This window comes from Harpia harpyja, chromosome 19 (genome assembly GCF_026419915.1).
Source record: "Harpia harpyja isolate bHarHar1 chromosome 19, bHarHar1 primary haplotype, whole genome shotgun sequence".
In the NCBI taxonomy this organism is placed as follows: domain Eukaryota; kingdom Metazoa; phylum Chordata; class Aves; order Accipitriformes; family Accipitridae; genus Harpia; species Harpia harpyja.
Genome location: NC_068958.1, coordinates 19,493,038 through 19,632,898, shown reverse-complemented (window position 1 = coordinate 19,632,898; position 139,861 = coordinate 19,493,038). Strand labels below are relative to the sequence as shown.

At 45.8% G+C, this 139,861-nt stretch overlaps 8 protein-coding genes and 2 long non-coding RNA genes across 41 annotated transcripts; 6 read left to right on the top strand and 4 right to left on the bottom strand.

Moving 5' to 3' along the window:
• The first annotated feature begins 36,606 nt into the window (after positions 1–36,606).
• Positions 36,607–46,807, top strand: LOC128154561 (polymeric immunoglobulin receptor-like). Of its 6 annotated transcripts, XR_008239373.1 has the most exons (9): positions 36,611–36,806; positions 37,841–38,191; positions 38,559–38,876; positions 39,575–39,904; positions 40,985–41,060; positions 42,474–42,589; positions 43,009–43,058; positions 43,522–43,801; positions 46,750–46,807. XR_008239373.1 is itself a non-coding variant. In XM_052815365.1 (8 exons), the coding sequence occupies exons 1-8, from the start codon at positions 36,614–36,616 to the stop codon at positions 43,726–43,728; spliced, it is 1,515 nt and encodes a 504-aa protein (XP_052671325.1). In that variant the 5' UTR covers positions 36,610–36,613; the 3' UTR covers positions 43,729–44,013. The 6 variants fall into 6 exon arrangements, 5 of the variants coding, with proteins under 5 accessions (XP_052671328.1, XP_052671325.1, XP_052671326.1 ...); XM_052815365.1 differs by lacking the exon at positions 46,750–46,807 and having other exon boundaries at positions 36,610–36,806; positions 38,685–38,876; positions 43,522–44,013; XM_052815363.1 differs by lacking the exon at positions 46,750–46,807 and having other exon boundaries at positions 43,522–44,013.
• Positions 46,807–52,381, top strand: LOC128154564 (triggering receptor expressed on myeloid cells 2-like). The gene is made up of 4 exons (XM_052815391.1): positions 46,807–47,023; positions 49,655–49,999; positions 50,376–50,430; positions 50,835–52,381. Exons 1-4 carry the CDS (start codon positions 46,846–46,848, stop codon positions 51,049–51,051), a joined length of 795 nt encoding a protein of 264 aa, XP_052671351.1. The 5' UTR covers positions 46,807–46,845; the 3' UTR covers positions 51,052–52,381.
• An 857-nt stretch (positions 52,382–53,238) lies between these two features.
• Positions 53,239–63,394, top strand: LOC128154566 (uncharacterized). Its single transcript, XM_052815393.1, is given in 6 exon segments — positions 53,239–53,308; positions 56,585–56,684; positions 57,448–57,551; positions 57,790–57,842; positions 58,480–59,318; positions 59,902–63,394. Coding segments are annotated over 5 exon segments (663 nt in total). The 3' UTR covers positions 58,816–59,318; positions 59,902–63,394.
• Positions 63,395–65,148: 1,754 nt separating this feature from the next.
• NFYA (nuclear transcription factor Y subunit alpha) lies at positions 65,149–81,665 on the bottom strand. 20 transcript variants are annotated; one of them, XM_052815380.1, is made up of 10 exons: positions 81,509–81,665; positions 78,180–78,301; positions 76,365–76,451; positions 73,902–74,048; positions 72,474–72,605; positions 71,704–71,809; positions 71,014–71,162; positions 70,044–70,217; positions 69,575–69,676; positions 65,149–68,778 (listed from the first exon to the last, which is right to left on the bottom strand). In XM_052815380.1, the coding sequence occupies exons 2-10, from the start codon at positions 78,252–78,254 to the stop codon at positions 68,725–68,727; spliced, it is 1,026 nt and encodes a 341-aa protein (XP_052671340.1). In that variant the 5' UTR covers positions 78,255–78,301; positions 81,509–81,665; the 3' UTR covers positions 65,149–68,724. The 20 variants fall into 20 exon arrangements, with proteins under 20 accessions (XP_052671340.1, XP_052671330.1, XP_052671337.1 ...); XM_052815370.1 differs by having other exon boundaries at positions 71,014–71,180; positions 81,509–81,664; XM_052815377.1 differs by having other exon boundaries at positions 71,014–71,180; positions 76,368–76,451; positions 81,509–81,664.
• OARD1 (O-acyl-ADP-ribose deacylase 1) lies at positions 81,135–84,943 on the top strand. 6 transcript variants are annotated; one of them, XM_052815398.1, is made up of 6 exons: positions 81,135–81,262; positions 82,439–82,506; positions 83,062–83,206; positions 83,359–83,417; positions 83,797–83,909; positions 84,239–84,943. In XM_052815398.1, exons 2-6 carry the CDS (start codon positions 82,471–82,473, stop codon positions 84,339–84,341), a joined length of 456 nt encoding a protein of 151 aa, XP_052671358.1. In that variant the 5' UTR covers positions 81,135–81,262; positions 82,439–82,470; the 3' UTR covers positions 84,342–84,943. The 6 variants fall into 6 exon arrangements, with proteins under 6 accessions (XP_052671358.1, XP_052671356.1, XP_052671361.1 ...); XM_052815396.1 differs by lacking the exon at positions 81,135–81,262 and adding an exon at positions 81,795–81,924; XM_052815401.1 differs by lacking the exon at positions 81,135–81,262 and adding an exon at positions 81,893–81,991.
• A 1,676-nt stretch (positions 84,944–86,619) lies between these two features.
• APOBEC2 (apolipoprotein B mRNA editing enzyme catalytic subunit 2) lies at positions 86,620–96,321 on the bottom strand. The gene is made up of 3 exons (XM_052815392.1): positions 95,934–96,321; positions 87,560–88,107; positions 86,620–86,965 (listed from the first exon to the last, which is right to left on the bottom strand). The coding sequence occupies exons 1-2, from the start codon at positions 96,059–96,061 to the stop codon at positions 87,567–87,569; spliced, it is 669 nt and encodes a 222-aa protein (XP_052671352.1). The 5' UTR covers positions 96,062–96,321; the 3' UTR covers positions 86,620–86,965; positions 87,560–87,566.
• Positions 95,528–104,847, top strand: LOC128154572 (uncharacterized). The gene is made up of 4 exons (XR_008239376.1): positions 95,528–95,615; positions 97,014–97,175; positions 98,804–101,824; positions 104,761–104,847. It is a non-coding gene; the product is annotated as an uncharacterized LOC128154572 (long non-coding RNA).
• TSPO2 (translocator protein 2) lies at positions 102,197–108,454 on the bottom strand. Of its 2 annotated transcripts, none has more exons than XM_052815402.1 (4): positions 108,309–108,454; positions 106,465–106,671; positions 105,865–106,003; positions 102,197–104,914 (listed from the first exon to the last, which is right to left on the bottom strand). In XM_052815402.1, exons 2-4 carry the CDS (start codon positions 106,635–106,637, stop codon positions 104,732–104,734), a joined length of 495 nt encoding a protein of 164 aa, XP_052671362.1. In that variant the 5' UTR covers positions 106,638–106,671; positions 108,309–108,454; the 3' UTR covers positions 102,197–104,731. The 2 variants fall into 2 exon arrangements, with proteins under 2 accessions (XP_052671362.1, XP_052671363.1); XM_052815403.1 differs by lacking the exon at positions 108,309–108,454 and adding an exon at positions 106,940–107,056.
• Positions 108,455–109,153: 699 nt separating this feature from the next.
• On the top strand, positions 109,154–126,205 carry LOC128154573 (uncharacterized). The gene is made up of 5 exons (XR_008239377.1): positions 109,154–113,507; positions 113,729–113,909; positions 117,145–117,229; positions 120,877–121,047; positions 124,377–126,205. It is a non-coding gene; the product is annotated as an uncharacterized LOC128154573 (long non-coding RNA).
• Positions 118,035–137,515, bottom strand: BAK1 (BCL2 antagonist/killer 1). 2 transcript variants are annotated; one of them, XM_052815395.1, is made up of 6 exons: positions 137,315–137,515; positions 133,084–133,203; positions 126,531–126,663; positions 126,254–126,397; positions 123,877–124,057; positions 118,035–123,680 (listed from the first exon to the last, which is right to left on the bottom strand). In XM_052815395.1, exons 2-6 carry the CDS (start codon positions 133,169–133,171, stop codon positions 123,576–123,578), a joined length of 651 nt encoding a protein of 216 aa, XP_052671355.1. In that variant the 5' UTR covers positions 133,172–133,203; positions 137,315–137,515; the 3' UTR covers positions 118,035–123,575. The 2 variants fall into 2 exon arrangements, with proteins under 2 accessions (XP_052671355.1, XP_052671354.1); XM_052815394.1 differs by having other exon boundaries at positions 126,531–126,666; positions 137,315–137,514.
• Positions 137,516–139,861: the final 2,346 nt, after the last annotated feature.

Here is a 139,861-nt window from a genome sequence, read left to right as displayed (position 1 = left end):
GAATTTGGTAAAATAAAGTTGGAAGTATATGAGAAGAGGTTTTTGTCAGCTGCCTTTGGCATTTCCTATTTAAAATGAAAATGTAGTGAGAGAACAGGCTCTGAGTGTATTTTGGCAATTTTTGGTGAAGTAAAACAAAGCTGTCAAAAGGATCTATACTTATATATAAGAAGCAGAGCTCACCTGCAGACCTTATTCTGCTTATTCCCCAAGACATTCCTGAGGCCAGGGTTCAGCAGACATGGAAAAAACATAAAGAAAAAAAAACCACCACAGAAATTGAAATAAATGATACCCAGAATCATAGGGATAAAGTTTAAGAAAAGCTTACAGGGGAAAGGGATGCAAAATTCCTTGCTGCAAAGGATAAAGCAATCTCTAGCTGATGGAGATTAGGAAGAAACTCTCCCAAAGGACTGGTTATCCCATAAGTTATCAATAGTGTCACAGACCTCAGTCACAGGGTCCCAAATCATTGTACTAAGTGCTACAAGTGCGTGAGCACCCTCCTCTGAAGCAGCTGGGGCTGGCCACTACTGGAGATTACACCATAGACAGACGGAGCCCAGATTTCAACTGACCATTCACATGTTTCAAAGCAATGCCAAAAAGAGGTCATAGTGGTGAATGCGTAAAAACACATGAATCTTTTCTGGTGGAAAGGGTGCTAGCTCTAACTCAAGCCTGACTTGACTTTGATCTTGTATGTTAGACCTGGCAAGAAATTTCCTAGGATGCACACAAGTCTTCAGACACACTAGAAGCAATCACCAGTGTTCATTCAGGCCAGAAAGAGTTACTGCCTCCACTACCTACACAGAGAAGACTAGGTGGAGTTCACAGCAAATGCTGTTCTCCTGCAGGTTTAAGTTAACACACCTGCTTGCAAAGTGGCTTAATTATTTTTTGTGGAAATAATTGCTATGCAGAAAGGTAGTCTAAGCTACAGGTCCCAGATCTTCAGGTGGGCATATTTCTGGGCCAATGCTCCGACTCAGCCCCACAGTATGGTCTGGTGGGAGAATCGTTTGGATTTTAATCTCTGGCCTTAGGTATATGGGAGGCCAGGTGGTTGCATTAGTCTCTTCCTGACCTACAGTCTAAGAAAAGCTGGCTGCCTTGCAAATATAGTCACAGGGTTATTCAGAGCACTCAATTGCTTAATGACATTTTAGCACACTATTTTGTTAAAGAAATCCAGGTAGCTGTTCTATAACAGTTACACCTTCGCTCAGAGATCTCTGCTCTATCAGGCTAACACCATTGCATAGCTACAGTCCACAGAGATTCTTAATCTACCCTGGAAAGCAGAGTAAACTTCCTCCTCTCTTATCAAACTGCAAAAGGATCCTCCTCTGCCTGACCCTAAAATACATGGGCTGTGCACCGCACTCAGAATAAACAGCCTGATACACTCAGAAAGAGCTGCTTGCTAACACAGAGTCCACAGAGACTCTGCAGAGACACCTCATTAATAAAAAAGAAAAATTCATACTCATCCAAATAAGCTCATGTTCTAAACTTGCCAGAATTAGAGAGAGCCAACTGCCCACACCTCCCTCTGCCCACTATTCCTCAGAAAGAAGAAAAGCTGCAACAGGCTTGCCTTTATACTGCCAGCACGGGATGATGTGTGCCCCAGCCCCTCACAGCTGATTGTTAACAGGGCATAACTCCATGCTTAGGAGAACTGAAAACCCACAGCATCACCTACAGCTCTGGTCTTTTCTGTTCTGAATGATTTTTACATCTCTCCCTTTATGCAAACAGGGCCCTCCCCTCCATACTTTGGAACGTGAACATTTAAAAAAAATACATTCTTAAACTTTTAAGATACCAAGGAAACAATTATCCAATTACTTTGTTGGTTATTTACTATTGTTGCTCTGGCTGGGCTTATTGCTTCACAGCTAGAGTTGAGCTTTGCACTTAAGGTTGATATTAATAAATAATAGCCATGAATTAACAATATGCCTCTTGCCACCTTAATTATATATGTGATCTCCATTCCAGGGCCTTTACATGCCTCTGTGCTCACACCACTGCTGGGCAGGGTTACTGGCTCCCTTGTACAGAGGGGAAATTGCTGCACATGGAGCTTATAGCCAAGCTTCCCAGGGATATTTAAGAGTTTAACTCCCACTGAAACTGCAAATTGCTCCAAGGCTCCCAGCCTAAGAGACTTGCCCAAGCCTGTGGTGGATTTGGGAGTACAGCAGCGTTTCCCTCAGGTTCACACCCTAACTTCGAGATCCTCCCTTCGATATCTCAGGATCTTGAGACCGTTTAAAAGCATTAATAAACAAATGCAGAGAAGGGGCCATCTCTGTTTCTCAAAGGGGCACCAATGCAAAGAGACAGATGAAGTAACTTGGACAAGATCGCATTAAGGTTTGCTGGAAGCTCTGAAATTCGAGCGCCTGTCTCCTTGTTCCCATTCCAGTGCCTTGACCTCCAGGACCATCTTTGCTCTCTCAGCAAATGAAAATAGGCAGGGTATGACAGATTGACCAGCCAAGCTTCCTGGAGGCATTTCCCACAGATTGTTGCTGAGACATACAATGAAAGCGATAAATATCCCAGTGGGAAATATATGGCACCTCATCTCCCACTTGTGTTGCTGTGAAGAGCTGGGGATAAATTTTAAAAAGGCCTTTTCCCTCTTAGGGGATAAATCCTTCAGGACCAATCCTCTGGTGGGAAGCAGAGAACAACTAGAAAACCCCGTGACCCTGCCTGAAATCGTGGAGTCAACAAGTGGTCAAGCAGAGGTCAAGAGGCCAAAGTGGGGCCAAAAAGGATGCTTTCTGCCAGGCCCATCTGCTGGCAAACAGACAGCAATCACCCAAAAGGTGCAGCATGGATCAAGCTCCAGGACTCAACTGTTTCTTCCCCCAGACAGTAGCAATTATCATAATCAAGCAGTTGACTCCAATTACGCCTTCCTCTCATTACAGCCGAGGGGATGGACACAGCCACAGCAGCAAAGGGAAAGTTCGCAGCTGTGTCGCCTTTGCATATCTTAATCTAAAATGACAGGGTGTGACACGGGGGGCCGGTGACCCTGCCAGCCTTCAGCTGTTCGTGTGGCAACAATTTCCAGCACCAAATTACTCCCAGGCAGGGCTTGATTGGAGGTTCAAGGCAGCAGGAGAGAGAAGCCATTTAGGGGACTGAAACATTCTTCACAGCCCTATTTAAATACAATTTACATTCCAAGCTCTGCTGTTTGTGCATTGTTAATTGCACCTTGTACCTTAGTTTATTTTATAGTTGAAGGGTTTTTTTCTTTGCTGTTGTTTTTCAGAGGCATGCTTTCTTTGTTTTTCTTTTTTTTTTTTTTCCTAAGGGGCTGTTGTTCTCAGAATATAGTTATATTTCCTGGAAGGGAAAATAGATTAGTAGATTTAAAGGCCAGAAGGGATAAACAGATCATCTAGATGACCTCCTGTAGAAGACAGGCCAGGACATTTTACTCAGTAATTCCTGTATCTTGATTTGTCCAGACTTAACCCAATACCCTGTGTTGACTAAAATACCCCTTCCAGAACAGCAGTCTCAATCCAGATGCCAAGAGTCACGCGAGTCACTAGTTCCTGGGGTAGCTGGTTCCAGTGTGGAACCATAATCATCCCTCACCTGGAGCAGTCACAGGCAGAGATCTGAACAGCTTCTGGGCTGGAGGGACAGTATGGACACTCGGATCCAGCCTGTTTTCATGGTGTCATCTCGCAGCTTCAGTTGAAATCTGGTACCCACTGTGCTTGGTGCTTGAGAAAGAGAGGAGAGCGCCAACCCAGAAATGCTCACCAGCAAAAATGGACAAGGCAGGCAAGTAAGAAGCCCTGTTTGATAAAGCCACTGCCCCAAGAGACCAGCATTTTGCCTGTGCTGAGGTCAGAGGCTTTCAAATTCCAGCACTTTTGATCTGAGTTTGTATCAAACTTATGATGACTTGGTCACTCTTGGATAGATATATTGGTCTTCGTTTCCCATATGTAATGATGGTGGTTCCTCACTTTTCTCCAGCCCACTCTCAAAAATTTACTGCCCTTTGTTTGCTGGGTCAGATTGGCGAGCCAGTGGAGGATGAGATGCATTGGTTAGAGCTTGATAACTAGACAACGCATAGACCATTTTCATCATCTTTCCACTGACCGAAGAGTTGTCGGTAGGAGGTGTAACAACATGGGAACAGAAAATGATTTAGTTAAGAGTTGGAAAAAAAAATAGTGCGAAAGACAGAGTGGTTCTGGTTTGAGTCAATTTTTTCAGTCAACTGAAATGGGGCATATAAACTAAAATAAGAGCATTCACCCAGTTTTTTGCATTACTAAAATATGGTGCAGAGATCAGATTTACCCCATAGTCCTAAAGCCTGTGGACACTGGCAATAAACCCTCTCTTCTGGCTGGTGCCAAACAGCAGGTCAAATCCAGGCAACACAGCTGACTTTCCTACTTAAAATCCCGTATTTTTTCACTAATTATGCTTTACTGCATGTTACCACACACTGTGGAGGCTGAGAAAAGCCTCATTTTCTAATATTACTTTAACACGCACTGTGTTAGTTGCCTTACATGAGGTTAATTCAATGAGAGTATGGACAGAAAATCCTATGCAGCTGAATTATGGGGGCGCAGAGATTTACCTCTTCTAAGATGAACTGTGTGAATTGACCAAAGGCTGACTTCGAACCTGGTGGTAATCTGAAGTAAAAAGTCTTCCAAGTCCCTTTTCCTCAGCTATGCAGAAAGGGTGATTGCAGAAGTCGAAAATGGATTTTGAATTTCCAAACTTGGGTGGAACTTGAAATCTCAGCTCTGCCTGCAGAAAAAACCAAAACACCCAAACAAAATATCTGTTGGGGGAGCACAGGGGTAAAACATTGAAAAACTTTTCACTCCTCTTTTTCCAACTTGTTCTGCTATTGGATTTGAAACGCCAACGTCTTTTGCAAGAGTACTAAATTATTTGTGACTGTGGGCTTTCCACCAGGTTAAGAGCCAACTTTGGATACCTAGTAGCTGGAGCTGGGACCCATTTCTGAGTCTCAGGACTGCTTGCTTTAGCAAAGCCCTGAGAGCTTCAACTTAGTTGTACAAGTCTGAAAACAATGAACTATCATCCAGGTGACAGCCAGGAGGAAGGCAAAATCGCCCAGTGAAATGTCCTGCCACATGGGAAAGGTTTGATTCTGCCCTGAATGACACCAAGCAGCACTGTCAGTTTGCAGCTATTTTGGCATTCTTTTCTTTGAGCCCCATCTGCTGGAGTCCCGTGATTTCATGACACATTTCATCTTTCACTTGTTTGTTCATATTTAAAAAGCACATTTTTAGCCTTTGCAGCCAAGGACAGAAGCTGTAAGCCCCAAAAAATGAATGAAAGAAAAATGATCAAATCTGAGGAATTTCAGGATAGTCCCATGATTTCACAATTTCTGAATGCTTGCGGCTGGGAATAGCTGGTGCTGCCACTGGTAAAAATAACCTCATGGGCCTGGTTCTCATTTACATGAAGGTCCCTTCACACCAGTCTGGCAATGTTGGAAGCTAGTGTGGATATAAAAAGAGGTGTCGGTGTAAATGACAACTAAGCCCACTTGACCCCAGTGAGCCTACTCCTAATTTACTCCAGCTCTGGGGAGGTCTGAGTCAGACATCAGCTCAGTAAAACTTGACGGAGAGACAGACAAATGTACGCCACAACCTGCTGCTGCTCCAGAGGCCTCCAAGCCAATTATTTTGGTGATCTCACTCCTCCCTTCCCTCTTCTTTCTCTCCCCCTTTTCCCATCACGTGCTCACTTCCAGCACATGCACGTCCTTCTGCAACAAAAAGCAGTGCCGCAGAGGAATGTGGAGGGTTTGAAAGCCCCCTGAGAGCAGGTAGATCCATCTGAGTGAGAGTGCCTGCCTCCTCCAAGTCAGGAGGGGAAGGCGGGAGGAGATCAGTTTACATAAGTACTTTGCCATATGAAGAAATAATTTAGTGGTATTAATAGAGGTTAAAGTTTCCCAGGAATCCAAAACAGGCCCCACAGACACAGGTGGGTTCTTTCACTCACAGGGATAGGGAGGGTAACCTGACTCCCACCAGCGAAGGGGAGACCGGAGGGCAATGAGGGGCAGAGGCTCTGCCATGGTCTGCGGAGGGTGTGGTGGGTCACGCTGCCTGCTGGCTGATTTACTGTGGGGTGTGATGGCCTGTGAGACAGGGGCTTTGCTGAGGGATGTGGTAACCACGCCACTAACCCCTCCACGCTGGCTGCCTGTGGAGGACAGGATTTGCAAGGGCAGGGGGTGCTGGCTATTCAGGAGATAGGAGCCGAGTTCCAGATCAAACTTGTGATCAGGAAGGGATCTGTGTGTATGACACCGGCAACACACACACGCACACAAGCATGGGCCAAGCAGTGCCCAGCACATCTGCCATGGCCTGAGCACGCTCCCTGCGTGGGACAGAAAGAGCACATAGCCCTGCAGACACGTGCAAACAGGGATGTGCTGCTTCTTGGATGGAACATGCACCAAACACACTCAGCAACGTGTGTGGAGTGTGCTGCCCCATTATCTGCACTGGAAATATCTGCCTTTTCGGAGCTCAGATACCACAGACCAACCTGGAATCACCTCCCACTTTGGCAGAAAGCCCCAGCTGATGCCCAGCTATGATTCATCTCCAGTGCCTCCTGGAGAGCAGGACTTCACCCTAACTAAATGGATAAAATGGCATGGAGCACAGAGGGAGCTACGAGTGAGGGACTAGCAAGCCCAAATCCCCCTTTGTTTAGATGAGGATCCCAGATAATGTTGCTGATTCTCAAACACAGAGCTTTTTACAGCCCAGGGATTTTTACACCACCCCAAAAAGAATAATTTCTCAAAACTCTAGTGATTATGGTGCTTTCACCGTATAAAACACATGGGACCAAGCTGCAGTCCACTCTACATGGGGCTGTGCTGCCTTGTGCTGATTTGGGATTTGGCCCACAGCCTCCAGATCACAGACCCTCCCAGAACACGTGGCTGTTGTTCTGCTCCGGAAGGGACTAACAAAGAAATAAGAATATTTGTTAATATTTTTTTTCCACTGAAAAGCAGTTAAACCTCCTAAGACACTTTTTCCAGACATCTAAATCCTTTAAAAATATTCTCTAGACTCCATAAAACTTACATTTTCGCTGGGTTCTCCCGTGAGTTATTAAAAAACTGAAGTCCCTACCTTAAGAGCTTAGAGTTTGGTCATGATCAGAAAACCAACTATGTAGAATGGCACCTTCTTGTGTATTCAGAGACACATCTACTAACTTAGTGGGGAATATCAGAGTGAACTGCAGGACCAGCACAGCCAAAGGAGAACAGCCAAGACACTAAAAAGAGATAAGTGATTTTTTGGGTATCCAGGCTAAGACAGATTGAGGGATGTGTGTTTGAGATGACAGAGGCTCAGCACTCTCTGAAAACGCAGGGTCCTTTGACTGATACCCCAGATTGGCACAGCAACATTTGTAGCTGTTGGAAAACAGCTATCACATTCTCACTGTTTACTCTTTTTCTTGACAAACACCTGGCAAAGTCAGAATTTTAACAGCAGCATCTTTGGTTTCTTCCAAAGAGGCACTTAAAAATCAAGATTTTTTCAAGGACCTCTTGATACATAGGCCAGAAGAAAATCTATGTATCCAGTCATCCATCTATCCATGCATCACCACAGCATCAGAGCACTGCTGTAACTGCTACGGCACAATGTAGAGCCTCTCCCTCCCAACGCGGGTACCTGTATGGAGCCTGTATGGTTCTGTATGGACAGCAGGTCACTCACAGCAAGCTGTGATGGGTGCAAAGCCTCGTCTGTGCATCAGGACAAGCAAATGATGTGGCTTGAAAGACACCCGGCATGGAGGGGCTTCAGAGAGTCAGAAGAGGGTGGGTTTTTTCTGTAGCTGCTTTTCTAGACCAGAACTGTGCTCCAACACTGCTGGAATCAAAGGGATCGTAATACCCTCCCTGGTTCACTTAAACATCAGTTTGTCTGGGGCATGAACTCTGCCGACAGCAGCTCCTGCAAAGTGCTTAGCTCTTTCTTCCCCCCCCCCCCGCCTTTTTTTTCCCTTTTAAAAAAGCCTTCTCTTTTCCTCCCTGCTCTTACCTCGCTCCCTGTCTACCTCCCCATAGCCTCCCAGAAGCACTGGCGTGTTTTTAACCCAGGCATGAAACAATCCCACAGCCACAGATTGTGATGTTTCAGATAACATACGGAGAATGTAAATCCTGTCAGCAAGTGCAACAGCCATAAAAGGCTAAAATGGATTCCTGCGGATTAGAAATAAAACACAGAAAGGGCCCTGTTCTCTCACTTTCCTCATCTCACAACCTCCTCCGCCTCCCCTAGCCCTCCCTCTCCTCACTCCCCCTAAAAAATCGCCTGGAAATGCAAGGGGCGGTTTTTTTTTTCATCAACTTAAAAGAAAAATAAAATACATTCCAGGAAAAGGACTGCTGCTAAGAAAACTAAAACCAGAAAATGCTTAAAGATGTTTTAATGACTTAAACACAGGGCCGGGATTGTGTCTAAAAGTTTCCACATTTAAAAAAAAAAAAAAAGCAAGCAAATTCAATATTAAATGTCCCCCACTACCACTGCTGCTGTATTTCTTTCTTGAACCATCTGATTTAAGCAGTGTATTATTAACACGGCCAGCACGAACAGACACGAGCCTACATTTAAGCAAAGTTTACTCTTCTGTTCCAAACCAGAAAGGCACAACTGAAAACACTCCTAAAAATAATGAAGGCCACGTGAGTGTGGGTCCGAGAGGCTGTTAACAAGCAGCTGACAAGTTTCTGCTCTAGGAATTAGACCCTCATTTAGAGGGAGATTAGCAGAAATCTTCCTTCTAATTACAGAACAAGCCCAGCGATCTCTCCACTCCGAATTTGCTGCGTTCGGCTGGAGGCATGTGTCCGGCTCAGCAGACAAAGAGCCTCCCTCCAGCCAGAGGTGTGGTTCAAGTGCTGCTTCAAAGCCTTGGGGTGAGGTGAGCAGGGTCAGTTCTCAGCTCCCTTCTGAAGCCAACCCATGTAATTTGTCACGACCGGTAGCTTGTGTTGTGGAGGGGCCTGACTGCTGATCTGGCATGAAGGGCTGAATCAAATCCTTTCATGGAGCAGACAGTGCGGTTCTTCTAGGTCACGGCAGAGGTTAGGGCAGGGCAGGGTGCTACAGCTGCCTGCAGTGTATTTGGCCTTCAGATATGTTCAAAGCGAGAAGTGGGGAAAGCCCCATGCTAAAATGTTGGCTTGCATGCAGGAGCAGGAGAGACAAACCTCCTGTTAAAACCAGCAGCTGAGAAGTTAATACACAGATATGCCGTCTGAAACACACAGCGTCAAGAGCATTTTGTTTAAGTAAGTGACCAAAATCTAGAGTATTCTGGGCAGATGTGAACACCCCAAATTTGAGTTGATGCTTTGAGGCTGTATAAAGAATAGACAAATCATCAGACAGCAGACAGGCTGAGCTTTGCCTATTGAATGTCACCCATCTTATTGACACATATGTAGACACACACATACAGACACAAGATGTACCCACAGGTACAGCTGCTCCCCAAAACAACCACATCCCTGTCAACGGTGGGGTAGGGAAGCTATCAGTATTGCAGAGCAAAAACATTGCCTGGATGGGAACTCTAGACAGACCCTGCGACCTGTCTAGAGTCAAGCTTCCCACCCCTGCTCTCACATCCTACCTCTATCCCCTCCCAACTTCGCTATATCAATAACAGCCTGCATCTACAGGGTGAAAGCCTGCTGACAAGCCAGAACTGCCCAGAAGTCTTGGAGAGATGAACAAATAGGGGCCGGAACATGTTGACTGAGGCTGAAGAACCATCTAAAGGTGCACGTGTCCTTCAGGAATTCCCGGAGGGGAAAGGGAGGGAATCAAGGGAGCTTCCCGCAGTTCATCACAGTTCTCCAACCATTGCCACGGGGTCTGACCCTCTGTTTCCTTCCAGCGTACCTAAATCTTTTGGGGACAAACCAACAGATTGAAATAAAAACCTCCTGCCTGCACACAAAAGGGTGGTTATCTAGCCAGATCATCTGATTGTGTAATGGAGCCTTCAATGGGGCCACACCAATTTGCGCCCACTGAACATCTCCCTTCCTATTTGCAGCCTGGCCATGAATCCAGCTGCAACAGGAGCTGTTGTGGAGAGAAAACAAAATGGGCTTAATTTCTTTTTCCTGAAGTCAGACTTGATGGACCCAAGGCTCTTCTCACGGCTTTGAGAGGTGGAAAGCCCTCTCCTGCAGGGACCCTTTGGGAAAATAAACCTGTGTGGGACCAGGGGATCTACCAAGACTCAGCTGAAAGAGACACCCCTGCCCTCCACCTCATCTCCCTACTGCAGGAAGGAGCTGCTGAGACTCAAGCCCAAAACAAATCCTTAGCAGCCACTCTGACAACATCTCTCCATCTTCATCCAAAAGCTCATTTCTCTTTTCAAGTCAGCATTGGGGAGGGGTGGTTGTTTTTTTTTTTATCGAGAACGTGCAAACGTGTTTCAAACCCAGATTTCCATCCAAAAGAGTAGGAGGCCATAGTCAGACTTCCCAGACCACAAAGACGCACAGCTCAATCTCTTTCCAGCCAGAGTTTCCATTGTATTCTTCCCAGATGAACTTTTAAAATTTGTGTGTGTGTGTGTGTGTGTGTTAATATGTGTCGGTGTGTGCGCAAACGTACATGTTTTTACTTCTCTTAAAAAAAAGAAAGAATAGAAAAAAGGCAAATGAGCAAGTGAGGCTTTTAGGAGGTTAATAAACCGACCTGTTGCCAAGTTGGATATGTGCGTGGAAGGGGGGAGTTGAGGGTTTTAATCCCAGTTTTTGATAAATAGAAGACATTCTAGTCATAATAAAACGTGTTTTACACTTGAGGGAGGGAATAAGGGGGAGAAAAAAGGAAAGTTTTGGCCAGGCACTGCAAGCTCCTGAGCCCAAACAATGAGGTTAAGAAACATAACTGTAACGCATTAGTAAATTGACAATGAAATTGCAGTTACTTCACTGGCTCTTTATTAAATAAACACAGGCTGAAACGGACCTGTCTGCCCCGGAGGTATTTGTATAGGGTTCATATTACTAACTCAACACTGCTGCTAACGCACTCTCAGGCCCTGCACACCCTGGAGTGCAAACACATTCCAGAGCAGACCCTGCAAGGTGGGGCCGACCTTGCTTTTCCCCTTGTCACTTTTTCCCTTTCGTGTAGACCCCGGATTTTATAGCCACTGGCTGCTACCATGACATTTTATCCCCAGTCACAGCTCCTTTCAGGACCAATTGAGAGAACGGCGTGCGTGAATACACGTGCTAAGAGCACGCTCGCGGACTAGCACTCTGCCACACACTCTGCCCCTCTTCCTGCCCCACTCTGACCCCTTGGAAAAGGTCCTCCTCTCCCAGGGCTCCTTCACAGCCTGCCCCCAGCTCATGGTGGCTGCTTGCCCTCAGCTCCTTCAGTTCTTCTGTTCCTGATCAGCAGTCAGCCCTTCCCACCTATTCACAACCCCAACAAAAAAAATCACACACCCTGTGACAGCATGCACAGTTCAAATCAACAGCCATTTACCCCTTGCAGCTACAACCCCAAGCAGCAAACATCACCACTTCTCACTCACTGGCTGTTATACCTCTGCACAAGGGACTTTCAACAACACATCTCCATCCCTGTCCTCGTATATATCAATCTAATGAACAGTCCTGACACTTGTGCCATAGCCTTACCCACAACCATCCAATGCTGCAGCTACAAGCGGCAACTGTAATCAACAAGAAGCTGTTGCATTTGGAGATACAGCTGCAACCCACGTGCAAGGTGAAAAGCCACCTTACAAAAGTAGTTCTACCTAACCATTGATACATACTACTAGCCCAGCCAAATCCCAGTCCCACTCGCACAAGCAAACTCGGATAATCCATCCCTGCACACATGCACATGTTGGAGACAATAGGAACTTCAGCATGTTCAGCACCTTGCAAGGCCTTGAACAGCTGCCAATGTCCTTTGGAGATGCGCCAAACCAGTTCATAAGATGTGAATGATAGAGATTCTCAGCAGCCCATGGGGTCTGTAGCAGGCTGTGCTACTGTTAGCTTGCATGGTCACGACACGCTTTTCCCCTTGTTCTAAGACATACCTCCTGTGGAGTCAGGTTTTCTCAGTGAGGAATTCTATTCCTGTCTGCAAGTAGAGTGAAAGCACTCTGCTCTTCTTTTATATGTGACCAAAACAAAAAGAAGCAGTGGGTTAAGCATTTTCTTGCTCCCACTGTCATCAAGAGCTTTATGGGAAAACATCAGACTCTCACAAAGGTAAAATAGAGAGATAGGACCTAACGATTTGTGTAGAACAGAGAATTTACCTGTCACTAATTCCATCCAACTAGTCTTCACCTAGACTTGAAACTTCCCCAGATACTCAAGGCTCACATTTTCAAACCTTCATGCAGAAGAGAAATCTGATGTGATGAGGAAGTGCACCAAAATTCAATTTTTCTGGAGCAATTTCTTCAACAACTTCTACACAAACCTGAGCCTTGGAACAAGAGCAAGGCCATCCAGCACATGCTGAGCAGCCTTCATGCGTGTTCCTGCAGAGTGCAGCCAAAGCTAAGTGGATGAAGAGAAAGCAGGAAGCAGACATGCAGCCACTGATGGGAATTTTAGTAATATGGAAGAAGAGATGGACATTTTGCAAACATGTCTCACTGACACAGAAGACAGCAGATGAAAAGGCGACTGTAAAAGCACAGTACAATAACATGATGTGGCTTTACTAAATCTAAGTGCCAAAGACAAGGGTAGGGATGCTCTGTAGCACACTTAGAGATAGGTGTAGGGACCAATGGATAGTGATGATTTGGGCTCCTCCTCTTTGTCTCTTCTCCTCAGGTGCCAAACTGCATTAAAATCCACCAGGATCAAGCTCGCACTGAGTATTTTCTTAGTCATTCTGTTTTTCCATATAAGCAAATGGTGTTGTTGGCACATCTAGGCTTTGGAAGAGCTTACCAAGGGGGGAAAGAGGCAGAAAATTCTCAAATTGTTTGGAATCCTTAGAGCAAGACTGGATGTCTCTCCCTAAGAGTCAATGCCCTAGCTCTACCAGGGACTGCTTGGAGCATGCAGGAGCAGCAGATGGAAATCCCTGGCCAGCCGTATGCAGGAGGTTAGCCCAGCCACTCCAAGGGATTCCGTCTGGCCTTGCAGCTGAATGTGAAATCAGAGAGACGTCTCCTGCCTTGCCAAAAGCAGTTTTAATTTTTTAAGGGAGTGAAAAGGAGAGCTTTCCACTGAGTTCTTTCATTCATATAGACTGGTAGATTTTTAGCCTCCCCCTCGCCCCCCTGCCCCAACTTGTTGAAGCCTCCAAGTTTCCCTCTGGAAATTCCATCATGGGATGGTTTTCTCTTTGAGTTACCTTTCGCAGACTCCTCAGGTGCAACCCAAAGGCCTCCAGGGGCCAGGATTGAAAAGCTCTGCAAATTTAAGTGGATGCAAATAGGAAGATGCCCTGTTCATACGTTTGAGCTGCCTTTGACAGAGTCTCTTGGACAGGAGTCAACCTTGGCTGTGGATGGGAGGGAAGGTCTCTCAGAGAACATGGCTCTGCCCTATGGTGCTACTTGTTCACAGAGATATTGTTGAAATAAAAACTAAGAGTAAAGCAGTACCATATGTATCCAAAGATTATTTAAAGCACACAAATATTGCACAAGGGTCCTGAAAGCCTCACCTTCCTACTCCTATTAACACAGCAATTGCCAGAGTTGGGGAGCTGGAGCCAGTGAGCCCAATATCCTTCTCCAGAGGCGTGACCTTCAGACCAGCTATAGCAAGTAGCAGTGACATGGCAGCATCAGCCTCAGATTTCTTGTTAGGTTACCTTAACTGAAGCAACATTCATCATTAGCGGCCAACTTGTGAGCCTCCAACAATAAAACAAAGAGTTGAAACAGCTTGGGCCAATATCTGATCTTCTCTTTCCACAAATAGAAACACGGAGCACCTGGGTTTATTGCTAGCAGGTCCACAGGACGTGCTCTTTAAAGGGGTCCCAACCTTTTCCTAACTGGGATAGGGTGAAGAGCTTTACTTTAAGAAACTCAAATCCTTTGTGGACTTATCCTTCGAGGGTAAGTCATAAGAGAGAGAGAGACTGTAAGACACACTTTACAGTGAGTTACACCAGTCACTTCTTGAAGTTTCCCTCTTTCCCCATCCATCCAGGTGGTTTTACACATCCTCTATTCCTCAGAGTGATTTGTCACTGCTTTCAGAAAGCCCCCCCCTTCCCCTTACCCATTTTCTAGGCATTCACTTGACATCTGGTAAAGAGCGATATAAGCCACTCTGCAATGAAATCTTACCCTGCCTCTTTTTCCAGCCTGTCTGACAGAGAACAAGTCAGCTGTGGGCCTCACCAACAATTTTAAACAAAACCCCACAATCCAGCAGGTCAGGCCATTTTAGCATATGTACCTTTTATTTGTAGCGGACTGTTAATAATTAAGTGATGCCTTTCATACAGACATTTACAATAATTTAACCTTGCCCTTGCTGTGTAATTTATTCTTTGCAGAAGCCAATAAAAATAAAGGCCCCATATTTTGTGTCTCTCTCTCTCATTCTCTGTACATATATATAAATATATATATACACGTATATCCAGAATAGTGTAATAGGTTTCACATATTGTTCCATAGGTATCATTAGGGTAACAGAGCCAAGTGTCTCAGTTCATATGACTCTCTTTATAGGTGCCTCATAATCCACATAAAATTGAGTTTATGTTTCCTCTCCATTCACTGATTCTAAAACAAGATGAGGAAGGGTTCCCTCTCTCTCTCTCTCTCTCTTTCTTTCTCTTTTTTCCTTCTTAGTTCCAGTCCTCACTCCACCAAATTCAAGATTTGCCATTGGTGGTGAAGACCAATCTTTAAAGAACCCAGCAATTACCAAACTGGACATCACTTACAATCCATCTCTTGTAATGTCTTACCTCTGACCATCACAAGTATTAAAGGCTCCAGGAAAAAGGTTTGAGCAATGCCCATAGTAGACAAGTATCAAATTGCCTGCCCAGGGAGGAAAACCCTTCCTAAGTTTGTGAGTGAGTCATTACTCCTGTTTCTAAAGCCACAGAACAGAGAAGCCAGCAGGTAAGTGGAATAGGAGCAAGGGAAGGGACTAAAACCAGAGATTTATTTCCTTTCCAAAAAAAGAGAGGAAAAAAGCACAGGACAGGGGAAAAAAAGAGCCAAAGCTAGTACTATTGGCTTCACTTCCACAAAAAGTCCTAAAGAGGCTACACAGAGAAACAAAAGAAAAATATTTTCCCCTAAAGAAACATTAGTGAAAACACATTTATTAAAGCACAAAACATTCCATAACACTTAAGAGACCTGATGCTCTGGAAAGTGCAGGGTTGACCGCTGTGTGTAAGCCAGCGAGGCTGAGGAGACACGGCCGCATGCCCACGCAGACTTGCTGCTCCAGCAAGGAAGAGCTGGAGAGCCTGGTTTGCCAGTCTACCCACTCCACATACAACCAGGGCAACCAGCACAGCCCAGCTTGTCCTGATCCTGGCAGCTATGGAAAGGGGCCTAGAACCTCAGCTGCACCATTCTTGTGCTCCCAAAATAAAGATCAGCTTTACTGTCCTTCCTGAGGTCTCACCTACTCTTAAAAAGCTCCTGCATTAGATATTCCACCTTCTTAAAGGCAACCATGCCATGCAATTAAGACATTCAGGCTGTGTTGGAGAGGCTGAGACACATACAAGCACTATGGATCTCCTAGCACATGTGGCCTAGAACCTATGGGTCACATGGGGGACACGCTTCCCCCATGCCATATATCCATGGTAATGCTGCAAAAAGTTTCCATTCAATCCCAGCCACAGCTTTTTACCAGGGTCCTTTAGAGCAGCAGCTCCTAAGGGACCTGAAAGCATGTCTGTATTGTTATTGTTGTTATTATTCACCGGTGTGGCAGAGGGAGAAAGGAGCAGGGACAACACGGCTACTGGTCCCTGGTGCATGGTCAGCTTGCGGCGCACGGCTGTTTGGTCCATATGAGGTGATGGAAAACTTTCCCTAGCATCAGGTGTTGCTGCTGAGTGTGAGCTGCTCCAGTTGCACTCTCGGCAAGTGTTATAAACACACAGGCACAATCTAAATATTTATGGCACATGAAATCTCCCGTCTGCTGTTCCTCAGCAGAGAGAGAAGAGAGGAGGGAGGGTGGGAGGGTGAATTAAGAGGTGATTATTGTGCAGGGCCTGTAAAATCAAAATATGGAATCAAGATGTATTCAGTCCCCAGGAATGGTCACCACAGAGAGGAGCCAGGTTGTCAGCTCCCTGACATTGATCTAAGAGGTTTGCCACAGGCTGGGGTCAGCTGGCCCAAGCCATGGCCAGGGGAAAGCACTCAGCTCCCACCAGCTGAAACACTGCTATTTTACACCAGATGGAAAACATGGCCCTGGTTTCATGGTCTCCCTTTTCCTCTCAAGCACCTCCTGAGAGACTGATTGCTTCAGCTCGTAAAACCTTTCTGGGGCTGTGAAGAAGGAGTAGAGCAGGCTGGGAAATTATTTCCCTGCCCTTGACAAAAATCATGATAGAATTTGTTTTCTTATTCTTTCTATTTTTGCTCAAATCTCTGGGGGTTTTGTTAAAGGCTGAAAAAAGGAAAAAAAAAAAAAAGAGAGACCCAGACCAGGGAAGTTCAATGTGTTTCTGGAACAATTGCCCATTGATCCAACCTGTAAAGCGCTGAGTATCTGAGGGTGATAGGACTGTCTTGGCAGGAAGGAGAAGTGGAACTGCTTTAGGAGAAATGCCCCACTTAGCAAAGCTGGGGAAGTTACTATTGACCAAAAAGGCCCCACCAACAGAAATCCTGTCTGCACTGGTCTCTGGTGCTAGCAAATGCCATTTCAGCCCATTTCACCACCATGGCAGGAACCAAGGACAAGGTGTTTACAGGTGCACACATACATTTGGTTGGGTAGCTGGGCAGCCCACCAACAATCTCCTCCAGGCCATCACAAAGACCTGACAAGGAGAACAGATTGCAAATACATTTTCAGGACCATAACACACTACAGTTCCCAAGGATGTGTCTGCCCACAGACAAAAGACATGGAGGGCAAGAGCATCATCCCCTCTGGTAATGTAAATTCAACCAGGAACACTGACCCATGACTGGCTTGAGCAGACAACCCCTGTGGAAGACTGCCTGGAGAGCAGGCAGATGAGCTCTCAAGGTGCTGCCCAGACTTCTACTTTGGATTTTGCACTATTATTAGAAGAAAAAAACAATACAGAGGGCAACTCCCCTATTGCAGAGTGCTTTTTCTTTACACTGGTGTTAAGACATCGACAGTGTTAGATACTGCATTGGTGGCTCTGACTGAAGGCTTGGCGATGTCCAGCTGGAAATAAAGCAAATCCTTCCTCCATGTGTTGGAGCTGCTGCTTGCTGTGTTCCAATAGACCCATTGATTTCTATCAGGAAGGGTGACACCACAAACAGTAATAGTTTTCTAGCTTCTGATGACTTTGGTTTCTGGCTGCCAGAAATCTAAGAGAACCAGCACATGGGAATTTGTATACTGCTCTGTTTTCAAGGGAGCGTGTTCAGTTAAGGTGGGGCCCCCAAAGTTATTTTTAGCTCAGCACAAATAACGGAGCAGAAGGCTTTGACGTTTTTCCTGAATGAGTCCCAGGACCAAATTAAAAAATCTAGGCAATTTAAGCTTTGATCTGGAATTTATATAACCTTTCACCTTGATTTGTGCTGGCTTTGGTGAGTTTGAGCACAGGCTGGTGATAGCAATGGTAGGATCAGCAGGAAGAAATGCATGGGGTACGGTTGAGGTGAGCTATACCAATTGAGACCTCATTTTTCTGTCCAAAATATGGGTTCAGTTTCTTCAGAACTGCCCTGCAAAGTTGCTGAACAGCAACTCTTGACTTCAAGGAAGTACTCCAGTGCCTCAAAGGGCTGATGGCTCACTGTTGCCAAATTAGAATAAACAAGCCAATTTCCACGTCCCCCGGAACTGCAAGCATGTCGATAATCACTCAGGAGAAAGTTTAAGTGGAGCTGAGCCTTAGTAATAACAAAGCCAGGGCACGTTCTAGTTGGCACACCCAGATGGATGTTTACACTCACACCCACAGAGGCGCCAACCCCAATCTCCTTCCACTGCAATGGCAGGCCTGACTTTGCAGGGCTCCAAAGGCGTAACACCTCCTGCCCTGCAGAGGAATTTTACTCCCAGAAGGCTGAGAACGTTTTCCATAGGAATCTGCAGTTGAGAAAGGCGCTATTTTCCATGTTTCAAATACACAAAAAGAGACATCATCTACTGCTTACATTCCATAAGCCACACACCACCTCTGTCAAAAGCTGGAACAAAGGTACTGAGTTCAGTGGACTTCTTATGGACTCAGCGGGGTCGCTTGTCAGTGAGACAAGGGGACAAGGGGTAGCTTTTGAATTCCTCTTATTATACATTTCCAGGGTCTCTCATTTAAACCCCTCCTATCCTATGCCTCTCTACAATCAACCCAGGGAAACAAAGTACCTTCCCTCTAGGGACAGCTCAGCTGACTGCACAGCCAAAGGTAAAGCTACTGTGGACATTAAGAAGCCTCCATGCTACCCTGTGTCTGAGCCGAAATGTCAAAAAAGCCAAAAATCTCCAGCTCAAACTAATAGACACATCTGCCAACAACTTCTTTTAATTTTTTGGAACTACTCTATAGATTATTTCATTGCCAAGAAAAAGAAGAGATATTTATGATGGTGACTGAAAAGCCTTGAAATTCCAAGTCAGATTCTCAGTGGTGTAAACTGGAGCTGCTCTGGTAAGTCAAGGGGACACTGCCAATTTACACAGGTTGAATTGGCTCTCTAGTTTTACCTGCCTGACTCTCTAGCACACATGGACAATTAAAGATAGCTTATTGAGGTACTAAATGAATATCTGACACTCTTCCCTCTTGAGTTATCTGGTTGGAAAAGAAATAGAAGGGCACAAATGCCAAAGTAAAACCAGACATTTGCTCCTACCTTTAACTTAGAGATAGCTGGTGTTGCAGCTTTAGCATGAAAATGGGAATGGAAAGCTGGACGGACAGAGAACGCCTGCTGATACAGTGTCAGGCAGTTTCCTCGAAGGCACTGGGTCTGTCCTGTAAACCAGGGAAAAAAAACATCTTTGGCTTGTGATAGAGTTGTGAGTATTAAAAACAGGTAAGACAGGGAGGTGTTTCAATACCAAAGCAACAGGAGCATGGGAGAGTTCTAGAGATACAGAAAACATGTGCTTAACATTCAGCATGTGCTTAGGTTTATATAAAGTGCAGCTCAACGAATTTCTTAACTTTCCTGTCCTGAGGTTCTCTATGAACAACATTGCCCCAGGTGGGTCTCGTTCAGAATTGGGGCCTTATTTAACATCAGGGAGGTTCTTTTGATCTGTCAGTCTCCTGGTTTCCATTATGACCAAGACATCTTTTTGAGAAGGTTAAGGAAATGTGTACCAAATAATGGCCTTTATTCTTAGTCTTTGGAATTAAAAAAACGAAGTATGTAGTCAACAGAAAATACATGTAGATTATGACAGCATGCAACAGAGGACCTTTCTGAAGGTGTGCACCAAACAAATACCAGGCTGTGGTATTAGCAAACACATACACATGAGTAACTTTACTCATAGCAATAGATGCCATTGTCTTCAACTACTCACACTGGTAAAGTGACCCCCATGATTAAGAGTGCTGCAGGATTGGGCCCTGTGTACAATACACAGCATTTTTAAAAATTTAAATGTACCTAATCCTTTAAAAAAATGTAAACCAGTTGTGACCTCCTGGCATCCTGTGAGTTTAATGGGGAGTTTTGTCTGCACAAGGAACGAATCCTTTGTTAGATCGGAACATGCTGAATTTAATCTCAGAATGAATTTTTATGGCCAAGACATAACCCACCCTTGAAGAGAAAGAGAGTTTATAATGGAAAGGCTGACACAATCTGAATTATAGAGCTATAAATGACAGCACTTTAATCATTCGATTAAAATGACCAATCACTTCCAACAAAGGGGTGCTTGAGCCAAAGCTCTTGTAGCAGGTGGAGGGATCCTCCAGTGACTTCAGAGGTCTTTGGATCAGGCCCAGATTGTTAGTGGATTTCAACTGGTTTATATTCATTTCAATCCTTATTCAGCTAGATATTTAAACACATGCTAAATATTTATTGTTTGTGCAACCTGGAACTAATCTCAAGTTTCAGATTAGGACTAGGTGTAACTATTTTGCCAAGTGATACTCAGATGAGCTAGTTTAAAGAGGCTCTTACTTGAATTTGATATCATATTTTACTAAGCTTTTTGGTGTTACCCTGATTGCTTTAATGCAGTTGTCACCTTTTGTTAAAGCACATATTGACACTGTAGTGCAGCGATTTTAATTGTGTGGATTTAAAAAAGAAAAAAAAAAAACCAAAAAACCCAAACCACCTCTCCAGTAATTTGGGGTTTAATTTTCTTTTTTTTTTTCATGTTTGGGGAAGAAGAAAAGACACACCAAAAAAATAGAGTGAAAATGGAAGATTGAAAATGATTGGGTTTCAGGAAAAAAAAATCTTTGGCAATGAAATCAGGAAAAGAAGCAGGGTTTTTTGAATAGTGAAGCTCACCAACTAAGCCAGGGAAAAAAACTGAACTGAGCTCTGAAACTTTACCTTCCTTTAATTATACAGGTGACATTTCAGACATTTAGTCTGATTTTTTTGCATCTGCATATTGAAAACACCCTTTTAAAAATACTTTAAAAAATAGCTGCTACAGAACATTTATTTAGTGAAAAGTAAATCTTATAAAAATTCAATTGCAAAGTAGTTAAGGTATTTGAATTTTTTTTAAAGAAGAAGAATCCCAAGAAAGAAAGTATTTGATGGCTAATAATCTCATTTCAATATAATAGGACCTTTCTTTTGCAAAGAGCAAGACAGGTTAAAAGATATAATTATGACTTTGCAAACTCTCCCAAGTGCTACGAGATCATCTGACAGTTCTGATCCCGGGCTCAGCTCTCAAAGGGGAAAAGTCTTTGTCTAGTTAGAGAGTTAAAGAGACAGGATCCCTATTCCACCCTCTGCCTACATTGCAATTTAACTGTCAAAAAAATCCAAGCTGCAAAATTGTCTTATTCCAACACAGCACAAGAAAAGAGAGAGAGGTTTGAAACTGACCTGTCAAAAGCACCCTGTTTAAAAATGTATAATATATTTTAAATATTTTTTTCCAGAGGTACTTAAAGGTTAAAGATGTGCCAAAGAAGTAGGATGGATTTTTTTCCCCTTCACTAAAGCTTTTTAAAACAATTAAAAAAAAAAAATCATTTCAAAATTAGGGATCATCAGTGTAAAAAATCCCCTGAAGATCAAAAGGAACACATTAGAATCACATTAATTCTGATTAAAAAAAAAGAGAATAAATCCCCTTTTTCAATGGAAAGAGAAACTTCGAGGACATTTAAATAGTGTTTTCATTGTCAGAATTTACAAGAAGGTGGAGTAGAGTGTCTGGAAGAGACGAAGACCAAGGCAAGCACTGAGCCATGAGGAAAGATACAGAGGCTGCTGTTGACAGTCTGTCCTGGATATTCTTGGGCTCTTTAAAGCTTTGCTTTTTTTAATGTTTCAAAATAGTGAAAGAAGGAGGGGAAAATATTTTTCCCAAGTAACCAAACAAAAGAAGCCATTTCTTAAGGGGGGTTTCCAAGGAGCCACAAACAAACAATTCCAAATCATTTTTTTACCAAATATAGATGGCAAACAGACAGCCGGACATGACCAAAGGCTTTTACACAGTGCCACCCGCTTGGCATTTTGCAGTACCACGAGCATGTGGCGTTGCACCAAAGCAGATCCAATTTGTCGTACTACAGCAGTACTTCCCTCGCCCAGCACTCCCTCAACAGGATCAGGCCCCAGAGTGTGTTAGCAAAGCCAGTGGGATGCTGGGGGCTGCAGAAATGCCAGACTGGGATCTGTAAGCATGAGCTGTGTGTTTATCTCTTAGAGCATGCAATGCATTCCCCTAAGCAGGGAGCACAGGCCAAATTTCCCTATTATTCATCTTACTGCAAGTCAGGAGCGAGCCCTTCATAAATCAGGAGTCAATTCCTTGGAGACAACAGTTTCCCCACCTGACAGAAGCCAAGTAGGAGTGTGTTCAGTTCTGTTCATCCACCTCCATCAAGCCCTGGCAAACACTACAACAAATTGGAGCAACTGAGAGGGCTCTCGCACCAGCAGCCTCTTTGTAGCCTTTATTTGTTGCAGGGGGACTTGTCCTCCAAGGAGCCAGTTGGGTTTTCTTCCCTCCTAATCAGCAAATTGTAACCTGCTCCTTCCCATATGTGGCTTGACTAATGGTCCTGCCATATATCTGGCAGGGGGACAGGCCAAGCTGTTTCACACACGTGACTGTATGCACCCGGCATGAAGGGAGAGCCAAGGGACAGGCAGAGCCACGGGTGAGAGTTTTGTAGCTCTTGGACAAAAGGGTTGCAAAATAATGTCCCTCCCCGTCCCTCTTTGGCATTTTAGATGTTTCCCATAGATGAGTCCTCTTGCAGATGGTCCCAAACCCACCAAGAAAAATAGGAATCTCCTTTGGGCTCTAAAACTGGTCCTTCCAACCAAAGGCTGACAGGGAGGGGTACCCGCCTGTCTTACCCTTAAAGTCACAAGCTAAAATCTTTCTAGGACTGAGAGCCAACGGACACTACCTCAGGGAGTTCCCCAAGTCATAGAAGGAGATCAAAATAGCCCTAACTTAATAGCACTTGCAGACAGACAGACTTGTGTTGCCAGCACAAGGGCCATGCAGCTGGGCTGATGCCATAGAACTGCTTTGAAACATACACTTATTTATTTAGATTTATACAAACACCAGGGCCATAGGCTCCAGGCATCCTTGGCATACCCAATAAATACACCCTAAATGGTATCAGTACAATCCAAGATAACATGGCACCAGCAAGACAACTGGCATAAAAATCAACCTACCCCCCCACTGCTCCCCCTGCCAAATTTCCTCCCTTTCCAGCCCTCTTCACTCTGTCATTTCCAGGTGGGTGGGGAAATACATGAGCTTTGCAACAGCACTGAAGTCACTGTCAGACACAGGGAACTTTGGAACAGGGGTAAAGCAGCAGTTGTGTATTGGTGCTTATCTTCAATATTTTAATATATATAAAACTCTAGTAAATCGGGGTGTGACCGGGGGACCTTGTTAAAGCATCCTTGCAAATTGATTTGCATACCTCCTGCTGCATTAGGAAGTGTGTCAACACAGTCCTGTGTTTCCATAGGACCTGCAGGGTGACCAGGCTTTAAGTATTACTCACTAAAAGTTAAAGCCAAACTGGACTCCTGCCCTAGGAAACTCGCCAGATTTCTGCTCTTAAAGGAATGATAAGCCTTTGGGATGCTGCTTTTCTGACTGTGCAAAATCAGGGTCAAGTCTGGGATAAGAGCTCCTCATTAAATAGCTCCAATCCCACTTCCATTAAATCTGGAGGGAAGTCTTCCTTGAAGAGCAGAACCAGAACCCACCAGCAAGATGAAGGTATGCTCCTGACAGCCCAAATGGATTATACTAGGGCAAAGGGCTTTTTAGAAGGTGTTCCTTTCATGTATGTTGCTCATAAGAAGACAAGAAAGCCTTCCCCATCCTTTCCATTAAGCTCTCTGGTCCCAAATTCTTGTCAGTTTGCCTCAGCCTTTCAAGGGATGAGATAGTGATGGGGTTTCCCTGGTGTAACCAAGAGCAGGATCTGGGTCTCCTTGGTAAATATTGTATGCTAAAGCTGGCTTCCTCGTGCTACTGGAAAGCTGCCATGATTCTGCCCACATATGAACCAAAACTCATCTGCTTTGCTCATTTTCCTCTTAACCCAACCTGTTCTCCAGCTCATCTTTTCTTGTTTGTGATGAGTTTGGAAAGATTTGTGGCTTTGTGTCAGGGACGGTCTAGCTGCTTCCTTATGACAGCACCAAGAGGGCTGCAGGTGTCAAAAGAGAATTCCTGCAGTGAAAATCATGGATGTAGTTCTAAGGAGACACAGATAGTGGGGAGTAAGACAGTGTGAGTGTCACCTGGTGAGAAAACAGTAGAGAGTGGCAAAGAGCCATGGCACACACTGATTTTACATGTTAAGTGTGTAGCAGGAGCAGAAATATACACATGAAAGGGGAGAGGAAGTCAGCAGGTGCAACCCCATGAAATTACACAACAAGACCCGTGCTTCAGTTTACCATTTTCACCTCATCACTTTCCTTCCACCCTGTTACCACAGAAACCACGCTCACCTGAGCACCCTCAATGCCTTTTTCCAACTGGCACCCTCTTACTGGCCAATTCAAACCAAAGGTCATGGTTAACATTAACAGCTTTACCAGGATCTTCTCAGATAGGGGAAATTTGCAGGTTGCGTGAAGCTAATGATGCTGGCTTTACACAGCAGAGTGCGACCCTACAGAACCAGAGTACCTGTCCTCAGAGCAATGTCTCACCATCAAACGAGACAATTTCAGCTGAGCTGTGAGCTGAGCTGCCTTCAGGCTGGGACAGGCTCAGGCGACGTCCCCACTCTGCAGTCGGTCCCCCCACAGCGCACAGCACACGTTTCGGTTTGATTGATTTTGTAATTGCTCGTTTAATTGAACAGTTACAGCAACACTATCAGGAAAAGGTTTCAGGGCTGGGAAGGGGGGTGGGAGGGTGTGGGGGTGGAAGGGGAATTGGAGCTGGGGAAAGAGCAAAATGGGTTTTTCCCTTTCTCTTAAGATGAAAACAGAAGAGGAGGCAAGGAGCTGAGTTCCCTTTAGCAGGCACTGAGGAGAGGGAGAGTTGAAAACAATAAATTACAAAATGAGAAGAAAAATGAGAAGTGGGCTGAAAAGTGTGGCAGGGCCAGAGGGTCCCAGGGACTGCTTAGCCTCTAACTGACATCCTCTTCCTGCTAGCTGTGAATGCTGGCATGAGGAAAATGGGCCACAGAGAAGGAAAGCTGGGAAGCTTGTGAGAGCTAGAAGGTGGAGAACAAGCAGGACACGGTGGGAGAAGATGCCAGTGTGCCTAAATAAAAGCTGCATGAGCAATATGGAGAGACAGGGAAAGACATACCTGTGTCAGACAAGCTGCAAAGAGCAGAGAATGTATGAAAGCAAAACAGATGTGTACAGGAAGGTCTGCATTTCAAGCACGAGTACGGGTGGTATGTGTAGCATATCCCTGCATGAGAAGTAAACCTCCAGGGAATGGGAGAATGGACCAGCAGGTATACATAGGAAAGCTGGGATGTGTGAGAGTGAAGGGAGGGTGCATAAATATGAGAAGAAAGTGAGAAAAATAGCAAGAGAGATATGGATGGACACCTCCGCAAAAGGAGGTGAGTGTGAGAGAAATCAGGACACATGCTGGCTGGGTTTATCAGTGAGCCTGCTATTGGGTATGCTCTGTTGTCATGCTGTGATATGAGGTTGCCACTTCTTTGCAGAGCTGGTGCCACACCACTTTTCATGTCTGGGGCTGTGTGGGCACTACTTCCTTCTGTCTGTGAACTTCTTGGAGCATTTCTGCCTCTGACCTGCATACACCGCCTAGGTAGGTTTCCCAAAGGGGTGAGCAGCCTCTAGTTGTCAGCACGGTGGGCATTTGCATGACTTTTCACAGCATGTTTGTGTATACCTGTGTGAAGGGATGGGCATGGACGTGTGTGTAAATCCACTACATACCCACCCATGCGGTGGGCATAGCACACCTCTGCCTCTGCTTCCAGATGTGGCAACGTCACTGTGTGCCCCTCTGTAGTATGTGTGTGTCTGAGCAAGGAGCACGTGCTTGTTGGGTGTGTGTCAGGAAAAGGACAGGAGAATCCAGACAGGGTCAGGGGGGAAGGTGCACACAGAGGCCATGGTGCAGCTCCACAGCAAAGGAGATCAGGTTTCAGGAGAGCCTGGAGCTAGGGCTGGAGGGGGACAGGAGGTGGGCTTTGCTGCCTGCATTCCCTGGCAGGCAGCACAAGGCAGGTTTAAAGAATATCCTTCCATTTAGGAGTTTGTTTATTATTCTTAACTAAGCAGCTCAGACAGGCAAGCCGGCAGCACCATATCCACACTGACTTCCCAGGAAGGCAGGGAAGGGAGGGACAGGAAGGCAGATTTCCAGACTAGGGGACAAAGGGATTTATGTACCGCTGGGCTAGGGAAGGGGGCAAAGCTGCTTTGCCCACTATTTAGAAAGAGTGTGGAAGACACTCAGCTTTGGGATGTCAGAGTGGAGCCTAGGTGAGTGCAGCTGGAAGTATGGCAAACAGGATCATCGCTGAATTGGTGTTCCAAAACCCAGCAGCACCTTTGGGTTGGCTGCTCCTCTTACACTTAAGAACTTCAGACTTTTGTCTGAAATTCCTCAGAACCAGGAGCAGAGACTTGGCTATGTGTTTTCTAGGGAGGAGGGAGAAGTGATCTCTCTCCTGTTAAAATCCACTTATTCCATCAGAAGTCACAGGGCACCAGGACGTTTGTGGTTATAGAAATTCCCTCACCTTGCAAGTCTGTCCATACCAGGGGGTCAATGCACATCTCCCAGCTCTGTGTTTTGGCTTGTCTGGCCCATCTAGCAAGTTTTCAGCTACTACAGCAATGACCAAGAACACAGCAACCTAGACAGAAAGGAGAGAAAGTATTGGTGTATATTTCTCACAGGGACAGACCACATAAATCTGTGGGCTGCCTCGAAGCATAGGTGATGGAGAGGGGAAAGGTTCTGCACATCTATACATAGAGTGAAATACACAGGAGTATATTCCTGCATACTGGTTGTGCATGCACACCAGCTCAGCTAAACACTGTCCATATGTACAAAGATACACAGATCAGCATTTTTCAGCCAGCATCTTCAAAGTCTCTGGACTCTAGTGTGCAAGGGAGTACTGCAGATCCAGGTGATGAGGCACCCATCTGCAGCATGCGAGCACACACCAAACCTACCCCACGTGTGAATGGTAGAGTTAGCATCCTTGCAGCTCAGAGGGCAGGACTGCAAGGGAGGGACTATCTTTGCCATTCGCCAAGTGCCGATGTGTGTGCTCACACTGTCATGAAAATGAGGTCAAGGAAGGTCATTCAGTTCAACAGTATAAATCAAGGAGGAAAGTAGAGTGGAAGCCTGTGAATACTCGGGAGATATCACCAGTGGGGGGTGGCCAGGGGAGCGGAGGAAGGGCTAATGAGACCGAGAATGCCACACGCGGGTGAAGCAGAAAATAACAGTGAATGAAAGCAGCAAAACGGTGGCAGCCAAAACAGAAGGCAGGAAAGCCCAGCCTCAGGTCCTTTATCCTGTGCTATAACCAATGCTTCGTGTTAACTCACAGGATTATTCTGCCAGAGCAGGCAGAAAGGCTCCACACCCTCCAGTCCCAACCCGCTGACAGGAAACCTTTCACTGGAAACTTGCTTGCATTCAGTGCAAAATGTCTCACTTCTGTTAGCAATTTGTTCCCCATCACAGGCATTCCTGGGAGAAGTTTGGTGGGGGTAGGAAGCAGGCCAGGAGGGCTGCGTGCGGGGCGATTCCACCTGGCGACCTGGTTAATAACACAATGGAGCAGACAGCCAGCCTTTCACCACCTCTCGCTTTCCTCTATGTCCCTCATTCTGCTTTTCACCACCTTCCCCTCCATTTCTCTCCTTTCTCCTCCCTTTTGCCAGCCTCCTTGTTCCCCTTCTCCACTTCCCCTCTTCTTTCATCCCTTTATTTTTTTGCTGCTATGTGCTCTTAGCACATTTGGACCTTGCGCTCTCTCCCCTGTCTGCAGGCCTCCCAAACTCATCACACCTGTGCCCCACCGCACTCTCGGGTATGGCAGAGCTCAGCACTTTCTCCTTGGGCTTAGTCTGAGCCTCCAAAATGCTTTTTGCAATCAGTCTTCCCCCAGTGCTCTCTGGACAGAAGTCTCCCTCTCTCCCTCTTCCCTTCCCCCCTTCTCTTTCTCTCCCTCACATAATATTTTCCATATGAAGAAGCCTTCCTGAAGCCGCACACTGCCCTCTCGGCGAGTCTTAGGCGGGTTAGAGGAGACCCTGGGAGCCTTTAATCCTCTCTCTCTCACTTGCTTTCATCCTTAGCCACAGCTGGACGCCCCATTGATGTGGAACAGACCAAACACCAGGCCTCTCGCTAAGCTGCTGCTGTGGGGCCTCTTCTCCTTTAGAGCCGAGCCGAGCCCATGGCCCATGTCCTGCTTACAGAATGCCTGTCCTGTGTGCCCAGCAGCCCCTGCACACACAGAGCCAGTGCCTCCGGCCCCAGGTCTGCCTGCGTCCCCCCAGCCACGCTCCTGCTCTCACTGCTCACTAAAGCTACCATTTCCCTGAGCCATCTTCTACCACCTTATTCTAAGACAAGCCCCCACCTTCTCCCTTATCCCAGCATCCCCCTTTCTCAGGATTATTTAGCATCAATTCCCCACTGCCTTGCATCCCTGCAGAGCATCAGGCCTGGATGAGGGTAAAGGACTGGTTTGTGTTGCTCTGCTGAAGAAGCAACTGGTGCTGATGCCCCCAGGAATGGCTCGGCAGGCTCCATCATCTGATGGATAAGGTCTTAAGACTTTAGCCTGCCTACAGTTTTGGGAAGAAGGGTCTTTGGCTCTCTGTTCAAGATCTCTCTTAAGGCACACCGCAGGGTGAGGCAATGATAATACAGCTTCTCTAAAAACTTTGCAGCATGCACAAGATGGGCTCACATGGGCACCTGCCTCCCAGAGCCAGGGGAAACAGAGGAGCGACAGAAAAACTGCCATGCCCGGGCACCTGCCTGCAGCCAGCAGCCTGACACCCCGGGGTTCGGTCACTGCGCAGTCCGCTAGCTGAGCGGAGCATTTTGTTTTCGTTGCAAAAACATGGGGAATATGGCGAAGGCACTGTGAAGGCCAGCATTTCACCTTGGTGCCCACCTCCAGGCAGCTAACCGGCTGCTTGCGGACAGAGACGGGACTTGGCTACCGAAGACCCCCTGCTGCCTGCGAAGCCCCCTCCTGCAGCCCCCGTGCCCTAGCCCGGCACCCCATTCCTGATCTTCCTCTGCCCTCTAGCGGCCTCGCACCCCAAAACCAGCCCTCCCCTTCGCACACAGCTCCGCGGCAGCACCTGGCTTCTGCCTGGGCTCTGCGACCCTGTGGAGCAGCCCCAACGCTGCTGGGACAGGGAGCCCTCTGCCAGGTCTTCTTATAGAGCTCAGCAAGGGCCAATGCATGGGGCAGGTAAACCTAAAGCAGGGAAGTCTCTGTAAGGCCACTGACATTTTAAGAAGTGTCTAATCCAAAGAGGTTTCTGCGGCAACGGGAGTAAATCAACGGGAAGCAAGAATTTCTATGGAAGGCAACGGAGAAGCGTATGGTTTCATCCTTGATTGGATGAAAAGCTCAAAAGAAACTTCAGGGGGCTTTGAGGACTCCAAGTAGATAGGCAGAGAAGAGGTGGATTGATGAGAGAGTTCAGAGAAGGGAAAAAAAAAAATGATCCAAGCTGTCAGAAACACAACCTAGGAAGGAAAATTAAAAGACTTGGGGATGGTTAGTCTGGAGTGGAAAGACTGAGGGGAAGCATGGCAGGCATCACTGCATACAAAACAAGAGAAAGGGAATAATCTGTTCTTCAAGTTCACAGTGGATACAAAAGGGAACGAGGTGTTTAAATAGCAGGAAGAGTCAGATGTTAAGAGAAGCTTTCAAATAAGGATGGTGCAGCACTGGAATAGGTCACCGGGAGAACGCTGCAACATAAACTAGTTAAACAGAGATCTTTAGAAATTGCATTGAAAGAGCTGATCCTATTGTGTGTCACTGGGCTAGATTAAGTGACCTCCTGAGATAACATTCATCTTTTTTTCTGTGATACTATCATTAAAAGCCATAACAAACCTCTGTCAGAGATGCAGCAAAAGGACCAACTTCATTCCTTCCTTGCTACTCCTTAGTGACAAACATGATGGGTCCTGGACAGACATCTCTTCATGACCTGTCCTGCCCCAAAGAGCTTCTCTCCTCAAAGACAGGACCTCCAATGGACATGCCAAATGCAGATGCTATGGGGAAGGATGAGGCATTGCAATGCAGCACACTTCTTGGCTCAGTTTGCAGGCAACCAGTTGCAGAAACTGAACTAATTGCAGACTCTTGGGATTTGTTCATAAGAGAAAGAGTGCGTTCCCCCTTCTTGTTACTGAGCATCAAGTGCCTGATGAGAGAGGGATTTGGGGACAAGACAATGCAAAGATATCTAGCACAAAATGATTAGCCAGAATGTATTGTTAATAAGCTGCTTATTCATATAATTGGAAATTATTTGCAGCCAGGGTGTCAGTACAGTCTTTCTGCACTGCTCTGATGGAGCGAGGCAGGTAGGTACTGGCCCAGGGGAGACCACTGTGAGCACATGTGCTGGCAGTGGGGAGGCAGAGGAATTTACTGCCATTATACTTCTTTACTGTCACTGCCTTGAAGGGCAGAGAAGGGCACAGGGATTTCAAGGGGAGGCAGAAGGGAATCTGCCAAGCCCCAGTGACTAGGGGCATGTTTCCCAGTATGGCAAGCACAAGGTGTCTGGGGAGCAGAGTGGAAGGACAGGCATTCTCCAGTATCCTTACAACAGCTAGAATGAGAGTAAGGCCAAGAAAGCACAGAGTCAAGACAAATAAAACCTGCCACTGCTTGTGCTTCCCAAAGCAGCTATTTGAGTTAGAGCCAGCTGTGGAAGATCCATGAGTGAGTCCACCCCAGAGCTGTGACAGCCATCGCTAAAGCGAGACTTTGGTTGTGGCTATGATGTGGCTTGATGACTGAACTGGAGGTTTCCACAGGTGGCTTTGTCCAGATTTCCAGGAGGCAGAGTTTCTCAGGGAGGCCAAGGGAAAGGAGGGGGAAAGCTTCTGTAGAGCATCCTCTCTGTTAGCTCTGCCCAGCAGGTGCACAGATACAGGGATGTGGCACTGCACCAGGCCATGTCCTCCTTCCCTCACCTCCACTATGGTTGAACCCAGGCATGCAAAGCACTCAGGTTCAGAATCAGCCACATGGAAGTTTACGTGCCTCAAAAACTGAAACATTTCTCCATTTTTCTGAGGCCAAGGGCTGGCTGATTTTAATGATGTTGCTACTGGGAGTGTCAAGGGGTCTTTCAGGGACAACACTGAAAGTGTAGCAAGATGGTGAAGTGTGGCTTCTGTTGATGCAATGGGGAGAAGAAAACAGCTTCACCTTGAATTCTGCCTAATGCATCTGTGTCTTCTGAACTGGCCAAGCTCTGTTGATATGGACAATTCAATTATTTAAGCATTAATTTTATTGTAAAACAGCAGTGAAGGACTTCTGTGCCAAGCCAAGTGGTAAGCCACTAAGCTCAGCCACTTCCTCCAGAAGTACCAGTGTGGGATAGGAGGGTACAGAGAACAGACATCTACTAATCCTCTCATCTGCCTTCACCATTGCCCTTTCTCTTGGCTCCAAGACAGGCATGGAGCCAAGATTCCTCCTGCTTCTGCTCTTCTGTTTTTTAGGTAAGAAAATGGGTGAGGCAGTACAAGAGGCAAGGGGAGCTCAGGTACAGTGTTTCTCTTGCATTTGCCTAAGGTCCTGTACAATGCAGGCCATTCCAGCATTAGGAAAGGAATTTTCTTAAAGTTTCTACCACCAAAGCCAGTTTCTTTTCAGACAGAGAAATTCTCTACACTGCTACGAAAGGAGATGGGCCAGCTCCGGTTCCTGTTACTTGGAGATTCCGGCTTCTCCAGGACCATAAGCCAAGTCACTCTGGGCACAGTTTCCTCTTCAAAAACAGGTATAAGTGTGTCATGCAAACACGTCCCCTGGCACTGCCTGGCCCAGCTCCACCACTCCCTGAAAGGACCGTGTGGTCACTGGCTCAAGGGACAGCTGTCCTGGCAGCGATTCCTTCTCTGCATGTGCAATATTTAATAGAAATCACAGCTACTTAAGGACAGGCTAAATCTGTGTGAATCAAGATAGGAAGGCCTTAAAGCATTTGTTTCATGGCTGTTAAATGCCTCTTAGGAGTTGATTATTAAGATGCAGAATCCCAGGTACTGAGGCATACCAGACTAAGTGCACAGAGCAATGTACCTTTGATGCAGCACAAAAAGCAACTCTGAATGGAAGGATCCCTCTGAAAGCCTCTGTCAAGGAAAAGGAGAGTCTTTGGGAGGCAGCAAAGAAGCAAATGTACATAAAAGACTTGCTAATAATTTTGGAACTGGGATCATCCAAATGACAGCAGTGTAATACTATTTCAGCAGCCCCCAGAAATGACTAGCACAGATTTACCATCACACACAACTGACAGAGTCTTCTGTTTCCGCACCAAACCTTTTACATCCTCAGTCTTTTGAAGCCTCCGCAGAGCCAGCTCAGGCCTGTTAACTATTCCATAGAGGGAATATAATTCCACATATATTTGTGCTCACTGTATCTCTAGACACAAAGCTTGAATAGGTATGAAAAGATCTGTCCCTGAGCACAGTACTAAGCTGTAACCAAAGCTGGAGAATCTCCTCATCTTTTGACAACCACAGTTTCCTGCCTGATCCCTCCCTTTCTCTTGAGTACACACACTGAACCCACCAGCCATCACAAGAACTTGTGCAGAACTACAGTGGAGCTGGCACCGAGCCACACAGCACAATTTCTTCATTTTTTAAGGAACTGTTTCTGACTCATGCTGAAGCAGGACAGACTAAAACCAAGGAACTCCCCAACACTACAACACAAAGAACAGTTTCTACACCAGATCTTCACAGACAGTCAGTGATCTTTGGTTGAGGAAAACTATACTTTAGTGCAAATTTGTGATTTTTAACCCCAAAATATATTCGCTGTGAAAGATCAAATTTTTTACTTAAATTCATGTTATCCTTTACAATACAGTATAAAATGAATTTGGAATAAGGAAAAGACCCCATTTTCCTATTAGCAATGCAGAGGGATGCTGAGATACAACATTTCCTTCTCTTTCAGTGGAGAGAGCTAAATTCTGAAAATTTTGAAAATATGGCTATAAGTCTGTCCTCCCCATATGGCACATCACAGCCTCCTGAACAGGGCAACGTTCATAAGCTGGCACTGAAACAACAGCATTCCCTCTGCCAGCCTGGCACTTTATCCTCTTGCACAACTCGTGACACTGCATGGGGCATGGACAGACCCATACCACAAGAAACATTGCAGAACTGGCTTCTGCAAATGCTCCACTGCCCACGCTCTTGCAGTCCTTTTCCCTACCCTTGTTCTGTCTTATTTACTGCAAGGTTTGTACTGATAAACAGGCAGACAGCACAAAGATAATGGCTATAAAAACTACGCATATGACAACCATGAAACCTGGGGGAAACATCTGAATGTTTCCCAGACTCCCCTTCTCCCTAAACTTTTGTTACCTTATTGCTAGATCACACACTCCTGGGACCAAGAATTCAAACCAAATGCTATTAAAATTTGTTACATTAGTCTCCTTCTCAATTTCTGTGAAAAAAGGACAATTTATTTTAAGGCTTACCTCAACTTCATGTTCCTTAAAATAATTTTACAAGAGGCTTCCCCCCGCCCCCCCAAAACCACAACCGGAGGTAAGCAGTCTAAGAATTTACTCAGCAACTCCTAGCTTGCTAGATTCTCCCACAAAGTCTGAAAAAGGCAATAACTTCCTCTACCTGAGGTTTTATACTAACTCATTTGATAATGGGCTGAGGCTGCTCAGCTGTGAACACTGCTGGTTTCTCCCAGCTGTGCTGTGATGGTGGTAACAGGAAAGGAGAGATACTGCGCTTGTATCTTAAAATTGCTACTACACCTAAATCCAGCAGCTTTTTCCTGTCAGAACTTGGGACACTGTGGGGAAATAAGTTGTTATGGGAGAGGCAGAGAGAGCAGGTGGTGTGTGAGGTACATAGGACTGAGGTCCCAGCTGAAGCCAGGATCTGGATTTCACCTGCGAAGACTTTATCCCATAGTGGATATGTCATTCATGGAAGATGTGTCATCATGACTCTTAGCTGGGATTTATACTGTGGTTCTTATGTTCTGTTCTATGGCCTGAAACCACTCTGCTACGGAGCTGAAGAGTCTCTCTGCTGTATGTCCCTATAAAGTCCAGAACTACAACGCTACAAGGAAAGCCTGGTGCTGAAGGAAAGATAAAGATAGATGTGATATCTTGGTCAGCACCGATCACCACCTATCAGCATATCAAAACAAAGCTCATTCTGAGAGAAGCACTATACTTGATGACACCCAGAAGGGGACGATCACTGTCACAATACAGAAGCTGCAAGTTGAAGACTTAGGAGTGTACTGGTGTGCACACTATACATGTCCTCATTTTTCCCAATTGAGATTAAGCTGTCCGTTTCCAAGAGTGAGTATTTCTTTTTAAGGAAAATGTGGACATTTTGTAGATTTCTGCCTCACTTTCTCTGCTTACCTTTTCAGTGTTTTGTATCACCTTCTCCCAGGTTACTAAGGAATAGCCATAGTAAGTCAGACCAAAGGTCTCCAACACTGGCTGAAGCACATAATTAGGAAGGAGTCTAAAAACAGAGAAGCTCATAGAAACAGCTCTCCAGAATACTCTCCCAGCCTTCAGTGATTTTCTGGAGAGGATATTTTTGTTATAATAGCAATGGCTAAATTCTTTTTTTCTCTTTAATTCATCTACTCATTCTGCTGACACATAAAAACTTTTGGTATATAAACATCCTCTGGCAGTGAACTCCACACTCGATGCATGCATGGAGAATTTCCTTTTCTCCTAACTAGTGACTTCCTTCTTATAACAGGCACTGAATTATTGCTCCCATTCTCTCTATCCCTGCTATTCCTGATTTTATAGACTTTTGTAATATCACCCCTGTCATTTCCTTTCCAGGCAAAAAGTTGTTTTAGTAATTTCTTGTACATAAGGTGCCTCAGATCTTTCTCTGTCTTGGCTGTTTTTCTCTGATCACCAACTCAGCTGATGAATTCAGAGCAAAGACTCCTGATGTTTCTGTTACAACAAGCTTTGCTTTGTTTGGGGATATGATTATATTATTCTAAAGTTGCTTCAGGAGGACAGAATATTTTGGATATTATTTTATTTAGCATCCCAGTTCAATTTGACCCTCCTGTAGCTAAAATGTCTGTGAATTGGATTACAATATTGTGCTTATTCTAATTGTGGGAAACTGATGTAACTGGACATTTTGTCTGGACCTTACTAACCAGTTTGACCTTTTCCAGAAACGCAAGGATATGTAGCTAGGGAGATGCAGTCTCTCTGCTGAGTGCCCATACAACATACAAGATTACAAGGCTGTGTGGAAAGCCTGGTGCAAAAAGACAATTGGGAAAGAGTGTGCTGTCTTGGTCAGTACAGAAAAGACGAGCAGTCAGTATAACACTCAAAAAGGAAGATACACCATAAATGAAGACACCCAGAGGGGAGTTCTCAGCTTCACCACGGAGAAGCTTACAGTACAAGACACTGGGGAGTACTGATGTGCTATTTATGATGACTCTTGTCTCTTCTGAATAAAGGAAATTAAGCTGGCTGTTTTCATAAGTAAGTGTCTCTCTTTTTTTAAATTGGAGAGACTCCCTCCTTATTTTCCTTGCAGAAGAATTCACTTCCCAGGCTTGCTGCCCCACCTGCTCCACCCGTTCTCTGCTCTCTGTACTCCGCAGTTCATTTTACCTACTAGGCTGCTCCTGTTCCCTCACCCTGTCATCTCCAGTTCCTGAATCATATGGGGGAACAAAAAGGACATGCAGAGCCAGGAAGCTGTGTTTAGCTGTCCATTTTCACAGTGAGCCAAGAGTGAGTTGTGTCAGGAGCTGCTTTAAGGGGATTATTTCAATATTTGCATTGTTTTCTCTGTACTTAAAATCACTTCAGTTGTGCCTGTGGAGACATTACTGCGTAATGTGCAAAAGCCAAATGGTTTTGGTTTGGTTTCCGCAGCTGGGCACTCTGGGGGTAGGCACCCCGAGGGCTCTGTGCACGGCAGAGCACGGGGCACAAGGGGACTGGCTGGGGTGGCAGAGATTGGGGATCCCAAATGGCTCGGCCCATGGGAGGGTCCATGCAGACACAGCCCTGGACTCATTGCCACCCTGACTTTGAGAAGACTTTCCAGCAAGGGCCTGGGCAGAGGACACCTTGGGACCCCAGAGAGAAGGGCTAGGCCAGGGCAAAGGACCTGCTCCATCTCCCATAGCTTGGGACAGGCAAAGGAGTGCCCCACTGCCACTGGCATGAGGGCAGAGTGTGACAATGGCCAGGCGAGAGCAGCAAAGGGCCTTTGCCATCAGGATGGGCCGAGCTCTGCTCTCAGCCACTTCCCCAAATGCACTCCGAAATGATCTTAATATCAGTCTTGTAACAAAACATGGTGAAGGATTTCCGCCTGAGGCAAGACCTCAGGCACTTCCTCCAGCAGTGTCACTGTGATACAGGAGGGCTCACAAGGCAGACACTTTTGAACAGAACACACTGGGCATCCCCCAGCAATGCCCCTTCCCCGGGCTTGAGGATGGCCATGGAGCTGAGAGCCCTCCTCCTGCTGCTGCTCTGCTTCCCAGGTAAGAGAAGGGCTGGGCATGCCTCAGGCTTCCCACACACCCAGGGGGAGTGGGACACCCTTCCCCACCTCCTGCTGCCTGGGGAGCTCCAGAGTGGGGGGGAATCCAACACCAGCAGGACTCTGAGCTGAGCAACTTCAGGGGTGGGGAGGGAAGGGGCAGCCCCAGTTCCCACCATCACACATCTGGCTCCTCCAGGCTCCCAGGACAAACCATCCTGGGAGCAGAGAGCTGTGGCCTCCAAAGCAGCCCCAGTGCCTCCCCCAGTTGGCATTTCCCATCACACTGCCCGGCCCCACTCGGCTCCTCCGACTGCAGTCCTGGGTCAGGACAGAGTTGTCCAGGGGCACCCGCCTGCCTCCCCTGCCATCCCAGCAGAAAGCACAAAGCTTTCAGCATGTAGTAGGTTGGGGAATCAAGGCAGCCCTGCACCTAGCACAGCCTCGCAACCATGAGTCACTGGGCATCCTCCGAGGATGCGGCATGGAGGAGCTGCAGGCTGCTGGGGGCAAGCTCAGGCCCAGCCAGGGGTCAAGCATTTCATCCCCAGCGCACACAGTGCCCCAGCTCCTTCCCTTTGCCCCATCCCACCATTCCGTACAGATGGCCACCTGGCTCCTGAGGTGTGCTATGTGGGGAGAGGGTGGTCTCCATTTTGCCTGCGGCAAGGAGCAGTAACAACAGGGCTGGGCTGCTGGCGCAGCTCCAAACACTGCGCCACACACAGCTCCATTTAGGCTTGAAGGTCCAACACCTGTAGCACCCACATGTCTGTGGGTTTTAAATCAAAGATACTGGATTTTAAATCACAGTTGCAGTCCCAGCTCAAAGCTCAACACTGCCCACCAGAAATCAACCTTCCCATTTCCAAGCAGGTGAATTTAGCAGGGGGAACAGATCTTGGTTTTCGGAGTTCCTCCAGCCACAAGTGCCCATGGCGGAAGGCTGGAGGCAGAGTTTGCCTGTGTCCATTGGGAGGCTGTGGGCAGCCCTCCATCAGCTCCCCTCTCCCTCACCACATCTGATATTTACAGCTCTCCAAGCCCAAACACCTCATGCTGAGGAAGGACTATCGGAAGGAAGCTCTCTCTCCATCCAGTGTCCTTACACAGCACAGGCTGACTACCACCAGCAGAAAGCCTGGTGCCACATGAGAGGTGGACAATGTGAGCCCTTAGTGGAGACGATCTACCCAACACAATACCCACGCACAAACCGGGTCACAAACGGGAAAGTTACAATAGAGGACAACCCCATGTATGAGACCGTGTCCATCACTATGACTAACCTCCAGGTAGAGGATTCGGGCACATACTTCTGTGCTTACCGTCCCTACCCTCACAAGTATCTTCCACTCAAGAAGATCTCACTGAATGTTTTCAAGGGTGAGTACCTTTTTCCCCACACAAACCCAAGTCTTGTCAGAAAGCAACATCATTCCTTCCCCCGCTCTGTCCCCGCTCTCCCACATAGCTGAGCAGCTTCGCCCAACTCCCACAGCCCCCCAGCCTTGCTTGCTGCCTTCCCCGCTCACATAGGCATGTTGTGAAGGAGTCCTACAGACCTGGCTGGCCCTGCAGGCTCTTGGCTCTCTCTTGTCCTGCCCTACCTCACCCCTGCCCTGACTGATGGGCTGTCCATGAGGGAGTTGCCCCAGGGCAGAGTTTGGCCCAGGTGCCCAGCTCAGGCTGGGAGGCGGATGCCTGTGTGCCCACCGCTTACGGGTCAGTGACCACATTTGCTATTTTGCAGAGCTGCACAAGTGGGAGTTGGACAGTCTCTCTGTGCAGTGCAAATACAGTGCCTTGGTGCACAGCACAGATAGAAAAGCCTGGTGTCGGAGAGGTCGGACTGGGTGTGAAATCTGGTTGATGACAGATAACCTTTCAACATGGACTAAGAGCAAAGACCTGGAAGACAAAACCTTGATCCAGGATGATGCCCAGAAAAGGACTGTCACCATCACCATGAAGAAGCTGCAGGCCCAGGATGCCGGCGTGTACTGGTGTGTGCTCTACAGAGGCTCTTCTCTCACCCAGAAAATGGAGATCAGGCTCTCTGTGTCCAAGAGTGAGTACCTACTGGCAGCCAAGTGTGGATTTAGGCATATTTCAGCCCCACCTTCCCTGCTTGTTCTCCCTCCTGTCCTGCACCACACCACCGAGGAGCCCAGTGCTGCCACGGCACAGCTGACACCCATGTCTCTCTGCCTTCCTGTCTCTCTAGCAGACACACTGGCGGCTGCCCCTGGGGCCTGTGGAGCCAAAGCTTAGGCCTGGCCTTTCATGCTCTGTCTGCTCCTGGCAGAGACTCAGGGGAGGTCCCCATGAGCTCCCACAAACGGGGCCACTCTTCACAACTGCTTCCCACAGGGCCGATCCAGTGGCTCCAGGAGCAGCTTCCCCACCTCAGCACTTGGCTTGCCCATGCTGGGCACTGCTGGGGACCTCCCACCACTGCCAGGGATTGCTCTTGCTCTGGCCCCGCAGCTGCCAGCCCTCCCCGGTCCTTGCCTCCCAGAACCTACAGGCTGAGTGCCTGTGAGCATGCGGTCCCTGGGGGAATCAAAGGAAGGGGACAGGACACCCACCCAATTTGTGACTCACCTCTGCACGAGTAATCTGAGTCCAGCCCCCTTCTGCTCCTCATGCCTGGTGATAGAAGGAGATCCAGGGAGCATTCGGCCCACAGCATGTATTCCAGTGATGGGGAAGGGCTGCCATTGTGCCTGCTTTGGGATCTCACCAAACATGCTGGGTGTTTTCCAGGGACCCAACAATACACACCCAAGGAGTCAGACGATGTCTCTGTCCAGTGTCCGTACAGTGCCTCATACTATGGGGCTGTGAGCAAAGCCTGGTGCAAAGAGGGAGCTAGGAAAGCATGTACCATACTAGTCACCACAGATTTGAAGCCATCAGGGTACCGGAAGAAAATTCAGCAAGGCAGATTCACGATCCAGGATGACACCCAGCAGGGGATGGTCACTGTCACCATGGAGAAGCTGCAGGTGCAGGACTCTGGCGTGTACTGGTGTGCACTTTATGAACACGGTCAGCTTCTCCGAATGGTGGAGGTTACGCTCACTGTTTCTGAGGGTGAGTACTGACCTGTAGGGAAACGTAGTTGGTTGTAGATTCCAGACTCACTTTCCTACTCTCTCCCTCTAGTCTCTGCACTGCCCAGCTTACACCGTCTTCCGGGTTACATCTGGATGCGTTTCCCTCCCAAACCCTACATCATTGTACCTTCTCACACTATGGTATTCAATGGTATGGAACAGCAGCAGGGATCAGAACTGAACCGCGCGCATGTGCTGTGCTGCTTCTCCTTTACCTGAGAGCAGCTTCAGTCGTCTTCACAGAGGTGTTTCTCATTCTCAGGATAGCAGTTCTGCCCCTTTATAGCAACTCATCCCTTGGCTTTCAAAAACTATTAAGACCTTCACTTTTGGTTGCCAAGGGGACAACCTTTAGACCCATATTTTAAAGATCTGTGACTTCTAGGTTTTCTTTTGGCATGATAAGGGATAACAGTAAGGGATAACATTTAGGCACCAGATTGTGGCAGACCAGCACCATGCTGCAGCCTGTCTTTCAGGAATGTGGCAGACCAGCACTGAAGGGATACGGCAATCCAGAAGATGAGAGGGGACAGCATAATTCTTTAGGTGAAAATCCTAACATGTAGGACTGAATGCAGTCTCTAAGCAAGCAGGCTCCTGCACACACAACCGCCCCTGGGCACAGACACGGTCCTGGAAGCAATTCTTACAGCCGAGTCTTTCACAGGCAATGCTCTTTGCTTAGTTTTTGCAAGCTTCTGTCTGCTTAAGCACAGAGTCATTAAGTACTTCATTGCTACCTGAAGATCTTTGCCATAAAACCTTATCTGCTTGCACTTACAGCACTTCCTTCTGCCATGCACTGGGGTGGGTACACACAGAGTGGGGGTCCTGCTGAGCTCCTTGCCCCTCCCTCCCACATTTTCATCCTTACATTGCTTTGCCTGCTGCCAGCAAGTCTTGATGACACAGGTTACAGCCTGGGCAGCTTGTCTGTGTTGGGTGTCACAGCGGGAGTGGATTTATATCCATGTAGCAATGGCAGGGAAATTTAGCTGGTAAATACAAAGCAGCCAAGTAGTGATTATTCTTCTCTTCATGTTTGTGATTGCAGTATTGGCTGGAACAACTTTGTCAGGTACTGCAAGCACCAGTCAAGCAACCCCTTCTAGCAACACCCCAGCACCAAGGTAAGGCCTAAAGAAAGTCTCTGAGCTTGAACACAGACAAGAGTTACTAATGTCTTGTCCACAATATGCCTGTCTTCCTGGGGTAAGCAGGTTCTGGGCATTCTGAAGACTCCTGCTTAGAGAGGAATTAGATATGACAGGCACCCTTACCAAAGATGGCCTCTTGTCATGGTTGAACTGCAGCCAGCAACTAAGCCCCACACAGCTGCTTGCTTACTCCCCCCCGGTGGGATAGGGGAGAGAATCGGAAGGGTAAAAGTGAGAAAACTCATGGGTTGAGATAAAGACAGTTTAATAACTAAAGCAAAAGCCGCGCACACAAGCAAAGCAAAGTAAGGAATTCATTCACTACTTCCTATTGGCAAGCAGGTATTCAGCCATCTCCAGGAAAGCAGGGCTCCATCACACGTAATGGTTACTTGGGAAGACAAACGCCATCACTCCAAATGTCCTCCCCTTCCTTCTTCCCCCAGCTTTATATGCTGAGCACGATGTGATATTGTCTGGAATATCCCTTTGGTCAGCTGGGGTCAGCTGTCCCAGCTGCGCGCCTCCCAACTTCTTATGCACCCCCAGCCTACTCCCTGGCCGGGTGGTATAAGAAGCAGAAAAGGCCTTGACTCTGTGTAAGCACTGCTCAGCAGTAACGAAAACATCTCTGCATTATCAACACTGTTTTCAGCACAAATCTAAAACATAGCCCCATACAAGCTACTGTGAAGAAAATTAACTCTATCCCAGCCGAAACCAGCACACCTCTCCTCTTCCAGCTCCTGCCAGAGTGTAATTACAAAGGAAGAAGGAGATTGGTAAAATCAAGTCACAGTTCCCTGGAATGTAGATGCCTATCTACATTTTTATCCTTATCTCTTTGGGCTGTGCTCTTTGGAGCAACGGAAACCCCCAGATTCTGCCCCTAAGCCTTTCTGTCTTGACTTTGCTCACTCCGGTCCACGAATATTTAACAATGAAATAGTCCTTGGCTGCTATTTTATCCTTCTATTTACCAGGCTGTTAAATGTAAAGGATTTTCTTCCCCTTTGGACATCTGCTGTCATCAACACTACAGCAGCACCTAAGAGTACAATCACACATCAGCTCCAGTGCGCCAGGTGCAGCAAAACACAGGAGGAAAAGGCAATACCTGCTCCGGAGAGCCTGGAATTGTTTGAACAGTGGCTTGTTTTTAAAGCCTGGAGAGTAGTTTAGGAAAAGGTCAGAAGGCACAGCCAGGTAGAAAAATCAAGATAGCATTGCTACAGGAGAACCAGACCCTCCGACCAAGTGCATAAAAGCTAGTGCATAAAAGCTATTCCCGTCCCTTTTTTTGGTCACTGTTTGGTAATGGGCTGCACCAGCATCATGCTGTGCTGCCATCTAACACTGGTAACTCCTTTGCCCTCCTGGTTTCAGCTCAAATGTAAATACCTTCATCCTACTCTCTGTGGTCCTGAGCATTCTGTTCATCCTGGCACTCACCAGCTTGATAACACTATGCGTCAAGCGGCGCAAGCAGCTGAAGAGAAGAGGTATGTGGAGACTGGTGATGCCTCATGTTCTAGTCTGTACTAAACAGGGCCTTCTCTGGCCATCACTTTTTCACTCCAGGTGAGCTTATTCCTAACTCACAGTGCCCTGGAGAAGATAAGGCAGTTGAAGCCTGCGAAGCCTTAAGGCAGGCTCCTTGCTGTGATCTCCTCTCACAATAAGTCAAACCCATGTTCCTCCAGACTCTGCACAGGACACCTCCTAACATGTTAGAGGACAAGTGAAGGGAGAGCAATGTCTTCACCAGATTTAGGATAGATGGGTCCCACTGGCACACCCATTGCTTCTATCACTGGGCAATCCCACAGCCTTCCCCAAAACTCCCTGAAGCATAGGCAATGCCCAGGCATTTCATGGACTTCTCTACTTCTAAAACCTCTGATTTTGGCTCATTCCAAAGGTAACAGACAAGCAGAGGACATCTATGACAAACCAGAGGACACAGCACAGGTAAGAAAAATGATAGATTTCCCATATGGTACCGAATCCCTTCCCAATAGTCTGTGAGGAGCTGGGTGACCCATCTGATGAGGACCTTCCTGCTCATTTTCGGTTGTGAGCAGGAGGGGAGATGGTATTTAATGTCATCAGAGAGAGGAATGTTCCTATCTGGAGAGAGATGGGGGGTAATTAGTGTAAGGAAACTCCAGTAGGAAAAAAACACAGTGGAGCAAATTCTAGTAATCTCTGAGAAATGACTCAAAGACTAGAAACCGAGGTTAGAAGATAAGGTTGTAACCTGTATCAAGGAGAGGTTATGAAAGAAAGTTTTCTGTTCTTTCACCTCTGTCATGACTGAAGGTAAGTTCTTACATGGCTTCTCCCTTCCTCCTGGGAAAATCTTGTTCTTCTGATAACAGCTGTGACCTGGCACTGAATCATGCTAACAAGTGTTTTCCCTTTCTTTTCATAGTTTGACAGCACTGAAAGAATGGAAAGTCCCAAGGATGACAGCAAAGATGTAAAATACATTACCCTGAACTTTAAATCCCGACTCAGCCCTGAGGATCCTCTCTACTGTAATGTTGAACCAAGCCAGGCTCACGGGAAACCCAGAGATGAAAATGTGGAGTATGCTACCATTGCACTCAAGCAGTTACCAACAAATGACAAAGGATGAAGCACAGAATCCTCAAACAATCCAGAAATGGGGGAAAAGAACTGGAATACAAATTGGGAATGGGAAGTAGAAGGTGTGTAGATGGACACTGGGGAAAGATATAAGTTTTTGCTGCCATGTGTATGTTGTCTGTGCATTTTAAGACCTCCCTCCTATCAGAGGCCAGTAGAGAATTTTGCTGCAAGTGTGCAGATTCTCTCGGGTCAGACAGAAGTGCTGAGTAATTCTCAGGATCCCTTGCACATCTGCTTTCTTCAATTCCATTAAAATGCAGACTCTTTTGGAGAGGCAGGTGTGGAAGACTGACCTTTTGAAAAAGAGCAATATTCGTCTGGACATGGATGGGTTTGGTATTTCAACTGTGTTCCCTGGTAGAAACTCTACCCCACTCCTAAGGGTTCAGCTACTATGGCCAAGCAAACTCATTACAGTTCTGTAGGGATAAAACTCTAACCTTGCTGTGACCAGGTTCATTTGCTATGTAATGCGTGGGGGATATGAGCACTGGATTATAAGACTAAGCAGAACCGGCATCTACCTGAAGGCAAATAGCTTGAGAGTGTATTGCAACATGATGATATGCTGCATTGCAAACTTTGCACACTGAGGATTGTGCTATATGAATCTGAGCACCAGAAGGTCTTGTAGCTACAAAACAACAATGGTGCATGTAAGTAATACATACACTTTTTGAGACTTAATGCAAATTCCCCTATAACCTAAATTTATCAGTCTACTTAGGTAAGAAGTAAGATGGTAAGAGGCTTTCAAACTAAAGCTAAATGTTTAGCTTTAGATCAAGAAATAGAGTGTGCACAGTGGAGTTTCCCTTGTGCAGGCTGCCCCACCCTTTCACCACCTCCTAATCAAAGGCCCTTACTTTGTTCAACAACTTCTGGCTGGCCTGCTGTCTTACACCCTCTGCTCCCCAAGAACACACAAACTGGCTGCTTAAACCAAGGCAGTGTGGAATCAGGACAAGCAGGGAGAACCAAAAATGAGTATTTCTGGAGAAAGGAAAGAAGAGAACAACATGTGGTATTGGACTAGAGGAGTGGACAGGGCACTGGGATGTTTTTGAACAGAATTTGCCTTGCTGTGCTAACTGCAAGCATGAGCCCTGAGACAGACATGAGGAAGTTCTGTACAGACAGTAGTACAGAGCAAGAAACTGGTGGGCTGTGCAAAGAAATTGCAGTAAGTATGACACAGACAACAGCGGAAGAAGTATGGGCATAAGAGGGCTGGTCTCAACATCAGATGATGTAACAGAAGGGTCACAATGGTAATTAAGAGTGGATTATTTACAGATGTAAATGTCCAAGTAAGTCAGACACACAATATATTTATAGATCTCCAGTGCAGCTCTGATGCATGCTGGCAATTTCCAAGAGCTGCCACAGGAACACTGGACTGGCTGGGACCTCATCAAACCCTGCTATCCTGAATAATCACACCATAAACTATCAAACATGTTTTTGCAATGAACTTGGTCTCTCGCCTTCACTGTTATGAGGCATCTTCACATCTCTGCAGCAATCACTATCCAGCCAGTCTCAGATGTAGCTCTGTTCTTTTGCAACATTGTGCTATACTTTAAACAGCTCTTCCCAGCCTATTCACCAGTGCAGCTGGTTGTTTGGAAGACCAATACAAACCAGTACTTCCAGCACTTTCTATTTTTCTGGCTACACCATAGAAAGCAATCTTTTGCGGCTTCTTCTAAAGTCACAGGAGACCAGAAATGCATGTGCAGTTTCATGGGAGAGCTCACCAGGGCCTTGGAAAGCGATACTGTTACTTCCCTCTCTCTGCTGGAAATACTCCAAATGACACATTTGCTGCCTTTATTTAGCAGTCATGTGGTGAGCAATATGAAATGAGTTTGCTGGGGCTCAGCTCAATTTCTGCAAATTTCTGACCAGAAACCCTTGCACTTTATTTGGCTGCACCAAGCTCTGCTGACAGGTGGCAAATTAAAAGGGCCTGAACCACTCCCTAATTCACAAGCCAGTCACATCCAATAGGCTTTTCTTGTTATGGCTGCAGCAGGGAAGCTGATCTACTTTTTGAGATTTTCAGAGCTGACACGTTTAACTTGAAATGACAGAAAGAAAAAGAAAATGGTTCTGGAAATGGTTCATTCAGCCCAAAATTCGCCTATTTGCTATTCATGCAGTCAGCTACACTGGGTCAAACAGTGGAAGAGTAATAGTAGAAAACAATCGAGTGGAAAAGAGACATTTTCAGGGAGGCAGTTGCTTCTGATCAAAGAGAATCCACATTTGTGCTCACTGGAGCAAGAATGAGCAAAAACTGCAATCAGTAAGCCTCATAGAGAATTTTTGGATACTGTAAGGTACCATTTTCTTAAACACTAATCAGAGGAAAGAAAAAGAAGGCACATTTATGAATGGACAGACCTGCAGGTTTATCTGCCTGTTAAGAAGGAGATAAGCACACAAGTTAAGAAGCCAGGGTCTATTGGTACTTGCATGGAAGATCTCCAAGTAAATAAATTCAAAAAAGAAAAAACAGTAACCCATCCACAGCATAGCAGTTTGCTAACACCTAAGGAGGCTCCCTTAACTGCAGCCCTGAACTACTGCATCAGTATGGCACTGATGGGCTCTGAATCAATGCCCCCTTGACCTTACGTCCTTTCTGCTAGGTACAAAATAAAGATGTCTGTTTTGCTCATCTAAGGCACCTCACAGCTTCACCCAACACAGTGTTCTTGCCTTCTTGTCTTCGGTTATATGTCAAATAGGAATGCTTCATGCACAGGTTCTTCTAAATCTTCTTTCTCCTGTAAATAACCCACAAGATTATGTCCTTGCCCTCCTTTAACCCTCATGATGCTGACTGAGCTACCTGCAGAGTCTCGGTGAGAGCCACCCTTTCCCTTTCGGCTTTCCAGAAATTGACCCCATGCAAAGCTTGCAAGTAAAGCACCATTGCTGAGCTCAGAGGGACTCCCAGTACCATAGTTTCAGGCCATCACATGATGCTCTCTTTCAGGCTGTCTAGACTAAATCGTGTCTGTGAGTGGGCAATGCTGATGCCTGAATTTTCAGCCCACGAAAGAAATGCCTGGTGAATTGCTCAATATGCAGGATGAAAAAGATGCCAAGTTCTTGTGCTCATTCCTTCCGGCAGAGCAAGGAGGGGGAAAAGCAAGCTGCTCTTGGGCAAGAGCCCTTTTCACTTTTCTCCAGATTCCTCTCTTGTCCCCTTTGCTGCTCGACTGACATGGAGAAGCTCGTGCACCTCATATTCTTGGTCTTCTTGTCAGGTAAGCATACATGGCCTTGGGTTTCAGTTAACAGATAGGGTAAAGGACTGGTGCAAAACTTAGTCTCTACCTGCACCTCATATGAGATTACTGATAAAGCTATGGGGAAAGACTGCACAGGTCTTGAAACACACTAGATTTTTCCAGATGCAAAGGCATCTTCATTGTAGCATGCAGTTCTTTGGAAGATCAATACAAACACTTACTACGGATTAAGAGTCTTACTGCCTGTCTGTACACTGCAAAGTCCAATGCAATGCAAGCAGAGGGAACCTGGAGCACTGCAGCGTGTTCTGCACTCTACTCTTCCTCCCCAATTATACTGCAGGGGTGGCAGACTCCTTCCTCAGAATTCGCTCTTTTCCCTTAATTTAACAAAGAGCCAGTGGTGATCCAAGTGCTCAGCTTTTCTCATAGGGATCCTTTTGAGTCAGAACAGGAAACACTGTTGACAGAAGTCTTGTGTGCCTGCTCAGAGTGAAATGTGAAATTGCAAAATCCTATTTGTTTGCATTTGTAGGGCTTTGAATGTAAGTTGCAGCAGCTAGGGTTCAACAGGAGGAAAATAAAACTCAATGAAGGGGACGTCTCTGAAATCTTGGGCACTTGACTATTTTCAGCTTGGAAAGCAATGTTCATCTGAAACGAGAAACAAGGGACAGGACCCAGCTGGTACTCCCACCTGGCAGCCTTCTCTCTCCAGCCACATTTTGGAGATCCCAGATACTTGCAGCAGTGCACAGAAAGGCAACAGATTCAGGCTTCAGGAGCGTAGAAACCCATCTCAAAAATCTGAATGAGTTTGGAAGAAAGTCCACTATACTTTTTTCAGTAGGACACAACAAGGGAGGAGGAACGCAAATAGTAAATGATCTGTCAGCAGAACTGGTGGAAAAGATAATGACAAAGTTTTCCACAGGGGCATCAGCAAATCTTCAAATGCCATGATTCTGATCAAGAGATTTTTTGCAATGCTGTTTCCATTTAAAACAAAACCAAAAATCAAAACCCCTGGGCCGTTGCAGGAACCGAAGGGGCAGAACTGGAGGCAAGGAGGGATCCACAAGAGAAATAGGAGAGTTTGTTAAAATGTTTAGAGGGATTGCACAGGACTGGACAGGACATTCAGCGCAGTAAGCCTTGACTGGAACATCTGAGCGGAGCAACATATCAGGATGAAGAGTTGTATGTGTTGGATACTTGGAGAACACAGATCCGTTTTTATGCCACCTTCTAGTCAAGCCTGTAAGATCTTCAGTTTTTTTAGTTTACAATTCTCTTAGAATGGTTGAAATTATTTTACGAAGCGTTATTAAAAGGCTCAGCCAACACAAAGTCCTCACAAGAGCCTATTTTTTAATTTACTTCTGTTTTACCATTACTTATGGTTTCATGAAAGGCACTAGCCTCTGAATTTTTTCACTAGAAATACAGAGATTTCCACAAACACCACACTGCACTTCTCTCTGGAAGTATTAATAGCTCAGACTGTCCCTTCTGCCTTTGCCTACCATGAAGAGGAATGGAAATTAGAAATAAGGAACTAAGGCAAAAAAAAAAAAAAAAAGCCAAGCAGCCAAAGACCAGTGGTCAACATGATTAAAATTAGTAGGATATTAAAAGATAGGGTGAAAAAAATTGCTAAGACCCTGGACTTAGAAATTAGGAGTGGGATTAAGAAGTAACCTCCTAAACAGCTAGCTGGACGCTGGTTTCAAAGTGTCACTGTGATTCTAGTATTTTCCAGGGTTGTATTGCTTCTCTCTGGCTGTGTAAAGAGCCTTAAAATGGGGATAAACTTCATGGGCATTTACTGCAAAGGACCTTTTCCGCAGCAGCGGGTACTCCAGAGCCAAATCTGCATCTATGAACATACGTGGAAGGGCTGACCTCAAGGCCAAAACCTGAAGCAAGCTGCCTTGCTGCAGCTGTATGCAAGTAAGCAGGTTGGACTTTGCAAAGCAGGGGTGTTAACAGCAAGACTAGCCTACCGAGAGTTACACAGAAACAATTTGTTATTACTGGGACAAGCTATGTTTTTATGAGCTGCCTTGTAAAAAGAGCTTTTAAAAATCAAGACAGCTTGTCTGATGCCAACTCAATCTACCTGAGTGCCCAGCTTCAGGCTCCTCAGGACCAGAGGAAAATGCAAGTTTGTATTTAATCCCCTAATCGTGCTGACAAACTGCTTCCCCTTACTGAGCAGGAGCCAAATGATTACAGAAAGTGTGATGTGGTTGAGCTCCAGACTGCAATCCAGAGCAGCCACCACAGGGCCAGAAGGGAAGGAAGGGACCAAAATTTCCTGAGCTTCAGAAAATCTGCAAATATTAATGAAGCTGATACCTCCTCCTTCCCTCAGTCCCCCCTGCAAGAGCAGCTGCCTGGCAAGACCCAAAGAACACACCAGTCAGCGGGATCACTACAGACATATTTCAAGAAAGTCTGAACCAAGACTCTGAATCTGAGCATACTGTATCTTTCAGGGGGGAAGCAGACAGGTGACAGCCCTAAAGTTGACAGCAGCCATCACTAGAGTTGTAAAAGATGCAAATGACATTTAGCATAAACATAGTGGTAAGGGATAGATATGAAAGAGACTTGGCTCACCACTTCTTCCTTCTCTCCTAGCATCCTGTGCTGCAGAGAATGTCACTGTGGTGTATGGAATGGAGGGGGGCACTATTTCTGTCAACTGCACCTATAACCCCTGGCAGCAGCGGTGGAGAGAAAAGAGCTGGTGCAAGCAGATCGATGAGACCAAGTGCCAACATGTGGTGAGCGCCCGACGCTTCTGGCTGCCATTCTTAAAGAACAGGAATGGCACCACCTCCATCAGTGACAATGTCCGTGATGGGGTCCTCACGGTGACCATGAAGCAACTCAAGAAGCAGGATGCTGGGTTGTACCAATGCAAAACTGACTACCTGGGGGAAACAAACAGCTTAATGAAGGTGCAAGTGGAAGTGCTGACAGGTATGTCCTCTGCTGCAGAGAATGTCACTGTGGCGTACAGAATGGAGGGCAGCTCTTGAGTTCCTACTTAAATTTCATATGTGTCTGCAGATGCCAAAGCCTCACTTTAGTAAACATCTACTTTTGTCTTACTTAAGGAGGTACCATGTTTCATTGCCTCTTTTTAGTTCTGATTTACAGCAACATGACCCCACTGTTACAGAACATCTAACACATGTCATCCCATTATTGCTACCCAGATTAATCTCCTAGCACACAGCCCATTGCCCAGTCTCACCTTGGTTATCTATGCCTAGCTGGGGCACTGGTGTTGGTGACACCAATGAATATCACCCAGAAACATCTGCAGACTAAACTGTTCTGTTTCCATCATCAGCTGTCCTGGAGACCCAAATGCCAGAGGAGCCTAGTGCTGTGCAGAGCATCTCCAGGTAAGCCATAAAACTACTCATGCTGTGATCTATAGTCTTCCTAGGACTAAGGCAGATCAGCATCAGCAACCCCATTTGAAGCTGAGAGGAATACCACCATAGGCATATTCTCTACCTCTCCCTAATCTGTGACAATTCCTAGAGCTGCTGTGTGGTTTCTAAACAGCAGCTTTATCCTAATCCAGAAAATGCAGTGCTTCAGAGCCAAGCAAAACAACTCCTGCAGATCATGAATTATGTGTATGTGAGAGAACCTATTATAGTTGCTCTAACCTCCCAGGCTGTTGTGCACAGGCAGGGACTGCCTGTTGCAGGAGATATTACCATCTTCACATTGTGTACTACAAGAGTTTCTTTAAAGGTTGAACCATCCCTTTCATTGTTGTATTTATGGTTCCTCATAGCATCCCTCCTGAAGCTGATTTCACTGTCTTCTATATCATTGTTGGATTCCTGGTTATTAAGTTCGTGGTGGCTGTGCTGATCTTTATCACTGGCAACAGTAGGAAGAACAGAGAAACAGAGCAGAAGAATCCAAGCTTGAATGAGCAGCAGGTCCTCCCTTTCGCTGGTGACATTGCACATGATGGAATCAGCCCCTCCTGGGAGAGCACTGCTTAGAGCCAAACCAAAGGGAATCCACAGAGAAATGAACATCAAGCCTTTGAAGGCAAAGCTTTGCCACCTGCGGTAAGAAAAGGATCGCCTACTAACCATAGGTATTGATGAACCTATCACTCTAGAAAGGGAATGTCACCATCTACCACCTCTTGTCATTGGCACTGACCAACTTTTTCCAACACAACTGAACTGAAAAGATGCTGCCATTAACACCTGAACCTAATGGAAGAGGATGGGATCGAAGGCCAGAGGGAAAGGAGGAATATGAAGTCTTTCTGTCAAGAGATCCAGCACAGACTTATTTATCTCTATCTGCAGAGATGCCTCCCCAGGCATGGTAAAGGTGAGAGAGGTCTGCTCCATTTTCCCCCAGCTTATTGCTAGGCCAGAAAAAACTTTGCTGCTCTATCCAGCTACTGGCAAATGCTTTGTTATAAGTAAAACTACAGATACACCCGCAAACATAACTAGAAGTTCAGGTAACACATCTCAATGATCATGTGTTGAGCAACTCACACACACATCCACATAATGTAAAAACGGAAAGACATGGTTCTGTCTCAAACCTCAAAGAAACTTCTCCTGATTCATTGAAGATCAGCATTAAAGAACTAATAGCTTTTTTCAAGGTGTCCTACATGTCTCTACAAAACACTCAAATGCTTCCCCTGAAGCATGAAATATAACCAGAACTAGATGGTTTGTATTGAAAGCTAATACAGTTTGTCTAAAAATCAGCTTTTTAACTGAGATTCTACTCACTAAAGACTGAAGCTTTTGACATGCTTTTGGCAATGCCATGCTCTGCTATCATCTCCAGTCACTGCCAGTAGCTACACCACACCTCCAGGCAGAGTTATTCCAGATACTCATCCCAAGTATCATTCCACAAGGGTCTGCACGGAGACCAATCAACTTCATGTCATCCCAGAGCACTGCCAGATGAGAGATTCTGTCTTTCCAAGGTGATGGAGACTAGCTCCCCAAAACTGCCTCAGACAGCGTGGATCCTTGGTGAATAGTCACTGTGGAAACGCATAAGGAACTGCAGAACACAACAGAAAGGGATGTGAAGTCTACATGCAGCTCTGAGTGTGCTTCCTCATTTCTAAAATGACTTTGTGAACAAAGAATGAACTGTCTCTCTGTATTTCTCCCTGTATTTTTTCTACCCTCTCATGGGGATGTTACCAACATGTGATCATTGTTCATCACTCCCCAAAGTGAAGCTGCATTTAGCTCTCCCAGGAAGATCCCGAAACCAAGGGCATTCACACTTCTTTTCCCTGCACTGCCTGCAAAGCTAAATAAAATCAAACTGATTATCTGACTTGGTGTGGATTCATGATAAAGATCACAATACGTCACCCAAAGAAGAGGTAACGCTTCAAACATGCTGGTGTGTTTATAATGTACAGAAATGCTCTGAGCCAGCTGGGCAGGTTGGCACATCCAACCAGCTCCATTTAGCACCATGCAGGAACAGCAGCTCAGATCCCAAAACCAGATCAACCTATGCATGGTTGTGCTCTGTCTAAACTAATTTCCTCTGTTTCCAGAGGGTAAATTAGCCCATACGCAGTCACACACCACTGCAGCTGTACTAACACAAACCTAGCTTCAGTATTCCCGGACAGTACTGTGATGTCCAGCTAGATGAGCTACAAAACAAGGGAACTGCAGCTCTAACCAGTAGATCTGGGTCCTAGTTCCAGCTGCAACCTATTGACAGACCTCAGGCAGGGCCATCCACTGCCTCTGTGATGGCACAGTGGTGGTTCTCCACCACTATACAAAGGCTTTGGGAAATAGGGATATCAAACTTGCATGTAAGTGCAAAGCAGCAGTAAGGATGAACACATCCAACTGAAAGCTGCTCTGTAATATATCAAGGTAGCACTAGAGACCAAAAATGCCTATTTCTTTTCCAGCTGCACAGCCTGATTGCTAAATAGGGCTATCTAGACAACAATATATTTAAAGCGAAGAAGCAGCCAGTAAACATTGTGCAGCCTTCCCACCCAAGAAGCAATATTAAGATTGTGGTTAAAAGATATTCTCAGCAATTCCAGACTGGCATCATTGCTCTAGGCAGCAGACGACTGCAAGTGACAGAGCAAGTTAGCTTCCTCTGCAACAGAGAATTTCTCAGTGATAAAGCAGCTCTGGGATACATTTTTTTCTGCTATGCCCTAAAACACTTTCTACTTCAGGATGGGGGGTTTTCCAGCCCTGCTGCTCTTGCTGGCACTACCAGGTAAGGCTTAGAGACTCTTCATTTCCCCTAGGAACAGGATGCTCTCTGTGCTGTTGCATGCATTGCACACTGTTACTGGCTTGAGCACTTTTTATTCAGGCCATCTATAGTCAGGCACAGAATGAGATTCCCAGAAGTCAATGAGGGGAGGAAATGTTCAGCCCGAAATTTCCTTATTTTAATTATACAAGCTTTTGGGTTCTCATTTTTGCTTACAGTAGTTCTGTATTTTGTCCAGAAACTGAACTTCATGGTGGGACATCTGGCAATCTTTGCCCTTCTGAGACTTCTCTCTCATTATTGCAAAGTTCTGACTGAAATCACCTAGCATATGGGGAGGAAAGTCTAGGTTTATTGCTCTCTCTTGATACATCATGGATCAGGTATTGTCATAGACAGGCTAGCTGCTGTTTGCTTTCTTACTGCAAATAAATACTGAGTCCACAGAGAGGAACAATAGGAATAAAAATGGAAAAAGGGTAGTGGCACTAAGGCTAAGCATGGATGTTTATTTAGGCAAACCTGCAGAGTTGAATTACTCTTCTCAGAGGCCCAGCATGAGAATCCCAGTGGTATAATGTAAGAAAAAATGGCATACTAAGCTGTGACTAGTTGTAGCATCATTTTTTTCTTTCTTTGGAAGAATCATGCATGGCAGGAGAAAACACATAAGTGTTTCTGCATACAGAGGGAGAGTCCTAACTGCTCATATGACATGCACAAGAATTCACGTGAAAAGAAATTTTGGTGCAAGGAGCTGTGAGTTGCCCTTTAAAAGAAAGGATTAACCTTAACCGTGCACTGCATCATTCAGTTGACCTGATAGACTTTGGTCATGACAGCAGTTTGAAGAGGGAATTCTGGCACATATCGGTGGAGGGTGGGGGGGGATCTGGAGAATATTCTGATGCAAAGAATACAGATGGTGGTTTCACTTGAAGGTGAGCTATGAGGTCAACAGTGTGCCAGGCGGGAGACAGCCAAAATAAATCAAGAATGATGTGTCATTTCCATTTTTGTTTCACAGCAAAAGATGGTGTACCTAGACATAGAGATCCCACTAGAGGTTATCAAGGACAGGCTAAAACTATATAATATAGTTCAATATAGAACCACAATATGTACCTGTATGTATCTAGAGGCAGAAGTGGCCAGGAAATTATTTTTGCCATATGAAATAAAAAAGTTTCAAAGGAAAAAAAAAAGAAAATAATCAATATTTTATGGATTACCATCAAAAACAATGAATACGATTTTGTAGGATTGTATTAATCAAAACCAATTGGGTTTGGGACAGAAATATTTCAAGTAAGTTGATGGAAACTAAAAAACAATACTTGCTTTTGCACAAAATTTTCCATTCTGTTAAAAGTGTTACAGCCACAGAAACCTTTCACACAGAAAAGCTTTGATAATGCATGTAGAAGACTCATGAGATGGAGCAACACCATCTTAAACTTGAACATATGTATGAGGCATAAGAAATATGCTGAGGTGGCTCCATGTCCCCACACCTGGGGAATTTGACAGCAATAACAGTCCTGGAACCTGATACAGCTCACGTTCAGGAAGGGCAGCAGTAATCCAAATTTCCCATTTGCCACCCCAACTTCATCTCCAGTGATCACCCTCCTCAGACTGGGGCTGGTTATTTCCTTGTCTTCTGCAAGTTCTCTTTGTGCTGATATTAGCTCTGCTCCTTTGTTGGGTGAGATGTACACCACAATGGGGACTGATTTTTCCTGTCTTCTCCCTCTAATGAATCACCATCCTATTTTCTTTAGCACTTGTAAGGCTGTTTGCAAAAAAAGGGAACTCCCTGTCCCTCCATTGCTCCTATTCTGTGATAGCCAACATCAGGAAACTTCAACATTTTATTTGGTGCAAAATGGTGTCCTGAATTAGATGTCAACCTATTATCAGAGGTAACTCTGATCTAAGTATTGTTAAAGTAGGAAGGACTGAAATGATGAATGACTTCTCATGGAAAATGATTAGAGTGTGGCAGAAAAAGCTCCAACTTAATGACTCAGGAGAATATCATCTTGAGAGCCATTTCCAGGGGAGAAACAAACTACTGAAATAGGCTCATGCTGGAAGTTTTGGGTGAGTTAATCAAAGAATTAATGATCTTCTAAAAGTCAGCAATTTCTTACCACTTGACAAGAAAGATTACAGGTCAATGTTAAAGAACTCTCTTCTGAGCCTGGAAATTTCCTGAGACACAGATAATTCCTGAATTTCTTCTTTTTAAACAGATTTTTGATACATACTAATGGTATAAACAAATTGCAGCCAACTGGTGGGGGGAGTCTGGCTTGGCTTCATTGACTAATGCAATTTTACATTTACACCAGCAGATGAAACAGACTCCAAGCAATCTGAATCTTTGCCTGAATTTCTACCTGAGTTCATCTCTTTGCCACTGCTCATTAGTAAACTTCTGTATTTGTTTTAATATTTGACTTCCTTTTCTGCTTTTAGCCAGCATGGGAAGCAGAAAAACAGAAGCTGCTTAGTGGAAGCTATTCTTTGATTTTTCTGACATGACTGAAAAATGTGTACGGGAATCACATGGCGCATTGCTTTTCTAAGATGCTTCCTTTCTAACAGCATTCAAATAAGCAATTCAGTTTTCATATCGTTCTCTAAAACGGTATGAATTTGCATGGCTGACCTATACCTTCTACAAAACTTGCCTCCTGCAGGAACTGTCCTTTCTGTTTGATCTGTCACAGGACCCAAACTTGTAAGGAAAGCAGAAACCAAATCTCATTTGTACCTCTGCACATGATATAATCATTGAATAAGTAGGTTTTCCAAGGCATCATGCAATCAAGTATCAAAGATTTTGCAAGAATGAAAAAAACACCAGAGGACCACAACCCAAACGGAAGAAAGCTGTGATCACAGTATGTCTGTTCTTGCCCTACTAGCTACTTACTACTAGCTCTCTGGCTGGGCTTACACTTGGTATTTTCATTTAGATACACTGATAACAGGTACTATCCAACAACCCAAACAAAACTTCCAGCTCTTACCTGAGGAACTGATTGATCCCATTCCTGTGATTCAGCTGCATTAACTAACCTTCTTTTACTGGTAGAGAGCACAGGATTAATTTTCTTGTGTAACTTCACAATTTCATAGCGAACAAGCAAGCAGTAACTCTGGACCATTCTACAAACCTGCAAAGCAGGATTTTTTAGCACAAGAAAAAGTCACCAGGGACGGACTGACGTGGGAAAATCACCTGCTCTTCGTTTTTTTCCCAAGGGGAAAATTGGAATTGGGATGCAGATTTGGACACCATTTCATTTCCCACTAAGGAGGGGGATGTTGCCAACTCCACAGATGACAGCAGTAAGGATCACAGGTAAAAAACAAAGACTCCCAAACTCTTAGTAGAGCATTCTGGATACACTGCAGCATTTGAAGAGTGGTATGACAAACAACTGAAGCATGTGCACACACACACATACACACACAAGGAGGATTCCCCCTTCTCCCCTACAGAGTTTCGTCCAACCTCCCCAAGTCCCATGAAAAGCTGTAGAAGGTTCCTATCAGTTTCAGGAGCACTAGGTGAGGCTTCTACTGAAGATGTTCGGTTTGACCGTGTTCTTACTTTCTATCTGGTTAAAAAAGGGACAACTACATGGGCCATGCAATGCTACAATGACTCTGCCTTTTGTACAAGCAGACCAGCCTAAGACCAATCCCAGCTAAACAACGTAGCATGTCAGGAGAGTTATTACCAGGCCTGACCAAAGGTGACCCACTTAATGATCCTGATCAAAGACAGACCATGAGAGGGGCTACTGCATCCTGATGAGGGATGCCTTTGAACTCTGGTAGCACTGCAAATGACTGCAGGAAGAGAATTCAAGCTCCTGAGTATTCCCCAGGCTTGCCAAGCGCCAAAGAAAATACAGCTGGGATGGATCCTCTGTGGCTGTAGATCAGTACTGACCTCACGGAACCACGCTTGTTTTGAGACAGCAGGAGTAATATTTGCATGCTGAATTTTTATCCTGGAACGATAATCCATTTTCAAACACACAAAATCCACTCCCAAATTAACCTAGTCACCTCTGGTGCTGTAAATAGTAATGGAGATACCGTGCTTTTCCCTGCAGGACTCTCTATGCTCTCATGGTGCTGAGTTCCTTCCTGCCTACAACTGCTCTGATTGCTACTGTTTTACTCCTCCTCACCACTTACATCAGAAGGAAAAGGGCAGGTAAAGCTCCCTAATCCTCTTGTCTAGTTTTCCTGCCCCTACAGCTTGTTGTCCCAGCACCCTGAATGTAAGGAAGGTTCATAGCAATGATTGTCCAGGGAGGCAATGAGACTGAGCTGAGAGGGAAATGCAAGATGTGAATTAAATCGCAGGGAAGGGATAGTGGGGGTAATAATTTTTAAAATGAAAAGGTAAGGTGTAGTTTTACACTCAAAGGAGATTCTGTCCTTCACGGCAGGAAAACGGATGGACTTTGGCAGACATCCTTCTTTCAGACAAGCAGCACTGCAGGTAAGACATCATCAGAAATCCCACACTCCTGGTGCTTTGATCTCTGTCATGCAGAGGCACTGGCTCTGTGTTCACCATTCATGGGGATTATAAAGCATGCAGTACCATGCATCTTACAATGGATGCATAGCATCCACTCAAGCTAGCTGACTAAAGCTAGCTGTCTGTATTTGTTGATTGTCTGACATCTTGTTGCAAAGCAGACATAACCTAACGTGGTTATTTGAGTTAAGTCATAGCCTTTCTGCATATTTTTGTTTATAGTACTCAGAAAAAGAAATGTAATAACAAATATATAATTTTGATAATTAGCTGGCCTTGAATCTTCAGTAACACTACCAAAGTTTCTCATCAAAGAAAAATTTTGCTAGTTGTAATCACCCTAAATATTTAGTGTGGTAACTATTGCTGCACCCTTCTACCCAGTCCCTTAAATCTTAGGAAGTGGAGTGTTGTGCAAGAGAAGTTTTCTAAACTTCTCTGAGCACATATCCTTTTCCCATGCATCCCCTCCACTCTTCCCCAGTTTCATGATACAAGGAGAAAATATTTGAGGTTGTAGATGAACTAAGACTAATATGCAGAAGCAAAAACCTCTGAATTTCTTTTAAACTTCTCATTCTTCGTGGTTTCTCAGAAGGATGGAAGAAACAAAGCAAGTAGAATGCCAGAAGGGGAACTGAATGATTGTACAATATATGCTGTCATAAGGCACCAACCTCAGCCAAAGCCTGAAGATGTTATATATGTCAACACACAGCCTTCACCAAAAGTTTTCTTCTGCATTCAAGAACCACCAAGCAATTCACTTTCCTCAGGGCCTATGGAATATGCTACTGTTATCTTCAGAGCCACAAATCCACATTCTGGAACTGAAAAGAGAAAAACAGGTCCACCTAAACAAAACAGCACAAAGCCTTGGGCTTATTCACAGAATTTTGCTGAACTGCACTTAGAAACAATCCATTTGTAACCAGTTGCTGAAGCTGAATACATATGGGGTGTGAGGCAGAATGCAACTGAAAGGATGAGGCACATGGATGCACAAACCTTCCCTGAAAAAATAACTACACTTTTCTAATAGCACAGCATTACAATTCAGCTATTGGTAATCAAATCTAGTGGAAAGCTATGGTATATTTGCTTTTTCCAAATTGCTCTATTTTTAAATGACAGGCAACTACAAACCCAAAGACAGGAAACTGGTTCCCCCTGGTAGCAGCTGATACAGTGCCACAGTCAACAAAGGGCTGTCAGATATGGTAGCATGATGCTTCCTTTTAGACTTTCTTCAACAGCTCACTTAGATACTCATATATAAAATGTTAATTATTGCCCACTCTGATAAGATCCAAGTCAGCAAAGTGGTAAAGAATCTGCTTTATTTTAAACATAGGAGTTGTTTCATGGACTTCAGAAAGACAAGTAATGCACCCGACATATTTTAGTAAACAAGGGTCTTGTTGAAAAATATTTGTCTACATTTGTCGTGGTTTAACCCCAGCCAGCAACTAAACACCACGCAGCCGCTCACTCACTCCCCCTCACCCAGTGGGATGGGGGAGAAAATCGGGAAAAGAAGCAAAACCCGTGGGTTGAGATAAGAACGGTTTAATAGAACAGAAAAGAAGAAACTAATAATGATAATGATAACACCAATAAAATGACAACAGCAATAATGAAAGGATTGGAATGTACAACTGATGCGCAGTGCAATTGCTCACCACCCGCCGACTGACACCCAGCCAGTCCCCGAGCGGCGAATCCCTGCCCCCCCACTTCCCCGTTCCTATACTGGATGGGACGTCACATGGTATGGAATACACCGTTGGCCAGTTTGGGTCAGGTGCCCTGGCTGTGTCCTGTGCCAACTTCTTGTGCCCCTCCAGCTTTCTCACTGGCTGGGCATGAGAAGCTGAAAAATCCTTGACATTAGTCTAAACAGTACTGAGCAACAACTGAAAACATCAGTGTTATCAACATTCTTCGCTCTGAACTCAAAACATAGCACTGTACCAGCTACTAGGAAGATGGTTAACTCTATCCCAGCTGAAACCAGGACAACATTATAGTATGAACTGTCTTCAGCTTGAACACATGGGTGTAGAATTTACACCCAGTGTTATTTATTTATTTATTTTTACAAATAAATAACTTTGTATTTCCTTGCCTTTGGTGCTTGTTGTCTATTAATGCCACACCCATGCTACTAGTATAAATCTAGCTTGACTTTATTATAAATTACACATATTTTCATCAAACTACTGAATCCTGTTATCATGGTGATACATGCAAACATCCATTAGGGATTATGGATAAATCCCAAAATTTATCTGACTGAGATTTTCATTTTAATTCTGTGAGTTGGAGCCTGAGGATGCTGAATATGATACAAAAATGGTTTTAATTTTTTGGTATTAAGATTGCATGAAGACTCCAGCCTAGGTACTGGGTAGCATGGGAGGAAAGGAATGTGAAAAGGCAGAGAATATGTCCATGAGTCATATAAACTCCACTCTGCCTGTGAGTGCTTGTACAGTCCTGAAGGGTGGGGGAGAGAGGGGGGGCGGGGAGAGAATAAGAAAATTTTGTTGACGGGTCTGATGTGGCTACATGATAGCAGGCTTTTTGCCATTATCTCTGAGATTATTTTGGTTCTCTATTGCAAATTCTCTGAAAATAAAGCTAGAAAAAACCCATAATAATAGCTAAAGAAATCAATTTCTGGCTTCCTAAACAGGCTTGCATGATTGCATTCTTCACTTCCTGTCCCAACTTCCCATGTTCTGTTCTTGCATATTGTTATTTCCTTTTTTTCTTTTTCTTTTTTTTTTTTTTTGATCATCACTGCATTGATCAACTCTGGAAAGAATTAATGACTGACACCCTTGTGCTTTGGGTCATTTCTGAGATGTCAAAAGTGTTGGTGTGGGGACCATACCATTAAGGTCTGAAATGATACACAACAGGAAAGACAAATGGTTAACATAATAAGCTTCAATATACAAATTCAACTCCTTATTTAGCCTGTTTGACTCTTTGAAAGCACCTAAAACTTTGTATGCCTAAATTCCTCGCAATGCCATACAGAGTGAAAGTTCTGAGGGCCTCAGATCCTTATGTAATAGAAGTTAAACAACTAAATAGACAGGCTTACTGGTATTTCTTTCTGCCTACAAAGCTGAAGAAGATCTACTATAATATGATATGATGAATTTGAGCATGTTTCTAGGGACAGTTTATCTCTATGGATGGCATCAGTCCTCTGTCACAAAATGTAAAAATGTAACTGCCTAATTTAAAATAAAGACAGAAGAAATATTCTCAAATCTTTCTAAATTTGTAACATCTTACAGGTATTTTCCTTGTGTGCAAATGATGGAGATTTGCTAGTAACCTGAACTGTCTACTATGAAGGAAGAATTATCTTAAGACCCAGTTTAGATTGGCATGTTTGGTAGTTAAATTTGGAAAGCATCAGTAGCCCATCCAATCTACTTCTGTTATGCTCAGCTGTGGAACCACATTCAGGAATGGTCTAACTTATGTACAAGCAGCCTCTGGACATGTGGGACATTGCAAACCTGGCCATGTCTTCAGATAAGCCTAACAAAGACACCTAGTGACCCAGTTTTATATTGGCTGTTGAATAGTGGTGTAGACACGTATCTGGCTAATGTCTCACATGTCCTCCCAGCTTATCTTTCATTCGATGGTAGCAGGAAATAAAGTTGCAGCATTCTAGGAACTGGGCTTATCAGATGGACAGGGCACAGCTGACAGGATGTAAAAGGACAGGAGTTTTTTCCAAGACTGAGGCTATTAGTCAATACCTTCCATTCCAGTTCCTCTGTACATCTCCTCTGTCCTTCTACAGGACGTCTAGTTAAAACTCACTCCAAATCTAAACATTCTCTGCAGCCTATGCTGAAATAGTTATTTGTTTCTTCTTTGTCTCACTTCAAAAGCAGTGAACGCTAAGAGGACCATTTTCATGTCTAATAGGGAGTAAACTAATATCCATATGACTAATGCCTGGGCACCTTCATCTGTTACCTGCTGTTCACTGCAAACAGCTCTTGCCCTAAGTGCCCTAAGAGCACTATAAGAACGGAACAATCATATAATAAATTATACTGTGGAGATTCTGCTGAAGTCATCATAGTACTGTGCCATCAAGTGCCTTCTAGTAGCAGTTTTGCAAATTCGGTAAAATTTGCCATATGCCTAAGAAGCCAGGGAGACTTGAGCAAAAGGTTAAAAGGACAATGTTTTATTAGTCACTGTGTAAACCATCCAGTTCTGCTCCATGTCTTGAAAGACCCACAGAAAGCAAAATGGGAAAGTAAACTGCATTTTGGATATACTACAAACTACAGACCAAGGAGTCTCCTGCTAGACAAAGTGAAGTTGACTCATTCATACCTTTCCTCTTCCTCTGGAATTCACTGAAACATGAGAACATTTTTGGAACAAATGATTGTGTCTAACTCCTCCAAGTACAAAGAATCAGCAAAGTGTTGTTGAATGAAGAACATAAGAAACAGAAAACCCAGCTTACCAACCCTATTCACTTCGCATTAGTAGTACAAAATTTTATTCATTCTATTCACTTTAGAATACCTATTCAATTGTTCTCAACTTCCTGCCTAACTTTCCTCCCATGCCTAGCAATCGCAAATATTAATTACAAGAAAGGAAAACTAAGCAATAAAAGACAAGATCCTGGCAACCGTGACTAGCCCAAGATTAGCACATAGAGGAACTTCTCTCCAAAGTGAGAGATTGCTTTAAATTAGTCTGCTCCTGTTCTTGTTAGGGAACTGAAAAGAATTTCAAATTAAGAATAAAGCAAAAAGCTGTAAAAATCAATATCTGAGTGGCTTTGTAATCAGATAACCCATTATGTGCTAAGGGCATTCCCTCCAAGCCTGTGATGCCTGCTTACTCCCTTGGGCCACTGCCCTTCATGCTCTTCTGCATCCACGAATCTTCAGCTGTGAGGTCCTTGAGGATTTATTCTGCTCTATTTGCCAACAATCACACTTTCAGCATTTCTGTATTTCACCATGATTGCAAAGCTGCCAGCAATGCAGTGACAGAAAACCAGGCCAGCTTTCTTCAGGACCCACACTGACTGCCAGCATGTGGGGGCTTTGCAGCACCTAACAACAGTCTGAGTTAGGAGGCCAGATCCTGTACATTCAGCAGAAGGAAAAAGGCACCTTCAGAAGATATTTCCAAACAGCAGGACCTAACTGGATGCTCTGAACTGCCTGCTAGAGGAACTTCCATCTCACCTATGGGTACACCATCCTCCTAATTTCAACACTTAACATAGGCAGTATAGTTATGCCCCATTGTATCTGGCATTAGAAGTACACACCAATTTTCCATTGGATTTCTGAGACCACTTCAGTGTAGCTAAATACAAACTCATCCAGTATTTCCAAGCTGTTTTACAGCTAGCGTAAAGATGTCACTCACAGTTGGTTCACATGGAAAGCACTATTAAGGCATCCACTGCAGGAGAAACACACACAAGTGTTTGGGGTAGAACTTGCCTTTTTTGTTTTGTTTGTTGCCAGCTAGTGACATTCATGTCTGCTTTCAACCTCTGCTAGCAGAGAGATGCTTTTGCACCAGTGAGGGCAAAACCAGGCCCCCTGAACTGCAGCAGTGACTACTGTTCTTTCAAGAACATAGCATATAGCTACAAATACCTGTGAAGTTCAGTGTATCCCTTCTAAAAGCGTGCCTATCCCAAGAACACAGGGGAAAAAAAAGGCAGACATAATGTTTTGCTTTTTTATGGCTGCTGTTAACCCAAAGAGCTTTGCAAACTGTAAACATACACAGGAACTGTCAACAATACTATAACATACAACTACTTCATACCACACAAAGATTGGCTAACAGTGTGAGACCTCAGCCTTGATTATCATAGTGAATGTTTAAGTTATGATACTGCTGAGAGATCCTGAACAGCACATGTGGAAGAAACAGCATGCCTGAGAGGGATTAGCAGGCAGACACGGAGCTATCTCTTAAACCTTTCAAAGCCTGCCCAGTCCTCTTAAGAGGAAACCTTCCTTTTGTGCCAAAACACAAGAAATAAAACTTTCTAAGGGTGTCCATTCAGTCACGTTTGGCCAAAAAAGATAATGAAATGATACTTGGGAATTTGGGGACAAGAAGAAATCACCTTCCTGGAAGGTAATCAAGAATATAAAGGAATGAATGTCTTACAAGGAAGAGCATTCAGGTAACATGATGTTGGATTGTCATCTCTCACACTTATGCAACCCTGTACAGATTCTACCGCTGCACCCATAGGACACTCCCTGTGCTCCAGGGCAGCTTCTATATAATCACTGGATTCTTAGGCATGGCCTTTCAGGGATAATTACTCAATGCAATGAATCCTGCAGCAAGCATGCAGAAAGTGAAACATCACTGAGGCATGCTGAGCATTATGCTGACAGATACCTAGGAGCTGGCTAGCTGTGGATAGGACATAGTGTGACTATTGGGCATATTCCTTTTCATTATTAGAATAGTAATTTTTTCTTTCAAACAATAATTGCAGTGCATCCTCTTTCCTCCCACCCCAGACTCAGCAAACATTTTCCTCACACTCAAAGGACATACCAAAGCAACACTGGCTGGCTCAAAGAAGCCTTCCTTCCTTCCTTCCCCCAGCTCAGTGAGGCCATTTCCCAACTCCAAGCACATCACAGCAGCTTCCCTGGGCTCAGAGCTGAGAGGCAAGGCCTTCTTCCATCCTTCCTGCAGCCCTTTCTCAGACAACCCAGCTCCTGCATGCAAACCACCCTACAGCCGCCATCTTGAGGCACTACTTCAGCCTGTGAGGAAGAGCAGCAGGGCAAGATGGAGGCCCTCTTCACCAGCCAATCAGAGATGACCCAAAGCAACACCCATCCAATCAGAACCCATGGTGGGACACCCCAGCTTCCCTCAGCCAGTCAGCTTCCAGCACTCACCAGCAGCCAGGCCCCAAGGGTGGGCAAAGCAGTTCCCTCAGGCCACAAAATGGCGGGATGGGGATGGAGGAGAAGATGAGCACCAAGATGTCCAGGCCCTTCTCCACAGAGCAGAAGAGCAGCAGATGCACCCAGATGTCCCCCAGGCTGGAGGCTGAGCTGCCCTCATGGAGGGCAGGAAAGCTTGCTGGCTGCCTAGGTGTTTCTCAGCAGTGCTAAAACCACTGCCTGCCCTCACCGCTCCATGTCACTGCTGCCACTTGACTGAAAAGAGCAGAAGGTCAGAAAAACAGAGCCAAAGCTTGTTCTCGGTTTATAAATTTTTATTAGCTGGATAGTGTACACAGTACTTACAATTGCATCTATTAAAGACCAAAATACACTTGAAAAAATGCATCATATAAAAAAAATTATAAACTTTTAACTATATACAAACTTTGCCTTACATTACATTAATCTCAGTACCCTCCCACACCCATTCACAAAGAAAAGATTCCCCCCCCCCCCCCCCTTTTAACATGCAAGGCCTTAAAGCCATTTAGCATCACTTGAGGACCATTTTCCACATCCCATTCTTTACACTCATATAAAACTGGTTTTTGATCGGTTCACCGCTCCAGTGCTCTCTGGGTCAATTGACCACGTTTCTCCCCGAGCCTCTTCTTTTAGCCTCATCCATTCTTTTATGCACTCCTAAAGTGGAGTTTTTGCTCAAATGTAGCCAATCCACAAAGAATTCTCATTTAATTACTAGAGAGGTTTGAACTTGATGACATCTCCAATTTAACAAATTTACCCAGGAAAAGAAAGCAGACTTTTTTGGTAACGTGGTGCTGACCAATAACTCCAATCTCACCAAGCAAACACTACTTTTAGAAGTGATACACATAACCCAAAGCAAATGAAAAAAATATGACAGTAGCACTCAGGCTTTCACATCACTATTTAAAGTATTAACGATAAGACTTCCTATATAACACAAATCCATAGGTCTTAATACACATTCTACAACAACGGATTGGAGAACCTATATATGAAGGGCTTACTGGGAAAAAAGTTCTAGCTGTTTTGAAGAAGTTTACAAGTTCTTCAAGGAGTCATTACTCATTAAAAAAAACAACAAACCTATGTCAGAGCAATAATCTTGCTTCCCTAACTTCCAACTCTCAGAGGGGGTTCTCCAGGACAGAGATTAGCCATCGGTTGAAGAGCAGAAACGTTATAGAGAGGCTGTCTTACTCCAGCACAGAAATATTCCTCCAGTACATGAATACTGCACTGACAAAATGTACAGATGCTCTAAAAAAATATTTACAATAATGCTGCAAATTCATCTAAAGCAAATTTTGTGTTATTCCTTCACTAAAAGAGAGCTACATATTTCCTGAAATGGGTGACCTCACAAGAAATGCTAGGTGAGGATTTCATAGTCGCCAACTGAAGAAAATAAGCACCATGCTCTAATTGGCCAAGTATTTTAAGGCGGAAGCAACCAAAGGCACCAAAGATGCCATCAATGCAATGGAGGTAAACAAATGCCTTTTAAATCATTAGAAAAAAAATCCTAATGTAAGATTTGTGAACAGAGCATTAGATTACTAATATAACTTAAGACAAAATTGAAAGAAAGAGTTATTTGCATGGCAAGAACTAGGCCACCTCCTCCCATAGCTGCAGGTGTCACTGTGTGTCAAACAGCTTCTTTCTCAGCTTTAGTTCACCATGTCAGCTGTGGTAAGGGTAAGAACATGGAACTAAAAATTCAGAAAAATGAACTGAACTCCATATAGAAAATCCAGCTGCCTACCTACAAATAACAAATCTGCATTTTTTCTTTGTTCTTTCACTGGCTACATACCTCCCCACAGGTGGCGGATCTAAACATTGTCATCCTTAGTATCTAGACAGGCATAGCCTTCCTCCAAGATTGCCTGCTGGCAATCTAGAATCTGACATTTCTCCACATTTCTGCTCCCTCCTCTTGCATTCCTTCCCATCTTCTCATACTCTTAGGTCTAGTATTTTTTTCTTTTATCCGAAGTAAACAGAATTTTCAAGGCTCTGTCTTTTTGTATTCTCCCAGTCTTCTACTTGCTAATTTGTCCTCCATTTTGCATTTAGTCATAAGCTTTCAGTAAATGCTAAAAACATAGTGGGGAGATAATACGGGTTGTATTTTCAAGTTGCATTTACTTTTTTTGTCACTTGAAAACAGAGTTCACTGAATTTAAACCAGTCTCACCCATCCTTGGCTGCTTTCCTCAAAAACACCTCAGCCTCTGCAACTTTACCTACTCAGGTTCATAATCACCTCCCTCAGTGACAATGCCTAGCAATATTTCCAATCCCATGCTTAACTGCCATGATGCAGTTTTATGTTTTAACTACAGAACACAAAATTGGAAGAGATGGGACTACAGCAGGCTGGTGATACACAGAGCATCTGTAAAACTCATTCAAGATGGGAGGAGACAAGCATGGAAAGATGCAAGTATCACCTGTTAAAATGTTATGAACTACAGCTTCCATCACCAAATTTCAGAGTAGTAAGAATGGAGCAAGCTTAAAATCTGTAATGAGCTATGGAACTAGAGATAAAGATATATTTTGTCGAGATACTCAGCCAGAATCCAGCTATAGGTCATGAAAAAATCATTTTTTTAAAATGTAAGTACTCCTTCATTAAGTGCTACTTTTTTTTTTTTTTTAAGAGGATAGTCTATAAAAAGCCTGAAAGGTTCATCAATACCTGCCTTCATTTGTTTAACAATCCTTCAGTTGCATCAGGGTAAGATGAATTGCCCTATGCTTCTGCTGTCATGAAATGATCCCTCACTCTGTGTAGAATGAAAGAATTATAGAACTGATTTAGAACAGACATCAAGAAACACCATCACAAAGAGAGTCAAGTGCTATCGCTCTGAGATTGCAGATTTTGTGTCTTTTGCAGGAACCATGCACTGGACTGGCAGGTTAGAAGGAAGATTTAAAAAAAAAAAAAAAAAATCCTTTGGAAGGGACTCACTCAAAACTTTTAATCCTTTTTATGCTAGCATCAACTTTTCTTCCAAAGCAACAACTACTGGCAGTAAACACACTAAAAACCACCCAGAGATTGCTTTTACTAATTAAATCCTTATCCCCACATCACCCTCTCCCGTCTTACTTCTTGGAACGGATACACAATATATCAAGTCCTGTAATAATCTTGAAATATCTCTATCATTTTGACTGGATGGCTGAACTTTTCCCAGAGAAGAGCTTGCTGTTTACATATTTTACAAGGTGGAACTTAAAACAATCCCCTTTCAGTTTCTGCCAGTTTCAGAAGTGCAGATGCAACAACAGGGAACAGTTCAGTTGACAATAAAGTCCAAAGGTGTAAGGAGTCAATGTAAATAACAAGTCTCTGCTGGGAAAACAAAGTACTGTGGTATAGCCACGTCAGTGCTGGTTGCTATAAACTGGATTATGTCTCTGTACAGAAGGGCCATAACTCCAAGAGGTCTTTGCTGGCCCTGCTTCAGCATGCCAGAGTTATTGCTGATCACTGAGTCAGTGGCACACTCTCACCCATGGTCAATCTTAATGCAAGACATGTTTAAAAGAAGAAAAAGGCATGAGCAGTCAGACTCTGAAATCCTTGTGCTGGATCAGAACAGTATACCAATAAAGTCGTTAAGTTTCTATCTGTTGAGTCAACTGCAGTTAAAATCTTGACCACATACTGAAAATGTGGTGTGTGTTCTGTAGAAAAGGATAGGCTGTGATATGGCGATTGTCCCATTGAAAGACTCGCTTGATACACTGGAAAGGTAGGACAGACTTGCAGAAGGGACGGGAATTCTATTCAGTTATTTTTTTTCTTTAAGCAGTGGTTAGGAGACTCTGATCATCTGTGTCATTGCTTCTTCATTGGCCTGAGTTGGATCCTACAGATACAAAATACATACCATGTTGTAACTTCAACATTTTTCCGTAACAGCAGAGAGATTCACACACAACTATCAAGAGGAGATACTCCTGCCCCCTCCCTTGATCTCTAAACATACCATATTTTTCCTGGGTTTTACAGGCCAGTGTAAGAGAATGGGATATATAAATCTTAATAGTTTCTACTAATGTGTTGTTTCTGGTAATAGGGAAGACCTAGTACCGGTCTAGGATTTGGGAAAGATTCTACTTCAGGATAAGAAATATTCTTCCGCTAAAGCTACAGGACTGCTTTAAAGCACTAATCAACAACAGAATTTGCTAATTCTACCCTGTTGTGTCCCTTCCTTGGAAAACCTGTCTTGTACTTTTAATGTAAATCAGTATGCAGCTAAGAATCAGATATTCACATTTGTTAACTTTCCATCAGGTGGTGTCTCTACCTTTAATTCATGTCCTAAAAAAGTACTTCTGGTATGCAACCAGAAAGCCTGCAAAGACTGTATTTCTTAGGACAAAAAAATACATTCTCTGTTTGTAAAACAAAGTGAGTACATTTCTATCAATATTACTATAATTTAATTACTCAAGGCAAATAGACACTTGCTCTCAATAAGAAGTGAGACAGAAGGTTTCTTTACAATGCCTGAAACATAAATTCAAAGGCAGAGAGGGACAAAGGTCAGCAGCCTAGCCCAAAAAAGAACAAAAAAAATGGTACAAAGACACCTCTAAAGTGTATTCTGAAGAACTGAAAGTGGCAGTTGTCCAAAGAACAGATAAAATTCTACTTACCTGCATATGAGGGCTGTCTTTTTCCTTTGGTGAGAAGAAACGTCCACCTTCTCCCCGCTTCCTGGCCATGGCATGACGATGCCGAGATTCATGCAAGTATTTCTGCAACAATATGAAGGTGGTAATGAGAGACTAGCCTTCTATTTCAAATTCAGTACTTTCAGTAGGGAAAATTCCCGACCGCTAGCCAGTCCCCATCCTTCACCTTTGCCTGAGGAGAAAGTGTTTACAGTAAATGCCCATTTGCAATACAGCTACATACACATTCAACAATTAAATGCATGCAAAGGAAACAGGACTGCCACCAAGGGACTTAAAAAAATTGCTCTGATGTAGCTTATGGGGGGAAAAAAAAAATTAAAAAAATTGAAGAACACTTTAAGATTCTAGTCCCCATTTTCCAGCACAGGTGGTTTTCTGTGCCTTTCTCATAGAGCAACCCTGTATTAGATCTGAGTTATATTCTCACCCTTCTTTCTTTGGGAATTTTTCCCTCCGCCTCAAGCTTAGCACGTGCCTGCCTCCTCTTAAGGATCCGGTGATACTGCTTGGCATTTACATACAGGGGCTCTTCTTCCAGCATTTCTGCTCCAGGCAAAGGTATTCTCTGGATAGCTGGTACTGATCCAGCCCCAGGTACCATCTGTAAAGAGAGTATGTTTTTAGTACCTGTAGCTCAGAACACAAAGTAAATGCAAAAAAGTAGTTTAAAAAAAACTTTAAAAGGGAAAGTGTTTGGGTTTTGTTCAGATAATGCATCTACTTAAATAAAAAGGAGTAATAAAGTTGTTCTCAAACTGCAGAACAAATTTAAACAAATCAATTACTTGTAAGTCGTGCTTCTTTTTCTGACAATGGTACAATTTCAATACAATATACAATTCTATGACCATGTTACTGCTTCTTGTACAATTAAGCATACAGGACATGCCCATTGCTTCCCTTTCTTTTTGGTTATCACTTATTTAATTTATATGATAATTTCAGATAATTTTTTTAAGCAAATATTACTTGTAGAGCTGCTGACATCTAGTGGGGACGAACAATAAAATTCAAGTTAAAAGGCCTCACTACAAAGAAATAAGAATTGGCAGAAAAAGCCCTCATGAATCAGAGAAACAAATACTAAGGGATCCTCAAGAAAAGCAATAGTTGATTCAATCTTTTTAAACCTCTGCTTATCAGTTAACAGCTTATTTTGAACTTCAGTTTCTAGATTTCTGAACTCAATAATCTACCGTGGGAAAGTACAGAGTACACAGATCACAATAGGACACAGGCCATTAAAACTGAAAACTTATATTGTTTAAACTTTAAACTAATGGTAGCTACTGAGAAGACTGACCATATTAAGGTGACATGAATCTCAGACAACAGTTTGTGTACTGACATCTTAAACGTCAATCTTTATAAATATCAATGGAAAGTTAAATACATACCATAACCATTCCACCTGAATTGACAACATTTCCAGCAACTGGCAACGTCACTGTGACAGTCCCTTGTCCACTACTGGTTGTATTGGTGTTGGCTCCTGTTTGGACAATTTGTGCTCCAGCCAAACTGGCTGCTGGAATGGTGATCATGCCTGTAACAGGGACTGTAACTTTAAGAAAATAAAACACAAAAGAAAAAAAAAAAAAAAACAAACCAAAAACACGCACACAAAAAGAAGGGAACACCATTAGTCCCACTTCTGTTTTTTACTCATTCATTCTTCCATAACATGCAAAAAGATTCAGAAAAGTATTGCAAGTTATTAAATAAATTCTATCACCTGGTCCGCATACTTCCTATTTTTTGCATTTGTACCTGCACAGTAATCGCAGTGTCAGATAAGAGATCATATAGTCTAACGTGTAAAAGCAAACTTAAGAGTTTCTTTTCGAATAGCCCTTGCCAAAGAAAAGAGCCATTTTTTATTTTTCTGGGGAAAGAACTGCAGACTGAATTCCTGTACAGTAACATAAACATCTCTTCTTCCATTCTCTATGTCAACAATTCGTATCACAGCACTCACAGCACTACCAGAATTGCAACTCAATGTTTTCTTTGACAATAATTACAAGGCAATAAAAACCTATTAAAGAGATATTGAGAAGTCCTGACTTTCACACCAAAGCTCATACCTTGTTGGAGAATGGTTCCATCAGCATTAACTGGCTGATAGACTATGGTCTGGCCTTCAGCTGCTTGTGCTACCTGTTGTCCTTGAACTGCTATTTGTTGCTGGGTCTAAACAAAACAAAGAACACAGTAACTTTACAAATTGCTTATTTTTCAAATTCTACAATTCCTGCATTAACACATGGTGCTTAAGGTGTTTCAGGCACCTATTTCTTTTGCTTTATTACCAGCATCAAGAAATAGGATGGAGCACAAACCAATTGAACTGTAGATAAAATACCTAAAGCACATATAACATACTTTTTCTTATAGCATAGTATTTAATATTGAAAGAAACAAGTTCTAGGCTTCCTGTCTCACTATGAATACGTTAAAGGAAGAACTACTCTGCTCAGAAATTTAATTTTGGTCCTAAACAAAAGAATCAGCAGAAAACCCAGGTATGACTAGACTACTTCACAAAATGGCGCAAGTATGAAATTAGCAATACTTCACGTTTTCAAATTTCAACAAATAGACAAAAACAACCATGAACCAATAAAATACAGAAACACAATGGATAAAAACATGCAATCTATTTATTCTGCCCCAGAGTTATGTATGAAAACACTACAAAAATATGAAATTTATTCTCAAGTTCTCCTCAATATTAATAATTCCTCCTTTTTTTTTTTTTTTTTTTCCCTTTTTTTACTTAACCACACCTTAAGTCATTTGTCAAGTTTCTCTTCCTATTTCTCTCAAGAAAACCCTTTCATGCTGGTGCAGTTACCTGTGTCTGGCCAGCAGTAACTGCAGTCTGTGGCTGCTGTATAATGATCTGCTGGGTCTGGCCCTGCTGCCCCTGTACCTGCACAGCCTGCCCACCTTGAATCTGAATCTGACCTGGCTGGACCAACTGAATCTGTGGAAGAAAGAGTCAGAAAGGAACATTAACTATGCCTCTTATTTCTCCCTCCTTGGCCTCAGCATTACCAGATCATCTCTGAGGTTGATTTACCGTTGCAAAGAAAAAGAAAGCACTGATTCTTCTCTTTTTCCATTTTAAAATGAAGAGTTTTAATTTATTCCTCCCTGTGACACAGCAGTCACAAACATACAGAATAGAGGAAACATAACATGCTAGTGTCATTATGCCCTAGCAGTTCTCCACTGCTTACACAATAAAAGGGTCAAAAGAAATAAATTATTCACATGAAACTAGGAATAATACTACTCAGGTGAAAGAAAAAAAGAGGACTGATTTAAGATATCTGTAGAGTGTTAATTATGCAGCATACAGAAGTACTCTTGGATATATATAAAAGTTGTCTTCAGCTTTGCAGAAAAGTCTTTCCACCAATGTGGAACATTTCTTAGATTAAAAAAGAGGAACTGGAATATGGCTTGAAGCTTGTGCTTAAAAACCCAGTTATGGATTTTCCTCCAACAACCAGACTGTAGAGAACCTAACACAAAATATATCGTTTTGCAACAAAAGAAATTTTAAATAAACACTAAATAAACCTCTCAAAACACCAAGACATCATATGCCTTCCTGGACTGTGCTGAACTTGATTCCTAAATCCCATTCTCAAATCACTAGAACACTTTCATTATGCCACTGTTAGAGTTCTTCCCCTTTGCTCTTGAGGAACACACTTTCAGCACCTGTTTAAATTTAAAAACTGTCTTTTAGACAATTATTTCAAAATAATTGCTTCTAATAAAATCCATCTTCTATACCTTCTACAGTATTACCTTCTGTGCAATGGAAATGTTTAAATTCACCTTCAGCCATCACATATTAGATTAACTCAAGCACAAGAGTTATTTTCAAGAAGCTTTCTTAAATAAATAAATAGTCTTTCTGAGCCATAAATTGAGTAGGCACCAGATCACCAATTGTACTGCAAGGGCCAGTTAAAATAAAATTAAAAAACCCCTAAACAAACAAAAAACCCCAAACCAACTCCAGCTGTATTTTAATGGACTTCATTTAAAAGGTTTGCACCATCCCATAAAATACAAAAATCAAATACACAAAGAATTTTCATTGCATCCTTAACATGCAGCTCACTGCCAGATCCATAGCTGGAGAACGACCGCCTTTGCCCAGTTTATTTTAAGAGTGCTGAGGCAAACGTACTATCTGACAAGGTGAGAACACCACAGTTCGTTCTCTGCAATTTATCTTAAAATAAAATTAGGGTTATCTCACCTGCTGCAGTCCCTGTGTTCCAGAAACTGGGACTTGCATGATTGTCTGGCCCTGACCCCCAGGCACAGCCTGCACCATGATCGGCTGGCCAGTTGATGTGATCAGCTGACCTCCGCTTACTTGTACCATTAGTGGTTGACCCTGGACCTAGGAAACAGGAGAAAAAACAAACAGAACAATGAAAAAGTCTGGTGACATGAAGCCAGAAACTGAGGTGGCTACCACATGAGGCTAAATGCTTACCTATTTTAATGCGGTGACCAGAGAAACTAAGCAACAGTCACTAACCTGGGTTTATAATCAGCATCAAGTATCTTTAGTTTCTAAAAAATTTTCCATGATGTGCTACTGCGTTTAGTAAATTATCTTTTTCTGTTGCAGTCTAACCAAAACTTCCAAGTCTAATTGCAATAAAGCATGAAAAGCATGGCTAGATTTTCCAGACACGATAACCATCTTCGTGCACAGCCCGAGAGCAAAGTGTAATAAAAGAAACTTCATTATCCACATCACTATTACTAATCTTTAATTGGGGTTCCTAATGAGAAAAAGCTCTAAATAAGCTATTCTGACAGAGAGATTCTGAGGTAGCTTCAACTCTGTCCAATTACATGCTTATAACATTTCCATTTCCTAACGAATATATAGCATGAGATGGTCTTAGAGAATCCTTTCATGGTTATTAAGTGAAATTATAAATGTAACAACAGAAAACGTAGTTCAGTAAGGAAGAGTGAAAGAAAATAAGCAGCAGCCACTTCTTCGCCGAATAAGGCTTACAGTGGATTTATAAATTTGGCATAAGAGTCTCTGGACTCTTGGACCAGGTGTATCTCTGATCACTAGGGAAAAGGCCAATGAAAAGAAAAGCAAGGGGGAAAACCTCTCTGTTTAAACACCCTTACCCGCTGAGTCCCCAGACTCCCCAAAATATATCTTTAAAAATACCATACCTCCACAGCTTAAATGTGAAATGGGTCTTACGAACTAGGTAATCACTCTTTACCATGCTCCGAGTTGTTTAGAAACAAGAGCAATACAACACGATAAAAAGTCACCAAGTTCTTGGGTTTTCTACTTGTAAATTTTCAAGAATATGCAATAGCAAATGCTCACTCTTCAACCACTGTAAAATACCAGGCTAAACATCAGTACAGATTTTCAGCACATACTGAATTACCTAAAAAAACCTTCACTGTGCATAGTTGAAATATCTTAGTGAATTATATGCTAACACATCCACGGAAACAACCACAGTTGTACCTCAGTGATCAACGCCCTACATAGAATATTGTGACTTTACAGGTCACCTAATACCCTTGCGACACTGTTCTGTTCCTCAACCTTGTAACTACTGCACACAAGTCCCTAACAAAAATCAGCAGTATTTGTTTTGAATTACAACAGAGAGAGATAAGCATGCTCATTTCAGCCGCAGAGAAGCACAGTCAGCAGTACAATATCCAATAAGCAGAAAGAAAAATGATGCATTCCAGGATTCTTGTTAATGTATTAGAGCAAGAAAAAAAAAAAGGGGTGGGGGGGACACGTAACAATGACCAGGAGGCCACAGTGACCCAAGCAACTCGAGTCAGCCAGCTTTTCATATTTTAACTCTGAACATAAAAAATGCTGTGTTCAATTTTACACCTGGCAAGACGATTCTAGCCTCTTAGAACTCTCCTCCTCTGAAGAATTAAAAAACAAACAAAACCAAAATACTGAGTGAAAAATGCACCACTAAACTGCTATGGCCATCTAGGGTTTATCAACTCCTTCAAAAGCCTCCTATGTGAGCTAATGAAATGACGTTTGCAAGACAGAAAATACTTGACATTGAAACAAATCAGGGTTTGAAATAACCTTGCATTTCTGTCCAATTTGCGATCTATTTACTGTTAGGATACATACTTCTCCTGGGTTTCCCTGTGTTGTTCACATGTAAATAAGAAATCGGATCTCTCAATCTCACAGAGGCCAATATTGTCCTCAGGTGCCCTTTTTAATCACAGATGAAAAAGGCTCACTCTTCAAGCTCGTGGGTCATCCACCTCCTCTCTGTCTTTGTTTCATGTAGTGAAGACACAGAACTACTCACAGTGGATATCAGGAATCTAATGTCCTTGAAACTACAGGAAATCTTTGGGTTATATCTCTTGACTGTTACTTCCTCATCTTGGTGGTTTTTCCTTTTAAGTCCCATTTCAACCACTATTCACTTTCAGAATTACAGCAGCAGGAATTCATGAATGCATCAGGGTTTCTGGCATGCGCCTGAGATCCAAAGAAAAGCTATAACCCCATGCTCTTCATGGAAAACCCTACAGCTAGCATAAAGCACAGATACTACTGCTAACAAATCTTCCTGTTCCTATTTCAAACCCTGGAAAAAACACAGCATTAGATATGTGGCGATGGTGAGAGTCATGCAGTGCTCACAAACACAATTAGAGAGATCACCACTACCTGGAGGGTCTGGACTTGCTGGCCTGAGGCGGATGCCACCTGGGCGTCAGTCTGCAACTGGACAGCAGTGACACCACCCTGCTGCTGGGAATAGGAACAGGAATAGCTTGAAACATGGAAATGCACAGCTCTGACAAGAGATGACGACACTTTGCTGGAAGAGGGTGAATTTAAAATTCATACACACTGCTCTTGGAACATAAGCAATGTGAATATGTTTAGCAAACCTAAGAATGGAATACCAACAAAACTGCATATGATACTGACAGGCTTCAATATCCCAAACAAAAATCACTTACAAAGAACATGAGAGGTTATTTTGCAGAATTTAAAATCTCAGCTTCACTGTTTTAGACTGCTACTTTTCTGCTTAATGTTTCCTTTCACTGTGCAGGTTTCTTCCTGTGAAGGGGTTCCAGACTTTTGTCAGACTTGTTAGTTACAATAAAGGCCATAAATTCCTTTCTGCACAGAACAGCAGCACAGATGACTACAGTCTAAGCTTCATCTATGTCACCCCTGCATCAATGTCTTCCCACTACTGACCTTGAAGGACAATCTTGAGAGGTTGCAAAAGCAGTTAAATCTAAAAGCCTTTTCTATCTTTAGCCTCTTCAGTAAGAGTCCCAAAATAATCTGCATTAACTGTGCTACCATTTGGGAGATGAAGGACATCTCTCTACTATAAGCTGTACTACAACGGGCCTGTTAAAAAAATTTATTTTAGAAAAACATTGCATGTCAAATACAACATGGGCTTTAAGAGCACGTACTGAAAATGAAACAAGCCAAGGTATGTTTTTACCTCCCTTCTCCCTACAAAGTGTCAATAAAACCAAATAATCTTTGGTTAGCTGCTGGAAGCAGGTATTTTTGGTAAATCTTAATATATAATTTTTTTAACCTCACGTACAATCTTGTTCTGACTGAAAAAGTCAACTAAATTCAATGGAAGAAGCTGATCCCCGCTATCAAACACTCAAAACAGGCTGATGACAAAGCAAAGCATATCTCACTGAAAACATAATCCAGTGGCTCATTCATTTGCACGACAAACTAAGAAACTCCTCTTGCCTTGAAACAGAACAAACGTAAGATGCAACAAAAAATTCAGCTGCAGCACAGCTCATCTGAAAATGCATTACTGTATCTGAATGGGTGAAGCTTAACAACAGTAAAAATCTATAAACCCTTAAAAAACCCAGCCCTACTCATCTGCACATTATAACATGAATTAGAAACTTCTTTCTGAAATGGGTGAATTCATCCAAAGCTACATGTTTTGTTGCAGTTCCTGTACTGTGTGTTCATTTTGATCCACCTGTAGTTCTAAAACAAAGGATCTCAATAAATACTTATTTTGAGAAAGCTGGAGAAAGCCCCTATGGGCTTGAACAAAACCTATTTCAATTTGGCGGGGGGGGGGGGGGGGGGGGGCAGATCTACATTGTTCGTTGTGGACAACTGACCGTTTCTATTAATATTCTCTTTCCTCCATTGTCAGAGAGGATTTGTGACTTTCCTCATGTCACTACCAGTCTGCAAACTCCCTACTACACTGAAATTTGGTAACTTGTATACCTGCAATTTTATTAATTTAATTTTATAATAAGTATTTTTTTAAAAACATATTTAGTCTGACTTCAAGCCTAGTCAGACCACTGACCACTGATCAGGTGACAGAAGTCAGATAAACACCTATCCAGACAGTATCACGAAGCATCTTGCTGGTTCTGTGAAACTCTGAGAAGTACAGTCAGTTCTGTAACTCAGCACTGGCAATGCCAGCTCACCCGTTATCACTTTCCATACCTGCTGCTGAATCTGTCCAGCCTGCACAACGATTTGCTCCGTGGAACTGTTACTATTCGCTGTGTACTGCTCCATAGCGCTTCAGTTCCAATACGGTAAAAGGCACACCTCAGTCTGCGTATCTGGCAAGACAAGGTAAAAAAGCATGTAATTATTGTCCCAAGGTTTGAAGATTTGTATTCTCTTACAATAGCTGAAAAGCAAACCATCCACTGACACTGAGGTCGGAATCACACAGTAAGATCCACTGTTTAATCAAGGACCTACCTCCTTCCTAATGTCACCTTACTTTCAATTAAGTAGCAAAACTAGAATTGTAATTTCAAGAACATATAACTTGACTGAGAAGTATCTCAATCTCAATTCTGTCATTATCTTCAGTGAATCAAATAGTAGCTATGAACCTGTTTCTCTTCATGTTTTACCCCTCCAGTCTGCATTTTCTGGGCTATAGACAGTTGCCTACACCGCATATTGGTGGCGGAGAGGGATGAGAGGGGTGTAATCACTAAAAAAACCCTCACAAAATACAAAGTTGAGGTGTAAAACCAAATTACATTTCACAAATTCAACAAAGCTAAGTGAAATTGTCTCTCCTTCCCCAACTACGCAGCACTCCCTCTGCGTATCTCTTCTCTTCCTACTTTCATATATTTTGAAAATACCCAGCAGACTTCTCCCTGCCTCCATCCTTTTACTGCCTCTCATTTCTTGGATCCTTGCCTACACATATGAAGAACACACTATTGAAAAAAAATACTCAGTTCCATTACCTCCTTCTCCTTCCCAGTTCTTCTCTTCTCAGGTGATCAACAAGGGAAGAATTCTTACTATTACTTTTAATGAGGTATTTGATTTATGCTATGACTGAACAAGTACCTCCTACATTAGTGAAAAAGCAGCCTGTAACTTTAATCTGCAAAGTCTAAAGCAACAAAAATCCAGGCTCCTTCAGTTTTCATAGAAATGCACACAAAATTTATTCACAGCTTTAACTGTAACAGTTGCTGTAGTTACTACTGTAATGACACCTCTCATGCTTCCTGCTCTTTAACTTTAAAACATCCTTTGTACTTCAGTGTCTTGCATTTATCTTAAGAACACTTCATTTTTTCATCAACTTACTCCTCACCATGGCCTAAGAAGACACACAATGATTTTACATTTTGTTGTTTTCTTGCACGTTAACACCAAATGTCGCTTACCTACAAAAATAAACGATTAGCCGGTATGTATCATGACAGACCAGAAGCATGCTCGTTACAGGGTGCATAATACTCAACCATAATAATGTAAGAACCTTCTCAGTCCCTGTCAGATCTTTTGTTCAGAATAAAGATGTAATGATGCTAACCCTGGAGATCACAAAGATAATCTGAGTCACAGCACTGAAAGGCACTACGTTTTACTGCAATTTGAATTCTATCCTTGGCCCGTTTACTAACAGTTTTTCACAGCCTGCCAGAATAAAAGAAGATAAATATTCTTTCTGAAGATGATACTGCCTCCTAAGGTTCTCATTTCAATTTTGCACTGCATACTTAATTTCTGCCCTTAATGCCTGCGGGCCTGTCAGAAAACAGCTCCCACATTTCATTCTTCAGGAAGTATTTCAACAGCAAGCACAGGATGCCAGTAAACCGTATTTGCCAAAAGTTCTCTGGCTTCCTTAATGCCACAACCAATAATCAAGCACAGGCGTACTTCTACTTGGCCATGCTTCTTCACAGACCCCAGTACCTGTCTTGTTTACGTAAAATATTAGCAGCATTGTAATCCCAGCTCTCTGCACCAGCTGTGGCTAGCCAAAGTTACAAACAGAAGATTTTATATGTGCTTGATCATAGTCCTCCAAGGGATGACTTCATTCCCTTCATTAAAACCCAGAGCAACAGTGTTACTGTATCAAAGTTAAATTTTAAAGATTGGTCATCTACTTCAATGGCACGCTCCTCCTACAGCTGATCTCACCAGTCAGCCCCTCCTCAGTAGGCCCTTGTCTGCACTGAAAATGACTTAGTGTTCTAGTTCTATCAGCATATATTCATATATATATATACACACACATATATAAGGCCATAGAAGCTACATCAACAACAGTTCCTTCAGCAAATAAGCTACGCTAAGAACAAACTAGCATGATAAACCGTGCTAGGACTTGAGCTAGCTTGAAAGCATCGTTTTTAAACGCGTGGCATCCTGAAGCAACATTACTAAATTGGCAGAAGTTTCTAGGGCAGACCCTGTCAATCTACCCACGCGATCGTTGTCCTCTACGGACACCAGCAGAGGACAGACACCCGCGTGAAGCCGAAGACAGGATTTAACTAAAGAGCAGCACAGACAGGCCACAGTCTTCCCTCCCACTGTTCTGCAGCACAACACATGTGGCACCCAGATTTTGTTTCCCACCTCGTTATCAAACATGCAAGTCAGGGAGTTCTCCCAGGGACGTTTTTATTTTATTGCAGAAAGCCTCGGACCTGGGGATCTTCTCGGCGGGCAGAGCCCCCGCGCTGTGCTCAGGCGGACGAGGCAATGCCCTGCAGCTCAGGGAGGAGAAAGCGAGGCAGCCCCGGGGGCCCCCTCGCTCCCGCAAAAAGGGCAGCTTCTCCTCACAGAGGAGCACGTGGCTGGCGACATTTGGCGTCCAGGTGCCTTGAGGGGAGGCGGGAGGGGGAGCGTGCACACCCGCTTCACCGGCACGCCGGCAGCCCCGGGGAAGAGGAAGGGGGGGGGGGGGGGGGGCAGCGACCTGCTCTCGGCGCCTTCCCCCCCACCTCCCCCGGGCAAGGCGGGGAGGAGGAGGAGGGGGCGGAGGAGGAGGAGCGGCCCGGGCTGCCCGCGGCCCATCTGTCAGCAGGGCCGGCGGGGAGGCTCGCCCGCCCCGCTCCCCCCCCTCCCGCCCGCCCGGTCGAGGGCGGAGCCCTGCCGGCTCCCGTCCCAGCGGCCCCGCACGGGCAAGGCCTGTCCCCGCCAAGGGAGGCCGGGCCCGCCGCGCACCTCCCCTCAGCGGTCCAGGCCGCGGCCGCGCCTTTTCTCCTCCACCGCTGCCGCCCTCGGCCCCGCGCCCGCACCTCCCGGTACGCTCCGTCCCGGGCCCTCTCCGCCCCGGGGCCCGGCGGCCCCGGCCCCGGCCCCTCTCCTCCCGGGGCGGGTCCCCTCCCGCCCGCCCCGGGAGGAGCCGGGCCCCGTCCCCTCGCCTCCCCCCCAGTGCCCGGCCGGCCGGCCCCGGCCCTGCGAGCGGCCTCCTGACTGGTCACTCGGCCCCGCCAATCCCGGCGCTGGGGCCGGCGCTCGGGGGCTCCATATTGGCTGCTCGCACTCACCGTGCCTCGCTCCCCCGGTTCGGGTCCCGCGCTGATTGGCTCCGCTACCGGTCCCCGAAACCCAATCAGCGCCTCCACTCAGCCGCCGCGCAAAATGGCGCCCAACCCCGAACAAAGGCAAGGGAGGGGGCGGGCGCGGGCGGCGCAGGCGCACGGCGGCGCCCGCCCCGGGTGGCCCCGCCTCCCTCCTCGCGGCCCTTAGCGCCGGGCACCGCCCGCCCGCCCGCGCCCTGCCCACCTGCGGCAACTGCGCCTGCGCCCCAGGCAGTGCGCGCGCCTCGTAGGGCGGCCGCGGCCAGCAATGCGCAAGCGCCGGCTGCGGCCCCGCCCCCTTTCTCCTCTTACCCTAGGCTCCGCCTCCGAGCGCCTTGCGCATGCGCCGGCGCCACGGCGGGTTGGCCTTCGGAATGTTCTCGGCGAGTATCATAGAGAGGGCGTTCCTCCCGCCTGCCTAGAGAGGCGAGCGTCGGCGGCCATGTTTAGGTGACGATAGGGCCGCCGTGGTGGAGCGGAGGAAGGGTTGGGTTGGCCGATGTGGGGAGCGCTGGGGAGGTTCTTCGTGGTGCAGGCCCCGGCCCGGCGGATCGTTCTTCACACCGTGCCCGCGGGTGTGGCCAGCTGAAGGGTTTCCTGAAGGGGCAGGGGTGATTTGGAGGAGGATGGAAGGCCCGTGGGTGCCAGTTGCGTGATGAGCCTGGGCTGAGGCCTCCTTGCACCTCCTGGGTTGGAGCTGTGGGGCTGCAGCGGGAAAGCTTGTGCCACACTCTTCGGGGGTACTGGCCGCCTCCTTTTCTGTTTTCAGGGGGTGTCTCGATTGTCGCGGTTGTCCCGTAGATGAAGTAGGCTTAGCCTCGTGCGTTCTGGCACACCAGCTTACTGCCTAGTTTGGGGTTCCTGATAATTCTGTTCTTCTCTCTGTCATCTTTTCAGCTGCAGGAGTCTTCACCATAGCCCGTGTTACCATGGCCACCCACTTCTCCAAGGATCAGGAGGAGAGAGTGCGTAGAAAATGGGTTATGTGGGCTACTGCTGTGATGCGTGTCTCTGTAAAGAGGCCTTCCTGTTATTGGAGGCCTAATAACGTGGCAGCTGGCTGTACTGTCTACCTTTTTGGAGGAAAGTGGCTGACACTGCTAAATTTCTTGCGCTTTTGTGCTTATGTCAATGATGCAGATACTGTACAACAGCACAGAGCTTACCTGCTTAACTAAATATCCAGCACTGACACACCGATAGCATGCTGAAGATGTGCACTAATCCAGCTGTACTCTCTATTATGCAATTTTCTTTTTTAAGGATTGATTTTGTAAAATTAACTGCTGAGCTGGCATGTGGTACTCATAACTGATCTTGTAGAAAAGATACATAGTTACCTGTTTATTAGGTTCGTATTTCATGCCAACTCATCTACTTGTGAACTGCATCTTAAACTCAGTGCCTTACGCTCTTTTGTCTACAGGCTTGCCAGACTGCCTGTTATCTTAGTATTCTGTTATCTGAGTCTGCAATCTTAGCTTATTTTTATTTACCCTTCTGTTTGTGTTCTTTTCCAGATCAAATGTGTTAAGGGGGACCTTTTCTCATGCCCTCCGACGGACTCATTGGCTCATTGCATCAGCGAGGACTGTCGCATGGGTGCAGGCATAGCTGTTCTTTTTAAGAAAAAGTTTGGAGGCGTACAAGAGCTGTTGGATCAACGTGAGTGATACACGTGGGGTGGACATGCAGGAGCTGAAGGGAAAACCTTGATTTCCAGCAATAAGGGTATTCCAAGCTGCTTGGGGTGTAGGGGGAATTATGTAGTGGAATGTAACTGTTTCAAAAATACCTTCTTAATTTCTTCACTTTAGAAAAGAAGACTGGGGAGGTGGCAGTTCTCCAAAGAGAGGATCGATACATTTACTACCTGGTAAGAGTGGGACATCACTCAGGCACTTGCCTGTGACTAAACTATATTAGATATGATGATGAGGACTTTAATAGTTGTGGGTTTTTTTAGTATGTTCCTCTAAATAAGAGGTGTGAGATGTATTACTCAAATATTGCTAGTCGAGGAGAAGCCAAGCTGTCTTGTGTATGTATATTTAAACTCCAAATGGACAGAACTAGCTGCTAAATTACACTATTTTAAGCTATGAAACATAGTTCTTTTTCTGAGTCTTTTTCTCTTCACAGTAGCAAGTCTGGGTGTGGAGTTTCAGAGTGTAGTGGAATATGTTTTTTAAAAAAGAAAATAGTTTGCAGTGATCATGCCAAAGGCACAACTGACCTTTTACATTTATACTTAGATTACGAAGAAGAAAGTTTCTCACAAACCAACATACGAGAATATGCGAAAGAGTTTAGAAGCCATGAAAGCTCACTGTCTAAACAATGGAGTTACTGACATTTCCATGCCTAGGTAAGAAAAACAGTTACTGCGATGTAAATACTTGAGCGTTTCTTGCATAGAAGGATGTTTGAGAGATGATCCCCTGCTGTGAAATAAGAGTTCAAGTATCCACTTCTCTTCAACTCTTCTGTTCAATTGTGCAAATGAAATTTGCATTTCCCAGTGCATTTAAATGATAGCAAAACATAAGGCTTGGCTGTTTCCTTATTTTAACTGTATATGTTGATTTGAGGTGAGCTCAGTTAGTGCCACATAAAACTGTAGCTGCTTGAAGTGCTAGTTGTTCATAGCATGCTCCAAAAGAGGCCATTAAGCTGTTTTGATGTCTTATTTTCCAGGATTGGATGTGGACTTGACCGCCTGGATTGGAATAAAGTTTCAGCAATACTTGGGGAAGTGTTTGAAGACACAGATATAAAGATCACAGTTTACACTCTCTGAGCAAAAGAGTTTAAAGAGAGCCCCGTTTCCCTTGCTTTCAGGAGTGGAAACTTGTTAATTGGTGAGGGGGGAAACTGCATGCTGAGCACATTCTTCGTTTGAGTGTAGCTCACTCTTGTGTTGGCAGTGGCAGTGGCTTTTCACAACAACAACAAAGCTCCAGAGCAGCTAATTTGGGATGTAGTGTTCAGGGAGCCTGTAAAGAAGGCAAAGGTGTTGTGGTAACCCTCTGGGAGTGCCCGGTCAATCCGTCCCAGGAAGCCACCAGATGTCACTGGTCCTCCACGGAGCACCTGCTTGCACTAGCGCTTCTACTTAAAGCTGACAGTTCCTGTGCAGAGTGAAATTGGAGCTGTCTGTTGCTTAGGTATTTGTTGGTTTGTAGTTACAGTTGATAATGGTGAGCTGTGGAGCCCTGACACTTTTTTTTTTTTAAAAAAAAAGTTTTGCAATGTTCATATCTGGCATACAGTTTAGTTACTCTGTTCGTTACAGGATTAAAAATTTAATTTCTACCTTCTGGCCATAAATACAATTTTTTGTTATGAGATTGTACTCGCTAAGAATCATGCTGTCAACATTAAATAAATAGCTCTTCAGTACTCTGCTGTCAGATCAGAGCATGGTCCTTTTGAAAAACATGTCTGTATGTGTTGTGGCTGTATTCTAGAGGAAACCTGGGTTTTGAAGGGGAATGGTGGAGATGTGTAAAGACCCCTTGTGTGCGTTTTATGCTGCATAGCCTGCAGAACTCAGTTTTCTGAGAATCCACACGTGAATGACTGATGTGCCGTCAAAAGTCATAGCATGGAGTGTAAGGTTTGTTTTTCATATTTCTTTTTTTACTGCATTTGTAGTTTAGCTCTTATATGTAGGTTGGTGTTTGATGTCACCAATAGCAAAAGCAAATCAGTAACACACTTAGTTCATCAGATCATTGGTAAACACTTGGTTTTTGAAAGATTGGTTCCAGTACTGAACTATGATATATTCTGCATTTCCTTTATGTTTGGTTTTTCCCACCCTCCCATAATAACAAATCTTTTTGACTTCTCTCATATTGAATGCCCAGAAAAATGCCAGATATGTTGAATAAATCTAAAAGATGGGACGTAACAGTTGAGAAGTTTGTACCATAACATAGGGTTCCTAATTGGTTTTCACTATGAATTGAGCGGGTGGAGCGTTTTCTGTTCTTAGCATTGTGGATTAATCTGTATTGTGTGGTTTCTTTGCTGATGCAGATCTGCAAATCCTGTTTGTGTCTTTAAGAGCTTCATATTATTACTCTCCCTGTTTGTTGACCATCCTTTGTAGACTTGTTTCTGGTGGCTAATTGCTGTGGCTAAATACACAACTGGAAAAGAAAAATAAACTCAGTAAGACAAATAGAAACTTGGAGTATTGAGCTGATCCAGAGTGGACATCAAGACTGCTCACTAATTTAGTCCTTACACTTATTTATGTTTGTTTTTTAAATCGAGTGGCAGAGAGATGAAATCCACAGTGGCTCAACAAAGGTGTTCTCATTGCCACTTGTTTTTTCTGCCTTGAAAATTTATGCCAGAATTTAGTGCAGTTGACTGAGGTGAGAGGTGGGTGCAGTCAGCACTTTTATGTGTGTGTGTCCAGCTTGCGTCAGTGCAGGAGAAACCAACATGAAGAACTGTTTGGAAGAACGAACCCTGACTCAGTTTCTTGGCTAACAAGCATCCCTGTGACCCTTGCTTGGTTTGTGTCTTGTTTTATATGGAAAGTGATACACCCATATTCTTTCTCTCTCTGTCTTCCACACTTGTATGTACTCTTGAATTTTTTTTGGCATATAGTAATTTTCCCTTCTTATCATGCTGCACTTCAGCTACGAAATATTTCATACGTGGCTGTCCCAGGATGTCTCACTTGTCAGATTAAATTTAGGACCTCTTGCAAATAGAGAAGAAGGAATAAACAGTGCTGTAGGCTTTTGCAGTGACTTCCAATTTTATTTCACTTTGCTTTTCCCAGTTTTATATCACAAACATCATTGAATAAGGGGAGAAAGTATTTGAAATGGAGTAGTTAGGCTTCCATCATAATGAATAAGGGGAGAAAGTATCTGAAATCGAGTACTTAGGCTTCCATCATAATTTAGAATAAACCAGTTAGCCCTGATTTAAATCACAGCTCTGATTATTGAGGACAACAGAGGAAGAAAAGCTTTTTTTTCATCTTAAATCCCTGTCTTTTAGCATTTATGGTGTATGTACTTTCTAAATGCATTTGTCTAATTGGCAGCTAAGGTCTTTTCTCGTAAAGTAGTCTCAGTATGCGAGGCCTACAGTCTTTCCTGTAGGTCCACTGCAATCCATCTCATCCATGGCTTTCAATCACACAGTATGTTGTTGCCTTCTCTTCTTCCTATCAGCAGAGGCAGCATGGGTTTGTTTGGGGTGGGGAGGAAGGAACAAAATAAAACAAAGAAATCCCAAACACCAAAGATCTGTGTTGTGTTTGTAGTCCATCAGTCTAGTCTTCCAGGAGTTGGTACTCCATCCTGCTGGAATCAAAGCTTTGGAAAGCGGGAGTGTGCCAGATGTCCGAGTCTGTTGCATCTCTCTTCATGGATCCTTTCTGAATTGGTCCTGGGGAAGGAAAAAGAGAGACATGTTAGAACCTTTAAATGCTTTCATGTTTTTATGGCTTAAATAGGTGACTCGAGTACCTCTTAAAAAAAAGGGCGGGGGGTGGGAATTCTGCAATGATAACTCTAATTTCCTTTAGTGGTTGTTTGTTTTTTTTCTAGAGCGCTAGGCTTTGAGGGATGGGGGAAATCCCCTTTTCTGTACATTCCTCTCACTGTTGCCATGTGTCTTGAATATCATGCATGTGGGCAGCAATGAGGTATTCTTGTTGCACCTAGTGACCCTAGTACCTTTTTATTCTTGATTCCTGGAGGTGTTTACTCTGAGGAGAAAAAAAAAAAAACAACCCGCTTCTAACTCCCTTAAGTGTCTGCTGTGGAGGAGCCTGTTGTCGTGTTACTGCCCTTGAAGGGGGAAGGTACTGCTTAGGATTATTTTCAATATTCGGGTACAGGCAAACCCAGCCAGCTATGTGTGAGATTAACAGTAACTGAAATTGGCTCTGGGTTATGCCTTTAACAACTGGAAGAAAAAAAGAGGAGTCTGTAATACTAATACGAATAGATAGGTGACCAAGTGGAAATCCTCACTCACGTGAGCTTCAGTGCAAAATCTCAGCCAACTTTTCCTCATAATACTGGAAGTTCTCTTGAATGTCCTCCCATGGCACGAAAGCCTTTGCTTCCTCTCCTTCCTCCTGTTCCACAAAGTTCTGCCAGACATACTCAAAGTCTTGAGGCTTCATAATCCTCAGCTTGCAGCCAGCTGACTTCATTTTTTTCAGGGCAGCCTGCATTTCTGGCTCTTCCCACATGAAGAGGCGCCCTACCATGATTGTCAGACGCAGGTTCTTGTTCTTCTTTAGCATCTCGGTTATCCGATCGGCGCAGGTCACACAGGGACTGGAAGAGACGTACCAGGTGATGTTGTAGCGGAGGTTTGATTCACACTTTGGTAAAATTGTGTTGAAGAAAGCCATTTCTGCGTGGGCGGCCGCATGCTCGTCTTCCAGGTAACCCCGAGAAGTCACTGACTCTTTGCCTTGGGTCTCAATAACATAACACAGGAAGGTTTTGTTCCTGCCTGAGCTGTATTCCACATTCCTGAACTGGAATTTGAAAAACATGGCTGGGAGGCGTTCCCTATAGAGAGTGGAGAGGAGAGAAGCGTCTCAGAGGCAGGTAATAAGGGGTTATAGCATTGGTTTAGTTCTTGTGTGTGATCTTGGACAAGTTGCTGCATCTATGATGGCTGTTATTTTTTCATGTATTAAAAGGAGATGCCTTTTAATAGGAGGATAACAATACATCAAAAATTGTAAGATATTCAGCTAGTATTGCTGTGTGGTGAGGCTTCCAGGCCCATTCTTACTACCTAGTCTTTTTTCACTTCATTTTAACAAACTTGTACTGGGAATTTCTGGCATCTGCATTGAGGTATTTGAAGAGGAACTTGCTTCTGAAATGTATTTCTTGAGACTATGATATTCACTCTTGGTAAGGAGAGACGGCAATTAGCATTTTCCCAGTCTTAATGCACCTGTAGACTGAACTGTTCTTCTGTTTTCTAGGCCATTAACATAGTTTTTTGGGGGTGGTATTGCAATGTTAATCTGTGGGATCTGTTGTCCTAAATTGTTAGGATGATAACTCTGGCATTGCTAATTAATGTTTTACCCCCAGTGCTTTTGCAGTCTGGATTTCCTCTGAGTAGAGGCAAGCGTGACCGACTAGTTAGAGTTTTTACATGCTCTAGTTTTACTCTTCTAGTATCAGTTGAATACTAATATTCAGTAGGAATATGTTGTGACTTTGTTTTAATAAAATATCTGAGATCGAATCTAACTTCACGATGAAAAAGTGTATTTCCTACTGAAGTTTGATAGCTGTCTCATGGATACTACTGATAAACTTCACATACTTTAATTTGTTGTGCACCTCTGCCATTCTGGGTTTCTAAATAAGCATAATCCAAAGTGAATCATCGCAGTGAGTAATGTGTTTGCAGTCCTCTTTCATCCAAACAAGGTAGTCTGCTGTTATTTAGGGAAGTTAAAATTAGTCCCTTAAAATACTGTGTATAGCTTTTATGCGTTGCTGACTGAAGAGGTGAAAAAGGAAAGCTGCGTCATCTCATAGTACCTGTTGCTTTCTTATGGAGTACCAGGCTTTCCTGATTGCCCCCTGTAGCATCTAACTGTGGAGTACATCAGTACAAGAACTGGTTCTTGAAGGATGTTAGGTGGAAAGATGAAAAAGACACTGCTGACAACATGCCTTGTGACCTGCTAAATGCTACAAAGAATGGGAGTGAAGACTGCACGGAGTAGCCAAAGCCAAGGTGAAATAAAGTAGTAACACAACATTTCATTTATTACACACCAGTAATCTGGCATGTTGCATTCCTGTCATCTGAGCTTTAGGTAGACCTGTAACCTTGATATTCCCAGTGAGGCAATAATGAATCTTTGTAAAACAGTAAGTGTCTTATTCATCCCTGTCTCATCTATAGTCAGATTATAATGTCAGGCCTCTCCAGGGGGTACACTGAGCAAAGGTCAGGAGAGATTCTCAGACTCTTGGAAATTTTAATTGGAGAGACCAACAAGGCTGCAGGAGTAAGTGGCAAAGCGTTGTTCTGCTGAGAGGAAAGAACAATTTGTGATGCAACACACCTCGCAAGATGTCTCCAGAGACGGTGGAAGAGAATGGTATGGAAAAGAGTGAAAATAATCAAAATCAGTATGTTATGCTTGCTTAGTAATGTGGGAACAACGAGTGAATGTACTGTCAATTCGCTAGTGGGAAATGCTGGCATGGGACACAGTGAAAATGTGGGATGGTTGCAGGTCAGGAGGAAGGACTGTTCATGAAGACCTGGATCTGACGCTTTTTAAAATCAGTGGATGTCCTATAAAGTGCAAAGGATAAGGCTTTGCTAGGACAGCATGAAAAGCCCCAAATAGCGTGATATTCTGTGCAAATCAGAGGGATTGGAATGGAAATGTCTGAGCAGAAAGACCAGGGAATAGGCACTTAGGAGTTCTGCATGTAATACCTGGCTGCAAATACTATGTGATGTACTGTAAGCAAATGGCTTTTTGCTTAGAAATGAATTGGAAATAGTGTGCTGTCTAACTACATAACTCAGAGTAAATTATAGCTATTGTCAAGCTGCTTTAGCTGTGTTATTTTAAAAGTTTAGATACAATTTTCCATAAATGTTTAATTCCACTTACAAAGTTTCAGAAATTTCTCTTCAGTATGTGTATATTCCATACTTGTCTTAACGCAGCCAGGAATCTTCTTGCTGCCAAAGTCCTGTGGCATTTTTGGCTTTTGAGAAAGTTAAAACAGAAAAGAACACCCTCTCTATTTAACTTTTTATGATACTACAGTAGTATCTAGGGTCCATTTGGGCCTGCTACACAGATTCACAGTAAAAGGCCTGCAGTTACAGTTCCCACTTCTGTTTTGGATTTCCCAACGCATGATTTTACAGATGAACAACTTCCCTTGGAATATCAGTGTACTATACCAGCCAAATGGTGTGAGAGTTGATGCGGTTAGGTTGGCACAGTTGTACTTTGTACTCAGAGAGGAAGATCATTAGTCTTCCAAATGCAACAAGAGTCGAAACAATTCTGTTCATAGAACTGCATCTACTCTGGGAATATCTACTGTTGCTGTCAGTCAAGGACCACTGTAATTCTTTTCACGTATCATTGATTCGTGACAGTGGAAGTTTAGAGTACAGGTTTGGCTTTAGAAATTTTACTAGAAGCAGGTTTTCAGCTGCTTCTTAAATGGTATAATTAAACCCTGACATTGTTCAATTCTACTTAGATGAGATCTGCACAAGATGGGACAAACAATAGAAAAGCCTGTTTGGGAGCCTTTCATGCTATTAATGTTTTAGCTGGCAGTGTATTAATGAAGGATGAGAAGCAGTAGTGTGGATACAGACTTTTATTTTGATTAATGAGCAAATAAATCATGCTGTTAGGGTATGATTTGGTCTATGGTTCTCTGGTTTGCATTGAGAGTTTGCACAAGCCTAGAAAAGGGAAACCTGCACTAGCTTGCACAATTTCTAAACTACCCAGAAAGACTATTTTAACTTCCTTCTTACCATTTTGACCTCTGTTCACTTACGTTAGATGACTTAAAGTTACCTGTTAGAGCGAGACTCATTTTCTTTAAGATGAACTGCAAGACTTCCACTGATTTTGTTAAAGGGCATTATCAGACTCTAATTTAGCACAGTGCCTCTTATTCCCTGAACTCCTTTCTCATGTTCTTTGAGACAAAACGAAATTTGCGTGCTTCCGAGAATAGTGCTTTTCCTGCTTTATATCCTAGATAATGAGTGGTTCTTTGTTTAATGATTTAATGATTCTTTAATTAATGATGTCTTTGAAGTCCAGCTATGTTGGGTCTGACATAAGCCACCCATTGCCTTGTTTCAGAGCTAAGTTTGTAAGGCTACAGCAAGTTGTTTTAAAATAACATCATGTCTTTAAATGTAGCACATCAGAGTCACATGGAAGTTCATTCCTGATTTAACTCTCTTGACTGCAAAGCGGTTACATCAGTGATGAGATTGAATCTGTGTATTTTGATAAACTGTTTAAACAGCAGCGATCTGTTCCAGGATGTATTGACTCAGACGTGTATTTAGTCAGGCCTTCTAGGCAGATTTTATTGCTTATCATCTTGGCGTCTGTCTAAGATTATCTGGGATGTTCACCTAAATCTGCCCTCCTAGCAACATGGAATATGCATCAGCTTAATTAATAAGTTTCCGATAAAGAATATAAACAAAGCTAAGGGCATTTTCCAAGCCTGTAAGTAGCTGGCTGAGAGCTTGGAAAATTTGCTGATCATGGATACGTAGGCAACCAATGAGCTGTGTGTGCTAGTTAGCAAGAATCTGCTTAATCCCATGTAAACCAGAGCGGGGAGGACATGTCAGCCCAAGTGTGAATTGTAAACTTCTGTCCTGACAGGGCTTAGCTGAGTCCTTGCTATGTGACTCTTCCCAGCAGTGGGATTTGGACGAGGTGTCTCTGGTCCTGTGAGTCGTTGGAAAGCCTCGCAGCGAGCGATTTGGCAGTGAAAGAATGGGCAAAACCAAACCATATGTACTGTAAGACTGCATACGTACTTAAATGCCGTATGCTGCCTCTCACCTTTGAGTTACAGCATGCTTGGCAGATGACCCTCATAACTTATTGCAAAGTGAAGTATCGTAATTGTATTGTTTATTTGGGTAGATTAAAACTCTTTGCAAATAATTGAGCATCAAAATACATCTCTGAAATGCTGTGTCAACCACTACAACAAACTAAGACAACTTCTTTGGAAACTCAAGTCTAGCTTTGAATAGACTGTTTCTGAGTAAATGGCTAATTCTTGGCAAGCCTGTTTTCCCGTGTTTGAATGACAGGTGGTGTACAAATGTTAATGTCTCTATTTTACCCTTTTCTTTTTTTTTTGTTCCAACATTAAGGAAAGATAATGCTAACAAAATAGGCCTAGGAGATGTGAGTTCCAATATACTTTCTTATACTGGAAGCTATATTGCTATAAATGCTAAACATAGAAATTGTGTCATCTTGCATGTCACTTTACAATCTCTTAAAATATACAAACATCAGATATTTCAGTGACTAGGCTAATTGCTTTTCTGTTTTTGTTTTTTCTTGCAATTAGTGAAGTTTTCTTGCCATTTCCCCCTCCAATAAAGGCATCATAGTCAGTGTAGGACTTGCAGGTAAGTTTTATGTATATGGAAGGTTCTTTGAAAAATTGTTTACAGGCACTGAAATGTCATGATACTCTTAATAATCACCTGCTCCAACAATAGGATGCAGGTGGTCACATAGCTCACTTGCGGTATATGGGAAGGTAAAAGTTGAAATCTTCATTCTCCTACTTCTCTGAAGATCATCATTAAATGGTCATCTTTAGTGATTTTCTAAATGCCTCAAACCTAATTTATTGAAGTGCTTGCCCTGGGCAGCAAAGTGTTTTGTCATCTGGTAGATCGTATTGAGATGAAAAAGAGTGAAACTTTGAGACAGAAACCTCAATCTGTAAGAATGGTACTGGACTGAACAGATAATGTGCTTTTAAGTTTGCTGAAATAAGGTAGGCTGGAGGAATATAGCAGCTGCCCAGCATGACCCCAGCACTGTCGCATGCTGGGTAGGAGGAGAGATTGAGAACTTCTAATGAGAGAATAAAAATGTGGGATTAGCTAAAAGATGCTGTAAACTAGTAGGACATATTCTTTAAATTTAAATATTTGTTCAATGACTGTTTATACTATGGTCTTAGGTTATCTGACCCGATAAAACAGTGTCCTTTTGCTTGCTCTTTGACAACTATTCACAAATAAACACATTCATGCTGGGCTCATTGATTATAGAAAGCCTGTAATGATCAACTGTAACAGGAACCAAGGATTTATCACTGCTAGAAGGAGCCTCATTTACACCCTGGGGAAAGTGTAAATAAATGTGTCTACTTAAATGCCATGAAATATACACAGATGGGGCTTATATTTATCCAGGACTGTGTTGAGCCAAATGTTGAGCCAAATGTTGACAAAAAGAGGGTTAATATTCTTAAACAGAGTAATTATGTTCCCAGTATTTTTCTTGTAAGCCAGACTCCTTAGAGCTATAAGCAACAGCTTGAAAACTTGGCTATGTGTCATAAGATGCCCCTAATCCAAGGGCTAAAACTGAAATGCAATGTAATTGAATGTAAGTGCTTTCACAGTTGCAGTTATGTGTTTTCTCATAATTCACATAACTGGCTTTATTGGCTGAAAATTTGTAAATAATTAGAAAAATCCCAACAGTGATCATACCAGGTTGAGGCACAGTCTAAACTCACAGCGTACTTCTTAAAATGAAAGTAAAAATTGCTGGATTTTTCAGTACCTCTTTCAGGGTCCTTTAGGATTTCTGCTTTACTTCCTCATTCTCTCCTTTAATAGCCAGCATATTAGTAATAAACTAATAATCAGAGGAGACTTGGTCATGATTCCTACAGGAATTCACCAGATATTTATAAGCACTTTCCAAATAATATTGTGATGAGGATGGTATAAATACTCACATACTGACAGCTCTGTGGTCCCTCACCAAATGTCTGAGTACTTTCATTTCAGAAACTGAAACTCCTGTCTTGCTTGGTATCGGGGTATAGAATGTGAAAATCAGCTGGTACCAGCTTAACATATGTAGATGCCATAGCACAGACTTTAACTTGTCCTTAGAAAAGCGTCACCTGAGGCTTCCTTGCATCACCTGCTGCTCTTAACTCTAGGACCTCTGCCCCGGTGCGCTCCCGGCAGCGCGGCTCACTCCTGAGCCTCGGCAGGTTAAGTTTTCCTGTTGTTACCCCTTTCTGCAAGCACATATCATCCCTTGCGTTCTTGATGCCACCTTTCTGGAGTGGAAAGTCCTGTCAAATTCTGCAACACCCTTGTCATTGCAACAAATAATTCATTGCAGGATGAAACTAAGAAAGTATTTTTCATCCATGATTAGCACACCAATTCCTCTCCAGGTCGTTGGGGTTAGCGAGGAAGTTTGAAGCTATTGCCCAATCCCTTAGCATTTCTACTTGCAAGTTGAGTGCTCTAAGGGTGAAAAATCTAACTTCCTCAATGAGATTCATTTTAGTACGTCTTAAGTGTCTAGAAGTTGTCACCATATGTGTCATTGGTCCATTGGCTTATATAAATAATTTTTGGTGTCTTAGCTCTGTTCCTAGCAGAGGGGTGTGCTTTTCTTAAAAGTCACTGCTCTAGCAGATGTGTATTATTTCTATGATCATGTATGACAGACCAAAGCCTGTGAACAGCCTCACCCCAAGAAGTGGTTTTTCAGAGCAGACACATTTTAAGAAGAAAATGTTTTTTTCGTCCCTGTGCAGGAATCAGACATAGGCGCTGTCCTGCCTCATGCATCGTTCTCAGAAATGCCAGCCAAATTTTATTTGTAGAATCTTTCTTACCAGTGACCATGTCACAGGCAGAAGGGCTCCAAGTGGGATTTTAGAGTCTGGCCTGAGCTTTACATTCGAGCAGCTGGAAGAAATCATGGTTTTGGTTTATGCGCTGGGAACTCTGCCTTGGTGACTGCTAAGGGAGGCCAGAGGGAAGAATGACATAAGGCATCTTGCTACTGCTACAATGAGCATTTTGAAATGCTTAGAGATAGCAGATTACAGAGTTTTTTCTAGTTGCAGCTGTCAGTTATGTCTGACAGAGTTCAGCGTCCTAGTAGATCTCTGTTATATCTGCCTTTTTCAAAGGCCAGGCTCACTGGAGCAAAAGGAGCCGCTTGCTGCTTTGCTGTCTTGAAAACTGCCTATTGTTTTGGTGCCTTTCTGTGAATTAGGCTTTTTTTGAAAGTCAGGTTCCAGCTGTGGGAGTGGAGCCCTTAAAAATGTGGACTTTCAGCTCTCTTGAAAAATCTGTCCCTTGGGTCCGTAAAGCAAATCAGCCATAGCAGGCGTATTTTTCCTAATCCACAGATAGAGAAACTTTCAGACAAGAGCCATTGATCACACCAAGAAATCAATATTCAGTGCTCATCAAGGGCCAATACCTTCCATCCTGATATCATCAGGTAAGTGATCCCATTGCAGTCAGTCGGACTACTTGCACTGTAAGGGAAACAGTCAATGCTATAGAAACAGACTTGCTTGTATAAAACAAACAGATTTGTCTGCCTGCCTGGTGTGAATCCATCCTCTGTGGAAATCGGCAAAACGTTTAACAAAATCTCACAATAATGAAAGCCATACTTATACCATTTAAGAATATTCAGAAGTGCACTGGCTGAAGATGCCATCTTTAATTACCCAACATAAGAGCTGAGGCAGAGACCTTTGAACATCCCCACTTCACTCTCCTGCACCCTCATATTTGTATCTAAACCTCTTACCCTGTCACAATTTCAAACGGTGGCAGGTCTTCCCGCCTCAACTTCTTCTTCTTTTTTTCCTCGCCCTCTTCTGCGTTGTCAGGTTCACCATTCTGGGCGTTGCTGGGCTCCTCCTGCTTTTCTGCCATCTTCTTGAGTACAGGGGTATTAGCTTATGGCCACGGGGAAAAAGAAAGAGCAATTTCTGAGAGCTCTAAGGGAGAGGAGACAGCCGAGGGAGGAGGGAAAAACAGAGCTGGGAGTTCCTGCACTAGGCACAGTTGTCAGGAGCTAAATATGGAACAAAGCAGCAATGATAGAGGCTGGATGGGGTAGGATGACCCAGGGCTCTCAGATGTCGCCTCCTTCCCTTGCTTTCTCTAGGTCTTTTTTAACAATCTCTCTTGCTCCCCTTTTAATTTAAAATTAAGTGACGACTTCACTGTGGGCGGGTTAAGCAATGGATGGAAAATCCTGGAAGCATGACTATCTATTTATCCATTAGCGTGACAGATAGCTGGCAAGGTGCAGAGCTGGAAGCTTTTCCATCTACCTTCTTTTGCCAGTTTATTATATTGCTGACCTTGAAGGACCACTGGTTTGGCTCAGGCAAGAGGGGAAAGGGGCAGACCCCATTTGGTTTGCCGAAAAATTCCCATTCTTGGTGGATTTGGCCTCATGGGCCACCTGGAGCATCACAGCAGGAGTGCTCAGAGGAGCAGAAGACCTGCTTTTCTTTCCACCCTCTTCATCCATGCAGGGACACTGAAAACGGGAGCTGAACAGGGTGAAATCTTGCTTGTTGAAGTTGGTGTCACATCGTACTGGTATAAATGCAAGCCAAAACCCTCTCCCAGATATTTTAGGGTCAGCCTTATAATTCACAGTGGGGCAGTATTTCTGGTTCAGGGCAATTCCAAGTGCACGTGCTGAGCATCTGCCCATTATTCTGTTTTTTTTTCTCCCTGTTGCCTGAATGTTTGAAAAGTGCCCAGCATACTGGGAGCGATAACATAGCTAGGTAAGAGTAAGCAGTTGAAAACTGCCGGGGTTAGAGTTTCTTGCAGTATTTCTTTGTTTCTTTCACCTTTGCTGCTGCAGAGGATGCAGATGTTGAACAAGTGATTGCACCGGAGCCAAAGAATCAGACAGCTAAGAGCCTGTGCTGGAGGTGTGATGAGAAGTGAAGTGTGCGTGGTTATGCAGAAATTACTGGGACTGGTGTCGGCAGTACGCCGAGGACAGAGTACTGGAGACATTCTGGTAAGGTGCTTACTGGGATTTGCCTGAACTAGTGTGGGTGTGGAATCTGCCTTGCACACAAAGAGAAACAAGAAGAACCATAAAGATTTTATTGACACAAGTTTGGGATGTTTGGTTTGCTCGGCGCTGTATCAAGTATATTTCTCGAAGAGGCTGTGGTAACTTAGAAGGGTACTCAGGGGTAATGTAGCTCTCACGTGAGTGCTAAAAAGAGGTTTTTATGTTTGGGTTGGGGGGGTTGTCTCTTTTTTCTTTTTTTCTTCAGGATTATGTGAAATTCTTCCAATTTCTCACTCTAAATTTAAATCATTTAAAGTTTGTATAAATCCCACGTGAGCCAAGCCTAATGAAAACCTGAGTAAGATTTTTCTCAGAGACTAATCCTGCTGTGCCATGATGGTGAAAGTAAATGGAAAATGTGTAGCTGTGCAGAAGTCATAAGTCATTTTAGCCAAAGCATACTGGAAATCAAATCTCCAGTATCTTGGGTTCTGCACTTAGTTCATAACCCCCCATCATCAAGATTTGGATAAATATGAAATATTAAGCTATATTTGATTGAGTGTTCAGTCTGTACTTAGTGGAAAACCTGCTCTTAGTTTGAGGAGGATAAACTGTATTCGGTAGAAATCAAATAGGTGTGAATACCTGCTTTCAGGCCAAACTCAGTCTTTGTGATACCATTGTAGTCAGCTATTTAGAGACTTTAGAGGGGTCTGCACTATCACAAAGTGAAATAAATTTAGGCCATTGGGCAGATAATTTATTCTGGCTACTCTTTCAAGCCCCCTTGCTAACAATAGCCTGCCTTTCTGTGCTACAATATCCTTTGTAGCTTTCCATTAGTAACATCACCAAAATGCAGTCGTTCTGGGGACAGAGTACCCCCCCACACACACCCCCCTTTTTTACTCTCACGCTGGTTGCTAGTGATGAGAAGTTGTTTATTTGATGACTGACACAGCTGGCATGGAGAGTATTGTGACAACAGCGCAGTCAAGGATTTGACAAGTTCCAAGACATCCTATCTGTGGAACATCTTTCATTTTCATGGTGCAGAATTTTATTTATTTTTAAGCTTAAAATACTTTCCTGGAGGGCAGGTGTAGTGTTTTTCCTCTTGCATGGTAACTGTGCTTAAATTCCAACTCCCCTGTCCAATTACTCTCACCTTTGACATTTCAGGCAGTGTTTTTGGGGATGGGAATCCTCTCTTAATGAGTGACAGCTTGTTTCCTTCTTACCCTTATACTTTAAAGAAGCATTCCAGCCCCTCTTCAGTCCCTCTGACCCACTTTTCTTTATTTTTGGAAGCTCTTAATGGCTAGGATCCCATCTTTCCTGCAGCCTTTAGCTTTCACTGGCCTGACCCCCCTGCAGGGTTCAGGGCTGAGCTCTAATCTAATCTCGGGAATGTGGCACCGAGACTCTACCTCCATCCAGCCCTTCCCCAGCTGCTTCGCAGCTCCATCTAGGGCAGTGCACTAAATAGTCATGATCCACCCCGCTGCAGCGTCTGCCTGCACCAAAAATATAAAAGGATACCACCAAGCTGCTGTCAATCTGACATTTTGCATTAGAGCCATAGGAATGAAAGCTTTGATCAATTTTTTTCGGTTGTTTTTAAGTGACCCTAGTTCCCCTGAGATGCGTGCCTGTGTACAACAGCACGCGTGCATGGGCCTAATGACTGAAGCCAGCGATGGAACTTTTTTTCCATCAGCAAGTTCAGAGAAGGAGCTGGGGCACAGGTCCTCAGAGGTGCCAGGGATGCAGCTAGCCTGACGTAAGGACCTCCCCATGGCACTTTGGTTAACTAAAATCAATGCACTTGCCAGGCAGCATTTTTATTGAGGTTTCCCTCCACCCTGCCCCTCTCCCCCTCAATTTAATGGTTTATTTAGTTGACTATGAATTTCATTCTGCTCGGAGAGCCCTGCACAGCAGAATCGCTGTTCAGCCGCAGAAGAGGCACAAGAGATCCGCACGCACATCAGGTCTCATGCAGGGAGAACGCGAATAATTCTCATCCCCCCCGTTCGCTCCCCCACAGCAAGGGCTAAACCACGCTCGTTTCCAGCGGAGCCCCGTGGCCTCTCCCCGTAGCCAGCATGCTGGCTGCAGTCGGTCGGTGCGGACTCTTCCCTCGCAGGTAATCCTCTTCAGCATCTGCACCTCGCGTGTGGGGAAACCTCCGACGGGGGGACCGCAACCCTGCACCGCAGCCTCGGGATGGGACATTGAGCCAGCTCCGTCTCAGTGGCACAGACCCCAGCTGTGGTCTCCTGCCCGAGCCTGTTCTCCATCCCGTGACAGATGTGCCGCAACATCTGGCAGTCTGTCTCCCTCTATTTTAAAAGGTCTGGCTTCACTGTGTCGGGCCATCCAGGCCAGAATACCTGAGCAGAGCTAGATGAAGTAATGGGGAGGAGTAGACCTCAGGGACACCAACTTGCATTAAGATTCGAAGAGCTGTCTGCGTGGGAACGCTGCCAGCAAAGGCGACTGCTAGCCAGGCAAGGCTAAGGTGACAACCTGTTCTGGGAGAAGCTTTCTGGCTTTGCTGGAGTATTGGATATTAAGGTCTGATCCTGCATCCATCCAAGTCCAGAATAGTTTCTCCACTGACTTTAGAGGCATCTCTGAACAATCTGATGACTTTTTTTCCCCTATCTTGAACAGGTATCTTACATGGAGGGTACTGTATTCCCTTGACCTGTCTGCCAGGCAGGTCATCTGCTGTTCCCCTAATTGCAGCAGGAGTTACTTTCCTGAAGTTAAAATGGCTGTTTTCCTTTCCTGAGCACAAAGGGGCAGTAGAAGAGACCTGGCTGCGAAAGCCCTTGCCAGGAAAAGGCGGCTTTTATTGCATTCTCGGGCTGGAGGAACATTTTTGGAGAGATGCGAGAGTGAAATAAGACACTGGCTGTGTGAGTCATGGCTCAGACGTGCTCTCTATTCCAAGGGGACAGCTGGTGGCACCAACAAAACATCTCCCTAGATACATTGTCTGGCAGCAATCCCCCTCCTGCTTTTTCCAGCTGTAACTACCGTTACGTGATAAATAAATAAACACTCTGACAGTGATGTGCAGAGGCAGATTTCCTTCCCTCGGCCCCTGTAGGCTCTCACCTGTCCCTCTCCTCCTGCTGCAGGACCGCAATGCTAAGATTTAAAAGAAGGGGCAAGAAACACCGGTGTCGGACCCCGCAGCATCCCATGGCTTTGACCTGGACGGTGCCCGCGTCCCTCTGCGCAGGGTGGCAGCTCCCCGTGAAAGGCACTAAACCAGCGCTGAAGTGAGCTGTGGTGCCAGCAGAGAGAAACGATGCTCTCGCCTCCTTGCCTGCCTTATCTTCACAGCTAAAGCCTCGGCCTCCCTGGCCCGCGACCCCCAACCCTCGCACGCCCATTACCACGCTGCTGTATTGCTGGGAAGGAGTCTGTTTTGTTGGCGGGCGCTGCTGGCTGACTGATGAATTCAAAGCCCGACTGGAAGTTAATGATGGCTCCAAGCAGCACAACCTCCTTCCTGCTGGGTTTCTGCTGCAGTTTTACTGGGAGCAGTTGAAGGGGAAGGTCAGCCCTAGCCATGCTGCAGGTGCTTAAAGCCACAGGAATTTATTTTCTGCACCACCCAGTGCTAACGAAGGGGTGGTGGGGAGAGCTGCTGAACCGTAGTCAGCTCTCTGCAGTTTACATGCACGCAGCAGCAAATCCTCTCTAGCATTTGACTCTGTATTTTAACATAGTTCCAGACATCAGCAAATCAATTAAAGTTCCTTACTACTGAAGCCTGAATGTTTTCTGGAACAGCTGGTAAATTATTGAATGAGACAAGGCTTAGGAAAAGAGGCTGGACTGAAAGGCAGAAAGATTTTGTTTATGCACAAATATTGTGTATCCAGCAGCCAGGGGATGTGCCCTTTGGACTGAGTAATGATCAGTTTAATATCAAATACGTCTTTCTGGAAAGACTGGCTGAAGTTGAAGAGAGGGATCATCATTAGACATGATGATCTGAGAGGTGGCTCTTCTCTCTAAATGCCACGACCCCATGAAAGCTGTCACAAATGCACGGCCTTTGTCTGAGTCACTGCTTGAATCATGAAGGCTGCAACGTGTCCCGTCGTGGGTTATGAATGTTCCTGACACTGGGTGGGACATGGTATCCATTCCATAAGCTAATTTAGGTGGGGCTGGACAAGCACCTTGCGTGCCTGCTGAGGTGATCCAGCCTGCCTGCCGCCTGGTCGATGCCGGCATGAGCAAAACTTCCCAGTGCTCCTTCTGGATCCCCTGGGAAAAAGGGCCCTTCAGGAAGACGGCGTATGACAGGGAGGAGAGCCCTCAGCTCATGCATAGCAGACCTCAGATGAAATCCCCTTTCTCGCTCAGAGGCAAAATTTCACTGATTTTAGCAAGCCAGGTTCCTCGTTGTGCTTTGGATTTCTAGCACCTCTTTGTTTTGGTTTTCTCCTCCTCCCTTTGGTCTGTTTGTAACACAGGGATGGATCCAGAAAAGGGCCGCGCGCTTCTTCCAGCCATCGTGTGACCGGGAGAACAAGCCCCGTTAGGCAACGCTAATGGGAAACCAGGGCCCCTCTGGATCCACAAAGGCAGAGGCTGATTTTGGTCTGCACTGCACAGTATAAATAAGAAATTTTCTAGATGACTGACTTTTTGAAATGTCATTAAAGTTATTTTTATGCAAGGGGTTTTAGTGTATCTGTTTAGCAAATATAGCAAATATACTAAATGATGCTTTAAATATTAATATAAGAGGGTGCTTTGCTGAATTTAACTTTGTCAATTGATTTCAAGCTATTACGTATGTTACATGTAGGAACATTTGCTATTTTTGCTGCCTGCAAGATAATGCAAGTAGCAAAGAGAAGCTATTGGTGCACTTATAGGTGGACTCGAAGGAAGAGGAACTGAAATGAAGACGAGAACAAGTCAGCTAGTCACACCAGTTGGGGAAATGGGGAGGGCAAACATGAAAAGATCAAAAATATCTATTACTCTTAATTACAGATTTTCCTTTACCTGCAGAAAAAAAATGGGAAGAAGGGGAGAGAGCAAACTAATTTATGAAAGCTGATCAAGTATGCATCCATATATTGAATTTGGAAATGTTGTTAAAACGTTGCAGGTTTGAACCAGATCTAGAGTCACTTACCAACTTAAATGTGATTTAAATAACACTCTTCCCCTTTTCAAAAGCAGAGATCACTGTAAAGACTTGCTTTATCCCTCCTGCCTTCACTAGGTGGCTCTACTCATCTCTGTTCCTCGTGGCTTTGCCATGCTAACTAGGAAAGGACAGGCATAATGATGTTCAGGCGCCCTAAATCATTCTTAACTCCACTGAATTGAATCTCCAGCCCAGATATTAGCTTCTTTTTAGGACGAAATAATTTATGTCTTCCTGTCCTTTGGCATGTGGCTTTCTGGAAGACACTGACGAGGCATCACTGTAAATAAGCTCAGTGGTAACAGAGTTATATAAAGCCCTGAAATATATAGCACTTTTTTTTTCCTTTTTTTTTTTTTTTATTTTAAAGTAGCTTATGATCTTTCTAGTGCTGCTTGCAGTGCTCCTGCTTTATAGTCCTACTCCTGCTTACAGCCACATCTATTCAATGGCCTGCTCTTATGCAGCTTTTACTCGGGAGATTACAGCAGTATGCTTGCAGCAGCAGTCTTGTATAAAGGTGTCCTGTAGCTAGAAGGGAAAAATAATGGAGGGGATCAAAATGACAGAACAAGATATATGACCAAATTTTAAAAAGGTACTACAAATTTCAGCTGCTCTCAGCCACTGGTATTTGTTTCTCTTGGCCCCAGCTTTCAGTCATGCTGAGCACCCAGCTCTGCCATTGACGTGAGTTGGACCCGGGCACATTCAGCATCTCTAAAAATCAGGCTTGACGTCACTCAGGAGGGACCTCAGACCCAAGAATTAGCTTCCTTACCTTGAAGCTGTGGGCGAAGCGTAATGGAGGAGCCTGTCACGGGGATGGATCCCCAAGTGAGCGTGTCTGCACTGTGCCAGGGCTCGAGGGACCTGTGGGACTTTTAGGCTCGAAACACACACAGCCCATTTACTCCTAACATGCACCGGGAATGAGTCTGGCTGCCAGAGCCCTGCAGAGCCTTGCTGCTCATCCCCTTCCCTTTGGAGTCAGAGCACAAGCCATGGACTCCAGACAGGATCCCTTGAGCTTTTGCAAACCTAGTGCCAAATCAGTAAAACAAGAATAACTTGGATTTATTTATTCTCCAAACAGAAGTGGCTTGGTTAAAAGCAAATACAATTTATTTTACATCCCCAGCTAAGCCCTCCCACCCCCACCCTTTGCAAGTATACCCACGCACCTTAATCTACAGGCAGCTGCCAGAAAGAAGATCCACTTACCACTTTTCTTCACATTCTATCAATTAGAAAATAATCGGAAATATTCTCTGTAGACAGCAACATCTAAGGTTCAGATCTATCAAAGGCAATGGCCAGAATAAAGGATGGACAAGGGCTAGTCCATGCTCCTCTTGTGTCTGGTTCTGCCATGGCTTGGTCCCATTTCTCTGGAACTACTTGTATTTTAACCTTTCCTGATCAATAATATTCAGGAGTGGAAAGACTCTGGGATGAGATAATTGTACTGCACCTGACAGACTTGGCATGGGGCTTTTTGCTAATCATGTAATTACAACCTTCAAGGCAGTGTGAGCAAGTTCTTAAATTTTACAAAAGCTCTTGTGTTTCTGTACTTAAAAAAACCATTTTAAGTATTTTTTTCAAAGGCACTGATGTTAGTTTTTCTTTTCTGATGAGGAATAGCACACAGAGGTGGAAGAGAGAAATTTCCCCTTGGGAGAAGCATTTGCATTCTAATCATTGCTGCTTTATCTTGGAGCATGAAACTCAAGAAGTGCGATACTCCACAAATAGAAGTCAAAGTGCCCAGTCTCCTTTCACTAGCAGAACAAGGCAGATTACTGCTTGCTCAGTAGCTGACAGATAAAAAGTTAATGGTATAAAGCACAAACCAGGTGATACATGAAAATGAAGCAACAGCACAAATAGCAAAAAATCAAGTTCTTAAAAATTGGTGTGCATGAGTGAAGGCCATTTTTGTTTGGTCCTTGAAGAGGAGATGGGATTTACCACGTGTGTGAACAAGTTCTGCTCTCTGGGGGAATGGTAGCAGTTTCGAGGGGTGTCCAGCTTTGCTACTCTGAATTATGCTGGTATCATGAGATCCTAATTTGGCTAATGGAATTTGACCTCATAGCATTAAGGTCACCGTACAGCTGTAGCCCCTGAATCTCAACAGTGCCAGAGAAAATAGTTCCCAGGTTAAGGATGCATGGTTACTTTAAAGGAGCACACAAGCACATGGTACAAACCTTTCTTTCACACAACCACGATGAACGTGGGAGGAGGAGGCATGTTCTGATGCCTGTCCCAAAACGAATCCCCCAAATTATTAGACCTTGATTCACATCAGCATAGTTTAGTTTCACAAAATGCCTTCATATCTGTCCTGCTCTTATTCACTCTTTCCTGGTTTTTGCTCAGGGTTGTCCTTCCAGATGTGGATTGTGAGACAAGTCGCCATGGCCAGCCAGCCCAGGTAAGGCACCATCAGCAGCGCTGCTATCTTGTTAATGCGGTACCAGGAGCACATCGTGCCTATCACCAGGACGTCCAAGCACAGAATGTCGATCAGTGCCTGGAGCAGAGAGAACACAATGACTGTGGCGCTCACCCTTGGAACACGCAGCAGTCTTCCCCAGCACGACTATAAACCATCCTACTAAAGGTGGTGAGATGGAATAGGAATACGGGGAGGTTTAGTGCTGAAAAGTCACCTGTAGTGATCCTAAACCCCAGGACCTTGGCTCTGAACTCTAATCAGTGAGATCTGAATGTGTCACACCAGGAGCCAAGACTAATGTTAATTTTTTTTGTTCATTATCGAGTTCCGCAGATTAATACACTGTTAGTGATGATCAGTGTCCCTTTCTGCTAATGCCTATGCAGACAGATCAGAAACATGCTTATGTTAATACTGATGGCTATTATCACTTAACAAACTTTCTAAATGTACGTTTCATCCACAGAGTGACAAAATTCAGGTGGAAACATAAATCCCACCCTCTGCCTCTGTCACCTCTGGGCCTTGGCACCTGAGGTAAGTGCTTTTTGAATATAGCACAAGCTCAGCTGTGCCGTGCCTTACCTTCGTGCACATCCTCCTAACAGACTCTGCAATGCACAGTGCATTGTATTTGCTCGATAAGCCACCTGCAGCTAATATGCAACCCCGGGGATGCTAACTTTGCTGCTTGCTGGCGCAGGGTGTGACTCCCAGAAAGACTTATCTCTAACCCTGAACCCTTAACTAGGAGATGCAGCAGGGCTATTGCCTCCCTGATCTCCCACCCTGCTCTGGTCGGGCCGGCTATCTGCACGGCAAGAGCAGGATGAGGAGTGGAATGTACTGATATCATTGTCTAGAACCAGGTGCAGCATGAGTTGTATCAGAGCAAAAGCTCTTCTTGCAGCTCTCTTTACAGTTGCGTAATGCTAGTTAGAAAACCTCCAAATAACCCCCAAGCCCGTGGCAGGAACACCAGCAAACAAGCCTCCAGCAGATGGATGGATGGGCAGATACGTTACCATCTTCAGGTTACGTGCGCCAAAGAAGAGGGGAGGCCAAGCCCAGTTCAAGGCCAGCTGAGCCCCGTAGAGGCCAAGCGGGACGATAGCTTTGCTGCTGCAGCCACCCAGGTCATTCCATATCAGGTAGGAGGCATAGCTGCGAAGAGGGAAACGCATCAGTGCTTTGCAGTGAGTAAACCCCTAATACAGACAGCATCTTTTCACGTGAGATTGTTTCGCAACAGGGATTCGCGGGACAGGCACATTGGAGCGACAGCTGCATCCGTGTCCCTCGCTGCTCTCAAACCCACTGCCCGTGTCATACCTGCGTGGCTCGTACAGCTTCCCCGGGGCAGTGGCTGCTTTTAGTATCTGTTTACAAAGCTGAGCATGGGCTGTGTCCCTGGCCAAAAGCATTGCCTGCAGTGTGAATCTGAGGAACTCAGCCCAGAATTTGGCTCAGGCTGTATTTCATCTGCTGGGAATAAGAGTACCTGACGTGCTCTGCTGATTCGGATACGAGGGATATCCCAAAAGCAAAGGAAGGAGTTTGAAATGACTGCTCTTCTGTGTATCAGACACAGCAGGACGAGAGAGGGAGCGGTATGCGGAACTTACCCCATGCCCGTGTAGAGGATGGTCCAAGCAACAGGGAACATTTTGCGGGGTGGACACCATGAAGGTTTTTTCAGCTTCTCATACCAAACAGGTATTGCTTTTCGATTAATGAACCAGCCAAGGAAACCTCCAACATGAGGCAGGACAGTAAACCCAACAGTATAAGCCCACATCCTTCCTTGGTGGCTTGAAGTAGCCTTTTGCCTGCTGTAAGTTAAAAACAATGATTGATTATCACTTTAAAGACATTTTTTCCTACTTAGATCTTTCAAGCTTTTTCTCTAATTGCCCATATTCTGCTTTAGACTCTAAGGCAGAAGCTAAGTATTTAATATCCTATTCAGCTCTGCTGCTGGCTCCCCTCTGCCCATCTCCCGATCTCTGAAATAGGGGTAATTATTTCTGTCATGGTTACTTTTTTCCCCTTGATCTACCCAGCAAAGTTCCTCCCCCCTGCTATTTCATGGCTTCTTACAATATTCGTGTGGCGGGGTTCAGCTAAGGTGGTTATATTCTTAGAAGACAAGACTGCAGTTACTTTTATCATTCCTCCTCCAAATGCCTAAGTCAGACAGCACACAAACTTCGGTGTACGTACACGGAGGCTACGCGTCTCAGCAGAGCTGTTATCTCTCCTCTGCATGCTATTCTGAATATGAAAACCCAGACAGATCATGCCCAGAAAACCCCGTCCATTCTGACTTCGTTTAATTTTTCACCATGGATTTATATTTTAAATGAGGTCTATAACAAGACAACACCCTTACAGCAAATTTTAAGGGCTCAATGAACCTTGTTTAATCCTCTCTGCAGCCCTAGCAGGCAGAGGTGGATTCTCACCTCTGTAAGCAGGTAAGCTGAGACACAAGAGTAGTTTCTTAATTTGCTCACGGTCTTCCTCTTGCATAAGAGGAAGGAACATTTACTTTAATAATTACATTATGCTCCCACACAAGACAGCTGTGATAAGGATAACATCTAGCATTTAATTCTCTCTCCCGTATCTTCCCTGCCATTATCCTCACTAGGGCTCTGAACCTGCCAGTCTTCTGTCCTCCTGCCTTTGGTCTCTGTATTCACCTGTCCTTTTGATCCATTAAGGAATTAAACCCAAATTAGCATTCATCGCAAATAACACATACAATTTGCCAGGAGCACAGCAGTTTTGTGCTATCAGCATAAACACAAAATGCACCCGAGCAAATGCACTTGGGAAAGATTGGTTTTAGCAATGCAAGAGGAGAGAAGCAGGCACAGAAAATTCCCTCGCCCAGGGAAATGTCCCTGGCACTCTGAGCACTGGTCAGAGAAACAGGGAGCATCAGGAGAGGACTGATCTGCACAGGCATCTCTGTTTGGGATTTTAATTCACAATTAACACTTTGCTATATCCTATGCTAATTGTTATTATTATCATCATGCTACAAAGCATTCATCTTTAGAAATGCACGCCAGCAGTACAAGCCAATTTATACATCAATAAGGAACAAATACCCCAGACACCATCTCTAACTAACAGTTCCTTTACCAGACAATTTATAGCGCTATTAAAGTGTCTATGGAACTAGAAAATCAACCGAACACTGAGAAAAATAATAGCTGTTAGTCCTGCTTTTAAAGTGTAAAACAGCACCAGCTGAGTTCTGGTTCCTCCATAGTACTTCTGAAAGGTAAAATGGGAAAAGTAGGTTTTTCCCTCCTCCCGACTTCTTTGTAGTTGCCAGACTAACCTGATAGACTGCAGAAGTAACTGAGGGTTGAAAATAACGCAACACTCTTATAAAACCTTATTTTGTCTCACAGCTGTTACAACTTAACAGGGCAGGAGCTGTAAAAAACCTTACCGCCTCTTACTGCCTTTCTCTCTCTTGCAAAGAAAAAGGGTTGGACATCCAAGGCCAGCTTCTGTCTCTAATGCTGCTGCTGCTATACAATGAAGAAATTGTCAGCTGAGTTTTACCTAAATAGCAGAAAAAAGGGTGTGTGTGCGTTCGCTGGTGGCTGTATCAGATTACACAAGAGAGCCCACGTTCGGCAAGAATTACAGGGGATTTGGGGGTGGTTGAGCAACCGTGCGGAGGACAGCACCGGCTTCTGGGTCCCGACGCCACTGAGATGTGACATCTGAGGCTCTTGGCTTGGTTTGAGGACACGCATCTTGCCTGTGGGTCAGAGGGTGGCTGCATGGGACAGAGAAGCACCTTTTTATCGGGCTGGGAGCGCATTGGGCGTGCGAAAGTATAAATTAAAGTGTGTCACGTATAGATGAATGTGGTAATTGTGTAAGAGCTTGTGCATAAGGGATCAGGTCCGTAACAGTAGGACTTCTGTGCGTGTTACATGGATGCAAGCTCTGCTGATTTATTCCGTCTGAGGATCTGTCCCGGAGCGTGTCCGTGAGTGTGAGCGCAGGACAGAAGGAGCCGGCTGCACGTACGAGGATGTCCCTGCCATGCCAGTCCCCCATGCGCTCTTTAACGCAACATTGATTAACCAGATGCTTTCGGTGGCCGCCTGTACGCTAGCCTTTTGGCTAAAATTCACTGGAAATCACTTGAATCTAAAATAAAGACATTACACAAGCATGTTAAATGAAAAAGAAAAAAGGCAGAAATCAATTTCCATTAGTAAGCTGTCTGCAAGGGATGGGAAATGAAACACTAATTTACTTCAGTTATGGGTCATTACCTGAATTTCATGGCCAGAGGCAGAATTGCTGGTTCCTAGCAGAATGCGGTATTACTGTTATAACATAGAACCAATGAGATCTTCTGTTTTATTGAGCTCAGAAGGAAATTATTTTTTGTGGGAGGGGAAAGAAAGAAAAAAAACAGTGTAAAGGTACAGATTTTCAGCCAGCATAAATCAATGCACTGCTGTTGCAGTGGTGTGTTTATATAGCGTAATTGCCACTTTGAAATAACAGATGCAGCACACATTAATCAAGCAGTAGCCACCTGCATATCCTTTCAGAGTCTGTTGCTATTTGCAATTGGAAACTTCTGTCGTGCAGTGATGCAGCTACTATATGTGACTGAATGGTTTCCATTGCAGTCAGCCACTTCTCCGCTGAAGCAGTCATCACGCAGATCGCTGGGTAGCATTGTCTTCACCAGGCTTTGGCAACTTTGTCAGAAAGCAAGCAGTTCAACAGTTTTTAGTTGGTAGTATTTCTTTCCCTGGGCTTAAGCACAGACCCATGATGACTGGTTTGCTCGGCGTATAGCAGTTGTATTCCCAGGCTATTTTAGAGTCTAATGTGCTGAAGAATTAAAAACTAAGGGACAAATTACAAGGATCTCGGTAAATCTGTGAAGCTGGGGATGATGCTGCGTGACTGGGGAATAGCAAATGCAAAGAGGAAAAAGCCAGCAGAGGCAATTCCAGGCCTAAAAGTCATGTATCAGTCCTACTTGAGCTTTAGAGCAAAGAAAGGGATAAGCGAAGAGATGGAGGTACCTGGAAAAATGCAATAATATGTAATAGATTTGCCAAAAGTGGATCACAGCAGGCTGGATGCCATTGCCTGGGCAGATGTCTGCTTCCTAAGCAAGAAGATGTGGTACACCTCGCTTGTCTAGTCTTCCGAATAGCATCTCTTATGGTGTTTCTTAGGTAATGATTAAGTTGAAGACACTGGCAGACGGCAGTAGGGCTGCTGGGCAGATAGAAGAGACCGCGAGAGGGAGTGCAGAAAGACAAGGATCAGGTTTGGGAAGAGTTTTTGGTGGCACCAACCAGGGATCAGGACTGGGACCTGGAGTGATTTTAAATACGGTATGAGCTCGTGCCCAGACACACGAAGACAAGTGTGTGTGTGTGCCCCAGGCCTCCCCTTCTGTGTGTGAGCACATGCCACGGGAGGGAACGGGCTTGCAATAAACAGGAAAGACTTTCTCTAGCACAATATTGGTTTTCCTCTGTTACCACAGATACATGTCTCAATATTTCTGGTTTGAATCATTTTACAGTAATACAAGATGAGGTAATACTACCTCTCAGTAAAATAATTTCTATACTATGTCTTGGTATGCTTCTGATTATTAAAATAGTATTACTGCTGGGTTTCAGATCACTGCCGTATCACTGCAATGTGTTTTCATGAAAGAAAAGACATGGGAGAACCGAGTTACACAACTGTGTGTGTTTTCTTCTTCTTAGCAACCTTTGCACGTTGTCCCAAGAGGTTCTCAGTCTATGCAAGATTAATTGCCCAAATATAAAAGCCCTGTTAACCTGAATATATTATTGAAAAACAGCATATTTCAATCTGCCCTAGTTTTGAAAATAGAGATGCCGGGTCAGCTCCTGGCATAAATCTGCAGTGCTCCTCAGAAGCCAGCGGAGCTTCTCTGATTTACATCGGCAATAAAGTCATCCTGGTTTGTCTGCCACTGATGAGAGCGTGAGTGTGCTCACTGAGCTGCCACAAAGGACACGGCTGTGGCCAGGGAGGAACCTTCATGGCAATCACTGTCTTCTGAGCAACCCAAACCTGCCAGCCTTGACATTACAGAATAAAACATTTAATTTATCAGTATGAAAAGCCATTAAAAAAACCCCAACCCCTAGTTTTATTTCTAAAGAATAAAAGCTTGTCTTAAAGTTTTCAGTTATGTTGAAAGAAAAATTCCGGATAATATGAAATTATATAGGAATTTCCAGCTGGTCAGTTGTGGGGTTTTTCCGCATGTGCTGAGGTGGCCCTGGGCCAGACAGTGCAAGATCTCTCAGCCCCTCAAAACTTGGATGTGGATTGCTCGGTGAGCTGAACCTTGCAGCTTGAATTTCCACGCTTTCTCCACTAGAGGGAATTTTAAAACGGATCTTTCTTAGCATTAAAGTCCAGTTTTCAGTGTGTTAAAAAGTATTGCCTGCAGGACACTGCTGGACCTGGATGCACAGGAGCACTGGCCCTTCCCTAAGGCACAAGATCCTTTCTCAGTCCTGGCTGGTTATAGCTAATCACAGGAACAAACTCTGTTGCGAGATGAATAGCAGAAAAGGCTCCTTAATTTTTTAAGGCTCAGCCTTTGATTTCTCTCTGCCCGTCGGGGCTCGCTCGGCTCTCCCATGGCTGGGGTCTCTGCATCCCGCAGGGCTGTGTTCGTGGCCAGCTGAACGGAAAGGTCAGGCTGAGTTTTGAGGTAAATTTTGAATATTGGGGCTTCTCATAGCACTGCCTTTTTGTCAGTAGCAGAGCTGGCGTACAGAGCTGCCGACGTGCGATAACCATAAGGGGAATGGTTCGGGCTTATCTGCATGCAGAAGTTGCACCTCAGTAGCCAAAAGAATAAATTTTAACGGACACAGCTCAACGCCTTCTTTCATGTTAGGAGTAGCATAGTATGGGGATAGGCAGATGATTGCAAGCAATTAAGTTATGCAGCTTAACAAATTACCACTCTCTAGCTGAGCCTCTTTAATTAACCACATGCACAGACCCAGCCCAGCACTAATGTGGCATAAAATATTTTGCCTTCAACCACCGTGACCAGTAATACCTGCTTTACTGGCGTACTTGGTAGCACTAATTTTGACCTGCAGCTGTCACATCAGGGAGAGCACATAACTCCAGTGTCCCTGACCATGCTGGGCCACGTCGTCTGCTCGTATTGCGTGGTGCACGGTGGGATGCTGGGCTTTGGCACTGCGAGGATGGTACCTGGGGATGTGCAGAGGGCTTGGTTTTTTGTCTCAGAGGACTCAGCCCTTGCCTCAGGAAAAAAAAGCTGCAAAAATGGTACGAAGTCACTGGCAGGGTGTTGTATTGCAGCGGGTTAAGTGTTATCACATCTCAGCCGCTTAGTTATGTCTTACTAAGTCTTGATTGCAACCCTTGTATTATTGTCAGATTGGGGTATCAGGTTTATACTGAGCCAGAATAATAGTGTTCACAAAGGATTTTGTCATGCCTTAATATAGCAGTTTAAAATGCGTTTCAAGGTCTTTCCTACATGCAGAGCTAATTGAGAAAAGCTATTGCGGTTTCAAGTGATGCTCTCACTTAAATCAAGTTCACTTTTGTGTGCCGATGTGCCCTAAATTACACTGGTGCAGGTTTCCAGCCAGGCGAGGCTTTGTAGTAAGGGCATGATGTTCACCAGTTACAAAAACATTGGGGAGAGGGTTTTCCTGCTGGTACTTTCGGATGAAAGCCAGAAACTGAGGGGAGAACTTACATCCCTGAGGTCTTAAAAAAGCAGCAGACAGCCTCTGGACCCTTAGCTCTGTTTTCTGCAACTCTAAGAAAAGTTCTCGGATATTTCCCCACCCAGGTGGTTCAAGTAGTGAACTGGGAAAGTAAGACAAGCACCAGGAACAGGCATCCAACGGTGAGCTCTAGTAGACTGGATGCCTCCTATTCCTGGAGCAGGATGGTGTAACCCTTTCCTGCACACACCCTGGCTAACTCAGCCTCCTGCCTGTGATTTATAACTCACCTTTCCCTCCTGCTAATGCAGCATTACTGAGCTGGCAGCGAGAGGAGGTCAGGGTCCTTCACAAGGGATTTTCCAGGTTTGAGGGGTCTGCCAAGCCCTCGGCTTGCCCAGGGCTCAGTAAGTATAAAACCTGGAAACAAGCTTTGTCCAGGTATTAGGGAAGGCATTAGTCAGCCTGCAAGGTTTTTATTGCTGGTGATCATGAAGAAGAAAGGGACCAGCTGTCTTGGATTTTCAGTGGAAGGAGTTTTCTACCCTAACTTATTAATTCAAGGCTTCCACCAGACCTGGGAAGCAACGTTACCTCTACACCTGCATTCACTGTAGAGCTCAGCTCAAGATTAGATTGGCCGAGAAACTTATATTAAAGTATTTTCTTGTTCTTTTAATGGAAATGCCCTTTTTACTAGGAGGGAAAACTTCAGTGACTGCTTCTTTTTGCTCTAAATATTTTTTTCTGAGAATTGTGAATCTGTCAAAATGCATCAAAACAGCGCTTTGAGAAGAGAAAAACTATGCTTTTCTTCTTTGTTTCTTCAGTTGTAGCAGAAATAGAAAGTGAAAAGGTGAAAGAATACAGGAACCAGAAGGAAAATAAAGGTAAAGATTCTGCAGAAAACCGAGGTTTTATTACAGGAAGAGAAACCACAACACTCGGAAGATAGGATAAATGTGGGGTTTTTTCATTTATTTGTTCTGAAGTGCGCATCCTCTTCTTGAGCTAACAGCTCTAACCTTGGTGTTACTCTTATTTAGGACCTCCCTTTGGTTTTTTTGTGAGTTGTTACAAGCCTGTCTTTTATTCTTCATTTTTTTCCTAGATATAGAGGTGTGTGAGTAAAGTGCTTACTGCCTCTTGCAGCAGTCTCTCCAGAAGGCTGCAGCCAGCTGTGAAGGAGAGCAGATGTTTCACATCTGAGCACCATCCAGGTAGGGACGGTGAGCGGATCACAGGAGAAATGCAGTATCCATTCCTGATGTCCTTCTCCAGTGGCTTTTAAGGTCAGTTCCTCAGCAGCTGGGGTGGTTCTTAAGTGGTGGCTTTACCCTTGGCATGATGGTCCGCACAAACTTGTTGTGGCAGAAGCATGTTTTTTTCCGTTCAGCGGCAGAGGAGTTGCCAGCTGCAACGTCTAGAAGGGATGAAGGACAACGCTTCTGCTGGGAATGATGCTCCATTGCATTTTCCCCTGACAACACCTGCACCAAGGAGTAACAAAGATGGGGATGCAGCGGGAGTAACACTGCTTGCAAATAGCAAAATGAGCATCTATGAATTGTTTTAAAGACAAGGCTCAAAGTCTGAACAAGCTGTAGAGTGCCAGAATTTTGCTGTCTTTGTGGGTTTGCCTTTCCCTCAGTCATATGTGCCAGCTGCTAAAAATGACTCATTTCTTCTTAGAAAGCTGTCCTGCTGCCTTGGCAAAGCCTTGCTGCTTGGTGCCTTGATGGTAGGATTGCTTTATTTTCAAGCTGAGCCATGGTCATTGCATGTGTTGTCATTGTTTAGCTACACATTTTTGCAAGCTCACAAGGAAAAAAGGGTTGTGCTACTTGTGTGCTGCCGTAGAGTTCAAAGAGGGTGTCATCTGAGCCATGTAGACCTCATCCAGTTTCAGCTTTCTGACCTTTGGGCCAGGTTCTGCAGAGTAAGTGTAGAACAACCCCACCTAAATCACGGGTGTAAATCCCCCCAGAAGAGCACAATCAGCACATGGTAAATGCCAGGGTACTTCCCTGGACTATTCTGGTGAACAAGTTGACAGGCAGAGTCATGGTTCAAGCAAATGCGAAGGCATTTTTGGAGAGAGGGAGTTCTGAATTAGAAATATGACTTGTACAAAGGCGGTGTTATGGTTTGGTCTCCTTCAAGGACTGGTGTAAGTAGAAAACTGAATTTATTGCTTGCTTTGTGCTGAATCAGGTCTTCTAACTTTAATAGAAGAGGTTCCTCCTTTACAAGAGAGATCCATCCAAGGGCATTGAATTACCGCAGTATTCCCCACAGCCATCTGATGATAAGGGTATGTGTAAATGGTATATTGAGTGCAGACATGAAATTGCTTTGCCAGAGCTCTTGATATCTGGACAGACTCCAGCTTTGATCCAGAAAGCTGTATGACTGCCAGGAAAGCAGAGCAGAGCCCAACTTCATACGTGTCAGAACAGTCACGTGTGCTGGAACAAGCTCACCTCACCCCGTGGTCTAACCGATAGACGTACCTCCAGGGTTGTCTTCTCTTGAACTTGCCCAGACCACCCCGATTCATGGAGATTGTTCAGGGAAAGTCAGGGAGATCTGGGAATAAGGAATAAATTGGAGAAGACTCTGCATCTCTGGCTGCCAATTCAGAGGATGGAAAAAACCACTGGCTTAGTAAACTGTTTGCTGCAAGCTATTCTCACAGCGCTGCCGCAAAGGCACTCCCGCTGTCGGAGGTGCTAGTGCCAGTTCATGTCAATCATGGGGTTTTACTGCTGCACGTGTTCCCCTTTCAGCCGGGAGATCAAAGTCTGTTTCCTTCAATTCATTTGTGTCAATGCAGCCAGGTCCCATGTGGAATCCCAGATATCAGTGGTAGAAATGATGCGTGAGATGAATGGACGTGAACGAGCCCTTGGGAGGAAGCGTATCCCTGACATTGTAATGACAGCGTGCTGAATCTTAGCCAGGGGCTGAGAAGCTTCAAACACATGCCAAATGAAGGAAACCTGCCTGGGAGCGAAGGATTTTTATTTTTAAAATTAAGATGATAAAAACAAGTGTGATTTCCCAGCTCCTGCCCACTCTCATTTCATATCCTGGAAGTTAACCAGAAAAACCTTTATTTCTGCAAAACTCTGGGTGGTTCAGAGTTTGACCCAGTTTTAGAGATAAGGTACCTGTCTCAAATACCAGATCTAGATCTAGATTGCTACCAGATCTTGGATTCTGGTTTAGGGTCAATTCTATTTGAATGGCCAAAGGCAAACAATTCAATAATAGCGGCCTTAATTTTTTTTTGGTAATTTAATTAGGAGCTTGATCTGGTTTTGGGGCAGGACACAAAGTGGATTAGAGGAGCAGCTGGCTCTTTAATTGGGGCCATTTATCTTTTGTTAAAGTTTAACCTTTACTTGCACAGAGAGGCAGTGACAGCAAGGGACAGAGTTTCAGCACCGTGTTTTTATGTGCAGATCGTCAGGTCAGCCAGGTATGCGCAAGATTGCGTGGCTGGGAATACTCTCATCTTGCTCGAATCTCACTGCAGCAATCCTAAAGTACCAACTGGCAACTGTGACATAGGGCTATTTATAGAGACCAGGAACTAGAGGGTAAATATTTGTTTAGATTCCAATGCTTAATCTGCTACTGGCTGATTGTGTGGAAAGCCTGAGCCCCCACTCTTTCTACACCAATTTATAACCGGAGCCTTCATCTCCTCTCCTTCTCCCAGAGCTCACATACACATTCCCCTGGATTAATTCTGCAGAAAATGGGCACGGCCTGGGTTCAGACCCTCCGGCACCTTCTGGTCCCAGACCATGCTGGCAGGCATCCTGCCCTCCGCCTCTCCTCCCTCATTTTATCTGACTGGCATTCAGAGGTAGAAATTGCAAATCCAGGCACCCAGGGAGCATGAAGGGTAACGGCACGAAGCCGTCGTTGCTCTGTTGGATCGACAGACTTGTTTGCAATGACGTGGGATGGGACAGAGCAGGGGATGGGAGCTGTGCGGTCACTTGGATTCATCGCTAAGCTGGCTGACCGATGCCAGCAGAGCCACCCCCGTTGTAAAGCCCCCCCCCGTTACACCGCAGCATCCTACAGTAACCACAAATCCTGCCACTGCCCACCCCCCTCCTTTTCTTAGCCAGAACAGCAGATCCTTATCGAGGGTGGGGACAGGGAAACGGGAAGGATGCTCCATGTCCATCAGCAAGGACTGATGGAGACAGCATCTCCCCTGACCCCTCGCAGTCACCGGGGGCTGCCCTGGGCTCCCACCACAACCACTGACCAAGAGACTGGGACTCCATTGGGAGGTTCCTCCCAGCCCCAAAAGCAAGGACCACAGTGACCAGTGGTGGAGGTGGGAAGGCATCAGCAGAAGTGGTTCCAGCTGGGGATGACTGGGGGTGTCTGTGCTTATTAGCGAGGCAGTGTGCTCATTAACAAGGCACAGCTGTCACCCCCCGGCAGTGGTGTTAAAGCATCCTGTCCCCCTAACATCACCTGCCTTTTTATCCCTTACAGATACTGCTGGAGCTCTGCAGTACCAGTAGGAACAGTTGGTGGAAGCTGGTATCCAGACCGGTCCTGCGAGGGGTGAAAAAATCAGGTAAGCAGCAAGGTTTGTCTCTGAGCAAAGGAAAGCAGTGCAGGAAAGGGAGGGCAGCTTGGTACAAGCTCGTGTCCTGTCTTGGCATGCGAAAAGAGAGCAGCTGAAAGTGGTGTAGCCTGGGGATCTGAGCTGGTATTTGGGAAAGGTAGCCTAGGACAGTGACTGTTGCAGGAGCCCCAGTTTCCCATCTTTGTGCCAACCCTAGTTCCGCTTAGCAATGTGAGTTCTCTGGGCACCCAGCGAGAGTGGTTAGCTAGCAGGAGGTATTGCTGTCATTCCAATACAGGACAGCGGTAGCATCTCTCCATCTTGTACGTGTTGGGCTTTTCTGATATGAACACCCATCTCCCTTTGATTTGCTGGAGTGTTTTATGGCAGTTGAGAATCCTGTTCCACTCCTCTGTAATGGATTTTTCCTTTGCAATTTCCTGTCCTTATTGTTTCCTACTAGGGAGGTGTGGATGCATCAGAGATAAGATCCTTAACTTCTGGGCAGGCTGAGCAGCTGATCAGACAGCAGATTACTACCATGGTCTCTTCTTCATCCCCACAGCAACTGCTGTAAAGACAGTATCTCTCAGGGATGGCAAAGCAAGCTTCAGCAGCAGATTTCTCTCCCTATCTAACTTTTCATGCTAGAAAAAGTGTAAGAAGGCCTGGTATCCCTAAATTAATGGGGCAACTGAGACTAGCTTGTGCAAATTTGTGCATGGGACCTATAATGCACCCAAGAGCTACCCAGAGCACCCTGCAAAGGAGTACAGCTTCTGGAAGAAAACCCTCAACACAGCCAGGAAAAGAGTTTGCACTGCATGTACCATTTTTATTTTCACATATATATATATTACATCATTTTAAAACAGAATATTTGTGAAAGAAATGGGTTTTTTTTCAGGTAAAAGCAACCCACCGTGTTCCACATAGCCCCTTTGCCTGCCATTTAAAGATGACCTGCACTGGGGAAAGGCTGGCCTGCAGACAGAGCTTGTTCCCCATCTCCCTGCTGCTACTGGGACAACCTGTGGTCTTCCTCTCCTCCTCCCCCTGGAAAGGAAAGGAGTTTACCAGTCCCTTCCCTCCAGAGTCAGTGCAAAGCATGCTTTATTGCTCCATCATACACCCTGTCCCCTTCCTGCAGTGCTGGGAGAGACTGGGGCTTCCTGGAGGGCTGGAGAAGGGACGGAGCTGTGAAACACCATGCGCTTTGATACTGTGAAGAAGGCAAGGAAGAACCAGAATTAATAGTGATAATGTGGTTTCAAGTATATGTGTAAAACCCATCACACAGAGCTTCACAGAAGGCTGCTACCAGTCCTGACCATGAAGAGACCAGTTTTTCCAGGGCAGTGCTGGTTCTTGCCAGCCTGAACCCCGAGGTACCCGGCGTTTGGCAGGGATGGCTCGGGATCTGGCTTGCAGTGTGAGGAATGGCTAGAAGGGAGAGGTGGTTCTGACAAGCAAACTAATAGCTCGGGCAGATTCTTCTGTCCAGAAGGAAAGAGGGTGGGAGTGAAAAATGCTCTCAAACAGGCTCAGTAAATGGGACTCTTTCTTCAGACTCTCACCCCTTTTCTATGCACCCATTATAACTGTCTGAATGAAATTCTTCTGCCCACCCTCCTGAAGACAGATGCTTCTGCTTGAACCAAGAGTTTTCTGTCTGGACAACTCCCTGTGCCATGCTCCCTTAACACCTCTCCTGGGGTAGCCTCTTGCACAAAGAAATCCTCACCAAATGTACCTTTTCCTTCCTGCACCCCTTGATACGTAGGGAGCTGGCAGGGAGAGGTACGAGGAACCACGCTGTAGAGCTCGTGGCCTCGAGTGGGGCTGTGATCAGCTGCCTTGACTTGCAACCACGTACGGTTCCTCCAGCCCTGGGGACTGGCACCGCTACCTGGACAGCCTGCACCCCCTCTTTGCTACTTCTGGGGGTGCACGTCAGCCTTCACCGGGCACTGTGATGCTGAAACCATCCCATCTGTTGATCCTGGGGCTGGGTGGAGAAGGGAAACAGCACAGGCTTTTCTTTGGTCCCTCTTCCTACCCGCTCTAGGAGTGAGCAGACCAGGCAGGCACTGGTACCAGTGGGTGCAGCTAAATTGTAGGCATCAGAGAGAGCCAGTCCTTCCTCAGGTGCAAACCCAGCTTGGGTCTCTGATGCTAGAAAAATGGCATGCTCGCTCAGCAGCTGTCCACCAAACCCTGCAGTGATTTAGGTAGCCTTGCTCTGAGTGGGGGTGAGACTTTCCTTCCAACCCAAATGATTCAGTGAACAATCCTCTCCTTGTGAATGGTAGAGCCCTCTCCTCATCTTCTGCTTTCATTTTCCAGCTGAGGGCTTCCCACCCCTGTTTCCCTTGTTCACCAAGGGAAGAAGCCAAAGCCCCAGGGGCAGTCATGCCCCAGTAGCACCGCAGTGGCTAGGAAGGTAGCAGCAGGGACAGCCTGCTATTCAGTGCATCAGATGGGCTTGCTTTCCTACAAGGTACAATATGTGACTGGGTTGGTGGTTAAACAACGTTTACACTGGTTAAAAATATTGTAGTTGATCAGGGCTTTATCCCTGCAGAATAAAGTAGTTAATTCAGCCCTGTAAAGGAAGTCTGGGGTTATTCTAGGAACGTAGTTTTATCTAGAGCTCTTGCTTCTATAGCAGGGACGTACTTTTTTGTAAAACTGGCTCCTGGCACTGCCAGTCCCAGAGCAAAAGCCTTCTGCATGTAGTCAAGGTGGCCTGTGGTACCTTGTCCAGGCCCCCTGCCCAAACTCTGCCGAGTGGGGCTTCGAGGTAGATACCCGCTGCGGCCCTCGCGAGAGAGCCCACCAACCCTACAAAGAGCATCAGCTTCTGGGGAGAACCAAGCCTTCTCACCTTGGTCTGCTTTGGTCCCAGCAAATCCAACCCTGCTGCAGCCTTTCCTGCCCCACTAAAGCACCTGGCGCTTTCCCTACCAGCAATCCAGTACAAACCAGTGATGCCTGCCTTTGCTATGGGTCAGAGCACGGTGCACGCCCACAGCTCTGGGTGTGCAGACCACAGCTGATGGATACCGAGGGCTCCTGGACAAAGATGGGACCTGGAAGGGTTTTTTTTCCCCTTCCGTGGGAGCTCTGCCCTCGGAGCCAGCACCCTGGTGGCTGTGCCTGCAGTGCTGTTGCCATCCAGTGACAGGACACAGCACTACAGACCAGTTGCCCATTCACAGTCCCAGTTCAAGCTTTTTTCCACTTGCTAACCAGTGTCAGGAAGGCTAGGAGAGGTGAGAGCAGAGGGAGACAATATGCTGATATCCTGAGACAATCCTCCCTGCAAATCCCCTGAGAAAACGGATAAAATGGAAACTTTCCTTTGCTATAGCACCTATTTTAAAAGTTCCCTTCTCTGTCCTGGTATCTGGTATCACAGACTTTACTAAGGCTTGATCATCTACCATAAAGCTGAAAAATGTTCTTCATTTAAAGTCTGCTGGCCTTACAGCTGAATTTGGTTTGCAAGGTGAAACATCTTATCTGGAAGATGAGAATAAATTACAAGCAGCATGGCTTTTTGTACAAGCAAAAGTTCTCTCCAATCTGTTAGAGTTCTCGGAGTGTGTCAGTGAAGTAGTGAATAAAAGCTGATACACTGTTTTCTTTCCAAGGTCCTCTGAAAAAGTCCCGCTGGAGACACAACCAAACCAGAGAACTACCCTAGAGGACAGTGACATGTCGATAATGGGACTGATTAAGAGAAAAGGAAAGTGACAATTAGTAGTTCATTTTCATCGTGGCAAAAAGGCTCCATCTGGTGGTGGTGTCACCCCAAAAAGAAGGTAAGGAGTGGGGATGGGAAACTGCAGATGATACTAAGTTGGTTAGACTGGCTCACACCAGAGAAGAGTCTTGAGATCTTGAGGAAATCTCAAGATCTCCTCAAAACGGGTGACCAGGTGGCACGATGGTAAATGAAGTTGCGTGTGGATAAATGCAAAGCAATAAATACATTTGCAAGGGGACAAACGAGCTCGGTGGGCATTCAGCTGCTCAAAGAGTCAGCATGGCCACAAAACCTGAGCATGGAAAATCCACTGGAGATTTGTGCTGCTCAGCACAGATAAAACAAATAAAGCAACCAAAACAGAGAGATATAGAAGAAGAATATTATAGCAAATATTTTAATGCCTTTCTATTAAGCACAGTCCAGGGCATTCCACCAGGGAAAGGGATACTGCAGAAACAGTCAGGGTCAAAATGATAAGCACAGAAAGACCCTGATACGGAAACAGGCTGAAAAGTTTGCTATTCTTATGTTAAAAGAGGCAGGAACATGAGGGACGTAAGTGTTATAAAATTATGGCTGGTCCTGCTAAGCCTCTGCAGCTGCAAGGAGAAAGGATGTAAGGTGTCCTGTCTCTGTGCTTGGACAGGACGTGTAGTAACAAGCTTAAACTGCAGTGAGGGACAGGCTCTGAGGGGGAAAAAAGAAATCCATCTGAAGGTAAAGATTAAGGTAAGAATCAGTGATATGGGGGAGGCAATACTGGAGGGTTTTAAAAACAGATTAGACAGCTGTCTGTCAGGAACGCCTTTGTTACAGTGGGGCAGATGGGCTGCTCTCAAGGTCTCTCTGACCCCCGCTGGGCTCTCACGGTGGTCCCCGCAGCGGGTGACACCAGACTGCAGGTGAGCCGGGCTCTGCCCCAGTTTGGCGATCCCCATGCCGCAGAGATGAGTGGGAGCGCTGTCAGTTGTGGTCACTCAGCCCGTTTTGCGGTAGCAATACCAGGCAAGTTCCCTGCCCCGGCCATCGCGGAAAGGCCCCAGAGGGCAGGAGGCTCAGCCTCTTTAGGGCTACTATACTGTGACTCCCGTTGTCCCAGGCTCCAGCCCAGAAGGGCTCTGTCTGCATTAGGAGAGGAGCCCAGACCTAGGACCACTGCTCATTTCCTACCTCCGAGGTCCCTCCGGCTCCCTCCGCCAGCTGGCTGACCTGCTCTAGGAGATGGGTGATGCTGGAATAGGTAGGGTGAGTTTGGCTCAGACAGGGGCCAGTCACAGTTTCAAGCCTTACAGTGTCACCTGGAGTAAAAAGAACAGAGCTAAACCGTGCGGTCCACGCTGGGATGCTCTCCCTATTTTATAGAAGTCAGAAAGATTTGGGCTGGGAGAGTGGAGCCTGCTTCCCTCCCTCCCCCAAAAATCATGCTCAAGCATCAGTCATGAACAGAACAAGCTGAAGTCACTTCCCAAAGACACTGGGTCCTGCTCTCTGGGCAGCTATAAAACACTGCAACCCCCCCTGCCTGCACCATCCTGCCCAGCTGAGCTCGGAAAGCAAAGAGCTGATGCAGGGATGGGATGCAACTCCAGTGCCTCCCACTGAGAGCAAGGGAGACCAACTGGTCTCACTCGGGCTGCTTGTTTGTCAGCATCCAAGTCTACTGAATGGAAGCCCCCAGCAGAATTGGAGGGAGGGCAGGCAGCCAGGCAGGCTGCCTACACCGACCATTAGTAACCCCACAGCTTTTTAGTGTTTGGAAACCTGCTGGTGCTCCCTAGGTCTGCTGGTACGCAGCCTTGGAGCTCACGGAGGGCGGTGAGGCTGCACCCCAGCACCTGCATCAGCCACGGGAGAGCTGCAGGTCTCCAGGTTTGGGCTGCGGCAGGGAAAAACCTGCCTGCCGGTGCTGCCAGAGGTTTCCATCGACTGTCAGAGGACAGGTAGTCTGTGTGTTTCTTTAAAAAGGGGTAGGGATGCTTGTTAAAAGGAAAGAGAATGCTCAAGAACTTGGGCTCAGTATCAGAGGGAAGGTGAAAGCAAGCCCCGCATGGGCCAATGCTGGCTTGCCCCTCCAGTGACTTACAGACAACCATTGCAGCAACCAAGGCTGCAATCCCTCTTCAAATGTGGGGATGGTCTGGGCTAGAGCCATTAGCAAATGGGGAGCTCTGCACCTGCCCCACGGAGCGGACAAGACCCACGCACTCGCACACACACACACACACACACACATGCTGGCATTATCACAACACGTTTGTTCCCTCAGACTCTTGACTCCAGAGGAGCCTGTTCTGCCTCACTGCCGCATGCTAGGACTGTCACAGTGTCCTCAGCAGTTAAATGAGGCATAAAACAGACAACAAAGTTGAACCTTTCCCCCAGTTCTTCTCCCCATAGCTCCTGGTGGTGTCTGCATAGATGGCAGAGACCCTGGGCCCCGTGGCGGGAGGGTCACAGGTCCAAGCTGCTCTCTCTCTTGGAGGTTCCTTGAATTCCCCCCTCTCTTGGGAGACGTCAACGCAGAGCAGAGATTTGAGAGAGAGCTTGGCCGGACCCCCCCAGCCTCTGCCCCCACGTCAGTTAGGGCCTGAAGAAGCGTCGTACCACTAAATGCCCCACCATGACCAGGGCCACCACCACCAGCATGTACTTCATGTAAACATTGTCCAGCTCGAGTGCAGCCACCTGACGGGAAACAGAGAATAACCAGAGCGTGTTAGATCTGCCTGGGCCAGGTCGCTGCTCTGCCGGCACCCGGGTAACCCCACCGACCGCAGCAGTGCCGTAGTCCCCAGGCTGCACCGTTCACCGGCCGGAGCACGGCTGCCTCCCCTCGTCCCCGAATTCCCCCCGGGACAGCCCCGCGCTCCCGCTGGCTCACCCATCCTCCCTGCTGGGCGATCCACTGGGCGATGCGGTTGCGGAGCATGAACTCCGAGACGTAGCGGGTGATCCAGTAGAGGAAACCCCTTGTGCCGTGCTGGTAGACGTGGATGGCCATGCGGTAGCCGAAACCCAGCAGCGCAATCACCCGGCCCCAGTTAATGCCGCTCTCGAACAAGCTGAAATGAAGCCGATGGTCTGATTAAATCACTGCTGTGGCTGGCTCAGACCTCCCTAGTCTCTGCATCCCGGGCCACGGGCTCTCGAGCAGTGCCGGTTGCAGAGCAGGGCTGGGGATGCTGCGTTAGTTCTCAGGGTGCATCCCAGCCACACAGACAACGTAGTCATTTTGTGGCTAAGCGACACGTGGCCGCCCATGACCAGGATGTGCTTTTGGAGCAGAACAAACACAGTCTCGGTCACAACCGCTGTTTGTCTCAGCCAGGTGGGTTAGGGATGTCCTAGGGAAAAGGAAATTTCCAAATCCTGTCTACACAGCTACAAGCTCTGAATTGCTGGAGGGGAAGCTTTGCGGTGGCTGTTGTTGACCCGCCACCTTCCTGCCTGTCCTGCCTTTCCCTGAGGTCTCCATCCAAAGGCAGGGCACGTCAGCTGCCTGGAGGTCCTGTGTTTCCATGGGCAAGGGTATTAAACAAGGTAAGCTGGAACTGGTGGTGGTTTAAGCCGTCAGGCTGTAGGCTGCAGCAAGCTCAGTAGCTGCTACACGTGCAGCCAGGAGCAGGAACTACCACCCACCTGTCCCAGAGCACCCCTTGCTTGTGCGGTCATACCTGGAGGAGGTAAGGAAGTTTAATTATATCTAAGGACAAAGCATGTTAGAACAGGATTTTCCCTTTTCCTGCACAGACAAAACCCCTCCAAGAACAAAACCTGATCCTTCCTTAGACTGAGGCTCGCAGGGGCTGGGGGTCTCCAAAATGTGCCTACTCGATGCCTACTGCTTCTGATCCAGCTTTTGGTTGCTGTGGGCACAAACTGCATTGCTGTGGGCAGGTTTGGCACTGATTTATCTAGACCAGTTTTTGAAGGTGTTTTTTCTGGTTTCTAGCAAGGCAAGCAAGAAGGAAAAAAGGGCTGGGGGGGCGGGCGGAATAATAAAAAGAGTAGACTCGGGCTCTGTGTTTTAGTCTGGTGCCCTGTCCTAGTGGTCCCTGTCTGCACAGCCGAAGGGAACTGTCTTCTCTGCAGAGCCCTGGCGTGGAGCTGCCACCGTGCAGGTGGCAGAGGGAGAGGGAAGTTAGAGCTGGGGAAGGAACTACAGAGAAACAGGTAGCGCAAAGAGAGGGACAGAGGTTAATTTACCTGTTTGCGGTGCGTTAACCGCCTCAGGCTGGCAAAGCGGTGAAAACAGCGCAGCATGGCTTCCCAAGGACAGGGGAGCAGGAAAAGGACAGAAGAGAGGCAGTTAGACAACAAACACTGAGCGGAGGGTGCCCAGGGACGGGGCTGTGCTGGAGCCAGGCGTGCTCGGAGGAGCGACGGGAGCCTGGGACCTGGGAACCCAGAGACCCCGGCTTCCCTCCTGGCTCTGCCAGAGGTCTTCTGCATGACCCTGGGCAAACCATTTCACATGCATGCTTGGTTTCCCTACAGACAGAGAGAGGTGAGAACCGAACCCCTCAACAGCCACCTCGATCCAAGCCTGTACTTCGGGCAATCGGGGCTGTAAGTCGTCCAGGTGTTTGCCTTCGCTCTTCACCCTGTTGCTGTGCTTTGCGTGGGTGAGGCGGGCACGCATCGCCTGCACGAGATGGCTACAGGCTCTGCAAGCCCGCGGAGCATCCCCCATCCTGAGTTAGTTGGATCCTGTTCCCTGTGGACCACGCCAAGGGCAGCGAGTACCTGCCCATCCCCACAGCCTGCAGCTGCGTTTGCTTTGTGCCTCTGAAAGCCTGACTCATCAGGGCTTTCCAGCTATCGAGCAAGCAGCAGTGGGACCAGCAGCAAGTCTGCCATGGTCCGGGGCTGGTCGTACCCCTGAAGGGGAGCTGGGACATTCACTTGGCTACTGATGCACGGGCCATGCTTCCCAGGCACGTTCCCCCAAACTTTCTGACCCCGGTCAGCTTGTGCAAGGACTGCGAGGTGATTGTCAGGCGAAGACTGTCCGAACAGTGCACAGGAGAAAGAGCAGACAGGCAGAAAACACAGGAACTGTCACGGTGAGCTCGTTGGGAGCTCAACCCAGGGACGGTGGGTGAAGCTTGAATGGACAGGGTCTGCATACTGGGGTAACTGCTCTGGGGTGGGGGCAAGGGTTTAACTGACTGCATTGCACCCCATCTGACCCTTCCTTCCCCGGTCTTCTCCAGGAGAAGGCATCCAGCCCATGCTGAGGGAGCCTGTGGCCTTACCTGGAGGCTATTCTGGTGAAGTGCTCATAGACATTCTCCTTGGTGGGCTGCAAGGATTTCAGCATGTAGCGAAACTCCGCATCGTACCGCTTATTAATGTCGTCACCGATGATGGCCAGGCGCCTTCCTACCAGGCTCCCGGTGCTGCCCAGAGGGAAGACGGCGTTATGGAGAGGTCAGCAAGACCGGTAAGCAGGACTGAGGGGTGGATCTGTAATAGAGCCTGGCTCAGAATGGGGTTGAGGAATGTGCATGCGGTTGGTATCAGAGTTTTTACCTGCCCAGCTCCTGCTGGATCTCCACAATCTCTGGGTCCATGGGCACCTCCTCCCCTCTCTCCTCTCTCTCCTGTTGGTAGCGGTAGAAGGCATAGCTCCGAAACACCTCCTCCGTCTCCTCCACCACCTGGTCTTCTGAGAGAGACAAAAGGAAGAAAAGTCAAGGGAGAAACTTGTCTCCCCCCTTTCCCAAGTCGGAAAGAGACCATTCCCTCATTTTCAGCCTAAATTTGTGCTGTTTGTATTAACTCTGGCCTTTTGCAGTAAAACAAAAAGAATCCAACATAAATTAGTTCTCAGAAAACTAATTTTTAAGCCAGTCTTTGTTCTTCGGGGCACAGGCCCACCTTTTGAATCCATTTTTGGCAAGAGACAGCTACAGGACTGTCACAACACAAACCAGATGTTCAAGTGCTTGTGCTTGGCAGCTCTGTTACCTCTTGATAAGGGATTTGCTCAGCACAAACAAGTTCAGGAATCTCAGATTCAAACCCAAACGGGAGGCAAAGCTCAGTCTAGTGCTGCCCATCAACCCTCAGCAAACAATCTTTGTTTTTCAATGTCGCCAACGATCTTGCCCTAGCATGGCATCAGCAATGATGTGGTGAGCAAAAGTTAAATCGGTCATTTTGGTATAATTCCTTGCCGATTCAATCACGCATCACTGGTCTCGCAGACACCCATCGGCCCGTCAGCGGCAATGCCAGGGCAGGGTTTGCAACTTCTGCATGAGCTGCTGGCGGAGCAGAAAGGAGACAAGCTTTTGAATAACTCCTAAACTGTAGCCCAGAGAGGTGACTCCCCATCTTGCGCTTGAAAGCAGGTAAACAGCCAGGTGATAAGTTTGAACCGAATGCCTGTTCCTGCTCCAGCACACCCATTGCCACTGTGCGAGAGCGGACAGTGCTTCGCTAACAAATACCCGTGGAAGCAACGAGCCCGTTGCACGGCGAGCGGGAGGCTGCAGCCGGGCAGGGGGGTGAGCTGAGGCTGGTTTTGGGTGCCACAGCTTCCTTCCCCTGCTCTTGTAAACAAGCAGGGCTCGGCACGCCAGGTATCCAGGGTTCAGCGGGGGAACGCGCCCGTGCGGTAACGTCACCCGGCCCCGATAGCGCGCGAAAACCGACCCGGCTCTGCGCGAGCAGGAAGCGAGTCGGAAACAACTGGCGTCGACAAGCGCGCGCCCATCCGAAAACGGCTCGAGCTTGAGACCCCCACGCGTGTCCCCCGTGCCCACGCTGCTCGGGGAAGAGCAAGGGTCTGGATGTGGCCAGGACCTGCCCCCTCCAGAGCAGGGAGCCCCCGGCGAGGCGTTTCAGTCCTGTAGGTACCATGGTGACCGATACCTTATCACATGCATTACATAGCTCCTGGGGAAAGTACCCGGACTGTCACGGGATGTCTTTGATTACAGCTCGGTTTCAGCTGGCTCAAGAAGCAATCTGGGCTAGAGTACCAGTTCCCAAACTGATGGCAGCCCAGCTAAGTCATGCCGCAGGGCTCAGGGGGAGCTGGCCCTAAGGTCCCGGTAACACAGTTCTTCCCAGTTTCTTTTCTAAGATGCAAAATTTGTAGGGGACAGAAACGGTATGGATGGGTCAGAGCCCTGCTCATTTGACAGGGTATCACCATTCAGGGTGGAGATTCACAGCCATTAAACAAGGTGCAAAGCCCAGGTAAATGAGCTACCCGGGGCAACATCAGAAGCGCAGAACCCTGCAAACCCGTGGCTTTAGGTGATCATCCTGCAAGGCGTGCTGGTGACATGCAGCAGCACATCTGCACCAGCAACACCGTCTAGCAGCGGTGCAGCTCACTGCAGCCAACCCAGTTAAAACCCTTTCCCAGCATGCCAGTATATCCACCCGCCAGACTGGCCATGCAGTTCTCTGGCCACTGGAAACTGCATTCCCAATGCAGAGATGCTCCTGCCTGAGCAACATGCCAGAGCTGGGATGTCAGGACCTGGCCTCATGGACACAGCTGTCCTGGCAACACTGCCCCATAAAACCCTGTATCCAAGTCTCCAAAACATGCCGTGCTACTCGTCACCGAGTTTTTCCAGCTGGTCACATCGACATGGACCACGTGCGGCTCCGGGGAGACTGGCCCAGCCCTGGATGGGGTGCGGGGAAGGGAGAGGACCTGTCGTGCAAAGACTCAGGTTACACAGAGTTTGGGTTGGGTAAATAAAGGTGAAGGGAAATGACAAGCCCTGGTCGCTGTGTTTTCAGGGGATTGTTTTTTGTTTTGCAGGAACAGGTTTATTTGGCGGTAAACAAATCCCACCTTATGGAGGAGCCAGCAGAGCCAGTGACCGCTCCACCGAGAGCCAGAAAACGAAACCGACTGACTCACAGTTTCAGTGAGACAGGGTAAACACACTGCGAGAACAAAAGAGGAAATAAGTGTACCAAAAAAAATCCCTAGTTTTAATTACCCCAAGGCGCTATTTTTAGTAACACAAGGACAGGCGAACGCACATCTTTTTCCCCCAGGTGCTAACCCACAGCACCCACTGGGACCATCTCTGGGTCTCTCCCACTCAAAGGAAGAGGATCTGGATCAAGATTTGCCTTGTGGACTCCCAGTACCGGCAGCGGAGAGAGGGAGAGCGGTTCGGAGCTCCTCTGGGATCTTTGGTCTCCCTGTGGGATCATCGGGGCCGTGTTAGGGGGCTCACGAGCTGCTGCGAACCCCCACACTGCAAGGGAGGACCTGCTCCGCTTCTGCTTCACGGAGCAGCGACCCTGTCATCCTCGGTCCCCAGCTCACTCTCAGCATCTAGACCAGACCTGCCCCAACAACCTCTTGCCTGGACCCACACTGTAGGCAACATTGACCGGACCCCGGCCAGTCTCAAATGTGCAACACCTGCATTTCTGTGCAAGATCCTTTATTTCTCATTGTTCTCATCTCCCGCAGAGCAGCTGCGCTACAGTAAAAACTGGCAGGTCTCACCAAAGTTATCCATCAGACCTTGTTACAACTAAATAGCCTTGCTACAGACTGTAATAATGACAGATGCAACCTGGCAGCATCTCTTTCGAGCTCAGGAGACAGGCAGTAACTACACTGAGAGGTGCATCTGTTTGCACAGAGGGAGATATCCAGCCTGGAGACAGCTACTGGCTTCGAAGGGAGAAGACAGCTCTGGGGAACCAAGAACCGTCTCTGGAGATTTCTGCCTTGAGGGGAAGCTCAGCTCCACCTCATGGTAGTTGCAATTCAAGTGTAGGATGAGCAGTATCTGGATTTGGGTTAGCTTCCACCGGGCAAGGCAGCCCCTTGTGAACACTATCACCTGTCAATAGCAATGGAATCCAGGATCAAAGGCTGATCAACCTGACACTGCATCATGCTGGCATAATCCTGCACAGCTTGCACCCGAGAGCAAAGCTTCTAGACAGGGAAATGGAAAACTGCCGTCCCCAGAGGCATCTGCACAGCACAAAGCCCTTCCCCTTATTCTGCTATTTAGAACAAGTATCTTCTCACCCAAAAGAGGAGCAATATTCACAAACAGCCTCCCTGCAGAGCTAATGGGCAAACACCCTTGGCTTTAAGACAGAAATTCATCTGTCAGTGAGGGAGATGCTCTGGTCTAGATTCTGGGCTGGACTCAAGAAACCTGCTTTAATTCTGTTGTTCAGTGGTGTCCCACCAACACAGCCAGAGCTACACGCTTTCAGGAGGGGCTGGGGGCTGCAGCAAGGTTTTTCTCTGGTACTTTGCTGCCCAAGCTGAGACCTGTCCCATATTTGCTAATCTACTGAATTGCAAAGGGACGCTGGACCCAGTGCTCAGTGGGATGCTTGAGATGGGTGGGCATCTCAGCTCTAGCAATATATCTTCCTCTGCCCCATCAAGTTTTTCAAAAAAGACTTTTTGGGGCATCCTTTGCAGGCCAGAACAAAAGAGTCACGAGGCAATTCCATAGCAGAGTTATTTCCCAGCACAGTCATCAGAAGGATGATTTTTTTTTTTTCTTTTAAAAAAGGAAACCACATATTGATGGGAGATGCAGTTCAATGGGAAGTCCAATACTCTTGTGTGTGTGCTGGAAATAGGAACTGCATGGGCACCAGACGGAAGAAAAGTATGTTTAAATGGTTTCAGGTGCTCTACAGAATGTATGAGAATCCAGGTTTAAACAGGCAGCTCACATTTTTCCTACTCATTTTGTAGGTGGTGTGGGAGATGAAGACACTGAGACACTCGCAGATGCATGACTAACATCCCCAAGCAACTATTTATCAGTTCATGACTTGCTTCACATGCAACATCAAGTCCAGAGCTAAGATAAACAACTAAGGACCAAATCTCACACCTCTCCAGGTATGTTACGTGAGTATTAAACACACACGGACAGATGAGAAAGCCCAGGTAATCTGAGGAAGAGAACAATTGCCAATCTGACTCTGCAAACTGTGAGGCAGGGTGGCTGGGCTTTCCATGCACAGCCCTGACACCCTGGACATCCTCGCAGAGACTGACATCAAAGCTCTCTCCATCTCCCTAGTAATAATGAGTGGACATAGCGATACATTGCTTTTCTCACCAAAGTACTTTGGGATTCCAGCTAATGTGGTCCGCACAGGAGCTGAGTGTGACCACATAAGCAATATTTTCATCACCTGGACTAGCCCCTCTGCAGTGCAGCGGGCGCTGAGCTGCATTTGGCATGGTTACCTGCAAGTGTGAGGACAGCCACGTCCATGGCGTGTCCCACAGATCTAAGCCTCGACGGAATTATCCAAGCCATTCCTGTAGCTGTGTGCGTACCCTGGCAGCACGTCTGAACAGGGAGGCACTGCCACCGCCATGTTACAGATGAGAACCGGAGGAGGGCAAGGTTACTTTTCTGAAGTCTGAGCCCTGTTTCCTAAGCCCAGCTCAGCACCGTTGGTCCTGGGCCTCCCACCCCATACTGCCAGGAGTATGAAGCTCCTGCCTTCGTCCACCATGCCCTAAAACCACCAGAAGTGCAAATTGCCACCCAACCTAGACAGAAGCAGCAGCATCTTGTCCATGCCCTGAGCAACGGCTGGTAGAACAAGGGCTCAGAACGATGCTCAAGCGAGTCCTTGAGCAGCAGACAATCTCTTTGCTCCCTACCGCATCCAAAGATAAACAAACAGAGCAAGCGAGCCCTAAATGAAAGCCAGGCTTAATACCTGTTGAGGAAAACCGCCTTCCACCCCGTAATCCCATAGCGCGTGTTGGTGGAAGCTGCACATTTCTGTTTCCGCTGGAGTCCATGAGGCTTCTCCCTAAGAGGCATGCAGATCCCACCTCCAAATTCCTGATGGACCCCCTGAGTTTTGGGAAGCAGAGGGATGCCAGTACCGCCAGTAAGTATTTGCAAGTGTACAGGAAGCGTGACTGTACGACAGTGTGGTTAGAGCTCAGGGCCTGATCCTCTTACTGGTTTTCACATCAGCATCTCATTGGCCTCAACAGGAAATCAGCATACGTAAACAACTGCTCTTATTTATTTCTTCTCATACCTTGTAGACTTTGGTAAGGGAAGGACAGGGTATTTTTTCTTCCAGTGTATTCACGTAGGATCTAGCACAAATGGTACTCTGAGATGTAGAGGAGTCCAGGCAATACCAGAGTATAAATAACGTTATCAGGCCAATAAAACAGCTCTGAGCTGGATCTGAGCTCAAATACATAAGCAGTTAGGTATAGTTTCTAATCTCCATTATTGACAGAGCCGTAGTGACTCAGCCTTATTTACAAGTCCACCTGCAAGCAGGTTAAGAAGTCACCCATGTTTAACAGCTTTCTGTGCAGTGGCATTTTATCATTTGGGGATGAAACAGGAGCTGAGGTTTTTCCTGGGTTCCTTTCGGCCCCGTTCCCAGTTTCACCCATTAGTGTGAAACGCAATTACACAGTCTGCTGGGCTCGGCACACAGGAGAAACGGACTGAACCGCTTCTGAATGCTGGCGAGCCATAACTTTTCATTGCTGCTATGCCAAGGCACACCGGAGACCCGATTTCATCCAGCAGCCGATGCAGCAAGACTGAAACCAACTGCCTGAGACCAGGCGCTGCTCAGCGAGACGTGTTTTTTCTCTGTGTCTTAAACATCAAGTACCTTTCGCTCTCCTGTGCTCAGGGAAGGGAAAGTAAATGACATCAGGAACCAGACGTACATCTCGCAGCCAAGCCGGGGTGATCTGCCCCACGTCCCAACCCCTGTGCCCGGTGGCACCCCGCTATGCCTGCCTCAGCCTGCCTGCCCAGAGCTGCCAGCGTACCCCAGTCCAGCAGCTCCCTCCGCACTATTTTCTCCGTGCCTTTCAAGCCCCTCTTGCTGCCCACCGCGCTAATCCAATGCCAAGCGTCTCCCAAAAGCATTGAGCGTGTGCTCTCCCCGTTCAGTTCAGCTTTACGGAACTGATCTGTTATCCCAGTCTTGCAAAGGGCCCTGGAGGTATGAAAAAACCCCATCTTTTCAAAGAGACACAGCAGGGGAAAAAAAAAAAAGAATGGGTTGAAAATGCTTCATCCCCTGAATATCACAGCAACCTTTTTACCTGAGTTGAGCTCTTGTGACAGCCTGCGCCTGTTGCTTCCCCGGCGTCTGTGGGCCCTCGGTGGGTCACCGTCGTTCCCTGAGGCCATTGCAGAGAGATGCTTGGGAGTATCGGCTTTACCTGGAATGACAAGAGACAGTAAGCGAACCACGTTATGAGCAGCCAGAAGGGACACGGGGGCCTGGCGGCCCCTTGCTCCCTTACACAGCTCCCAGGCCAGCCTTAGGAAGCCCCTCCAGCTGAGCCAAGTGCTCAGAAGAGCAACGCTGCCTGCTTTTATCTCTGCCAGCAACCTGGCTCCTCCCTTCCCGGCACGCTTGGTCCCCGATTCCTGGCCACGCCAAGTCCCTTGGCTAGATTTTTTTCCTTTCTTCCTGCCTCTTCTCAGTAACATGTTTGCGGACAGTCATATGCCAGAAGAGAGAAGTCACCCAACTCCCTACCCCGCTTCGCCACCTCCCCACCCTTGCTGGAAACGTGCCCAGCTCTCTGACCCACTCAGCAAGTGCCACGGGCTGCACCGGCTCTTACTCAGCCCAGACAACAGCTGCATCTGCAGTGGCTTCACGCTGGGATGAATGCAAAAAAATCACGGCACAAAGGGCTCTACGACTCCCTGGCTGCACCCGGAGAAACGTGTCTGGGAGCTGAGTCGTGGGGCTCTGCTGCTGCCCGAAATGCTGCTGCTACCCCCACCTGCAACCACGACGGTTCAGAGCGCGGCAAGAGCAAACCGACCTGCAACCACACCGAGCTGCCGTGGCTCCCACGCGGAGCTGCAGCGACAGTGCCGATGTCTCCTGGCAAGCACCTCCGGCTTGTTTTCCACTACTTCTACAAGAGATGAGCTCTCTGTTTTCCTAAATCCACAGGCTCTAATTCCCCCGTTCCTTATGTTTCTTACTCTGAGCTCCTCTCAGAATAAGAAAATTAAGTGAGAACCAAACGCATGGTTCATATCGCCCCTGAACTTCACAGGTATCCTAAGCCCAGACCTGTAGTTCAGGGCTCATCGCAGCTCCTTTACCCTTCTGCTCATCGCACTGACCTCACCCTCTGGTTTTTGCAGAGAAGGAAGTGAGGCCACGCGGTTACCGTCAGGGTTAGAGAGAGATCACTGCAGGTCCTAGCCTGTTGTTTGGCATGCCAGTACATGTTCCCAGGCCAGACTTCTACAGGGCTGAACCGGTGGGTTTTCTGATTTGCACCAGGTCTAAATTCATGAAGACACATCAGCACCCAGAAGTTTCAATTGTATCCTGGGCAAAAATTTTTAAAAGTGCTGGTCATGGATAAATAACCACTTATGTCAAGATTAGAAGTGCAACACGTGGTCCGAGCTTACAACCTCACACTGAAGATTATTCAAAAGAAAAAATAAATTGAGACCACAAGCAGTAATGTGAAGTACGGCCTGCAGTCAAGATGGGGATGGGGGCTGGAAATGCAAAGCTTATCAGCCTGACTTAGAAAGCCATCGTGTCTTTGCGTAGCTGCATTCAGGGAGCCTGAGCAGCAGTGACACACAGACGGAGATGCTGTTTTTTCCTACGCGCCTCCGAGGACAGGATTTCCCTTTTCCTCCCCAACCTCAAACATCCCCATCCACGGAAAAGCTGAAAACGCGATGAGGATCAGCAGTTGAGACCGAGGGTAGAGTTGGGAGGAGAGCTGGCTCCCACTTGCCCAGTTCAGCAGAGACCCAGGCTCCAGAGCTGCTCCTCTCCTTGCTCTTCTCTGCTCCGGGACACATTGGAGACAGCTCAGGGAGCACTTGGAGCGGGTGCACGTGCCCCTGTCCCCTCCTCCACAGAGGAAACCCTCCCGTGCTTCCTCCGCTGCCGTCCCCAGCTCCTCCTCGGGCGCGTAGCAAGGCTACAGCTGCAGCCCACCTTGCCTAGGAAGACCTCTGTGCCTTTCAAGAGGAAGCAAGACCAGACTCGGAGCAGCTCTCTGGAGTTCGTGGGTAAGCGAAGCAGTATGAGTTTCTACTGTACTCCATGCTGCTACACCCAGAGGATGTGCTGAGCACTGGGGAGGATGCAGACGCATCCAGGCAAAGACTTCAGCTGCCTCTGGAGCTTTTAGAGTTTGGTCTATCGGTGCAACTGACTGTGTTTCGCATCAACCTGCTGCCTCTGACCCAGAGCTCAGGCACAGATAACAGGGAATTTCTGATGCAGACCTGGCTGCTCAGTATGAAGGATGGCTGGTAAGCGCAGGAGTCCAGTGCCGGAGAAGCAGCTGACTCAAGTGATTCTTCACATTTGCCATCTGCCAAACCCGTAGGAAGCAGCAGGCTGCGACTGTGGCCGTCATTTAAGAGGAACTTTCATTTTCAGTTTCCTTCTCAATATAGTTTCTTGCAGTGCTTTCTTCTCTTGCAACATGGGACACGGCAGCCCTTTTGCACATGCGCACATCTGGGACCGGCAGCTACATCCCTGTCAGCATGCTGCCGGTCCCCAACCTCCTTCCCGGGGAGCACCCTAACCTCCTACTCCTGCAAACCAAGTGAACGCCCAAGATAGCTCACTGCCAGTGTCTGCTGGGGTCAAAGTGCCTTGGACCATCCTCTCCAGTATCAAGAGTGCTGCTGCCCAGATTCCTCCTGCTTTCCAGCCCAATGCCCCTTTGATTTGCCCCGTTCTGCCTTTGTTACTGGAAAAGAGCAGGGAGGGGTGTTAAGGAGGATGACACCTGTACCCTTAAAGACAGCCCAAGGCTCCAGGACTTGAGACGGGGCTCAAGAGAGGGTTTGGGGGAAGCTGCAGGTTACGGGGAGCAGTGTCTAATTCTCAGCAGCTGCTAAAAGATTCAGCTCCACCCTGACTTTTTGCTCTTGTAGGAGGCAGCAAAGGGTTAAAAGCAGCAGACAGCACCTAGGATGTGGATTTAGCAACACCTCCAAGATGGCACGGGAGTCTTATCTTTATTAACTAGTACCTGCCATGCAAGGAATCAGCCTTCCTGGAACCTGCCAGCCTTCCCTAATAAAAAAAAAGACCTTTGCCTCAACTGTTTCTCAGTTCGCCCTCATCTCCTTAAAGGTCTCTGACACATTTCCTGTGTGACCTCATGACATGCTCACCACTTCTCCCAACTTTTCTCCAAAGGAAAGTGCCTGGATGCCGGGAAGATGGCGGGACCGGCCCAGAGAGGGGGGCAGAATTGCAAGCTGCAGGAGAGGAGAGGATGTGCAGGAGCAGCCATTAATCCCTATGAGCAAGTCAGGCTATGGGGCTCTGAAGTCACCCCCGACGTGTTATGAAGATCCTGTTCCAGGAAGCGCATGGAGCATCCTCTGGGACGAGCAGTTCACAGGTCTGGCCCTGGGCCCGTGCATGGGACTGATTCCATCACGTGGCGGGCAGGGCAGCTAACTCTCTCCAGGACAGAGATCCCGCAGGACTCCTGTGCCCTACTGACATCCCTGCACGGACAGCGCAGAATCAGGCCCGCTCCTCCCAGCCTGCCATAGAAGAGCAAACAGGTGAGTTTGTCCAGTTTGGTGTTTACCCACGCAGCACGGCACCAGGGTCCAGCTGGCCCACGAGCCCCAGCAGATGCAGACGGTGCAACCAGGGTCCCCCCACAACCCCGCGCACCCGCATTCCCGGAGGTCCCCGGTGCTGCTGGGCGGGAAGCGGTGCGGGCGAGCCGGCAAAGCCACACGTGCCGTACCCGTGTCAGGTCACAGCTCAGCGCGGGGTGAGACGGTTATCACCCCAGTACAACTCTTCCCACCGACACCTCAATCAACTTTGTCCACCCTGAACCCCCCCCACTGAGCGCTGGCATGGGGATGCCGGGAGGGGCTGTCACCACCGCGGCCCTGCAAGGAGGGGGGAAAAACCCCCCACCTGGAGAAAATATTATTAAAAAAGGTGATATTCCCTCTTTGGGGCAACGATCAGCTCAGAGCGAGACCTTTCAGCCCTGGCCCAGTTATCGCACACACCGGAGCGCTGCTTTGCTGAAGTACCCCTGCGTACTTTAACCTTCTTCACCGGGCGGTGCAGGATGAGGCCCTGCGGCTCTTCCCACCCCTCCCGCCTTGCCGGGCTCCCCCGGAGCCCGCCGGCACCCCGGGGTTCCCGGTACATCCCTCCCCCGGCTGCCGGCAACCCCGGCCGGGCCCGGTGAATAAAGATAACCCATCCCGGGGGGGAGGCTGAGGGCGATGGGGGGGTGGTGTGTGTGTGGGGGGGGTTGTCTCCCCGCTACTCACCGCGTCCCGGCGAGGACCAAGCGGGCCGGGGTGTCCCGGGAAGCTAACGCATCCCGGCGGGGAGCTGCTCCATCCCCGCCGCCTCCCTTCCTGCCTCCTCCCCGGAGCGCGGCGCGGGGGAAGGAAGCGAGCAGGGCCGGGGAGGAGGAGGGAAAAGAAGGGAGAGAGAAGGAAAAAAAAAAAAAAAAAAAAAAAAAATAGAAACCCAACCCCAGACCATAGATGCAGCCGCGGAGCCGGGGAGGGTTTAGCTCCCTCTAGAGGCACCTTCCCCGGCCGGAGCGTGGGAAAGCGGCTGCCGGGCGGGTCTGTGCAGCGCCGAGCACCGCGGCGGGGCTGGGGGCGGGGGGAAGGGGGGGTAACGGGGCTCCTGGGGGGGCTGAGGGGCTTGGGGTGAGGCCCCGGGGCATCGTCTGGCTGCGGTTTTGCTGGGAGCGGGGGTGGGGGCTGCTCTGCTGAGCTCAGCTGTGCGGGGATGGCGTGGCACAGGACATCCCAGTGCCTTGCTCGTCGTGATTCTCTGGGAGTCTTCGGCTTCTCCGTGGATTCTCCAGTGAATTTCTGACCTTTTTGTTACGGCTGTGGCACCTTAGCACGATCGGGTTGTCCTCCGTCAGGTTCCCTGGCAGGTAGGGCCAGGAGCCCTGTTAAAGTCATTATTAAGAGCATTTCTGGTTTCTAGTAGGAAACTTCTGTGTTGATCCACCAGAAAAAAAGGGTTGCTGGTGGCAGAGGTGGTTCACCCCAAGTGACTTCAGAAATTTGAATTCCACTGAGATTAGGAAAAATCACAGTGGCTGGAGGAAAGAGCGTGATTCACCCAGGAGAGCAAGAAAGCTTCTTCGCTGGAGGTAGCTCTTTGGCTCAGCAAGCTGCCCCAGCTGCTTTTCTTCCCCTCACTCCTTGGGAGACTGCCAGGGACTTCACTCTGCTGAAAAATGCCAGATAAGCTGAGGTTTGGGGCCAGTATAAATGCCTGACTGCTAATTATCAAATTACCTGTCTGTCCAATGGTAGGAGCACTGTTCATGCCCTGGGATGACATGCCCTGTGGGATGCTCCCTGTCCCAGAGCCAAACAGAGAGATTTTTGAATCCTTGACTGACTTGGCTGAGCTTTGCCAGGGAAAACGGGCCCCTGGCTGCAGAGGGTCCAGCTCCTGCTCCAGAGAAGCCTTCTCCCCTTGGAGGTGGGGGCTGCCGGGGACGTGGCCTTGGCAGACCTTTCTGAGCGTGGTAGCTGCACTGACACCAGTGAAAAGCAGGCTGTGGGGGGGTGAAGCAAAGGATGCCTGCAGTGACTGCAGGGGCCAGGGGCCAGGAGAGATGTGCCCTGGCCAGAGATGGCTCTCAGGGAGGTAAGATTAATCATGGAGCAGAGGAAGGGGAGGAATCAGCTAACGGGGACCGTCCGCATCAGCCTGGTAGCAAGGGGTCTGCCTTCCTCCCAGTGTGCACTCGCAGAGAAACTCCTGGTCCTGGTGGGGCTCAAGGTCCCACCACCAACCTTAATTCTGCATTGAGTCTTGGGGTGAGTTTTGGTGGTGAATGTAGCAATGGTGGCTGTTTGGGTCTGAATGTCCCTCCCTCTGGGTTATCCCAGTGCCCCTGCTGATCTGTGCTGGTGGTGGCTGTTCTTGTGCACAACCAGTGTGATGGATGGATGGCTTTTAGGCTGAATACCAGCACAGGCGCATCGGGATGTGCTGACTGCTGCAGGATGGATCCTCTGCTTCTCTCTGCCACATTACATCAATCTGCGCTGTTCCTGAGTCTTACCACCATTTCAGATTTAGCATCCCTTAGTATTACCTCATCAGGCAGCAGCGTTGGTGAGAACTTTTGCAAAAGCAAATCTCATCTCTAAATCCTTCTTCTTTTTTGCAAACCACTTCTCTTCCACCTCAAATACACTGCATAACACCTCTGGCATGGCTGTAGAAAAACAGCTGGGAAAGTGGTATTAGGTGAGCATCAAGTGTATGATATTTGTAGCTGCTTCTAATCACACTGAGCAGCAAAATGTGTGGAAAATAAGCTGTGCAGGAGGCTTGGACAACTCCTCTGTGTCCACAGCAAGTGCAGCAAGGAGCTTGTGGGGACTGAGCTGTGGGTGGGCAGCAGGGACTCGTACTGCAATGTGTCTGCAAATGGCTGCTGGAGAGTGTTAGAGAAGGGGGAGGTATCAGGAATAAAGGGAAATCAGTTTGAAAGCACCAGCTCTGTTATGGGAATGGCCAATATGGACATCAAGAAATGATGGTGGCAAGCAAGTATTTAGGATATCATTTGATGAGTGATCTAAATCCTGCATGTGGCTCTGCTGGTGGGACACAGCCTGCTTTTGCTGTTGCAATGGCTTTAAGATGTTGAGGCAATAGGGAAGAAATTCCCAGCTGGCTCTGCCACACTGGCTTTGCGATTGCTGATGCTGATGTGAAATGTTCTGTGCTTCCACCGGCAGCCCCTTTTGCTGGTGTAAATGAAGAGTTATATTTGGTGGTATAAGTAAGAGAGGCATGGCAGATGCAGAGAAGGATCCTCTCCT

Coding starts and splice junctions, on each gene's coding strand:
- LOC128154564 (XM_052815391.1), top strand. CDS start 46,846: ATGAAAAAGATGCCAAGTTCTTGTGCTCATTCCTTCCGGCAGAGCAAG. Junction 47,024..49,654: donor ATTCTTGGTCTTCTTGTCAG/GTAAGCATACAT, acceptor CTTCTCTCCTAG/CATCCTGTGCTGCAGAGAAT. Junction 50,431..50,834: donor GCTGTGCAGAGCATCTCCAG/GTAAGCCATAAA, acceptor GGTTCCTCATAG/CATCCCTCCTGAAGCTGATT.
- OARD1 (XM_052815396.1), top strand. CDS start 81,810: ATGCGCAAGCGCCGGCTGCGGCCCCGCCCCCTTTCTCCTCTTACCCTA. Junction 82,507..83,061: donor CCAAGGATCAGGAGGAGAGA/GTGCGTAGAAAA, acceptor GTTCTTTTCCAG/ATCAAATGTGTTAAGGGGGA. Junction 83,418..83,796: donor ATCGATACATTTACTACCTG/GTAAGAGTGGGA, acceptor ATTTATACTTAG/ATTACGAAGAAGAAAGTTTC.
- TSPO2 (XM_052815402.1), bottom strand. CDS start 106,637: ATGTGGGCTTATACTGTTGGGTTTACTGTCCTGCCTCATGTTGGAGGT. Junction 106,004..106,464: donor ATCCTCTACACGGGCATGGG/GTAAGTTCCGCA, acceptor CCCTCTTCGCAG/CTATGCCTCCTACCTGATAT. Junction 104,915..105,864: donor GCGCACGTAACCTGAAGATG/GTAACGTATCTG, acceptor TCTCTGCTCCAG/GCACTGATCGACATTCTGTG.
- NFYA (XM_052815370.1), bottom strand. CDS start 78,254: ATGGAGCAGTACACAGCGAATAGTAACAGTTCCACGGAGCAAATCGTT. Junction 76,452..78,179: donor CTGGACAGATTCAGCAGCAG/GTATGGAAAGTG, acceptor TCCTATTCCCAG/CAGCAGGGTGGTGTCACTGC. Junction 72,606..73,901: donor GAACACAGGGACTGCAGCAG/GTGAGATAACCC, acceptor TTTCTTCCACAG/ATTCAGTTGGTCCAGCCAGG.
- BAK1 (XM_052815394.1), bottom strand. CDS start 133,171: ATGGCCTCAGGGAACGACGGTGACCCACCGAGGGCCCACAGACGCCGG. Junction 126,667..133,083: donor GTCACAAGAGCTCAACTCAG/GTAAAAAGGTTG, acceptor TGTCTCTCTCAG/AAGACCAGGTGGTGGAGGAG. Junction 126,398..126,530: donor ATCCAGCAGGAGCTGGGCAG/GTAAAAACTCTG, acceptor CCCTCTGGGCAG/CACCGGGAGCCTGGTAGGAA.
- LOC128154561 (XM_052815363.1), top strand. CDS start 36,614: ATGGTGAAGGATTTCCGCCTGAGGCAAGACCTCAGGCACTTCCTCCAG. Junction 41,061..42,473: donor AGCAACACCCCAGCACCAAG/GTAAGGCCTAAA, acceptor TCCTGGTTTCAG/CTCAAATGTAAATACCTTCA. Junction 42,590..43,008: donor CAAGCAGCTGAAGAGAAGAG/GTATGTGGAGAC, acceptor CTCATTCCAAAG/GTAACAGACAAGCAGAGGAC.
- APOBEC2 (XM_052815392.1), bottom strand. CDS start 96,061: ATGGCAGAAAAGCAGGAGGAGCCCAGCAACGCCCAGAATGGTGAACCT. Junction 88,108..95,933: donor CCGTTTGAAATTGTGACAGG/GTAAGAGGTTTA, acceptor CACTCTCTATAG/GGAACGCCTCCCAGCCATGT.